This window comes from Aplidium turbinatum, chromosome 6, assembly GCF_918807975.1.
Source record: "Aplidium turbinatum chromosome 6, kaAplTurb1.1, whole genome shotgun sequence".
Classification (NCBI taxonomy): Eukaryota; Metazoa; Chordata; class Ascidiacea; order Aplousobranchia; family Polyclinidae; genus Aplidium; species Aplidium turbinatum.
This window is the reverse complement of record NC_137477.1, coordinates 11,171,133-11,315,311: the sequence shown is the minus strand read 5'-3', so window position 1 is coordinate 11,315,311 and position 144,179 is coordinate 11,171,133. Positions and strand designations below refer to the sequence as shown.

Here is a 144,179-nt window from a genome sequence, read left to right as displayed (position 1 = left end):
GAGATATGGATTTAATTTTATACAAACTTCTTCAGACGTTATTCACGGTAGGCCTATTTCACCTTATTCAGCTCTCTTGAAGACCGGTATGAAACATGCCAATTGAATGGCAATTACAAACAAGAGACTATAGTTGAAAGTTTAAGTAAGCCATGAATAGCTTTGTTGTCACTATGGTTGGTAAGATATCAAAAACTTTGCTAACTTGCCGTTTTTGTTTGTATCTTGGGTTATTGAGTTCTTCAAAACAAATTTTCTATGGTTAAAATGAAGGGAATTTTAATCTATGAAATGCGGTGCGAAAGAACAAAGCGAAATTCTTCATAAGGAAGTTACTTCAAAACAAAGCAACAAGACATCAAGACAAGCAAAAGAATATGTACTATGTAATGTATAAATATGTCCAACAAGTACTTTAACAGAAACTTTTAAAAAAATGCAAGTGTCACATCCACATTCAAAATAATTGCTTTTGTAGTGCACGATGGCTACTTGCTACTTTTTTTTCTGTTCCAACGTGGTATCTTTCAAACCATTTCCTATATGCAACATAAAAATAAAACCGTACTCAATGAAACTAAACTGCAAGCCCTCGCCCGCCTGTCAAAATTTGTCTGTTCAAAAAAAAGTATTCCTGATTTTTTTAATTTTCAACACAAAATATAGCCTAAAAAAAAATAGTGCAACACTTTTTCCAAATTCGACTTGACCTCATCAATCAAATACTATCCATCTTGAACAAACAGGCGTGTCACCGATGAAATATAAGTGATCGTGGCCAAACTTAAACGCTCACTTGAAAAACCGCAGCGTGCGGTTCAGCGATTGAGAAAAAATAAGACGAGATTTTAGGACGGCTGCTGAAATATTAGTTCATCGAGACAGAATTGAAATATTTGCCGGCAAATATGCATTTAAACATGGCAAGACTTTTAATTCTTTCCGACCCTATTTTTTAAAAGTTTATAAAAATAAGGGTTGTGCATGTGAAAAGTTTTAAATTCAACTGTTTGATGGCAAAATAGATTTAAAATTAAATGAATGCTTTTCACAAATGTTACCTAGACCCACGCATTGCCTTAAAAGGAGATTTTTGATTACCCAGGACGACTTTAATTCCCAGACACAGACATTGTTGGCGAATTTCGTTTGTCTCTGTCTCGGAATGTCGGTAAATCGGTACGGCGACAATACAGGATTCAGTTGAAATAACCAAATGGTGCAGTATTTGAGTTTGCTATTTGTGGTGAAAGAGCAGCATTCTTAGAGAAAATATTACACTGTCTTCTTCGTGTTTCAACCATGTTTTTCAATTAAGAGCAGGTGTATGTTGGAAAGTGTTAACATAGACAAGAGCAGCCAACAGCCTATTATTGTCAGGGTCATCAAAATGGAGATTTGTTAATTTTAAAACGACTTTAAATCCATAGCTTTCTTATCACGATTTTTTATAGTTTAATGCTGAGGTGGAGTAAAAAAAGAAATAGTTTGAAAATTATTTGAAAACAACAAATTAAAACATGCCAAAACTGTGGTAGCATTAATTTACGTGTTAAAATTTCCACTTAAAACAGTTTTAGCTCAATGTCACAAAAAAGGCGTTTTTCAATTATTGAGCTATATTTTGTTCTGACGATATTTTGTTCTGACGGTGTATTTTTAGTAGGCTAAAAGCGTGAAATCCATGCTGTAACTTTTATTCTGTAATTTTCGTTTATTCTTTCTTGCTTCAAAGTTACGGTATCAATTTTTGGTAACTCGATCAAGCACTTACTGATTCGTATGGGATGATTAAGTTTTACTAGAAATGTTCGAGGAATAACCGCAATGGCAGTAGTCACTGATGTCAGCAATTTTTAAGCTTACAATTTTTGTATAACCGTTGATAAATTAAAAAAAATAATTACAAATTACACCATGTTGATTTTAAAAGTGTCAAATGATTCACAACTGATTGTTTCATTCATGGTATGTCGTGTACAAAATACCCCTTTTTAAAGCTGACTAAATGATATTACAGTAAGTTGTTCGGTCACCGGTCTGAATAGTGACCTACAGTACATCAAAACAGTTATGACGCAAATTCTGTACATCCATATCTATTCCAAGCATTACTAAATAGCTGTCCTTTAAGATTGGAGTCAAATGTTTCCTTGATGAAAACCTACCTTACTAGGTATGTAGAGCAAATGCAACTCCAGAAAAATGTTGTTTTTTCAAATTGCACGTTTGCTTTAATGCTATTATAGCCTACGCTTAACGCTTTACTGCGTTTATTTTCAGTTAATATTTTTCAACTTTTTGACAAAAAAGCAACTTTGTTACAGTTTGTAAATGTTCCACCGCTGATGAGTGTAAGTAAATTTGGATGACAATGCATCTTCACAAACGTTTTTATTGGATTAGTATTAATTGATACTTTTTCTGAAGTCAGCCGATCTCAACACAATGCTCGTGATGAAAGCTTGTGGTTATGACCCGGGTCTAGTCAGATTGTGTCATTGTTTGAAGTTTTCGACTGTTACAGAGTGAAGTTGCTAGTAAGCAATAGCAAAGACCAATACAGCAATTAGACAGGCCAGGACATGCTCCCAACTACTAATTGTAAGCTATTGTTATCTAAGGAATTTCTATTTAATGCTGCGACACGAATAACTTGAATTCCAATAGCATACCAACAAATTAAAACTGTTCATAAATTCTATTTCATTTTAATTCCGGTTTTAAAAAATAAACCAGTCTAGCAGAGTTTTTTGACTCTTGGATTAACGATACTAAGCGCACCAATGTCGGTCGGTGGGAGTCGGTGTCTGTCAGTGTCTATAATATCGAAATTAATGTGCCTAGTGACAGCTCGCGCGCTGTGGAAAGTCATCAAAACAATATAGCTCTAAAATATATACAAGTATTCCTATAATTTATACAAGTTCGAAAACAATGGTTGTCTGGCTGTTCATGAGCAATAGATTATCAAATTGAAGAATATGTATGAACGACGCACAATTTCCAAAATGTTGATGTAAAATAGCCTACTTATCACTTGCATGATTATCGCAACCAACGTTTATTGTTGCAGCTAAGTGAGCAGAACTTGGTATACAATTTTATAAATATTACTTGTTAGGAAAGTAAATCCAACTTTTTCAAGATGCATTCAAGAAATCAAATTCTGTTGATACTGAAATGGTTTCTCGTCACTTTGAGTTTTACCTGTACTGAAGCTAATCCAACAAGCGGTAAGTAAGCAGTTCTATGATATTGCGTAGAGCGTAGACCTACATGTTCTTTAAAGTAGTATCAAGGTGATACTGATTAACATACAGTTGAACTAAAATCATGCTTTTTTGTAGATTTGTACAGCTCTTCATATCCTGCTGAAAGCGACTATCTTTTGGACACCGGGGAGGACTACGTTTACGAAGAGGCGAATGACCCTAACATGTACCAGTGTCCAGGAGAACCTATTATACTCGAAGTTGCTCAATTATGTGATGGGCATCCGGACTGCAGTGATGGTTCTGATGAGAACAGGGTTGAATGCAAAGGTAAGATGATACTTTCAAATTTACAAAATTGCTCACTTACAGTAAGCTGTGTGTGTTTGACATGTATACAAAATGTATTGCTCAGATTTTGCACCATCATATTTTAATTTTTTTAAACTCGCTTAGGTTATACAACTGGTTAACCTATGCTGCGCACCACGATGTCAGTAACATTTATTCATTACGTTTTGAAATGTAAAATTGACGGAGCGCAGAGACGCTTGTTTACCAAAGTTGAAGCTCATTCGCGCTTTTCCACAACCTAGTTGCTTTCTCTGACATCAAACCTTGCAATTCGCATAGAAACAGCACAAAGTGATCTTCCGGTCTTCGCCTTTGATTTGTCGCTTTTCAGCGAGTTACAGCGGCGCAATGTGATTTAACGTTTTTGATACATCATTGCGTTCAATTTTTATGCTTTTTCGTTCTATTCGTGACCTGGCAACTAAAGTTGTATGCAAGTGGATAAACTCGATTTCACTGCCGCCTAATTAGAAGCTTTCTGGATCAATGCAATCATTAAGAATTAATCTTTTGATTTATACACGATACTTAAAGACGTTGATGTAACATGACAGTCATTTTTTCGAGTGGCATTAGACAGCAAAACATGGATAAGTAGCTCAGTTATTTAGTTTTTTGACAATTTAAAACAAAATTTTCTCGAATGAAACAAATTGTGGTTTTTCTTCGAATTTTCAAAGGTCATTTTTTCATACTGCATTACAGAACTTCTACAACTTCACTGAACGATAGTACATTGACAAAAAAATAGTATTTTCGTTAGATTTTACAAATGAGCTTATACCTAAGATAAGAAACATTAGCTTTTAATGGAAGGCTATCATGTTATTTGTGAAATGATACAACTTGGCAGTGGCTAACGTTGGCCACCAAGTTTACTTTGTCTGAGAAAGACTAATCGGTCGTCTTGGTTTTGGAGACTACATAACCCTTACTGACGTTGTAAGAGAAGGTTGGTTTGAAAAGCGATGCTCATTATTGTATAAACAATGCTAAATGATACCCTGGCATACATTATCTGACATACATGATAATACTGAATACTGTACTTGATATTGTTTTGTAGATAATGGACAAGAAAAAATTGAAAAAGCTGCTCCAGCGTACGTGAAGCCTCCGGTAGTAATGAAAACAGAAACGGACCTTGACAAGGAGTACAATGACTACGAGGGATGTGACAACCTTTCTTTTGAGTGCCCCTCCGCAAAGGGATTGTGCATCCCATTGTCTTCGCAATGCGATGGACTCGCGGATTGCCCTGACGGAGAAGACGAGTTATCTTGCGGTTAGTAGCAGCACACGTTGTTTCTTAATGTTTTTTTACATTAATTTTCATCGTTGAAGATGTGTTTGATTTGCATCAGACAGCATTGTTGGTGCAAACATAGATTGGTAGCACTAAACTACATCAATTACCTGAAAACAATGCAATTTGACCAAAAAAACTACTGTGTGATAAGTAAAAAGACATTTAAGTTACTTTGAAAAGTGTACTTTGACATACAAAACGTTACTTTGAAAAGTGTAGTGAAAAGGTCAAAAATATGCGGTTATTTCACTACATGAAGCCTTGATTTTCAGTCTGAGTAAAACGAGACACTTGTTTACTTTATGGTGGCAGCGGCGGCGAAGTGACTCACAGCTGGCAGAAGTGATTTCAACACTTTTCAAAAATAACATTTTGTCGGATTTAGCACGCATCGTTGCACATTGAATTACCACGAACTTTTTTTGTTAGCTTTCAAGTTTTACTCTATTCGTTGTTCACGTTTTACATGTATTTTACTACTCTTTTTGACAACGTTTTAATAGAATTGAAGGCTGTCGGGTAATGATATCAACATCTCTTTTGCGTGCTAGTCGTAAAAAGTACACACTGGTACCGAAAGATAGACACAATCATCTTACATGCTCGTTTTCGCTCCACTTTCATAAGACACGTTTTAATATATATTACTTTTTGCCATAGATGTTACCACCACCATCAGGAATAGACCTATTCCGCCTCACAATGGCGTCGATAATTGGGACGATTACACTGGAATAAGAATGTACAGTCCAACGGCGTCTTCAACACCTCCCAGCACTTCAACACATCACGGTGACTCTGGGATTATGATAGAAGACAGTGATGGAAAAGTTGAAATAATTCATCCAGTAGGCAATACTGAACGACCAATTGCCCGAAGCAACCTTGTAACCCAGAGTTTCATTCCGAAGCTCTTAGCACATGTTCAACGTTCACAGATTCAAAAAGTCAAAATTTACAAAGATGAAAGAAGAACTGCTGGATTCCACCAATCCATCAGACATTCTTCAGAAAGTGAAAATGGTAGAGACACCCCTATATTGCCATACATCGGAGAGACTGGCGAAACATTTGTTACTGAGAGCACACAAAGACGTTTAGAAACCATGTCAGATTTGGAGGCCGAAAAATTTCTTCAAAGTTACGCTAGTCAAACAGCAAATGGAAATTCCAAAGAAGAGTTAAATTTATCTTCAACCAAGCAACAACACAGCAGCTTAGCACCTGCTACAGAGCAAACTGCTGCAACGACAACTTCCACACTCTCCTCCACAACCACTCAAAGTAAAAAAGCTAAAAGGAAAAAGAGCCATAAAAAGAAAGTCAAGGGTCTCTTGTACAAACTTATGCGCCAAATGGGTAATCTTGTGACGTCAGAAGCTAACGACTTCGACATGGATGTCAATATTAGGCTTCGGGAAATTCCCAAACAAGAAACCAATAGCAATGACTTGACAGATTCAAGAGATTCCACACGCCCCAAGCAACGAAGAAAACCTAAAATCAATTTGCATCTTGACATGAGTTTATAAGTATGACGTGTTTGTGATGTCACTCTGACGTGATATTTTGTTCTGCAAGTGTTAGCATGTGTGAAATGTATTTGTAAAGATCGGCGGAAGAAGTAAGATAATTGCAAAAGACTTTTCTTTTCGGAAATATCGAGACTACTTCAATTGCTACCTCTTATAAAGTCACTTAACTTTTACAGCTGGGGCATCAGACCATTTAAAGAACTGAACTTTGAATGACCACAAATGTGTTGGTTTTATGTGCTCAGAACTTTCTGATCATGTTTCTGCTGATTAACTTAATTTATATACATTCGTGTATCCTAGAGCATTTCGAACAGAATGCAAAAGTTGTTTATGTAGACAAGACATTGCCAGACATTTTTTACACTAAATTTGTCCATCTACAGCAGTCCAGCTTCACATCAAAATACATGCAAAAGCCGTTTATCTTTATTTTGTTTTTTTTTCATTTTACAAGGAGAACTTAAGCTTTTTATCATAAAAGGCAACATTGTTTTTCAAATTTTGCACCAGTTTTTTTTTTGACTATTTTAGAAGTGAATTCTCATGCATTGAAACATCCCACAACTTTGTAATGTTAATACAGGGAATGTGACATCAAATTTTACAAAGAACGTTTTTTAAAGCGCAAAGCTGGACAGCTGTCAGTAGAAAACTAACACAATTCCACACCTTCTACATGCTTGAAATGTAACTCCAAAACAATTTTTTTTATTTTTTTTATCAACAACCTACAAATAATAAAATGAATTAATTAAAAATCAATTTTCAAGCATGGTAGAAAGCGATCATTGTGCATAGTTTTTTATATGAGTTATCCAAACAAATTTTATTCAGCATAATACGTGTTTTTCTCATTGAACCTCTTATTATTGTTATTTATCACTGTCTTTTTATTTTTTGATTATTTTTTCAAGTTCACTTTGTTTTAAAGTATTGCAGTCAACTTTTGTTTGTTATCTTTTTATGTATTCTTGCAGCTTGCAACAAAGCTCAGTCTTCAAGCGCGTGCCTGACGTTGTCTAGAAAGACGATTTCAATATTTATTGTTAAAATTGGCGTTGTAGTAGGTTTTGAAACGCTTCGTCCTGTTTTACGAATTTTCGTTTTCACTGCCTTTGAAAAATTTACTAGCAGATTATGACAAATTACAAAATCAGTTATTTTCAATTACGATCTTGCAGCTCTACGTTTCTTTATTGTATCAGTTCCTTTATATCGATTTAGTGTCATTCAAAGATACCATGTATTGTATGTGGTATAAAGTAGCGTGTTACAGGGGTGTTAATTTTGCTTTTTCGCACAGACCTAAATTCATTTTTGACAACCATTCATACTTCCTGATTCAACACAAAGCAGTCTATGGTAACATTAGAATAATTTTTACCTGTCAAATCCATCATTTAATATCACGTAACGAAAATTCATCTTTAGAAGTCACAGGAAATAAATTGTTTAAAATTTTCTGCCTTTTACCCACTGTATCATAGCAACTCAAACGCATGTTTGCTTTGCTATTTTGTTATTAAAATATCAAAGTTGCGAACTAAAATGTCTAGTAATAGTTGAATCTTGTTCTAATCTGTCTGCAGTGAATAGCAAACATTCACCGCCTATTATTTGTATCCGAAAAGTATATGCATTAATATCGTAAATGCGCTGCCCAGGCAGGAAAATCCGTCACTTTTACATTGATTCAGCGTTTGCAGACGTTGAATCAATGTAAAAGTGACAAATTTTGCTGTCTGGGAGGTTGTGCCAAGTTGTTTCTTTTTTCTATATTAATAAATGGTTTGAAAAAGGATTGATTGTTTTTCGGAAGTTGAGTGTGGCAAGAAATGACAGCAATAAACTCGCGCTTCTTCCATGAGGCTTAGTATCGCACCACTAATTAACGTCATAGAGCTCTCGACCGCTGCTTTTTCCCAGTCCATTGAATTTTTATCGTTGTGAACAAAAAACAACCAGTCATTTGTCGCCAAGGATTGATTTTATTACATTTGGTTTTTCTGAAGTAAGCTAATTAAAATTAAAACGGCTTAAAAAGATTAAGCAAGTTTTCTACCAATAACAAGATATTATTAAAATAAAGTTGTGCAAAAGTCTGCTGAAGTTATTACTTTCTTGTATTATTGCATTACATATTAGGCAGCCAATCAAAAATACGGCAATGGGTTAGTTTTCACGGATTAAAATTATTCCAATACAACCCAGTTGCCGAAACTAAACAAATGTTCTGGTCACAAAATTTGAAATCTGACAAAGTTCCGGTTTACTCCGGATGAAACCAATCTTAGCAATGATAAAACAAACTTAGCTTTTGATAATTGCGTATCTTGAAACGGGAACAGGCTCTTTTAATTTCATGCTATGTTTATAAGAAATGGAGCAATGTAGCCTCCTTGTATTAAATTGTAAACTAACAAATTCGATGTAGAATTAAAACAACTTTTAGTTTACTTTGAAAAATAACGTTCTCTTTTGAGAAAAACGTTGCACATGACTACTGGGCAGATAGTGACACAGAGAGTTTGAAGTATGTTAATGATGCAGGCCTTATTCTCTATGATGCAGGCCTTCTCCGAAAGCTATAGACATGCAGAAGGTGAAAAAAGAACGATTCCGATTTTGTGATGCACTCGGTTGGGAGCCCGTGTGTTGAGAGTGTTTTCTCAGTACTGGAAAGTTAGTTCAAAAGGACTCGTATCAAGTGGAGAGTGCTTAGTTGTGTTTTAGCAAGACACGTTCAGCGTACACCGTATACACAAACTTTGAAGCTGGAAACGAAGATCGACTTCCTTGCTTTTCTGGACAGTGAATGAGAATTTTCACTCATGGTAAAACCCTCAAAATGACAACAAATCATAATAACTCATAATTTTTTTCAGCTGTAGTCAATTGTATATTTTTTGATAAAAAAAAGCGGGAATTTCAAAAGAACCAACCTTACAAGACTTGTCGCAGGTAATTAATGCCTTACACACGATCGCTAGATTGAGCTTCAAGTTCAAAACAGTGTTTTTATTCGAAAAATAAGGATTGGTTCGTGTAATCATTTTTTGCTTTCCAATTCACTAAGTTTGAGAATTATTCAAATACAAAAAATAGTTTATAATGTATGACTTGTCTTTTGGAAATGCTTGGCAAGTTGAAAATCTGATTAAATGATGAATTTTACTTAATTTGATAAGCAAGAAAATATGATTCTTTTTAATTTCAAATTTCAATATTGTGTGAAACTAAGTAGGCCATAGCAAAACCATTCATGTGTAAACGTCAGACAAACGCTTTTGTAAAAATTGACATTTAGATCCAAGCACGTGCTATGGTAAGGTTTCTTACATTGTTAATTTTTATAAGGTTTCTTACATATATAATATTTACAATTTATTATAAGTAATAAAATGAACGCAGTCATATAGCGCATAGGCTATATAATCCGAGTATCAAATAGAGGCAACACCACAGATCGTAAAAGTTTCAGAACATGCACTCAAAAAGCCTGACTTTGAGGCGCCTGTTACAAAATTACTGCTCTCCTAACGACTGCTACCCCCGCAATTTTCTGAAAAGTTTTGTTTGCTAAGTGAATCATTGTTTTTACCAACTAAGCTAGCTTGCTGCAGCAAGACGAAAAAGTAACATTTGGTCATGTGATAAGTTTAGTAGGTTATGTTCTATGCAAAAGCAGTGGTCTATAATCGATTATATAGGGTTGCCGCAAAAAAATTCTTTGCTAAGAAATTTAATCTAAAACGCAACAAAATTCTTTGCTAAGAAATTTAATCTAAAACGATATGAAATTTAAATAAAGAGCTTTGAGTCTTTCGGAAGCGAAGCAGCTTGCTTCGAAGTAAGCCTCTTTCTGATTTGTTACATATGCAGCGTATATGTGTGACGCGTGCAGTTTTTAAATCGAATTTGACAACTACTAAGTTTCAAATTGTTTTTCAGGAAGTGACATATATCTGCTGTAAACTGTTTAAACTCTGGACCAATAGTCATCAACCTTGACCCTTCAAATGAAAAAAAAATATTTAGTTTATTAGTTTAGTTGTGGCATAGAAAGAGCTGGCAGAAAGCAAAAAAATATGTACAATATGAAATTATAATGATACTTTAATATTTTCTAGGTAAACCAAATGCTTGACTTAACTTTAATATACATTCATAGACCTGTCTGTGTCACAATTACTGTAAATAAACCATCAAACTGAATCTTTCTTGCAACAAACTTTCACTTTTGAACAGAACTACTTTTAGTGTTTCATGTAATAGGCTACTATAATGAAATCATAGTCAATGTTCTTCCAGTACCATCGTTACGTGAATACATGTACCCCAGCATTCGTAACTGGACATTTTTGCCCAAATATTTTTACAAATAGGTTAACTGCATTAGTAGAATATAGACAAAAATAAAAAAACCTAAACAGTTTTCTGGGCTAAAACAAAAACTTCATAAGCAGTACCCAGCAGGCTTTTAAAGTTGAAATGTAGGCTAGTATCCTAATGAATATCTGAAATAAACTTACCTATTGCATTCTTTTAGCCTACATTAATTTCTGCAGATACTGAATCAAAGCTTTCAGTCCAACGTTTAGTCCAAATTGCAATACCAAATACAAAAGCTTCCAAAATTGATGATGCTACATTTTACATTCTAAGAAAAATGTTAATTTCTTTCAAAATACAACACTACAAAGTTCCTAAACTTGTAAAATGTTGAAAACTCATGGTAAAATTGATTTGTCTGAACAAGTAGACATTCTTTCCCAAATGATTTTATTAGTAACCGGAACTGCATTAGTAGGATATAGACAAAAACAGCAAAAAAAACAAAAAAAGCTTATAAGGTTACGAGTACCCAGCAGGCCTTTGAATCCTACCTGTGAAAAAATGTAGCCTACATGCTAGTGAATACGCTTACTTCTGCTTGCTTATTGTGCTCTTTTATAGGCTACTTACTTTTTGCAAATGTTGAACCGAAACTTATTATTCTGCCATATGCATTTTATGCAATAGTTTTCAAAATCGATGCTAATACATTTTACATTCATTGGAAAATATCAATGTATCTTATAAATTATAACAATTATGTAAAGTTTGTAAACTGCTGTAATGTCGAAATATCATGGTAAGATTGATTTTCCCAAACAACTCGACATTTTTGTCTAAATTCCCGGCGTTTTTGTTCAGTGGAGAGCGACCGCTATCCCTGTCCTCCATCTCCTACGGTTATGCATGCATAACTATATACAATTTTATACATATAATCAGTGATCTATTACTAATTACACCATGTCTGACTATACTGTAAATGCAAAGCTAACAATTACATTGCAGAACAAATTGCTTGAGAATGGAAAGAAATCGCTTGATTTGTCTGCTTAAAAGTCCAGTTGCACAAGTGGTAAAAGAGAATTTGGCTGTCGTAATTGAACCCCATTTTGTGATCTCGAAAGGCAAGTAAGCATAAATCAATTTGCCAAGCAACCATCTCAACAACACCGTTAAACAATGTAAGACCTTCCTTTATGTTATACCACGCTAAAAATAAACACTCTTATTTTAACTATAAATTTGTTTAACCATTCAACAAAAGTGTGTTCTGCTGTGAACAAGCAACTATTGAAAAATAAATATTTGATAACAATTCAGTCACGGGAATCTAGTTCAAAATTTTTAACATATTTTAAATGGGTTTGCGAGTTTTACAGTAGCCAGCTGTTGTAAGGTGTGGTGTGGTAACAGCTCGACTTTGTATTCAAGAACCAAAGATAGCGTACTCACGATTGCGCAGTTACAACATGCTTACCGTTGCGTATCTGATCTCAAAAACTCATACATACAAGCAATTAGGCTACATAATTCTTTTATTTTTGGTTTTATCCCTGACTTTGGCTGAGGTTCGTAATTGAGATCATTGTGTTAAAATTGAGTTCCTAGTCAGAAATTGTTCCCAGCTGTTTTGACCATGACGTACGTTTGTGGCCTGGAGACTGATTTGTAGCTACCTGGCCTAAATTATTCTCTTAGTGGCTTTGCGCGATGCTACGTTTTGCACAAGGCCCGGAAAATATTAAGGCAGCCATTTGATGTGATTAGGCTTCGACTTGCTGTAAGCTGACTGCTATTTTAAAGTTGACAAAAACGTTGCTTTGAATTAGTAATGTCGAGTATTGGGTAGCTCATTTTTTCATTACGGTTGGTTGACGACAATACGGCTGTAAATCGAAAGCTTTTTGAATAGGCCTACTGTACGTTTGTAGACTATATGATATTAAAAGATATATCTTTATGAAATACGAACGCTAACAAAGTCTATTTGCGGTTATCATGGCTCACTAGGCCTGCGTCTTTGTTATTTTTTGATGAGAAGTAAAACCTAAATTTAGGAACAGACGCCTTCTAAAAACCAAGCCAAAATTAAATAAACGATTTCAATTATAGTGACGTAGCCTACTTAGTTAAACATTACGTAATAACTGGGAAAATAGTTTTGCTCAATCGCATGCCAGAACTTAAAACTACGGACCCACGATAATGAAAGTTACAAATGATGTTGTTTATCTATTTGGAATGAGAACATGTGACAAGATGGAACACCTACAGAAAGAAGGTTTATTGATCTTTATGAAAATAAACAGTCATTGAAATAAGTCAGAATAAGACTTCTACCTTCAGAGGCTGAGTCATACAATTTTTCTCATATCATCATCTCTCTAAAAAGATGTGATCGATGCAGTTTGACGTTTAAATGATACAAAAAGCAATGATTTGTTGCAAAAAGTCAATAGCTTTGATATTTTTTGTTTTGTTTGCCGTTTCTCATTTAGAAAAATTGAAAAGAGTGATATTGTGAACAACGTGTGAAAGGCGGCAACTCAGTTTTGATGTTTTCACACCATCTTTATTTATGGAAATAACATAGCATCAAATGTTAGTTTTATGTTTAACATAAGAGTTATTATTTTTCCACATTGTACCAATACTGAAAAAAATACTACTCCTAGGATAATTTTGTGAAAAAATGTTTCCATCTAAACATGAATTTTCCTAAAATGAATGTAGAAAGATCTAAAAACGTGTGTGGTCATCGCATTGTCTCATTTGTTTTCCGTGTTAAAAGATCAATTAAATCATCAACAATTGAAAGCAAAATTCATGAAGTATTTCAGATAAAAGGACGCAATTTATCCTCAACAACAGTTTGCATAAGTATGCGTTTTTTTTTCTTACTTTGCAAAATCTCGCAGCTTTTATGCGAGTTCTAGAAGTTTGCTCATCTTAATAGCGTTTGACAAAATACTTTTCATAATCGTTTGATATTTTTTTTGTTTTTTAGTGAAAAGCAGTTACGTACGTTGTAGTTACCATGTAAAAACATTTGAAAGCATAACTTACCTCTATCACAAAACTGATCAAATGCAGTATTAAAAGATTGTTAGAGGAATACCATTGTCGCGGTGGCACAGTGATCAGCAGTAGCATTTTCTACACAAACGAGTTTTCTTTGAATTAAAACTTTTTGCTTTTTCTGCAAGTTTGCTTATTGGCGACACTTACCGGAAAAAATTAGTTTCACTTTCATCAGATGAACGTTGCAACTGGAATTTGAAAAGGAAAAAAAATAGACAAGTAATTCAATCAAAGTAAAGCCCAAAGCTAAAGTAAAATCTAGCAAAACTAAGATGCATACGACGCAAAATCATGGGCTAAAAGCTTCCGAAGGTTTTATGGTGTTTTAACCATCGCGTAGCCTATGTGCATTTCGGCATTGTTGTTCGAATTGAATAAAGCAAAATGATGTCATTGGAAGATGATGCAATCAAGTCAGACAGAGTGGAATCCTAAACCCTTATCTTTTTGCTGTGTATAGGCTATAGATCAGAGGTGACGAACCTGCGGCCCGCAAAACAATTTGACAATCTTAAATGGTCATCTGTTTTCGGAAGCACGTACCTATGCAAACAGTTCTTTTCTAAAATGCACTTTACAAAAAGTCGTTAGGCTACAGGTCGAGGGCTCGAGGCCTACAGATGAAAATCTCAGTAGCCTATGTAGTTGAGAGTTACCACATCGTCTGTTCGACCTAATATTGAACGCTTAGTCAAGCAAAAAACTTTCCAAAAATGCCACTGAGCAAAAAAATTCAATGCTTCAATGTTATTTTTTAATATGCTATGCTTCAATGCTGCATTAGATAACTTCAGCTGTATGATTCGCATGGGCTTTTGTTTGTTGTTTGAAAAAGAAATTTCATTAACAGATTTGCTGTTTCGGAGCATAATGGTCGAAACATTTAGTCAACTTGAGCAAAAAGGGTAGAGTCAAAAAACGAAGAAATCATACTCATATGAAAGCAAACGCTTCGAAAATTAAACTGTCTTCATTATCAGTGCAAGTACTGTAGCTTTATTCTATTTGCTCAAGTTGATTTGTTTTTATTTTTTACTGTTGTATGTTTCGATTCTGCGTAAGATAGTTTCAACTGAGTGGGTTTTATTACTTTCATCTGCCGTTTGTTACTTTTCATGAATAATATCTTGAGTCGCTTCTAAAAGATTTCATAGTAGGTTACCGGGTAACCAGTGACTGCAGTGACTAAGTGGTTACGCGCCGGCTCAAGATCACACGGCGCTGGTTCGACTCTCGGGGTGTGCGCTTATTGAGCAATGCATTCAGGACTGCTCTCCATTCAGCGGCACCTAGTGAATGGAATAATTTTTTGGCAACAAGACTTCAACAATCGGAAAACTTCACTCTGTCAATCTCGATAACCGGCCCTGCGTCAAGAGCCTGCAGGGTTACTCAACTAATCTTAATAAAGGTCCAGTTTGACAAGTTGAATATTTTTGGCGGTCCGGTGAATAAGTTATTTCACACGCAACCACGAATGTTAAACTATCTATACCCAGAGATGGGCGTGATCTTGATCTTCAAAATCACTTTTTTTTGGTGATCTTGATCTTGATCTAAGATCACTTTTTTTTGAGTGATCTTGATCTTGAAGAACAATAAGATCAAGATCACTTTAAAATTGAAGTTTAGGCTACTTACTAGCTAGAGTCATTTTTTTAGAACTCGTACTGTACAAAGTAGTTAGTGGCAACTACTAACATTAAGTCACTGTTAATATGACATGTGTCCAACAAAAGACGATTTAAAGTCTCCATTTAATCTGGTCAGTGTTGCCATTTCAAAATTGAAAAAGTTTTCTGTGTTGGTCATAACAAAGAAGTCAACTTCCGTGTACTTTATGTTGACGTATAATAAAAAATGATTTAACTTTGTTCACAATTTCCATGTGTGAATTTTAAAGAAATGTTTTCTTTCTTTGACCCAATTTTAGATATTTCAAAAGTCTAGAATGGCGGTGTTAAAAAATCTGGACTCTAGCCGACTTTGGTCATGTAAAGTGGTTTATTGCAGCAAATCAACCAGACCAAGACTTGTTCACGGTCTGAGTATGGAGCGGTTTGTCTGACCGCAAACCTCTGAACTTTTTTGATAGCAGACAACCGTATCAAGGTTGCCAGATGGGTAAATGGTGCAATAAACATTGACATAATACAGTGAAAGTTAAAACTACTTAGTAACACGAATAAAAACTCCCACATGAACCAAACTAAAGTTTGGTAAAAAATGATGCAGTTCAAAGTTTATTTATTATAAATAAAAAGTATAAAACTAATTGCACATTTTGCGACTTTTTCAGAACTACTATAATTAACCTCGGCCTTGGGTGTGACGTTGCGATTCTAGGCAAACTACGTCAACAATTGATAGGTCTAATAGTAACAGTCACTAACTTATTACAATTCTTAGGCCAGCGATCGAGTAGTTAAAAGTAAAAGTTAGCAATACCAACTATATACCTTTACCCAGGTTGCTTATAGTGATTATTTTTTGCAACATAATTGATCAAAAACTTCATTATTTTTCAAGTACACAAAAAGTGATCTTGAAAGTGATCTTGATCTTCAAGATCACGATCTTGATCTTCAAGATCACATAGTTTGGTGATCTAGCTCCTGCTCTAGAGAGTCTAGAAGTATGCGAAACCTGTTTTTTTTTCGGTCATTGACCGATCTTTAACAAAATGTCTGAAAAAAATATAGTCAATTCGGTCAAAATGTCCCGAAAAAATATTTAGTCAATTCGGCCTGATGAACGTTGAAAAAACGTTTGTCTGTTCTAACATTTCTCAGATAAAACACGACAACGTTTCTCAGCGAAACTTATTAGGCTATTGCAGTGATGTACGCGCATACAAAAAATATTGACGCCGTCAGCGCAAACGCAAACGTTCGAAAAACTATACGCCGCATGCGTCAACGCAACTTGTAAAAAAAGTTGGCGGCGTCAGCGCATAATCTAGCGCAAACTCATTTTGTTTGCTAGGTGCCAAACATTCACACGGTATAAACCACTCGAAACAACACACTTTTCAAGCCACTTCGCGATTTTTCGTTACAAGAAATTATCTTTTTGGCCGGAAGGCACAGCTGGCATTGAAAATATGAGTTTTTGCCTTTCGAAGAAGAGCTTAAAATTCTTTTCCATGCAGGGCCATGGATTTGTATTATCATTCTCCATTTCACTTGAAGATTAGTAAAGAAACTGTAACATATGCCTATCAAGAAAATTCTAGTGTTATACTAACTGTCGCTCCTAGTAATATACTAACTGTCGCTCCCTAAAAATCCATTATAAAAAACACTACTTTTAAAATAATTCCGTTTGAATAAGACTAATGTTGCTTTTTATGCCATAATTCTCTCAGTAAGCTCTATGCTTTTTTCTGATAAGATTTTTAAAAAGTGGGTTAATGGAAGACAAAACTGCCAGACACAAGCAAGTTTAGATTCTGAACTGCACAACTCTTTGTTATTAGCATTCAGGGATAGTTAGCATTACTAGTGTTATTAGCAGTAGGCTACTCAAAAGCCTCTCACAATTGGCCCCTGGATGCATGTTTTGCTAAACTGCTCATCAAGTTACAAAACATATATAATTACATACTTACGCAACAGAATGTACTGTATAAATTGTCAAGTAAAAATTACCTTAGCTTGATAGCCTACTGTATGTAGGCCTACACATTACTACGCTACATAGCCTACAACAAGAATAACCGGCAAAGTAATGTAGGCTACTACATATAACATACAGAGTACAACATCATGCAAGCAATCACGGTCGGAGACCAAATATTTGAGTTTGTTTAGATACATAGGCTGCACTGCTCATTGCCTGAGAAGTTTCTGATTTGTCCCAAAATGCAAGACTTAACTAATATAAATTAAAGTGCTCACAATTGCTTACAAACGCCTTCAACACTGCTTGACTAAAAAAAACTTCACACTACGAAGCCAAGTCATTGTTTACATTTTACATGGAGCGGCATTACCAACCTACCTACTTGCTTGCTTAAATTACATTCCTGTTCTGACCCGTAATTTACTAAGTAATTTCTCAGTAGGCCTAAGTTGTTTTAACTAATTCTTTCTTTTTTTCTGCAAGACTTCAGTCTCCACGTGGGACTCTAGCGTCAAAGGCAGTAGTGCGATATACAAACAAACTCCAGCTGACTGAACAATAGGTGACACTGTGACACAACACTAGAACAATGGGCAATTGCAAGACGTTAACATTTTGCAGTTTGACAAAAAAAAATTGCAAACAACAACTAAGACATTAAAAAGTATGCGTTGACGCTATGCGCTAAAAAATCGCGAAAACTTTACGGCGCATCCTCAAGCGCAAACTATCCAAAAAAATGTGGCCGCAAGCGTTAGCGCAAACAAAAAGTCTACGCCGCATGTATGCGGCGTAGAATTTGCGGCGCATACGTACATCTCTGGGCTATTGTAGCTAGTCAGGAAGTGCGAATTTTGGTTTGTTTCAGCTACTTGAAAGGAAATATTTTCATCAGAAAAAATGACCGAAATAAATAAAAAATGACCGAATTTTTTCATATCATTTCGGACAAATGACCGAAAATCAAAAATGGGAAGAACTAACTGGAAAAGGTGATCTGGTACTATGACACTTCCTCAAATGGGCGATCTACCTAATACAGAAAGCAGCAATCACTAAGAAAATAAATCAATAGCTTTTTTTCCCTAAAGTCTGAACCTTAATTCATTTGTCCAGGCAAACACTTACAAAAGTATTTCAACAAAATTTAAAATTTAATTTATGTCGTGGAACCGGTTTTCGTTCATTAGAACTCTTCAGCACAACTGGATCGAAACAAAATTACTTGAAACAAAAATTAGCCTACAAAATAAATAGATGTCACTGTCAGCATAACTGTACCAAAACGAACGAAAATTTACATACGGTATTAATTAGATAAAATGTTCAAGTCTTCCATGTTCTTATCTTTTTTTCTTTTCCTTTTCTTCATTGTTTTAGCAAAAACGCAACTTTCGAATACTATAGTTTGACCTAGCTTGATTAAGTAAAGGCAAACAGTTGAAAATTCAAATAAATTTTACTAATCAGGAGGATAACAGAAATGCTTTGTCGGTGAAAGCTAGAACAAACGCTTCTATTACATCATCATGCAAAACTTGCATACGCAAAATGTTAAGCACTCAATGCGGCAGAAATTGGTGACAAGGGATGGAAAAACTATAAAAAACCGTATCTATGATCAAAAATGGGAAGAACTAACTGGAAAAGGTGATCTGGTACTATGACACTTCCTCAAATGGGCGATCTACCTAATACAGAAAGCAGCAATCACTAAGAAAATAAATCAATAGCTTTTTTTCCCTAAAGTCTGAACCTTAATTCATTTGTCCAGGCAAACACTTACAAAAGTATTTCAACAAAATTTAAAATTTAATTTATGTCGTGGAACCGGTTTTCGTTCATTAGAACTCTTCAGCACAACTGGATCGAAACAAAATTACTTGAAACAAAAATTAGCCTACAAAATAAATAGATGTCACTGTCAGCATAACTGTACCAAAACGAACGAAAATTTACATACGGTATTAATTAGATAAAATGTTCAAGTCTTCCATGTTCTTATCTTTTTTTCTTTTCCTTTTCTTCATTGTTTTAGCAAAAACGCAACTTTCGAATACTATAGTTTGACCTAGCTTGATTAAGTAAAGGCAAACAGTTGAAAATTCAAATAAATTTTACTAATCAGGAGGATAACAGAAATGCTTTGTCGGTGAAAGCTAGAACAAACGCTTCTATTACATCATCATGCAAAACTTGCATACGCAAAATGTTAAGCACTCAATGCGGCAGAAATTGGTGACAAGGGATGGAAAAACTATAAAAAACCGTATCTATGATCAAAAATGGGAAGAACTAACTGGAAAAGGTGATCTGGTACTATGACACTTCCTCAAATGGGCGATCTACCTAATACAGAAAGCAGCAATCACTAAGAAAATAAATCAATAGCTTTTTTTCCCTAAAGTCTGAACCTTAATTCATTTGTCCAGGCAAACACTTACAAAAGTATTTCAACAAAATTTAAAATTTAATTTATGTCGTGGAACCGGTTTTCGTTCATTAGAACTCTTCAGCACAACTGGATCGAAACAAAATTACTTGAAACAAAAATTAGCCTACAAAATAAATAGATGTCACTGTCAGCATAACTGTACCAAAACGAACGAAAATTTACATACGGTATTAATTAGATAAAATGTTCAAGTCTTCCATGTTCTTATCTTTTTTTCTTTTCCTTTTCTTCATTGTTTTAGCAAAAACGCAACTTTCGAATACTATAGTTTGACCTAGCTTGATTAAGTAAAGGCAAACAGTTGAAAATTCAAATAAATTTTACTAATCAGGAGGATAACAGAAATGCTTTGTCGGTGAAAGCTAGAACAAACGCTTCTATTACATCATCATGCAAAACTTGCATACGCAAAATGTTAAGCACTCAATGCGGCAGAAATTGGTGACAAGGGATGGAAAAACTATAAAAAACCGTATCTATGATCAAAAATGGGAAGAACTAACTGGAAAAGGTGATCTGGTACTATGACACTTCCTCAAATGGGCGATCTACCTAATACAGAAAGCAGCAATCACTAAGAAAATAAATCAATAGCTTTTTTTCCCTAAAGTCTGAACCTTAATTCATTTGTCCAGGCAAACACTTACAAAAGTATTTCAACAAAATTTAAAATTTAATTTATGTCGTGGAACCGGTTTTCGTTCATTAGAACTCTTCAGCACAACTGGATCGAAACAAAATTACTTGAAACAAAAATTAGCCTACAAAATAAATAGATGTCACTGTCAGCATAACTGTACCAAAACGAACGAAAATTTACATACGGTATTAATTAGATAAAATGTTCAAGTCTTCCATGTTCTTATCTTTTTTTCTTTTCCTTTTCTTCATTGTTTTAGCAAAAACGCAACTTTCGAATACTATAGTTTGACCTAGCTTGATTAAGTAAAGGCAAACAGTTGAAAATTCAAATAAATTTTACTAATCAGGAGGATAACAGAAATGCTTTGTCGGTGAAAGCTAGAACAAACGCTTCTATTACATCATCATGCAAAACTTGCATACGCAAAATGTTAAGCACTCAATGCGGCAGAAATTGGTGACAAGGGATGGAAAAACTATAAAAAACCGTATCTATGATCAAAAATGGGAAGAACTAACTGGAAAAGGTGATCTGGTACTATGACACTTCCTCAAATGGGCGATCTACCTAATACAGAAAGCAGCAATCACTAAGAAAATAAATCAATAGCTTTTTTTCCCTAAAGTCTGAACCTTAATTCATTTGTCCAGGCAAACACTTACAAAAGTATTTCAACAAAATTTAAAATTTAATTTATGTCGTGGAACCGGTTTTCGTTCATTAGAACTCTTCAGCACAACTGGATCGAAACAAAATTACTTGAAACAAAAATTAGCCTACAAAATAAATAGATGTCACTGTCAGCATAACTGTACCAAAACGAACGAAAATTTACATACGGTATTAATTAGATAAAATGTTCAAGTCTTCCATGTTCTTATCTTTTTTTCTTTTCCTTTTCTTCATTGTTTTAGCAAAAACGCAACTTTCGAATACTATAGTTTGACCTAGCTTGATTAAGTAAAGGCAAACAGTTGAAAATTCAAATAAATTTTACTAATCAAGAGGATAACAGAAATGCTTTGTCGGTGAAAGCTAGAACAAACGCTTCTATTACATCATCATGCAAAACTTGCATACGCAAAATGTTAAGCACTCAATGCGGCAGAAATTGGTGACAAGGGATGGAAAAACTATAAAAAACCGTATCTATGATCAAAAATGGGAAGAACTAACTGGAAAAGGTGATCTGGTACTATGACACTTCCTCAAATGGGCGATCTACCTAATACAGAAAGCAGCAATCACTAAGAAAATAAATCAATAGCTTTTTTTCCCTAAAGTCTGAACCTTAATTCATTTGTCCAGGCAAACACTTACAAAAGTATTTCAACAAAATTTAAAATTTAATTTATGTCGTGGAACCGGTTTTCGTTCATTAGAACTCTTCAGCACAACTGGATCGAAACAAAATTACTTGAAACAAAAATTAGCCTACAAAATAAATAGATGTCACTGTCAGCATAACTGTACCAAAACGAACGAAAATTTACATACGGTATTAATTAGATAAAATGTTCAAGTCTTCCATGTTCTTATCTTTTTTTCTTTTCCTTTTCTTCATTGTTTTAGCAAAAACGCAACTTTCGAATACTATAGTTTGACCTAGCTTGATTAAGTAAAGGCAAACAGTTGAAAATTCAAATAAATTTTACTAATCAGGAGGATAACAGAAATGCTTTGTCGGTGAAAGCTAGAACAAACGCTTCTATTACATCATCATGCAAAACTTGCATACGCAAAATGTTAAGCACTCAATGCGGCAGAAATTGGTGACAAGGGATGGAAAAACTATAAAAAACCGTATCTATGATCAAAAATGGGAAGAACTAACTGGAAAAGGTGATCTGGTACTATGACACTTCCTCAAATGGGCGATCTACCTAATACAGAAAGCAGCAATCACTAAGAAAATAAATCAATAGCTTTTTTTCCCTAAAGTATGCAAGTTTTGCATGATGATGTAATAGAAGCGTTTGTTCTAGCTTTCACCGACAAAGCATTTCTGTTATCCTCCTGATTAGTAAAATTTATTTGAATTTTCAACTGTTTGCCTTTACTTAATCAAGCTAGGTCAAACTATAGTATTCGAAAGTTGCGTTTTTGCTAAAACAATGAAGAAAAGGAAAAGAAAAAAAGATAAGAACATGGAAGACTTGAACATTTTATCTAATTAATACCGTATGTAAATTTTCGTTCGTTTTGGTACAGTTATGCTGACAGTGACATCTATTTATTTTGTAGGCTAATTTTTGTTTCAAGTAATTTTGTTTCGATCCAGTTGTGCTGAAGAGTTCTAATGAACGAAAACCGGTTCCACGACATAAATTAAATTTTAAATTTTGTTGAAATACTTTTGTAAGTGTTTGCCTGGACAAATGAATTAAGGTTCAGACTTTAGGGAAAAAAAGCTATTGATTTATTTTCTTAGTGATTGCTGCTTTCTGTATTAGGTAGATCGCCCATTTGAGGAAGTGTCATAGTACCAGATCACCTTTTCCAGTTAGTTCTTCCCATTTTTGATCATAGATACGGTTTTTTATAGTTTTTCCATCCCTTGTCACCAATTTCTGCCGCATTGAGTGCTTAACATTTTGCGTATGCAAGTTTTGCATGATGATGTAATAGAAGCGTTTGTTCTAGCTTTCACCGACAAAGCATTTCTGTTATCCTCCTGATTAGTAAAATTTATTTGAATTTTCAACTGTTTGCCTTTACTTAATCAAGCTAGGTCAAACTATAGTATTCGAAAGTTGCGTTTTTGCTAAAACAATGAAGAAAAGGAAAAGAAAAAAAGATAAGAACATGGAAGACTTGAACATTTTATCTATAATTAATACCGTATGTAAATTTTCGTTCGTTTTGGTACAGTTATGCTGACAGTGACATCTATTTATTTTGTAGGCTAATTTTTGTTTCAAGTAATTTTGTTTCGATCCAGTTGTGCTGAAGAGTTCTAATGAACGAAAACCGGTTCCACGACATAAATTAAATTTTAAATTTTGTTGAAATACTTTTGTAAGTGTTTGCCTGGACAAATGAATTAAGGTTCAGACTTTAGGGAAAAAAAGCTATTGATTTATTTTCTAAATGACCGAAAAGTCTCAGCGGAGAAAAAAACAGTGCGAAACTACCAGGAATAGCCTAACCCTAACCATGGCCACCTAGAGATGCGGCCTGATTTGTCACATTTTGCAGATTTTAATTACAGCTACTGCTAGTGCTTGACTGACATTTTTTGAGATGTTTTTACTTTTTGCGGTTTCCTAATGACATAAAACTTTTTTGTTGCCTTGGGGAAGCAATAGCAAATGAGAAAAAGTAAGTTGAAAAACGCAAAATCAGACTGTTATTGAAAATTAACAGTCTGACTAAAATCTTCGAAATCAAAATTTCTTTGTTTTTCAACTTGTGAGGATGTTAAAACCTATTGTGTCATCTGGGGAAAAGAATAAAGAAAGCGTAAAAATCTAATTTTTAGAAAAATTCATTTAAACGTTCGCCCAAAGTTAGAAAAGCCTGGAAATTTCTGCAAAATGTGACCAATCAGGCCGTATCTTAAGGTGGCCATGCCCTAACCTATCAAGGCTTTGTCAGTCCGAGGATAAAGATTCAAAACCAAACCAAGTAGGCCTAGCCTATGGTCAGAAATAAAGTTCATCAACAGTTGTTTATTGAATTCAGCATTTTCTGGTTTTTCAGTGAATTCGTACAAATTGATCAAACATGTCAAAGTTACCTTGCAATAATCTTGTCTTCCAAAGATCTTTTTTTTTTTCGTAAAATTAGACACTCTATCACTGAGGGTAAGGGAACGTTCAAATATTACGTAACGCTTTTTTTCCGAATTTTTGACCCCTCCTCCCCCATGTAACGCCAACGTAACGCTTTTTTCAATCCCCCCCCCCCCATGTAACGCTTTTTCACTACAAATTCAGCACAAAAAACTACCATTCCGTACTCGAAAGCGTTACGTAACGTTTTGCTTGAAGCCCCTCCCCCCCGATGTGACGCTAACGTAACGCTTTGCATAAACCCCCCCCTCCCCCTCGAAGGCGTTACGTAATATTTGAACGTTCCCTAATCAAATTTGTCGGCTTTCCTTGCAGCGATGAATTAAGTTTATTCAATTGTTCAAAAAAGTCAAGTAAGCCAGACCAGCAACCCAAAAGCTATATCTTCGAAAGTGTCCGCCCCGATAGTTCAGTTGGTCAGCGCGTGACTTCGTGAACGAAGAAGCTTCTTGATCAAGCGGCACTGGTTCGCTGATCGAAACATTTTTTTTGTTTGAAAGAATATTTCTTATAAATTCGCCTACTTCGAATCGAAATCAAGGCAATAATTAGTGTTGAAGACATAAGTTTCAGGTAAAGGATGGCTGCTTAACTGAATGTTATCCGTAACGTGATACCTCCAATGACATGGAAGGGCTGGAAAAAGGTAGTCGCGACAAAACGAGCTCGGGATTTGCTTGCTGTGGATAAAGAATTTGGCACGGTCCTAACATGATCCTGGACCACTGTGTTTTCATTGAAACCATCAAACCAAAATTGCTCACACAACGAAGTAGAAACCTACTGAGTCACTGTAAGGCCCACCCAGGATAACTTGCAGCATTTAAACGAGTTTCAACCACAATAAGTTTACATTGTGATGAGGAAAAAAGTGGACATTTCCCTACAACTGTTTCTCAAAAATATCAGAGAAACATTACAAGTGTGGCAGTAACAATATTTTATTGCAACAGTACGAAACAGTAAAGTTACATCCATAAATAGACTACCGGTACCAGTAAAACTTTTACACAAAACGTAGTACAAAAAGCAGTAAGATTATAAGCGCATGAAAACATATACTGATATCGCGGTTGGACGAAAGCCAATCGAAAAAAAAAGTTGCAGCAAGAAGGAAACTGAAGTTGCAGCAATTAAAAAGGAAACTGAAGTTGCAGTGTATGTGAACAGCATAGTTTAAAACAATATCACGCTCTAACTTATATGCAATTAAATGAAACGAAAGATTGTAAATGATTCAGCAATCAGCAGTTTTTCGATCTGATTGTTTTGTGAAAAATGCTTTCGGTTTCATGGTTTACAAAACGCTGCTTTTTCGGAATCATTTCCCACGCAACTCATTACAGACATTTCACATTTCTTCCTTGCTTTCTGATTTCAGTTTGTGATGTGGTATGTGCGATACCAGTGAAAAATCCGTGCAGTAGGTACCTGTAATAGATGCAAACTTGCAAATAATACCTATCCGAACTGCAAACATTCTTAGACCATTTATAAAAACAATATAATATTTCAGTTTCTTATTTGATGTCTTCTTTTTATAACCCAAACCTGGGCTTGGAAGCGCGTAAATTGCAAGATGTTGTACCGTGTTCAAATAGAGCGATCTTTCTGGCATCAAAACAATAAATATTGAAACATCGTTATTTTGTAAGCGTCAGTACCGTAACGTATTTAATGGGACCTGACTCTGCAAACTACAAGTCATGTAGCCTACAATAAAAATAACTAAAATTTACAACGAGTAAGTAATTATGATCGATATTTGAGGGTCATGAATCAGCGTTAGAGCATTTGTTTTGTTGCATCCAGGCTTACGCCCGGTGGTTGAAGATTTGGATTTCGTAGACTGGAAGGTAAGAAAGCCAGTCTTGGTGTCCGCCTTCAGGCATTCCTTTAAGTGCCATGCCAAAAACACAGCCGCACTAATGAGGGGTCTGCTACTATTCGGTGAGTCCGATTCGGTGAGTCTGATTCGGTGAGTTACTAACTTCTAACCCCTAACCCTAAAACGGCAATGATAGTTAGGCTATGGTACCCGATAATTTAAATAAAAAATTGAAAAAATCCCCCGTTAAGGGATTGGACTCACCGAATCGGACTAACCGAATCGGACTCACCGAATCGGACTCACCGAAACGGGCCATTCCGCTAATGAGCGGCGTCGAAACGGCGCTCATTCGAGTACCGCACCAGGGCTCTCACTACTGGCAATCGGACATTAAATGTACATTATTCTAGCAAGTGCATAAAAATAATAACTCAATTCTACATTAGGATGAATAGTTTACAGCACAAAAACGTTATATCTGGAACAAGTGATGTGGCAACAGAAGATTTACTCACAGATTCGTGGGGTCAAAGGCACTCACAGATAGTGCATCATGGGGAAAACGAAAAGAAACCAGGAAAATACCAAATTAAAAACAATGTATGAATTGGGATGTATGAAATAGTTCTACGAAATATATTGCAACCCAAGAACGATTCAAATATGGCTGCATTAAAAGTTTACTTCAAATATATTTAGTATGAACTGACACGATGTGTGTTGATTCCAATTTGACAAATCATTCATTTCCTCCTTCTTTATATCCTTGTTGAACTGCTGCATGCAAAGCTTGGCCATAGACGTTAATTGCAGGATCATAATAGCTATTAAAACACACTCTTTCATCTCGCAGCATGCTGCCTTTGACACCATTTTGTATTCCACTGAGTTGGAAATATAGGTCTTCAAACTTAGTCATTAATTGAAAGCATGGGAAAAAATTTGCTATGGCATTTGGAATTACTGATTTGTCATAGTAATCAAAATACACAAAAAATGATTTCTCTTTATGAGCATTAGAAGAGTTGCAATTAATATTACAAACCTTGTTTAACACTGGGGTAAACATATCATTTCTAACACTGCCATTACTCCACCTTTCTGTTGCACCAGGAGACCAAACAAAAATTATCTTATCAGCGTCACACATACAATTCTCCATCCAAGTCTCAGAGTCAGAATAAACTTTCTCTTGCTCATAAAGTTCAAAGAACACTTCAAAATTTAAGTCACATGCAAGAAAAGTTGCAAACTTTAAAACAACCTCTTTATGGCTAGCGTTATCATTGACAAATAAGAGATACAGTTTTCTGGAATGTTCCACACTCAAACTAGACGCTAACATGTCAAATTCATGTTTTTGAGAACATTTCAACCAAATAAACACATTTGAAATTTTCCATTTTGCTTTCACACAGATGATAACTGTAACAGTGAAGGCCAACAAAAACAAAGAGAAGAAAACAATGACTGGTGTTGGAAGAAGATATGACACACAACTGTGAAGTAAATTAGTAACATTAATGCTGCTTCCCATCCATGGACCTGCAACTTCTAATCTATAAGTTTTATTCAACAAAAGCTGTTTTGGCAATGTGATATTCTTGACACCTTTTGGTGGCAAGTTACGTTGAACTGGAAATATATCATAAACTGCATAGCACAGCACTTTTTTTTCACAAATCATAATTGAGGCACTAGAGCCATAATAACTGGGAACAGAATAAGTGATTTCAAAGGAACGATTTTTGCAATTATATGGTTTAGTTATGACAATATATATACAGGCTTTTGAATATTTTAACACATTACTTTGACTACATGATGGGATATCAATAGCTTTTTTTGCTGTGTAATTACCTAGATTAGTAGATATGACAGCCTTGTAACGTGTCTCTGGCTTAGCAGCTTTGAAGGCATCATAATAAAATGTGACATTACTATTTTCCAGTGTGCACTTCAAACAAAAATACTTAACATGCAAAATTTGATCATTCCGATCTTTAATGATGATTTTAAATCCAGTAAGCAGATCAATCCTTGGGGATGCATGAAGTCCCCAAGATATGTTTAAACCGAGCCCTTCAGCATCACTGAAGTTGTACCATTTAAAACTTAGTAACAAAGGCCTGAACATTTCAATGTTTACTTTCTCAGTTAGGCATGTGTGTGACTGCATAGTGTATTTTTCACTGTCAATAAATGAACTTGAATGAAGATTGGTAATATTCTTCTTTTTGCATGGCAAGAGTGCAAAAGTTGTGCTCAAAAATGATAGCCACAAATACACAGAAGCAATCTTCATGCTTCTTTAAACTCAAACACGCTTGTAGCCTATACAATCTACACTTTATTGGCAGTTATAAATAAACATGATACAATTACCTTGACCTATAAAAAAAATATATACATTAAGAAAATATTAAGCATTTTAATAAACTTCCATCAAAACATTTTTGTTGCATGAAGTTGTTTCACTAGAACCGAAATGGCAACCTTAAAAGTTGACTAATTATGCTGAACAACCAAAACTATTAGCAGTAGCTAAAACTTCTTACGAACATAGAAAGGCTGAACGCCTGAATCATATGCGCCGACTTCCGGGGGGGCCGGGGGGCGGCGCCCCCGGTAAATTTATGGTTGAGGGGCAACAAAAATGGTGATTCCAAGTGGTGTTTTAAAGATAAAAAGTTCGCGAAAGAGATTTAGATAATTTAAACGGACTTAATGCCGAAAGCAAGAAAAGCCTACGTTGCTCTTGCCCGCAAAACAGCAGCTGATCGCATGGCTTTCTCATACGGTATGGAAATTTCAAAGTAGATGGTAAAGTAACTTACGCTGCTGGACAGTAAACCAGCTAAATTAGACGCGCTATTTTCAACGAGGTCTTCCCGCTGTGAGACAATTATGATTCAACAGAACGCATTGTTTTCTTCGCAATGTGTGAGAATTAAATCGAAAACCGATAAAAGAAAAGGTGTTTAATGGTCTTGGTCGCAGATATTGCCTGCATTAACGACGTCTCTTACCGCTATTATCACCTAGCTAACCTGGCATCATTGTTTTATGCGGCCGCTCAGGTTTGACATCGACTTTAACGATCATGGAATGTTACGTAATAATAAGAACGATTATATCCTACACGCAAAAATAAAAAAATGATCTCTTAAAACAGCTCTTTCTGTTTTGTCTCGTGAGCTTTGCATATTGCTCAACAAGTGCATAAAGTTTAGAATTGACAAGAAATCATTGAATTTGAAAATTAAGTTTGAATCACTGCAAATAAACGTATTCAAAACTTTTACTTGGGCCGACGCGATTTCACACTCCGTAATCTACGTCGACAATGATTTTTAGTGCGTTCATTTTGAAAACTGCCAAGCTGGAGACAACAGCATGTCCACGTGTTAGTTGAACTTGCCTTTTTGAGGTGAAAATCACTTGCGAACATCTCGACCTTTACTCGAGTATATAGCCTACTGTATTCAATAAAAGACTACAAAGACTTTCGATAAAAAACAGAAGAGAAAACACTTCGCCGTTGTCAACGCTTTGAAAGTAAGTAATTAGCGAAACGAGGTTAATATAACTGATAGCGGGTTTTCACTCTGCTTGAGATCATGATTTTTTGCGTTTTATTTCGATAACTTCACTGTCTTGATAGTTGTTACTCACTCGCACGAAACGGAAACGAATCGTCTTGTTTTCCAACTGTTCCAATTACGAGCTAACAATATCAAAATTTTTACGACTAGGCGTACTGCGTCTGCATGCGTAAAACTAATCGTTTCAAGCAGCGGTTTTAATGAATTCGGTTTGTGACCTATTTGTCAATATAAACAAGACACTGAGCTTAATCAAAGACTATTTTAATTGAGTAAAATAGCATTACGGTTATGACGTCATCACCTTTCTCGCCCCCCAAGGTTTTTTGACAAGTCGGCGCCTATGGCCTGAATGATGTATATTTATTACATTTTCCTGGTTTATTAATAGTAGCAGCTGACTTGACGACTATATGTTCTTCTACTGTTTCATTTGTGGTAAATGCAAATGTAATCACAATGTGCCATGTGTGTAGTTGCAATGGTTGTAAAATAAGGGTGAAACCTAATTCGTACCATGAACAATTCGTACCGTCGGTTCGTACCTTGAAAAGATCGAGAGAAAAAACTAAAAAAAGCCGAAGACGCTGATCGCAGTTTCGGCAAACATTTTAAAAAGGTTAGGGTATCGGTATCTGCAAACAAACAACAAACTGAAAAGATCGAGAGAAAAAAAATAGAACATTGTTGATCGCAGTTTTCATTTTTCCGCACTCCGCAGTTTCCGCAAACATTTTAAAATTTCCGGTAATGATCCTAAGAGTTTGCCGAAGTCGCTTATCGCAGTTTCCGCAAACATTTTAAAAGGGTTAGGGTGGATCTGAGTTTCCGCAAACATTTTAAAAGGGATAGGGTTTAGGGTGTTTCCGCAAACAAACAAGCTGAAAAGATCGAGAGAAAAAATAGAACAAAGCCGAAGTCGCTGATCGCAGTTTCTGCAGCTTCCGCAAACATTTTTAAATTTCCGGTAATGATCCTAAGGGTTTGCCGAAGTCGCTGATTGCAGTTTCCGCAAAACAGTTTAAAAGGGTTAGGGTAAGGATTGATCGGAGTTTCTGCAAACATTTTAAAAGGGTTTGGGTTGATCGGAGTTTCCGCAAACATTTTAAAATTTCTGGTAATGATCCTAATAGTTTTTGTTTGTTTGCGGAAACTGCGATCAGCGACTTCGGCTTTTTTTAACTTTTTCTCTCGATCTTTTCAAGGTACGAACTGACGGTACGAATTGTTCATGGTATGAATTGGGTTGCATCCGTAAAATAATACTGAATATGCTTAGCATGGTCTAAAATCAATATAATATAATTTGACAACACTATGCGAGCTAGCTCAAAACCGTAACTCATGGAAACAGATAATCCAAGGCTGTTAATGCGCAATCTGCTTCAAGCAAAGATGACGATTGAAATATAATTTTGCAACAAAACCTATGAAGCAGAAATACAATTTACTAACACATCTTTATTACCGGTACAGTACTTTAATTGGAGGCCTTATTACCTGTGGTCCAAGGGTAATTTTTCTTAAAAATTTTAATGAAATGTCATTTTGCTCTTGATCTTCTGACCTACCATATGTAGCCTAGGCTATGGCCTACCTAATTGATGATTAGTCATTTTAAGGTTTTTTTTTTTCAATTGCCATTGACTGTAAAAAACACTTAAATTTTTTACTATTGGTAGCATATAAGTACTTTATAGGAAAGCACAATTTATTGTAAGCATACTTTCTGGATTTCTTGTTTTGTACAAATCTATTCACCTATTTTCTTATTTCTTTTTCACCACCAAGCACGTCAGCTGAAATAGTCAAATTACAGTATATGCTGATAAACTTGGGCCAATATACAACAAGAAAGCTTTGTCATTCAACATTTAACTTCCTTGCTGTACGCTTACATTTCTTTACAACACAAACGTCCTTGTAAATGCATCTAAACAGGTCTATATTTCCTGGTGCAAGATTGAAATGCCATTCAACAGTTGTTTGTCTTGTTGCCAATTGCCTGAAACAGGGTTGCCAGACTGAAATTTGAAAAAAGGCCAAACTTACAAAAAAAAAAGGCCAACTTGAAGCCAAATAGATAGAAAAAAGGCCAAAAATAAGCCAAACTCAAACAAGATAAAATAAGCATTGTAAATCGTGACTCAATGTGCCAAAATACGAGTTTGGATTTGTTCTTGTTCAATATCAGCATTTAGAAGCAGAAATGCCAGACTATTAAAAGGTCTTAAACTCTTAAAGCCAAAATAATAGCTTGGTTTTTGGTTTTGAATCTTTATCCTCGGACTGACAAAGGTTTGATAGGTTATTCATGGTAGTTTCGCATATTCTACTTGTAGAGGCTTTTGACGCGGGCCGGTTACCGAGATCAACAAAGTTAAATTTCCAATTCTTGAAGTCTTTTTGCCAGGGAATTATTCCATCCGTTAGGTGCCGCTGAATGGAGAGCAGTTCTTAACGTGCGTTGCTCAAGCGCACACCCCGAGAGTCGAATCATGATCATCGCCGCTTGATCTTGAAGCTTCTTCGTTCACGAAGTCACGCGCTAACCAACTGAGATATCGGGGCGGACTAAGAAAAAGCCAAACAAGGAAAATATTAGATAAAAAAGGCCAAATGGATATTTACCTGTTTCTATCAAAATACTGTCTATAATATTCATATTTCTTGATATTTTATGACTTGTAGCAGATTTTAATAAATTGTACCAAAATATTTCTGAAAGTAGCCCGAAAAATAGCAAGTATAAAAGATCTGTAGCGGATGAGTTTAAATCCGCTACAGTGGTGAGATCTAGCATCACTGGCTGGCTTAGAGGTGAGCTCAGTTTGACTCGGCGCCAGCGTCACATTACGAGTATTAAACAAATAGCCTATAGAACATGTCTTGAACAATGGTGAGGATGGTTTTCATCTGGTAAGGTTACGATATATGAGAAATATTGATTATTATGCATTTTGAAGAATAAATTTAAAAAAGGCCAAATTTAAGGCCAAATCTAGAAAAAGGCCAAATGTATAATTTCTAAGGCCAACAGACTTTAAAAAAGGCCAAATTCGAGAAATTTGGCCTTAAAAAGGCCAATCTGGCAACCTTGGCCTGAAATTAGTTGCTTGGCAAGAAAACTACAGAGTTGCCAGATCAAAACATTCATGTTGCCTTATGTTTCAAAAACCTTGTAGTTTTGTTTTGCATGAATGCTCGATTAAAAAAAACGAATTGATTAGAATGAGTTCAGAACCGGTATCGGATAGGAATGAAATTAAATATCCAGGAATTCCGTATCGTTATGCATATCTGCCTACTTACAAAATACTTACCAAATTAAAGCCAGATTTATGCATAAATTGCATAATTAAATGTTAAAACTTTGAAGAAAAAATGCGAAAGTGCATAAAGATTCAGAATATGAAGTATGTATTACATACAAAAGTATTATTTCTGTTTTTTTCCAGTCTCCGTTTATTCTTTGACAACAAGATAAGCAAAAAGTAGTTTTCCCACTTGAATCATTGTAATTTTTTTCATGTACGGTTATTTAAAAGACAAATCGCTCAGCAACCGCTACATTTAGGTTTTTCTAAGGAAACTGGGCACTGGCAAGTGGCAATTGGAGTGTTGTGAATGTGGTCTGTGGATGTGGTTGTCCGAAATGGTAGGCACTTTAACATACTGATTCTAGCAGTTTGGGGTGTGACTTTGATGAAGTAGCCCTCAATCGCTTATCAGTACGTAGGGCAAGAATCCTTCATCGGCAAGAGATCTCCATAAAAATTAAAGATCAATTTGTTTCAAGGCAGTGGCTATTTGACCGGCTCCGGTCTTTGAATCTGAAACACTATTTGACTGGTCATGACGTCACTGCATAAGCACTTTTTTCTTTTTCTCTTTCAAAGCAAAAGACGAGAAGCGCCGACATAAGTTCTAAATTCAACACATATTCTTCAACTCAGTCCGTGGCGCGTGCGATACCGTACGTTTCTGGCTGCCAATCTAGAGGGATGAGTTCGATACTATTCGGAAGCATTATTTTTTTCATTTTTTTTTATCTAAATTTAAGCGCATTATGTGGTCAATTTTTAATTTGAGTAGCCTACAGTCCAAGTTAGTTAATAGTTCTCAAGTATAGTTCTCAAGTTAGTTATATACAATACTTCTTTTATAAGAAATGATAATGGTAAAACCATTTTTTAAAGAAGTATTGTATATAACTAACTTGAGAGAAAAATGTAGGGTCGTTCGGCAACACACGTTCACTTATGACGATCGGAAAATTACGGTACCAAGAGAAATTCTCAAATTCCAGCAAATTAAAAAAACTCTAACATTATTACTCACATTTGAAAAGACATAAAAAATGGGCTGTAGGCTACTCAAATTAAAAATTGACCACAAAAATGCGCTTCGGGTCAAAATTTAGATAAAAAAAAAAGAATACTTCCGGATAGTATCGAACTCATCCCCTCTAGATTGGCAGCCAGAAACGTACGGTATCGCACGCGCCACGGACTGAGTTGGAGAATTCGTGTCGAAGTTAGAACTTATATCGGCGCTTCTCGTCTGTTGCTTTGAAAGAGAAAAAGAAAAAAGCGCTTATGTAGTGACGTCATGACCGGTCAAATAGTGTTTCAGATTCAAAGACTGGAGCCGGTCAAATAGCCACTGCCTTGTTTCAACTAATTCATCTATTTTAAACTGTTAGGTTTGGTGGCTGTGCTTAAATTTACACTCATCGACGTATCCTTTAAATTTACATCGCATGCACGTTTTAAACTTCTTTGGTTTTGCCACCGTTTTTTTTTTGTTGGTTTTATTCCCGTAAACTGTTGGTAACTTTATCATTGCTGTTGTTTTCCGACAAAGAAAAATAAATTGAATTGAATTGACTCTATACTCACAGTTCACTGGGATGAAAAACTCCTTCCAGATATAACTGGTAACAAAAAAAGTTGAACGGTTACAAGTAATTGTCACTGGAATAACTACTAACAAATTTCTTGGAGTGCCAATGTTGCAGTCTTCATCAGGAAGTGCGCAAGCTAATGGAGTAATGGTATGTATTAAAGATGGTGTTTGTTGACAATGTAAGAGCAATGTGTTTTGACACGACATCCAGCAACACTGCTGTTAAGTCTGGTGCCTGTATCTTAATTGCAAAAGCATTAAAGAAGGACTTGCTCCATTTGGCTGTCGTCACCATATTCTGGAACTTGTGTTGCAAAGAGTGTTCTTAACATGTCTTGGGCCATCATCTGGACCGGATATTCTTGTTTTCCAGCGATTTAAAGCAAAGTTTTGATAAAGATTATTATGTCACCTTAGAAATTGATGATTGGTGACTTCTGCTGTGCTGATGAGATCATTGCGGTAGTTTTTGCAAGGACCAGTTGGCAAAAACTCAACCAAGAGATGACTATCAAGAGTTCCTTGAATTATCTATCATAATTCTTACTGGAGCACCACCACATAGCATTCGGTTTTGTTATCCTGGCACCCTTCATCAGGCAATATGGATAGCCATTGGCCACTGTTATATATGCTTTGAAGCTTTGGCTGTTCAGAATGTAGTTTGATTTGACCAATAAGGAGCAATGTGGTTTCAAAAAATTTGTCATTTTTGTGTTAAAAGTATAATATACGGTAGGCTACCTAAAATCTTGGTTTACTGCTTCTATAATAACGTTCGCCCCATGGAATGATCTGCAATTGTCAAAAAAGACTAAAGGAATATCAGCAACTTGATTCAGTGGTACCAGTAGCCAAAGAAGCAAAGAAAACATTCTCAAGGCACTTATAGTACATATATAAGTACTATAAAAGTGAAGAACGTAATATAAAAGTGAAGTAATATATAAGTGAAGAACTCATTGGCCTTGCATTTTATGATGATTGTGTTTCAAGTATTGAAAAAGAAGCTATGGTTTTTGCCTTGACCCATAAAAGTATGAGTAGTCCACCATTAAAACGTATTTCTTCATTGTCAGATGATGTCTCTTCAAAAGATTTATCACTATCAGACTTTGTCACATCCAACACCATGCGATTGTTCCAGATTCTGGATTTGTCATCTGAATTTCTAAAGCTGGAAGTTGTAGCATGGGTTTTGGATGAAAGTTGTAATAATCGCACAGATTATAAGAGAGCAAAAAACATTGTTAGTGGTCTTCATGTGATCAACGATTTTGCTGAAAGAGGTATTGCATTGATGCAAAATTTTAACAATTTGCTGACAAAAGATGAAGGTCAAATGCAGTATATTCTGCAAGTTGTACAGCAGCACTGACATGATCTTCCAAATAGCAATAAAAAAGAACATCGAGAAGCACTTAAAGTCCACAGACTGAACTATATTTTGATAGCCTATACGGGACCTGTAAATGTGTCCACTCTAGGTGGGTGCGATCTAACTTATAAACATATTCAGCATATTTAATAGGCCACTACAGACTGGAGCAACCTATTTCGTCCCCTGAAAAGATCCAGAGAAAAAATACAGCAAAGTCCAAGTCACTGATTGGAGTTCCCGCAAACATTTTAAATTTTCCCCTTGAATTAATTATTGATTTTTTATGGGCCACCACAAAATAAGTGTGACTTTTCTTTGTAATTTTGTCCAATCAATTTTGTACAATCTTAATTCGATAACCCTAACCCGATAGTATTAGTGAGGTTCGATTTATCAACTATAATTTCACGATACTTAGCGTGGTCCACTGTTTCGGCAACTCTGATCAGCGCCTTTGGTGCTTCTATAGTTTTCTCTCAATCTTTTCAACGGAAAAATTTTGAAATGTTTACGGCAACTCCGATCAGCTACTTCGTCTCTGTTGTATTTTTTTCTTGATCTTTTCAGGGGACGAAGTGTTCAGGAGACGAAATAGTTTGCACTCAAATAGCCTATTGATTAATTAATGAAATTAGAGCATGAAATTTGTCTTGTTTTGGAGGCTACTGTTGATATCATTAACAGTTAGAGTACTGCATGTTTAGAAAAAAAACAACGATTGAGTGGTCTAGTTTATTGCTTATTTTCCACAATCATGGCAGAAGCTCGTCACTCTTGGGATGCTGATGAAGGGGATAGCATGGTAACAGTTTTTACATTCTTTTAATTTTAGTATGTACCGGTATATATATATGCTGTATACTATAGGCTATGTAACAATACTGATAATTTCACAATTGTAGAGGCAAACGACCTGTTTTAGCCTGATGCTGCCATTTTGGTGTATTGTTTGTTTTATTGCATCATTATGAAATTTCGTTTGGTTTTGCACAAGATTATTTTAATACATAAATTGTTTGTGGTTGAAAAACACTGAGTTAGATAGAGTGAAACCTATTTTTAATCATTGATATCAAGTCCCATTGCAGAATCTGGATCAATATAATACATATCTTTAATTAGGAATGACTGATTAGAGTAACATTGGCACTATAAACTCATGTCTTTTATTATGGCTTCAAGATTCTAATATGCATGATATAATAGTTTTTGTTTAGGCTGTAGTGGAGCTGATGTTTTTAAATTACATTTTGTATTAGATATAGGCAAATTCAGATTGTTAAATTTGATCATCAAATCACCAAAGTTTAGTTTTGAGATAATACGTTGTCAGTCCTGTTCTGTTAGAAATAATGCATTTTATCCTGCACTTTTTCAGAGGAAATTGGGATTCTGGTATGCATGCCTTATGTATTATTATATACTGTATTTTATGAAGTCTGTTATGTTTCTGCTATATATCTACAGGTTAGGGACAGTAGATTACCGGGACGAGCAACTTCGTTGTTCCGCCAACATTAGAAGGGTAAATTGCCAATTTGACATTTTTTTCACGCTTTGCTGCTGGCTTGCTTTCAACTAAAAACTTTAAATTACTTCAAAACCAACTTCACTCTTTTTATATAACCCATAAAAAATACATTATTTTGTAAATAAAAAAAAAATTACCCTTCTAATGTTGCGGATGAACGAAAAAGCGGATGTAGTTAACCATAGGCGTCGATTTTCTTTTAGAAGAAAGGAATTCTGGGTGGGCGAGAGTTTTCAAACAGATTTCATTGAATGTGTATGTTCGCAAATTCGCAATGGTTAGTCTTTCTCACAAAGACTGCGTTTAGCGTTGCTGCAGCAATTAAGCTTTAAAGACATACTAAATGAAATTTTCAAACGGGAATGAAGCATTAAGAATGGCACTGGCAAGTAGGGTGTTACATTTTTTTACAACTTAGGGCAAAATCTTTCAATATATCATTTATTTGATGGGTTTTTGCACAAAAACTAGTTAGCACAAAAAATAAATTAAAAATATTTATATTTTGAGGTTCCACGCTCTATGGGTAATATTGGATAAAATTTAAAAAATTCAAAAAAATGCAGGATTTTTATGCCTGCTATTTTTTGGATTTATTCATGTGTACAGTATTAACTTTTTTTTCAGCAAAAAGGCTCTAAAAACCATAGTTTATGAAATCAAGTTGTTGTGTACTTATCTGGCAACCTAGAATATGAAATGATATCTTCACGCGTCACTAGAAATCAGACTAAAATCTTGGATTGCGTTGGTTATCCAACTGAGTTACCGCAGCTTCAACTTCCTACTAATGGTGATGTAGCAAGAGCTTTTTTTTGGTTAAGAAATAAAATAATGCTTGATCAAAATACTGAAAAAATTCCTACATTTGTTGAAATAAAGACATTGTTAGTACAAAATATCATTCAGTTGTGGGGAAAAGCTGGTCTGCCACATGTTAACATTGATCGTGTAACTCAAATGACAAAAGAACTTTTTGATCAGGTGAAAAAACATCAAGCTCAGCCATTATCTCGTCTAAACTCCCCAGCATATTTAATGAAAGTAGCTGCATTTCAGAGTAAACTTGAGAACTTATTTGATGTGAGTTCCTGTAAGTGCAAAATAACAGTTGAGCAGCAATGGCACAAGAAAACAGTATGCAAATGTGATTTTGAAAGGCGCATTCCAGTGCTAGAAGCAGGGTTTTTAATTGATCAGATAAATAGGAGAATACAAGTGATTGGTGGTTTAGATATTCAGGAAACTGAAGCTAATATGAGAAGAATTAGCAAATACAGCTGTAGAAACAATAGACCAGAACCATGTAGAATTCTTTATGGACAATCAATACAGGCAAGCAGTTCAGCATTTGATGAAACCTAGTCAAATAGTGATGATAATTATGAAATGGAAGGTGCAGAAATCCAAGTTGAAGAAGATGAGGCTGGGCCATCTAAGCGTACAAAAAGGTTAAGTATTGTTAGCACAGATAACTGTATTATGGCGGATAAAAAACTGGCTTCAAACCGTTTATCATCATCACTATTGAACTCAGCTGCTGAAATATTTGGACATCCAGAAGCAAAACGATCCCATGTTACAGTTTATCGGCATAAGTTGGCGCTGAGGAACACGCTGCTTGGTGAAGTAGAAGAAAAAATGATTAATGCTGTATACTATCAGCTATGCTTTGATGGAAAGCGAATATTCAACAGAGAAAGACTAGTATGTTTGGCCAATTTCACTGATGAAGAAATCTTCATAGCTCTTAAAACTTTTAGAAGAAGTAAGAGTGTTACCGGGGAAGCTTGCGTTTTGGCAATAAAGGAGTTGATCCAACCCAGCTTTTTCAAGAAGATTCTATGTGTTATTACAGATACAACATCTCTTAACACAGGACACAGGCGTGAAATTTGTGCAAGAATTTTACAGCATGTTAATACAGAGTATGAGCATGATGTGATGTTATTGGAATGCTTATTTCACATAGTCGAATTGTATTTGGGAGATGTTATTAAAGCTCTTGATGGCGATACAACATCACCGGAGTTATTGCAGCATGGATCGGTTTTTAACTTTATTTCGAAGATTTCAAAACATCATCTTCTAGCTAATAATTTGACCACCCCTAATTTAAAACCAACTACAAAAAGTCAACAGATTTTATCTGACTTTTTGGATGCTGAGTCCACTAAACCTGCTTGCAAGAAATCAATTCGAGATGATCAAGCAGTTTTACTAGCATTGGCTTGCAATACATTCAGACAAGTTCCAAGTTCTTTCCAAAAATATTTATTTTACAAGCAGGAGACAGTGGGACATGCAAGATGGCAAACAACTGCAAAAGGGTATTTGGGCATTTTATCATTTTGTCCATTTCAGTTGAATTCCTCGCAACATGTTGTTCTGAACCAAATTTCCCAATTTATTGTTGATGTCTACACTCCAATGTCTTGTTCCATTTTTAAAAGACCCAGTGCGGTTGAAGGACCAGCCTTAATGCTTCTGGCAAGAGATTTAATGCGAGTCGGATGCTAATATTGTTAAATATGCGAAATCTTGCTTCATTCGCCATTCGGTTCTTTGGCTTTCTCCTAAAAATGTTGCCATCTCTTGCCATTCAACAAAACCACCACTCACTTTAAATCAAATTAAAGACATAGCCTATATATCAGTGCCAGCTGTTGATACAAGAAAACTTGTATGGTCAGCTAGACCCCTCAAAGCTTTCTTTGATATCACCAGTAAATGTTCTCCTTGTATTTCATTGGGTGACGGAGGAATATGGCAAAGTTTCAAAAGTAACCAAATGCCAAATGACAGACTGATTGGAAATGTTAAGAAATGCTTGGAGGAAAAGAAAATCAAGGATAGCAATGATGACATGAGTGACGAAAAACTGAAAAAGATTGATACAGCGATCAGAGGATATGTTACTTGCATGACCACCAGTCTCGAATATCTGTAGAACACTTGATTTTTTTGTAATATTTTGTATATATATTTAAAATATACATATACACTAGTGAATTGTGGACTATGAGAGTTTGATATTATTTAATAATACAGTGCACGTATTTTTAGTTGGCAGGAGGCGGGCAAGGGGGGGGGGGGGGCGTGGCCCCCCCTGGAATTTGAATAATCAATATGATTGTGAAACGTACTATTTCAATAAGAAATGCCCCAAATTTTCCACTTAGCCATGACCAGAGGTGTAAAGTAACAAAAGTAATTCTACTTATGTAGCTTACCCAAGTGGCGCCCCCCTAAAAATGTCAAAATTACAAAAACGCCCCCCCCCTTAAAAAAATTTTGCTGACGTCCTTGCATGTATTAGCCCATGTCTATGTTTCTTACCAGGACAGATTCAATAACATTACTTATACTGTTACTGTGTTGTTCATATGATAAAATCGCCAATATCGGGTGAATCGTTAATGCAAGTGTGGAACCTCAAAATATTATTTTAAGTGAAAAATAGTTTGACATAGTTTGTTTGAGTGCATTTCCCACCAAACAAACACTATATTGTAGTAGGTTTGAAAAAATGTAACACCCTACTGGCAAGGCTCAAAGTCCAATGTTTCATTTATTTTTTTATTTTTTCAAAATGACCAAAAAGTGGAAACACTGCTCGAGAATACGTCACTATCGACAGCAATAACAAAAGCCACATTACCACATCTGATGTTTTAACATCAGATGTGATGTTTTGAGCAAACCGTCTAATGTTTTGATGTTGAAATCTGATGTTTTGATGTACATACGTCATAGGCTACATATTACATAGCCTACAGTTAAATCGCCCGCAATAAAAACCATTGCCCGATCAGCTGATTGCTAGTCGATAGTGACGTAGACTGTACAGTCGCACGCTTCGCAGCTCACGCCCATTCCCGTTTTGAAAGCTTTGACAAAAGCACGCGCGGAATGCTGATCAGACCGCAATGGGGCAAAATTTCATTCAAATTTGTTTTATGGTAGCATCTTAAACACAAAGAACGTGTACAATCGCCAAGTCAGGTTTTTCCTTTAGTAGGCTATCCCTTTAATGTTCTGCTTTCTTGGGCCTTGCGATCTTATGAGCGCTGCTAAACTAAACAAACTTTTATGTTTTCTTTTGCGACCTAAACAGCGCGTGACCTGTTATCTTTGAAGTGGCGCCTTCGAATTTGCCGCACTTTGATTTGTAAAAAGTAAAGATTTGTAAAAATCGATTGTTTCAGTACTTTCAGTAGGGGTTTAGTTTGTATCGGTCATGTTCATTATGATGTCATATTCACATTCCCTTACGCTGACCCTGAACTGAAGTTTGATTGTGACATAACCAAAGCGAGACCATTCGGAGAAAAGATCAAACGTGGCTTTCTCTCACCAGGAATTGCCAGTGTGTGGCAGTTGCCGTAGCAACAACAGAGCAGAGAGTATCGCATTTTTTAACGCAGCGTTGTTGCGGAATTGCTTTGTTCTGTCGGATACCTAGCGAGAGACATAGCGTAAAACAAAAAGTTGCGCTGCAGTTGGTTGGATAATTTTTTACGTTTAACGTGTTTACGTTTACCAAAAACGGAAATAATTGTAACGAGCACTTCGTAAGTGTCATGAAAACAGGGTGGGCAAAACATATTTTGCCCACCCTCGTTTCACGGCCGGGTGGGCGTCGCCCACCCGGCCCACCCTATTTCGACGCCTATGTAGTTAACAATCCCGGTAATCTACTATCCCTACTACAGGTATAGCATATACAGTGAACAATAAATACTGTTAATACTACTAATACAAAAAGTAAATAAAAAAACAAAAGCAATATATATATCTATATTTTAAATTTTAACAACCTACTACTTTTTGACAAGATGGATGTGTCGAATACAAGTGAGAGCGACATGAACCAGATAAAAGAGGAAAGCATGAAACAAATGAAAACTAAAGACTTCATAATGGAACCTGCTATATTTTCATGCTTAAAACAGTAAGTGATTCATTTTGCTGTTGCAAGGTTTTACAAGCCTTTATGACACTCCAAAACAAAGCTTCGTTCCTAAACTTTTCATCAAATTTTCCTATAATTCAACTGATGATCCACTGGGATGCACGGTGTGACAAAACATTTTAAATAAAGTAAACAATATCACACCAAATCAGAAGAATCGGTTTATTTAAATACAGAGCTTTCGCCACACAAGTGTGGCGAAAAGTGTATTCTATTTGAATAAGTTTATACTGATGAAGCCACACTTGTGTGGCGAAAGCTCTGTATTTAAATAAACCGATTCTTCTGATTTGGTGTGATATTGTTTACTTTACTTTATGACACTGTTTGAAAGAATTGAAACCCATCTATCACCATGCCCAAGTGCTGGGAAGCTTTGTTTTTTTACTGTGTCTTATGTTGAGGTTGCCTAGTTCAGACCATTTGCTTGCAGTGCTTTTACAGCAAAAATCAATTGCTGACTTTTACCGAAGTTCTGTTATATACTTCACCTGTTTTACGGATCTGAGCTTTCAATTTGTTTTTGATGAATCACTAAAATATGAATAAACAGGGGTAGAGATCACAAGGGGGTACGTCAAGTAAATACTTAAATGTAGTAACAGCATGTAGCAATTCAACCTAGATGTTCAGACACAAAAATAATAGAGACTTGCGTCATTTAAGGTGAAGTTTTTATGCCATTGCGGCATTCTGTTAAAAAGCCAATTACGGCCTTGCGTTATTCGGTCATGGTGGCTTATGGATTTCGTCATTTATGCATTCGGATCTATAAGACTTCAATTTTTTCAAACTTTAAGTTTGTGTGCGACTTGCAAGTCTAAAAATGTTGTATTTATTGCTGACGCTCAGGACTGCGATTTTTGTCTTTTTCGGCGGCAATACCGCTCGACACGCGTCGTCACTATTCGACAAACGCCATGCCTTACGGAAAAAAAAAACCGAAAGAAGACGTCAGGTCGAAGAACGATCGGGAGGAGTGCAGACAATCATAAGAGTGCCGACTTAGGTAAATTCTTGCGCCAGGTACTTCAAGGCAAGGTCTAAAAGTGACGCTTCACGCGAGAAATTCCCAAGGCGTGCCATTTTGAACACTGCTGAAAAATGCTTTGATCGAAGTTCTAACGCCTGGCATCAAACATTTCGCCACACACGTTTTGTGCTTTTCGACACAACGGGTTTCTTTTGCAGATCGATGAAATAACCTAGGCTACTTTTAGTTTTCAACGTTTTCGCCAGTTTGTTTTTCGCCGTATGAGCCAATTAACAAAATTGCACTGTTAAAATGACTCTGTTGGATACTTGTTACAAAAGCTTTTCACATCTAGAAAACAGCCTAGTTTCCGACCAGATGTTCAGAAATACAGATGAAAAAAACCGTTACTTTTATGGAAAGGAGTTCTCCAACACTGCGGGAAAATGCTTTGATCGAGGTTCTAACGCCTGGCATCAAACATTTGGTAACTTGCATATTTCGCTCCTAACTGTGTTTGCGTGTGGGTACGGGCATAACCATTTACGTACTGCTAAGCGAGACTGTAAGATTAAAGAGATGCCAAAGGAAAAAAAAATCTTGCAGTACGTTACGCTAGCAGTATAGCCTCTAAGGGCTTTTTTGTTTTACGATACTCAGTTTCGCGTTTACAACAGTGTGGAGCAAAACAAACAATATACACGTCCATTAGGTACATAACTCAACGCTGGATACTCCTTTGTAATCAATCACTCAACCAGCGTGCGATTAAAAACTCAAGTGTATAAGTGACTCTGACGTACATCGGAATGGCCCGTTTCGGCGAGTCCGATTCGGCTAATCCGATTCGGCGAGTTCCCTATTCGGCGAGAGCCTTTTTCGGCGAGTGCCCTATTCGGCGAGTTTTTGAAATTTTATTTTTGAAAGGGAATTATCGGGTACCGCAGCGTAACTGTTTTCACATCGTTTTAACGTCCCTGAACGTGCAGAAAGGAATAAAAATAAAACGTTTGAACTATTAAATTAAAATTTGTCTTGTCAGTTCAGTTGAGTTGTTTTTATTTCTGACCATCATATCAAAAACTATACACATCAACAGAGCAAAGGTAGAAGCGACAAAACGCGAACGCTAAAACGTGCTTGAATTCGTCATGTCCGTTCAGTTGTTTTTAAGGTAGAAGCGACAAAACGCGAACGTTAAAACGTGCTTGTGACCGAAGGAAGTTATTGAGTTGGAAGAAATTTGGCACGGTCGCAACACTTTCAGAAAAATTTAAGATGTGAAGGGAAAAAAAAAATGTTACAAAAAAAATCATGTTTATATCTATAAGTTAGTACTTTTGAATAGTTAAAATGATTAGTTTGGATCAACACATGTGTGGCCTACAGCTTGGATTGAAAGGAAATTATCGGGTACCGTAGCCTAGTTATCCCTACTAGCAAAAATTTGTTCCAAGAACCCATTTAGCCTAACAGTTCATTTTTACATCGTAGTAACAGAATGAAAAGACTAACCAAATGTGTGGCCTATCGTTTTAACGTCGCTAAACGTTGAAATCGTGTAGAAAAGAGAACTTTGATGACTAGGATACGTGGTTGAAACTGAGAAACATTCACAGAAGCCCTTCGATACGTTGCATTTTTATTTAAGATTATGCATTTTTAAGATAATGTATTCAGACGTTGAATCAATGTACAAATGAACTGTTAAGCTAAATGGGTTCTTGGAACAAATCGAAGGGCTTCTGTGAATGTTTCCCAGTTTCAACGTATCCTAGTCAGCAAAGTTCTTTTTTCTACACGATTTCAACGTTTAGCGACGTTAAAACGATGTAAAAACGGCAATTTCTGCTGGTCGGGATATATAACTAGGCTACGGTACCCGATAATTTCCTTTCAATCCAAGCTGTAGGCCACACATTTGTTGATCCAAACTAATCATTTTAACCATTCAAAAGTACTAACTTATAGACATTAAACATGTTTTTTTTTTGTAACATTTTCTTTTTTTTATTTTCCCTTCATTTCTTAATTTTTTCTGAAGGTGTTGCAACCGTGCCAAATTTCTTTCAACTCAATAACTTACTTCGGTCACAAACACGTTTTAACGTTTGCGTTTTGTCGCTTCTACCTTTTTCTACACCTTTGCTATGTTGACGTGACTTGTTTTTGATATCATGATCAAAAATAAAAACAACTGAACTGACATGGCGAATTCAAGCACGTTTTAACGTTCACGTTTTGTCGCTTCTACCTTTGCTATGTTGACGTGTATTGTTTTTCATATAATGGTCAGAAATAAAAACAACTCAACTGAACCGACATAACGAATTTTAATTTAATAGTTCAAACATTTTATTTTTATTCCTTTCTGCACGATTTCAACGTTTAACGATGTAAAAACGGCAATTATAATTAGGCTACGGTACCCGATAATTCCCTTTCAAAAATAAAATTTCAAAAACTCGCCGAATTGGGCACTCGCCGAAAAAGGCTCTCGCCGAATAGGGAACTCGCCGAATCGGATTAGCCGAATCGGACTCGCCGAATAGTAGCAGACCCGACGTACATCCACACAACTTGTGCGGTAATTCGCGGCCAAACGCTTATTTGACTCTTGTGACGCCATATTAGTTACTATTCGACAAACAAACACAGAATTTTTGGTCTTTTGACAAGAAAGAAAAAATCGCAGCCCTGCTGACGCTATGAAGACACTGTTTCAATGCTTCAATACGAATATAAGTGTGACACTGACAATATTTTGTATTTTTGACGATTAAGAAATTTTTCATTTGAATATGTGCCTGTCTGATTCTTGTTGCATTTAACCTTGGGTTGCCTAATGCTCAAATTTTATAATCCGATATCATATTTTTCAGATTGTTTTCTAAAATACGCATGTAAATTGCAAAGCAGATTTCATTTGTAAATGTCCAGTTTTCTCAAATAAAAGTGTATAATTATAATTGTTTTTTTTAACACAAAATTTTTAAAGTTAGCTGATTTTTATTTTTAGATACTTTCAAGCTGGTGGAATGCCTGAAAAAGTAGTTGAGTTGTTATCAAAAAACTACACTGCTGTGGCTCAAAGTGTCAATCTTTTAGCTGAGTGGCTTATTATGTGTGGTAAGTTTTAAAGCATATTTACACTTCCAGTGAGTGTAGGTCACCACATAGTTAAGAAAAATTTTAAGTTTGACAATGGTTTACTTTATATCTTAGTCTGCGTTGTGTTACATTTAAATAGGTATATACCGGTAACTAAAATTATTGTCAATTGAAGGTTCAACTATTTATTTTCAAATACATCATCACAATTTTACCACTCCAGCAGAATAAAAATAAAGCAGTAGTGGGATAAGTAGTAAGTACAATTTTGTTAAGTCTGGCTATTTGATGTTGTGTCTGGTAAAAAGTGAATATACTTTAACTTCAAATTGGTTGTATTCTTTATTTGCTCAAGATACAAAGAAACTTGCTAGCCGATTTTTATTTTCCATTGTATCAATAAAAATATTAAAATGCTGGAATTTTTTTCTCCAAAAAAACTTTGTTTTCATCCTCGTGGACTGAAGGAACTTTTGTTTAGGTTTAGCGCCAACAGAAGTGCAAGATTTGGTGGAAGATCATTTGAAAGATCTTTTGCTGAAGCACTTCGACCCAAAGAAGGCAGACACGATCTTCACTGAAGGAGGAGAGGTGTGAGAAACAGTTTTACCAAATTGCTTTGTAGTTCATTGCACCAACAAATGAATTGATGCAGCATGCAGTTCATCTGTTGCTGCTACATTTACTGCAGACTTAAGTGCAAATCGTTGAGCTTTCTAAATCCATTTCAAATCATAAAATTTGAGTCTAAAATATGCATTTTGTCTATGGCACTATAGGTTGTTATGCTATATCGATTTATTTGAAGTTTCATATTTTAAGAAGTTGTACCACAACACCGGGTGCTCATTGTTGAGCGCAAAGCTTTGCAAAGCAGTGAGAAAGTATTCAATGTATAAACATGGGACAGCTACTTTTGTACATGCACCGTTAAACAGCGATTTGATTTCAACGGATTTGCACTTTCAGACTCCTTCTTGGTTAGAAAGCATGATTGCTCATCAAAAATGGCGTCAGCTCTTTTACAAACTTGCCGAAGAATACCCCGACTGCCTCATGCTCAGCTTTACCATCAAGGTATTCATTATGCACGTACAATATAATATACATCAATTTTACCGTATATATATATCATATAGTTTTATATCATTTATATTTGATTTATTTGATATAGTTTTATTTGATTTATATCATATAGTTATACAGGAGTTACTACCGTAGTTGGAATATTGATTGATTTTGTTTTAAAGAGGACATTTTACTTTTCTATGGAGACAGACTGTCTGAAGAGTGAACTTTTCTATATATTTTCTAACGTTTTTAAATTTCCTATAAAGTGTTATTTACACGACCTGTCAAAGTGTTGATAAAGTGATAGGTATCGCCGTGGCTTTATTGTATTCACTCCTTTGAAGTAGCAAACTAGTTTTGATTTCACGGGTACCTGGGCAATCTTTCGGTTGTGTCGCATGAATAAGAAGATTCCCTCTTTCAGAGTTTTATTCAAGACCATCTCTTATGTTCTGTAGTAGACTATGGATTATGGAACCAACAACTCTTGATTGCATTTATCAGCCAAGAGTTTATATCAACGCGTGTGAAATGGATTTGTTGATGCGGTGTCACAGTATTTGATTGCAAATGTAAAATGCCATCATGGCTACATGGAGCTGCTGCCTACTTTGGCAGATTTTGACTACTGCAACTGTCTGACTGAAAGTTTATATTTTTTTTACCTTTTGCTAATTCGTAATGATATAAAAGCTTTTCGTTGCCTTAGGGAAGCAGTAGAAAATGAGAAAAAGTAAGCTAAAAAACGTTCAATCAGCTGACTGAAATTTTTTGAACCAAATTTTGTTTGTTTTTCAAAGCCAGATGAAATAAAAAAACAATTTGTCACCGGGAGAAAATAATAAAAAAAGACGTTAAAACATGATTTCAAGAAAATTTCCTCAAAACCATCACCAAAAGTTGTCAAAATCAGGAAAAGTTTGCGGAATATACCGAATCAGGCCGTATCTCTAGGACCTGCTCTAGGACTCTAGGTAGCCATAATACCAAGAATTAAAGGAAACTAAAGCTTAAGTTGGTTTCACCTTATAAAAAACAGTCAAATTAATAAAGTATTTACTTCTCGAAACCTGCACGTGTTTTGCAGCTGATCTCTGATGCCGGGTATCAAGGGGAAATCACAAACGTATCCACAGCGTGTACACAACTCGAAGTGTTTTCCAGGGTGTTGCGGACTTGCCTGGCCACCATTTTGGAAGGAGGGGGCGACGAGGCACTGAGCAGAAATGTACCCGATTTTGCGGTGAGCGCGAAGCAGTAGACCGGAATTAAACCATTTTTAGCCTTGGTTTTACACATTAAATATGATTTGACTGTATGCAACCAAAAATAAGTTTCTGTTTGTTTCTCCATAAAAGATTGGCCAAATGTGACTCGCAGATACTCTTCTAGACATTTGAGGCTTAATGTAAGAAAAAAAAAAACTGAATCTGTTGGTTAAAAATGCTTTAAATTTCCTATTTACAAAACCAACACTTCATTTTAATCAACACCTTTTATTGTAAGCACATGTTTGTCAGTTCAGACAGATGTTTACTTATTATGCATAACCTTCTTGCAGAAAATGGTTTGCCACGCTGAGCACACCTACCTTTACACACAAATAGTAATGTCGGTACTTTCCCAACACAGAGAAGGGGGATCAGTCGTGAGAAGGATCTCACAAGAAGTTCAAAAATACGCCAAAGAAAAGTAAGAATCTTAACATTTGGCCTACAAGACATTGAATTTGTTGATGTATTTTTAAGGCATCTGTAAAAGACATATTGGCAGGATCCTGCAATATTCTACAAGCAATGTTTCCAACATAAAGTTTTCTTGAACAATATAATATGTTCTCAAATACGACCGATCATGTGAGCTGCGACTTTCCCAGAAATAAATGGAAATTTTTCTCTTTTTTGTGATTCCGATAGACATTCTTGTCTGATGCTCATAAATTATAATAACGCGAAAGAAAGAAGTTTCAAGGAAATGTTTTCATGCAGTTGTATCACTCTTTTGTTACATTCAATTTAACATTTTCCGTTTTTTGAAAATTAATTGTAACTTTATACATTTCGGCAAGAGTTTCCGTTTTGTTTTTTAGGGGTCATGATGTTACCCACATTACATTAGCCTTAAGTGGGGCTTCGTCCTACCCTAGGGCTCAGCAGAGCATCATGCCCATGCTTAGCAAAGGACAACTGAACCCAGGCGATGTGACAGTGCTGCACAAATTATATTCATCCGACAACCCTCCCCCAGTTAACTTGATTAGGGTAAGCAGATGGTATTGAGGTGACTTAAGTCTTCAGATAAACTTACCTATTTTCTTATGATTTGCTTTATACACTGGCATTTTGTTCTTACAAAAGGAAGGGTTTACGAATTATGATAGGCTAGGCTATGTGTTTCCAATACCTAATGATGTCGATTAGAAGCAGATCAGTGAACCGGTTAACCGATTCATTGTTCAGAACAATATTGCTTTTTCATGTTTTCTCAATGATACCAATATTATTCCGATATGTCCAACATGTTCACGTTTCAGTATCCCCTTTTTCTTGAACTTTTTGTGGAAAGCCTATTCACAAGCAAAGGTGCCAAAATTAATCCTGACCACAAACACAAGTACATCTATCTCCTCGCCTACGCTGCTAGTGTTACGGAAACCTGGCATAAAGTAAGTATGTACACCCTAATTTTACATACTTTCAACTTTGATTTTTCTAAAGTACTAGCTAAATATTACCTATTTGGATGCGTTTATGAAGCTACTATTATGTTGTAAATCCAAGATTACGATGACGTCGTGATGACACAGTGATGATATCATATGCACGATTTTCTGCCAGGGTGAGAGAAGGTCGATACTCCGCGATGAACTCATTCAAACATCTCAGGCCATTGACAAAGTTCATCATCTTGTCTGCGGGGTGAAAGGTCAATTAGAGCTGCTCTCCGAGGTTGGAACCTTGTACCATTGCATCAGGTAGGCTGAGAGGCTTTGGTTAAGTCGGAACATTTTTAAATGGTAATCTTAAATGGTAATAAAAGTAATCTCATTGCTCAGATTATCCAATTTTCTTTTTTGTAAGGAATGTGTATTCTTATCCCAGATGTCTTTTTATTAAAAAAGGTTGTTGAAAATGTTAAAACTGTACTGAGCTGTAGCAGATTTATTTATTTTTTCTGCAGATGTTAAAAACTATTTTTGGCTGTTTTAGATAATTCAGTTGGATGCTCTGTTAAAAAAAGTTTTATCTTTTAACAACTGCACATGGCTTCGCACGTTGCATGGGCACTTCAGTCATGGCTGATACGACTGCTCTCAACACAGGAAAAAAGTCCGGAGTCAATACTCGACTGGTCAATTATTTTAATGATGAAGTTGGTCATGATATTCATACCCTTGAATGCATGTTCCACATAAACGAAATATATCTTCCTCATGTTATTTCTTTTGTGGACGGCGCCAAGAAGGGTCCTGGAGCAATGCAAGATGGGGTGTTGCTTAACCAGATAGTGAGACTAGACAAGCCAAGTGCTGGAACCTTAACATCAACTGACCAGTTGAACGTTCCTTCAATTAATACCTTCAATTATCACCGTTTCATCTCTTGCAAAACGAACAAGGACTTTTATTACGCAATAGCAGCTCCCAAGAGTGAAAAAATACAGAAAAATCTTGATCACCTGATCTTTGTTCATCAGGAGAAAATAGACCGAAAATCAGATTTTTTTAAATAACTTTTTTTCTAAAGCAGATAGACCTTAATATTCTCTACATCAGGTATAGGAAACCGACCCTTCTGCGCACTTTGACACTAATTTTGTCGATCTATGATGAGTGGTTCTGGAGATACGGCCAAATTTCGAGATTTTGAGGCCCAACAATTTCAAACCTCGTGGACCACCTCAATATGACGTCATAATTGAAAAAATTTGGGGTGTAAACTTTTTACCCCAAATACCACCAGATGGGACCCCAGGCATTTTGAATTTCAAAAATGGTGAAAAAATGAAACACCCTAATGGGCAGCCTATACCGCTTTGTAAATACAGTAAGAATCGTAGGAATTGCATCTCCTCTTCACCATCAACCATGGTTGTTCGTGCTATTTTTCACTGCTGACGTTTTTCACAACGTTGCCAGCTCTTAAGACGATAAAAGAAACTATGTCTTGGTTGATCTACCGCCATCTTTGGTTGCAGGTATCCGGTGGTAGCCATGGGTGTCTTGAAATGGGTGGAACAAACTGTTACGGATCAGAATTACTTTGAAAAACAAATGGACCACACACCCCTCCATCTGACGCTGCTGGATGAGGTTTGTCATTTACAATTATTACACTGAACAAAGCATAATTAGTAGATTTGCTGTCTGGGTTTAAAAGAAAGTTAGAAGAGAGCAGTGATGGGACTGCAACTTAACTGCGGCATGGTCATTGTTTTGAAACTAAGCTTTGTCAAGTTGCCGCCAGTAAGGTTTGCCTCTTTTATTAAAAATGCGGTTAACGCGAGAGAAGTTTCGTAAATGTATAAAATGATTTCAAACAAGGCGTCTTGCTATCAGACAAAATCTGTTCCAACTTATCGTAAGTGAAAACAATATTAAATACAAACATAAAAGCTTAGCGATTGAGAAATATAGCCAATAAATTTTCCACGTTTTCGGTAGTTTGTGGAGAATACTTGACTTTCCATTGAATTTGACATCAATAAAATAGGCTTACTGGTATTAGCAACCCAACTAGAAAAAATGTTGGATTTTTCAATGCCTAACTTGCATGGCTCTGATTTGTCCTTTTTTTTAGATTGTGTCTCGTCATGTGCTACTGCACAAAGCTGTTTTAAAGCTTTTGATTGGTCTATTTGAAGAGACATTCAGTGAATTGGACACTCTCGTGCAATTGGAATTGAAGAAGACTGTGCTCGATCGAATGGTGGGTGAAGTTTTTTTTTCAAGCTATTTTGATGCATTGCAACAATGTTTCATAGCTACATTTGTACGTGGGATAAACAGCTTTCTGGTTCGAAACTTCTTATTTGCAATGGACGGTAGGGTGGAGTGAAAAAACCTTTTTATAAAATTTTTATTAGCTTGGGGTTGGAAAACTTGCCAATTACTACTAAAACTAGTTGTGCAAAATTAGAATGTAATCTGACGAGAGCTTGATCTGCCACCAGCCACTTGAAAATTTACCATTGGGCCATTCCGTGTCAATTCACACAGTCAAGAAATTCAGCCTCTTCAATTTTTCTTAAATTTTACACACCTTTTCATTATCTTATATGATGAACACCTGCAAAATTTGAGTGAAATTTTTTGAGAAACACGAGAGTTATAAAGCATTTAGTTTGGGGGAGTCTGCCGAGGGGGCACATTTTTTTTTATTATTTTTGGCCATGTTTGAGGTCCTATTACTGCTTAAGTAAATTAGGTAAGGACCCAATTTTTTTACAGGTGATAGTACTGCTGACAAGTATTGAAAACACAACACCGTTCACATTGTCACTCTAAAAGGTCAAAGACATCCAAATGTGGCCGTTTCCAGCTCTCGGCTAAAATTTTCCAAAATTTTAAAACCTTGCCAAGACCCTATTTTTGATTGGTTTCGGCTGACATTTAGTAGAAATGTTGTTTACAGGATTCTCTATAAACTGAAAAAATTTCAGTACAAAATATTAAAGGGGTTGGGAGGTATTTAATGTGAAACATGGGTCGAAATGACAAAAAGCAAAAAAGAGGTCCTTTTAATATCCCGGTTACCCATGACCCCAGTGAAAATTTACACTGAAGTTTCATAGAGAATCCTGTAAACAACATTTCTACTAAATTTCAGCCAAAACCAATCAAAAATAGGGTCTTGGCAAGGTTTTAAAATTTTGGAAAATTTTAGCCGAGAGCTGGAAACGGCCACATTTGGATGTCTTTGACCTTTGACCTTTTAAAGTGACAATATGAACGATGATGTTTTTTCAATATTTGGCAGAAGTACTATCACCTGTAAAAAAAATTAGGTTCTTTCCTAATTTACTTAAGCAGTAATAGCACCTCAAACATGGCCAAAAATAAAAAAATTGTGCCCCCTCGGCAGACTCCCCAAAACTAAATGCTTTATAACTCTCGTGTTTCTCAATAAATTTCACTCAAATTTTGCAGGTGTTCATCATATAATTTAGTAAAAAGGTGTGTAAAATTTAAGAAAAATTGAAGAGGTTGAATTTCTTGACTGTGTGAATTGACACGGAATGGCCCAATGGTAAATTTTCAAGTGGCTGGTGGCAGATCAAGCTCTCGTCAGATTACATTCTAATTTTGCACAATTAGTTTTAGTAGTAATTGGCAAGTTTTCCAACCCCGAGCTAATAATAATTTTATAAAAAGGTTTTTTCACTCCACCCTAATGGACGGGTAGATAAAGATGTCTGCAGACATTTAATCGATGTAAAAGGAATTGGTTTTTCTGGCTAGGAATTTAAGACATTATTTGCGGAACTTTTATAAAAATAAACAGAGATAAACGGCAACGTCAAATGTACGTCCATGATCGTAAAATAACACGCTTGTTTTAACAGGTTCACCTATTGAGCTGTGGCTGTGTGCTTCCGGTCATATCTTACATAAGGAAATGTACTGACCAACAAGATGCTGATGTGTCATTGATCCGTCATTTTGTGACAGAAGTAACCAGACAGCAAAATGCGTCATTTATACATTGATTCAACGTCCGCAGACGTTAAATCAATGTAAAAATGGCGGATTTAGCTGTCTAAGTTAGACTTGGAAGACGACATTTTGCTCTCTTATAGCCTAACCACTCTGCTTATCCAGAAACTAAAATCTGTCTTGTTTGACGTTGATTCAACGTTAAGTCAATATAAAAAAAGACTGTCTTCTATCAAGCTTGTACTGGTGTTTTCTACCTTTTTTTCTTTTTCTGAGGTTTACAGCATCAGTTTTCCGGACAATTTCACTGCGTTATGCTTGCTTGCGATTGCATGTTGTTACAGCAGATGAAAAAATATAAACATGAATTTTCGTTACTACAAAACAAACATTGTTACAAGGGATGAAAAAATCAACTTTTTGTCAACTAAATTTTTGGTTTCTAGGTTCTTGATATTATTTGTCCTCCGTATACCTCCGAGTTTGTCCACATGTTTTTACCCATCATCGAAAACGAGAGTATCACCGCCTCGCTTAGAAGTGACGATGGTTTCGACCCTGTTTCGGATTTCATAGGTGAGCTATTATACATGATGTCAGAAATAGCCAAAGCTCTGGACAAGAAACTTACGACTTTGGTGTGACACAAGCTGCATCTATGTGTGGAAAAAAGCCAAGTTAATTGCGTGTTTGGGACTTAACATTCAGTGAACATGTTTATTGCAAGTATCTTCATTTTTGTATTTAGTATTTTTATACTTGGTTACTTTTTGAAAACGCCACCTGCTTCACGTTTTGACTGTTATTAATTTATGCAGTGCATTGCAAGACTAACTTCATAATGGTATGAAAAGAAACAGAGGTAAGACGTCTTTTTTAAGTGGTGAAACTGTTATATATTTTGATGTGTACTCGTAGACTGTTGCTGTGAGGTTTTACAATTTTTAACAACTACCTTTTAGGCTTGTTAACCTGAAAAATGTTCGGAACAAGTTGCGAGTGGACAAGAATGAGACAAATTCGGAACAAGAATGAGACAAATTCTACAAGTCCTATTTGGAACCTTATATTGGATGACCAATGTGATGTTGTGTCCTCACTGAGTTTGGAATCACTTCATATATCTGGATTTGGCTGGGGTGTAACTCACGGAGCTGAGGATTGAAAAGAAATAAAGGACTTTATTATGTTGCATGGGTTGTTAAAACATTAACAATGATAAAATTCAAATGTGGAAAAATTTAGATTACGTTGTCATCTAAATTCAGACGTTGAACACGGTGATTTAGAAATGTTCGTCTTTTTTCACTGGTTTTTGGGCTTAAAAATACACGGCGCCCTATAGGAAAGAAAGGCTACTAAAACCGTCGTATCACATTATATGGGTTGACAAAATCGTTGTAATTGGCAACATAAGGGGAGAGGAAAAGCAAGAAATGGCAACATGATATTGAATTGCCTCTAATATTTTTAATATGGTATTTGAATTTTTAAGTAAATGTTTAGAACACTTTATTCAGTTTCATATAGGCTACTAGGGGAACAAGTTTTTTATTTTAAAAGTTGTAAATGACCATAGCTACTCCTTCCATTGCCACCAAACCATTTTTGTTTCAAAAGCGACAGAAAACTGTTGGTCTGCCGCAGGCCTGGATTAACCATTGTGCTAGGGTGTGCTAAAGCACAGGGGCCCCGCAGACAGAGGGCCCCACTTTTCCTAAAAATGAAATAAATTAAATAACAAATTTTTCCTGAAAAAAGTTTTCTAGAAAAAAAAAAAAAAGTGGGGCCCCTCTGTCTAAAAAAAGTAACACATTTGTCAATATATCTCCCCCTTCACGTGAAATAAAAACATGGTTCTTGTATTTTTTCTTTGGCATTACCGCAGCAAATAATTGCATCCATTATAACGTAAACATTGTTGACTTAATTTGCACATGCTTATTTAATCATCGATCACGTGCTATTTCAAAGTTATCTAACTTACCTAAGCAAGGCTCGGTTTCCTCTGCAAGCGAAACCAGCTTACTTCCATTACGCTCCACGTAAGCTGGTAAGGGCTAAGGGCCCCAATAAAATTCATTAGCACAGGGGCCCCATTTGACCTTAATCCGGGCCTGGTCTGCCGCTGCCACCAAGTGATGTGTGCGTTCTTTTACGACTGTGTTAAGCTGCTTAAGCTTAAAGAACAATTTGCAAATCATTTCAAACCAGTTCGTTCCTATAAAATAAACTCATAATGCCATTTCAACTGTTTGTATTGTGATAACGTAATGACGAAAAATCAGAAGTTGAAACTAATTTTATTGTTGCAATAACGCCATCCAAAAAGCTGTGACTTTGTGGTAATATATTATTTACGTAACTTATAAAAATGTGGTAATCTTTATTTAGATTATTTAAGTATGAGAATGTTTTGTTTATAAGTTGAATTGAATTTTACGGCTGCCTGACTACCTGATGAAATTTCTATCTACGTATCTAATTTATCTAGTTTGGCTATCTGACTCCATGAACTAATTTCCACACAATTGTTATTCGAATTATAATTTTAAGTTATCAGAAGGTGTTCATATAATATTGTAGGTCTCTAACACAATTTAATGTTTTTGGTAAAATGCGAGTAAAAGTTGATACCGGTGCTGGAGGTAACACATTGCCAATGCGGACATTCAGGCAAATGTTTGGAAATTGTAGAGTTGACAGTATTGCAAACCCTGAACCTAGTGCTCAGCTCACAGGATATTCCGGTAACAACATACCTTGTTTAGGCTCCATACTTTTGAACCTTCAAAAGCAAGGAAGCGACACTAACATATGTCAAAAGTTCTATGTAGTTGATGTTTCAGGCCCTATAATTGTTGGTCTCCCTACAAGTCAGTTGTTAAATCTAGTCAAACTCAATATTGATGAAACGGACATGAAGATTCCTCCACAAAGCCGCAAAGTAACATCATTGGAGCAACTCGCCAAATAATTTCCAGAATGCTTTGATGGGATTGGCTGTTTTAAGGATGAGGAAAACCTTTACTTAAAGCCTGGAGCAACCCCATTTATAGATGCTCCAAGAAAATGTGCTTTGCACTTAAAAGATAAAATAAAGACAGAATTAGACTACATGGAAAGCCAAGATGTAATCAAAAAAATAAATCATCACACAGATTGGTGCTCTTCAATGACATACGCAATAAAAAAAGATGGAAAGTTAAGAATGTGCATAGACCCAAAAAAGCTGAATGAATCACTCAAACGTTGCCCACACAAGATTCCAACTATAGAAGAAATCACACCTGCGTTTACAAACTCAAAGTTCTTTTCTAAGCTTGATGCCGAATCCGGATACTGGAGTGTCAAGCTAACAGAAGCGTCACAAGAACTAACTACATTCCGAACACCGTTTGGAAGATACTGTTTCAAAAGACTACCATTCGGACTTTGTGTAAGTCAAGACATTTTTCAAAGAAGAATGGACGAAATAATTGACCAATGCGAAGGATGTGTCGGAATATCAGATGACATTGTCCAGTGCCGGTCTTTGGGATGTGCAAACCGTGCGATCGCACAGGGCCCGCAAATTAGGGGGCCCGCAATTTACTCAGAAAATGCAGTAATTTTGTCATTTTCAAAGGAAAAATTGAACAAGTGAATTCAGCAAAGGAATTCGCAACAAGAAAACATAGAGACTCAACGAATTCACCTATTTCGTCGCCTAAATATTTCGTGCCCTGAAAAGATCGAGAAAAAAAAAACAACATAGCCGAAATCGCTGATTGGAGTTGCCGCAAACATTTCAAAATTTCTCGATCTTTTCAGGGGACGAAATAAGTCGAAATTTAATTTTGTTACATGATTTCAGGGGACGAAATAGGTTGCATCCAGACTCAACATACTGTAGAGACATAGCTTTATTTCCGAAAAATGCCAAAGAAAGCATGATCTTATCCTTTTGCTATGCCACCGGACAGCACCATTTCACAGTAATATTCATACCTAAATTTTTGTTGAACATGCTCTCAGAATGTCCCAAATTCAAAGTAATTTTTCAAAATTTTCTGGGGGAGGCCCCCCAGACCCCCCGCCGCTGGTTGTCGTCTTTGGCGATCACGCCGCCACCGCCGCCCTTCCCCTTTCAAAGTACCTAGCTACGCCACTGAATTGGATTATTGTCATTGGGCCCGCAAAAGCATATTCAGCACAGGGCCTGAAAAACCCTAAGACCGGCACTGCATTGTCATACATGGTCCCACTGAAGAGGAACACGACCGGCGACTGAGAAGATTCCTTCAGGTAGCAAGGAAGGAAGGCCTAAAGTTGAACCCGGGGAAATGCATAATAAAAGCCAGAGAAGTTGCATTCTTCGGAAGACTATACACAGACAAAGGTGTATTCCCTGACCCCGCAAAAGTCGAGGCAATAAAGAAGATGCCAAGACCACAAGACAAACAGGATGTACAACGGTTCTTAGGACTGACAACATACCTTGCAAACCATCTTCCAAACCTCTCTAAACAAGCAGAAGTTTTGAGAGATCTTCTGAAACCACATGTTCCATTTGAATGGCACACAGAACATGACACGACCTTTAGTTTTATTAAAAACTTAGTGGCAGACAACATAGGCTTGCAGTACTACAATCCCAAGGAGGAGGTCCGCGTTGAAGTCGCTGCATCTCTTAAAGGACTTGGCGCAACACTTGTCCAGAAAGACGGTCCAGTCTGTTTTGCAAGTAAGACTCTCACTATTATTCAAATATTGAAAGAGAATGTTTAGCAATAGTCTTTGGCATCCAACGCTTCAGTCACTACCTATATGGCAGACAGTTTACTGTGGTGACGGACCATAAGCCTCTTGAGGTGATCTTGAAAAAACCTATTCACTCTGCACCCCCTAGGCTACAACGAATGATGTTGAAGATTCAAGGTTACGACTACAACATTATGTACCGTCCTGGGAAAGATATGACATTAGCAGATACACTTTCCAGATTGCCTGACCCAGACGAACGCGAAGACATTGACTTCGACCAACACGTTGAAAGTATTGAAATTGACTTAATGCACTTTTCTCAAAAGAAGAAAATCCAGATCCAAGAAGAAACTTCAAAAGACCACATCCTGAAAGGACTGTCCGAATTGATATACCAAGAATGGCCAGAGAACATCAAATCTGTACCCCCAGAATTAAGGCAATTTTGGAGCTACAGAGAAGCACTGGGCCTCGAAAATGGTGTAATTTTTAAAGGCAAGCAGGTAATAATCCCAGAAACACTCCGAACTTGTATTCTAAATCAATTGCATCAGAGTCATCAAGGTATCGAAAAAACCAGATTGTTGGCAAAGGAAAGCGTCTACTGGCCAAAGATCTACAAAGACATAGAAATGGTGTGCAAGAACTGTACACACTGCCAGGAACTACTGCCACATCAAAGCAAGGAACCCATGATGATGCATGAAAAACCAATGCACCCATGGTCGAAATTAGGCACCGACCTATTTGAAATTAATAGCAAACATTTTCTTATAATTTGTGATTACTATAGTCGATACCCTGTTATAAAACAACTGTCATCTCTGACAGCTGATGCTATCATCACTGTAACTAAGGAAGTATTTAGTATGTTTGGTGTTCCACGTGAAATCATTTCTGACAACGGTCCACAATTTCTGAGTAAATATAATGAATTTTGTACAAAATGGGGAATCACTCACACAACTAGTTCGCCAAAATATCCCCAATCTAATGGTTTTATCGAACGACAAATTAAATACATTAAACCGATCATGAAAAAATGTTTTAAAAGTGGAAACGATATTGATTGTGCTCTTTTAAATATTCGTGCTACCCCACTTGATAATGTTCTACCTAGTCCCGCAGAGCTCATCTTCGGTCGTCCGATCCCTACAGCGTTGCCCAGCCATAGCACTGACGAAAAAGGGGAAATGTACCGCGACCAAATGACAAAATCGTCAGAAAAGCAAAAGGAGTATGCGGATAAGCGAACGAAACCATTGCCAATGCTTTATGAAGGTCAACCGGTACGAGTCATCAATCGATCAAACGAATGGCAACCAGCACAAGTCGTCGCACAAGAGGGTGAGCGATCGTACCGAGTTGCTACAGAAAACGGCAACGAGATTGTGCGTAACCGCGTGCTCCTTCGCGAGCATTCCAGCAATGACGTCCTTTCCTCCGAGCCAACACAGCTCCCGGCTAATGCAAGTCCACAACCGACCATCTCGCCACAGCCTAGAAAGACTCGCTCCGGGAGAATTGTAAAGACTCCAGTTAGATACCAATCATAAAAGCGTATTGCACGCTTCATCTTTTGTTAATCGCCTACGTTACCATGCATTTGCGTTAAGTGTAAATCAGTTATTGGCCCATGGCCGTTGTGTGTTTTTCTTTGAAGCGATGGGGATGTAGTAATATGAATTATATATTTTTATTTGTAATCAAGTGGCAACACTGCTTGCCATTATGATATACAGTAGAACTCGGTTTATCCGGATTCGATTTGACCGGCGATTCCATCCGGATTAGGCGAAGATCCGGATTAACCGATGACGGTTCTATCAAACCTGACTCATTTGTACTTCCAGTTTCATCCGGATTAGGCGAAGATCCGGATTAACCGAGTTCTACTGTATTTGCTGGTAGGCTACAGCAGGACAACTGATATCAGTACAGCAGAACTACTCAATTCTGATGTTATGTAATAAACCATTTAGTTGTTATCAGTTAGTGTTTTATGTTGCGTCTCAGTTTAAATTACTGTCTCAGTTTAAATTACTGAAATTCTCAGAAAATTCGTACAAGTTTTTTCAAGTTACAACATAGAATTTAGAAAATCAAAAGCATTTCTTGAATAGTCAGCGTGGATTGGAGATGAAACGTCAATGTGGATTGAAGCTGAAACATCAGAGAGGATTGGAGATTGTGTGGTCGAATTGCATGTTTCGTACTCGCATAAACAAAGGCTTGTGCATATTATGGATTTTTTCTTACAGGAATATTGAAAGCCACAAGTAGATTGACAACTACAATGATGTATCATTTCGTGAATCGATGATGCGGATTGGCTTGAGGTCCAAAACGGAACAAGCTGATTTGCATCAATATGTTTCCAACCCCAAGCTAAACGAGAAGATAGTTGCTGAACATTTACGAGGCTTGATTTCCATATTTCAGCTTGATATATCGCTCTGTGTGAATGCTGCATCAGAGCAGCTGACGTTGGTGGCAGCCTTTGAATAATGCAACCATTGGTAAACATCATATAACAGCAATCGTCTACATCCGTGATAGTAGGACCATTGCCATAAAGAGCCATGACATACTTTTGTAAGCACCTGCAGCTAATAAGGCCCGCTAATCTTCAAACCTCAATATTTTTCTAAATACTGCATAATTTTGAACGAAACTTGGAATGAGGATACTTTGGGTCTATCTAAACAACATATCTATGAAACAAGTTTCTAAGTAAAAGGGGTTGTAAAATATTAAAAAAATAAAAAAAATCTCAAGCGGGCCTTATTAGATGCACGTGTTGTGAATAAGGCCCGGTTTGAATTAGCACCAAAAGTGATGGAAAAGGTGTATTTTCACTATAACAACACCACAAAACAAATTCTAATCTACAACACAGGCACATAACTAATAATTAAATACACAGTGACAACTATTCCCTCCCCCGCCCCATGCTCCATTTTTTAAAAAGCGACATGGTGTTTTTAGATATGGTAGGGATGATAAAGTATTTTGATTCTGAAATTATGATATTTCCATTGCAATAACAAATTGGATTAATGGTGTAACAAGAATTGTTTAGGCCACTCAAGTCTTTAACCCTCACTTTCTTAACCAGGGGTGCACAACGTTACCCCAGGGGCCCATGGGCCTCATTACCAAAATTAGCCTAGTCTGATCGTCATTATCAGTCTTGCTTTAATTAGAAAAAAAGTTCAAATTTATTGGTTTTACTGCATCAGCATGCACATATCTTTCACATAAAATGCAAAAAAAAGGAAGTCAAAGCGGTTTGTTAACTGCAGAACAGTCTAAAATATGTGAAAATTAATAAAACCACTCAATTTCAGTCCCCCCAAACTTCAACTTTCCGTAACTCAAAAAGTTCTCAACTTTAGGCTGTGAAACTTTACCAGTTAGTCTCAATTCACCATAGCAGCAATCAGAGCTTCCAATTTTGTTTAAAAGATTTGTAACAACGGAGATCCAGGGGGTGGGCCTTGTTACTGGCCGGGCCTTATTAGCTGCATATGCCTTATGTCATTTATAGAATTAGGAGAGCTTGAGAAATTCAGAGAGTTAAATAAACCACACATTTCGGTAAGATTATAAGCATCCAACAATCCCAAGCCTTTTTTTCCAAAGCCGAAAAAAGACGAAACAGTAGCCTATCACAGCCTGTGATAGCATAAAACAAAGGCAAAGAAACGCAAATCATCAGAGATTGAGGTAAAGATGAAACAATATCATGAATTGGAATGAAGCGAGTTTTTTCTCCAACTCCAAATTCAACCCATTGTTTACAGATTTCTAATTTGTTAAAACACAAAATTGCAATAATTACCACATCAGTGTTTAATGTTTTGACTATGGCATCGGATTTTCCATGTTTCACATGGAGAAGCATACGGGTGTCTCAGGGATATCTAGAACAACGGGATTGCTGACTTTGCAAATTTCGATAAAGCGATGGACACTAGAAGGGTCAGCTAGGGACGGTACACTAGGGGACGCGCAACTCCGTTGTTCCTTCAACATTAGAAGGGTCAATTGCCAATTTGACATTTTTTTACGCTTTACTGCTGGCTTGCTTTCAACTAAAAACCTTAAATTACTTTAAAACCAACTTCACTCTTCTTATATAACCCATAAAAAGTAAAATATTTTGTAAATTACAAAAAAACGTAACCCTGCTAGTGTTGCGGATAAGCCAAAAGCGGATGAAGTTTCGCATCCCTATGATCTACAATCCCTAGGGTCAGCGCTGTGAACGCTCGAAATTGAAAAAGGCGAAAGCGCGTGTCAATTACGCTATTGAGAAGTCGCCTTTTCTAGATATCCCTGCCGTGAAGCTAAAATAAGGTCTTGAAAGTGGGCACTCCTAGGCATCTTCTCTAGCAACGCCCATAGCAACAACTAATGGCTGGCCTTGTCTATAACTTAAGATCACCATTTTAAAGCAAACTTTTGCTGTTAGTCATCCAAGACTCAATAGAGTATTGAACACAGCTTTAGTTTTCATATTTAATTGATTATTGCATCACTTTTGGGCAAGTTTTAGTCATCAAAAATAGGAAATAAAAAAAAACATGAAAAGAAGTAAGAAAATTCAATTTCGTGGTATTGCTAAACAAAAAAAGTTGGATAAGGTTGGTTGTAAGTCTAACAATGGTGGTAGATTTGATGAACTGTTACTGTAACACAAGTGTAACCTTTCCTGTAACACCAGAAAGCCATCCAACAACAGAAGATCAAAGCCCTTTTTGCCAACCTTCTACTTCAGCAAAAAAAATTAGGAAAACAAGACAGTGGCAAAATCTCTGCATATTCAGAAATCTGCCAAATACTCGACAAGTTTTGACTTGACAAATCAAGAAAAAGAAGCTTTGACACATCCAAAGCCAGGAGAAAAACATTAAAAGCACTTAAGAAAAAAATTACAAACCCAAGCAGAGGCAAAAAAAGGGTCTACTTATGATAAAGGAGGCTTTAAGATGTTGAAAATGTTTATTGTTGTTTTTCGTAAAATGTGATTTTTGACCAAGTACCACATTTTAATCCCAAATATCTCTTTCATTTATTTGCCAATCGCTTTCAAATTTTTAACACTATCAGACAGAGTAAACATGCAAAGCCTCTGATCAAAGAATTTTGGAAATTTTGTCCATGATACTGTCGGCACCCATTTGTTTCATGTCTGAGGATCAAAAATTTTTAAAAAATGCAACAATTCGAATAACTTTTTATTTTCTCAAAATATCTTCATTTCCTTCCATAGAGCTTCAGTCTTGATACTTATAAACATTCTGTTAAAATTTGATTCAAATCCAGTAAGTGGTATTTAAAATATTTGTGTTTAAAATTTGTGTATTTTTCACCACTTGGTGGCGGTTTGGGGAAAAACGGCCACATTTCAATTTTTTTTTGCTTTTTTTATATTATTTTATCTTCAAGCATCATTTTAAAAACAAGAAATGGGTTGTATGTTGAGAAATCCACATTTCAGTTTGTGTAGTAATGATGCAGTAACCCTCCTATTGTCCACTTCAAAACAGAGTCAGCAATCCCGTTGTTCTAGATATCCCTGGGGTGTCTGCCTCTTCGTGATCACACGGGGAAATCTCAGACATGTCCAATGTTTGATTACTAAGAGCTGTATCTAACGATGTTACAACAATCTTATCACAGCTTGTTGAACCAGTTGATATAACGCAGTTTGTTGCTCTCATTTCTCAAAAACTCAGACCACCCAGCAAACATTGATTGCTGGGCCAGCATTGGCTATATGCTGGGTATGTTGGCACAAGGTCGGCAATTTCGTCCAACATTGCCAACAATTTCAATACTTCTTATTAAACGTTCAAAAAGGTCTCAAAGATTTTATTTCAAGTTTATTTGTTTCAAACTTGAAAAATACTAGCACAAACCTCTTTTCATGTTTTATTGCTTCAAAACACAGTTGTGTGATTGGCTAACATCGGTCAGAAGCATTGCCAACGTTGTGCCAATTCATAACAATTTCGGTGTTTTCTTTCAAATTAAGCAAATGTATGCCATCATTTTGCTACAATTTTAAATTTTAATAATAGGCTATCAATGCTGTTATTATTTTCTGATACAGTACAAGCATATTATGAATATTTAAGACCAGCATTGGTCAGAAGAGTAGCCAATGCTTTGCCAACAAAGTAGTTTCATTTCAGTTTGTTTATGCCGAACTGAGCAGAGGTCTAGAAAAAGGTAGGAGCAACAAAACGCGAACGCGATAACGTGCTTGATACCGAAACAGTTTAAAGTTTCCATTAGCCTACACGTTTCCACAAAATAAACAATTGCAACGTTGGCTATATGCTGAATGTGAGGGCACAAGGTCGGCAATTTCGTCCAACATTGCCAACAATTTCAATACTTCTTATTAAGCGTTCAAAAAGGTCTCAAAGATTTTATTTCAGGTTTAAGCTTATTTGTTTTAAACTTGAAAAATACTAACACAAACCTTTTTCATGTGGCATTGCTTCAAAACAAAGTGTTGTGTGATTGGCTAACATCGGTCAGAAGCATTGCCAACGTTGTGCCAATTCATAACAATTTCGGTGTTTTCTTTCAAATTATACAAATGTAGGCTATGCCATCATTTTGCTACAATTTTAAATTTTGATAATAGGCTATCAATGCTGTTATTATTTTCTGATACCGTACAAGTATACTATGAATATTTAAGACCAGCGTTGGTCAGAAGAGTAGCCAATGCTTTTATTACTTATTTCCATTTTTAAAAATATCAATAGCCTACAAACTTTTTTTATGCGGTTTTGTTTAAAAATATGTTTGTGTGAGCAAACATCGGTTAGAAATGTTGCCAACGTTGTGCCAATTGAACAACTATTTTAAAGTTTTTTTTTCAATTTATGCAAATGTACACCATCATTTGCTACAGACCAGGCCAGTGAGAAGATAATTTGGGCCCGGTACCAATGAGATTTATGGGCCTCTAAACAATTTTAAGAATAACGCACTGCATCTAAATATACGCGGTAGTTTATTTGTTTTTCCGGACACCTTGAAGAAGTTACGGGCTCCTAACATTATCCAGGGCCCGAGTTCAAAAGTACCCCCTGAACTCCCCTGACACCGCTACTGGTGGGCAATTTCCAGCTTCAGGAGCAGTCATGTTGCGTCGAAATCTCTCCTCAATTTCTTGAAGCGAGACTTCACAAAACGATCGCTACTTTTACTTTCAACGATCCGGCGAATCGTTTTTTCTCCTCCTGCGGTGCATAGAACAATACTGCAGGCACAATAATTGTTGTGAAAACTCCATTATGACGTCACTACTTAAACTTTGACTGGGCAATATGACGCGTTGAAGTGAAATAGGCAACAAAGCTTTAGAATGCGGCGATGTGTTATATCAACGTGAGAAGATGCAATTTAGCAGAAGAATTTGGTTTGTTTTGATGAAGGAAGACAAAGGCCATGACTTAATCCTTTGCTAAAGGGATTATGACGTCACTCGATTCACTTCGACTGTTCAAGCATGGCGGTTGTGCGCAATACACAATTACGTGGAGAGCCGAAAGCACAATGCTTATGTGAACAGCGCTAAGAGGAACTTTCGCTTCTTGCATCGAAAATATAAAAAATCGAATTCAATTGAGATATTAGTTTTAGAAATGAGCCGAAAGAAGTTTTAGAAATGATCAAAATGAAACTATAGGAATAACTTGCGACAATGTTTATGAAAACCTGGTAAGTGAATGTATTTTATTCATTGAACCTGAAATAATTGTGTAAAGTCGTTTTTGTCACTAGGCTACGTTTACACAATTTAAAGAAAGTTATAAAACTCAATTTAGAGAAAGTTATAAAACTCAATGACCAATGGAAAACTTTCATATGAAATATTCTCGTGACAAATTTAGTGCCAGTGCTCCTAGATGAGTGCTAAGAAGATATCAGCAAAGTAGCAAAGCTTGTGATGTCCCACAACATGTGTAGGGTTTTGCTCAATCTTTGATTTTGCTGCTCCGGCAGTGTTTGCCTGACTGCTTGAATGTGTTTGTATTTTTATGTCGTGTGGATAGGTCTGTGATGGTTGTAGAGTATTTGCAAATGTAGCTTTCATTGCCGTCAACTGAATAATAATAGGCTACTAATAATAACATGTTTTATTTTGCGCCCATTGCGACAACATAGCCTACAGTAGCCTACACTGCGACCTACATACGCAACACAACAGACGACTGGAATCCCAAATAAAACTTTAAACCAGGGGTGTGCAACCTTTGTTACAGGAGGGCCAGATATAAATAATTGGGTGAAACCGCGGGCCGCACGTTTATTTAACATATGATTTCTAGTAGTTGCAGGCACAAAAGAGTAGTTTTTCTTGTTATTCTTATATTAGGGGCTATCTCCTTCCAGAAATAATAAGTTAGGACGCATAAATTTCTGAAGAAAACTGCTATTCAAATTTATTGTCACACTGTCTTTAAACGAGCTCAGTGAGAAGTTTGCAGCTGGCTTCTTTTTCCAAATTTACTTTAATGGAAGTGATCGCAATTCGAAGTCCATTTTCCAAGTGTTGGTCTGTCAGAACTAGAGTTGTAAATGCAAAAAAAACGAACCGTTTTTTTTTAAAAAAAAACGTGTTTCTTTTCAAAAAAAACTTGGGCCAAAAAAAACACGCGTTTTTTGTTTTTTTTTCATCTTTTTCAGGAAAAGTTGCAAATTTTTTACAATTTGCAGCTTAGTTTCATTATAGTGCTCTTGAAAAACATTAAACTAGTAAAATTGGTTTTATTGGTGTGCTGAAATTCCTAAGTGTTTGTGCTTGGCAGCAGCGTATGTTTTTTGCATAGCCCTATAGCCTACGTTGTTTCACTTTCTTCTTCATTTTCAGGCATGTTTGTGGCAGTAGACCTGACAAACATTGAATTAATGCAATTTGATACATGACATAATGTAGATGAGTTAATTTGTTTTTCCTTTTATGAAAGTGCCCTTTTCTGGAAGGTAGCCTACGATGTCAGTATATCGTTAGGCCTACTGGTTATTCTTGTACACACTCAATGGGTTGACGAAATTTTGGCAAAAACAAGATGGCAGTATTCTGAACACACATTACCTTGTTTGTGGTAATATTGCTATTGCCAATAGCTTATTTAAACATGTTTTTTAACTGATAGCTAAACAACGATGTATATGCTTTATAAATGTAGAAACATAAGTATTCTTTTCGTGTGTTGTAAGGTCTTACACACTTTATCATTGATGCTTCCTGCAGATCATTTGTGACATAATGCAAGAGATCTTATCACTAATATTTTTAGCTGTCAAAAGTAAGTGCATTTGTCAGAAAAGGTTTAGGTTAATGTTCCTTTCAAATGCCCACCACCCATGTTGACTATTGCTAGTAACTACCAACCATGAATGAAGAAATTTTCCCTTTAAAGTGGAGTTTTTTTTCAGCACTGCTCAGTGCTCAGTGTTCACATTGTGAATAAATGCTTCATAATACTTTTCCTGACAAGAATAAAGTTTTACCCATATTCCCGCAATGCAGGATAAAGATACCAAACAAACATCAAAGATGAAAACTTATTTTATTTGGGAACTACGCTGGAGTAAAAAGGAGTGAGAATTGACCTCTTGTCGTTACGCACCAATAAAACCATGATGCGTAACTTTAATTTTTTTTTTTTTTATTGAGTAGAGGAAAGATTGATGAAAAGTTTGGCAAAAACAGAAAAGTGCGAAAGTCTCAAAGTCCTGAAAACTACAGTAGTTCAATTTGGATGGATAAGTGCAACCATACTTCTTTTAAAAATGTCTATGACAGCACAATGGTATGATTAAGGGAAAAGAAACATGACTATGACATCACAAAGGAGTATTGAACCTCTTCAGAAAAAATAAAAAACATCAAAATGTTTCCATCTTTCACTACATTTAAATGTGATTTGGGCTAAAAGTTGGGACTTAAGCACTACACTGCTTTTGCCAAACTTTTCATCAATCTTTCCTCTACCCGATTAAAAAAAATTTTTTTTTTTTAAGTTACGCATCATGGTTTTATTGGTGCGTAACGGCAAGAGGTTAATTTCTTTTTATCTGAAAAAGTAGTAGCCAAAACGTGTTTTAATGTTCATAAACAGATAGCCCACCCCAGAAAACATGGGGTAGAGCTGAACATCATCCAAATATGTTGAGCGGTTCTTGAGATATTGCCATTTTTCTATTGCTCCTTATCTATGAAGCCGTCTAGTGGCTAAGGTTACTTCACTTATAACTCGAGAACCGTTTGTGTGATTTTTATCAAGTTTGCACCAAATGCACATCAACTGGAACAACCTCTTGACGTTGTACTGGAAAAGGTGTGGAGTGCTGGTCAAAAGTGCCTTTGTTAAGTAGAAAAACAGGACACTGACCACCTGGTCCTAACATGTCCATTAACCAAAATCCCAGGTGGCTTAGAAACTGTACACGAGTGTGGTACTGCATTTAACAACCGGCTCGACCAAATTACAGACAATACTTGAGATGTGCCAACCATAGAACACTGTTACTACTATTTGAGACAATGAGAAATCTTTATGGCTCGTTTGTTGAGACTTGGGATCTACAAAATTGCAATGAAAAAATAGGCCTATACCAGACATATATAGTCTGATTTAAAGTAAGTTATACGAGTTATGAGGCTGTTTCTTTGTTGAAAGAGACGCTATTGCAATGAGTTTACCCTAATTGCTGCATATTGTGACATTTAATGTCAAAATAGGTAAAAAAAACAAATAAAAAACAAAAAAAACGATAAAAAACAAAAAAAACGAGCTCGTTTTTTTTAAAAACAAAAAATACGAGCTCGTTTTTTTTAAAAACAAAAAAAAACGTTTTTTTACATCTCTAGTCAGAACCGATCAATAGGGGGATTTCATGACGCCCGTTTTAGAAAAAAAATGTTCGCACAAATACGTTGAGCCAAAAAGTGCCATTTTTGAAGCCATGGATTTTTGAAATGTGGAAAGTCATCTTAGTTGAAATGTTTTCGGTAAAAATCGCCAAGATTCATTTTTAAATACTTTGCTTTCAAATCCTTTTTCTCTTGAAGATCAATCAGTTCAAGTTGGATATCAGCTGGTGCTTTGTCAATGTCCGTGTTGAATGGCGAAGAGAATATATCAAACAAATGTTCACGAGATTTGAAGTCCTTGAAACGAGCCAAAAATTCAATCAACAATTTTTCAAATTTAGTTTTCTTCTCCGGATGCATTCCATAGTCTCTCAAAGTTGCAAAGTGGAAAAGATGTTCTGTCTGTATGTGAGCTTTCCAAAGTCGTACTTTGTTCATAATGCCTTTTATGTGACCATACATTTTTAGAAATAATTGATTAAACTACCATTCAACGTTTTATAGGCAGAGAAAACTTTTTCTCGAACCGTAGAAAATTTCATGATCAGAGCACCGCTTCAATGCGTGATGGAAAGCTACAGATAAATCTGCATCTGGCATTACAGAGTGCAAAAAAACAGTGTTGCAGAACGCGTTTTTGAATATTAAATTCTCATCAGTGCAACTACGTTTATGAACGCAATAACAACGGTTAACTTTAAACTCAATACAATGCATTACATTTACAAACATTATAAGGACATATTCTCAGTGTTCAATTGAATATTAATAAATCCAGAGACATCAGAATAGAAAATTAAATACAACGGATTGGCGGTGGCCGGTGAGAGACTTCTAAAATGGTTAACAGAAGGTGCGAAATCTACAATATTCCACTCCACAATGAATTGTTCAAACGTACCAGACTAAACTAAATCACCGTATAAACATGTTTCGCGGCCGCACACAATTCAAAATTGGCACATCTTCGCGGGCCACTTAATTTTTATTCGCGGGCCACATTTGGCCCGCGGGCCGCACGTTGCACACCCCTGCTTTAAACGTTGGCTGTCATTTGTAACAGTCGAAAATTTCTGTAACAAGTGCTGAAGCTTTTTAATATGATGCATCAAACCCTATTCGATTTACATTTTGCAGGTGGCAAATTTAAGTCAAGTTGTTGGCAAAAATGCAAGCGATTGTATCAGTGGACTTATTCCAACTATTATTATCAAACACAACACAGTTCAAGTCATGTCGAGAACAAAGAAAAAAAAAACATCGTGAAGTCTAAGCACTCGTTTGATTGTTTAAAAAAGAATCTGAAAAAGGTTGTTCTTGGTGAGTACGGATAAATGTTTCTATTACGACTAAATGATTATGTCATAACTATGCCATTTTGCTCTTTTGATTAATGTATGATGTATTTGTGAAGAGTATTGAGTAATGTATGAAAATGTTTTAGTGGTGTACTCGCATTGATGTGAACAACGAACATGGTGGTTAGTAGGCTATGTCGGCATTTATATACTGATTTAACACTTCTTTTTTTACTTTCATGATTAGACATGGTGATGGCGCACGACAAAGCTGCTGCCGTGCAGCAAATTGATGAAGAGTTTCAGAGTGATTTCGAAATTGGAAGGACAGGCAAGGTGGCCGAAAACGGCAAAAACTAACTTTTGGTGAGCTTGTTGTATGTTTGAAAGACAACTGCGAATGTGTTGCTTTAGTTGTTGAATAACTATCTGTACACGCAATTAGAATGTATTGGAACTTGATTATCGCTCTGCGTGGCGCAGAATCGAATGATAAGTTTTTTGTCACGCACGTTGGAGAGAGGGATATTACATTGATATTGCAGATTGTCAATTAACTTCGTATTATCCTGGACGACAACTGATCAAAATCCTACACTGTTGCCAAACAGCCCTCTTGAATTAAATATTTTTATTCATTCGCAGGAATTCAGAATGATAAAGATACGCAAGAAAAAGCTGCTGATGTGCAATGAATATCCATCTGTCAATACGATTTGATGTGGCTTGTTTCTAATAAATATGAAAATATACGAAGCTCGGTTGTTACTTTGCTTTGTCACAAAGGGAGTGGTGTTGCTTATAAATCCGTGTTGCTGCTGTTCTTTCGCCCAAGGATTAGCTAGGTTCAACAATAAACTTTTGGTGATGAGCGAGGTTTAGGTACAGAGACGTTTGGCAAATGTAGATGCCAATGTTGTTCAGATGTTTTATGCACCAACCTTGGTCAAAGCGCGGGCATTACAATAGGTCAGATGAAGTGTCATGGTGCATAAAAGTCAACCAGAATTTAGGCGCCAACGTTGGCCTTTTAGGCGCCAAAGGCGCAGAAGCCAACAGTGGCAAGATGCAGACGCCAACGTTGGCAAGATGCAGAAGCCAACATTGGTAAGATGCAGACGCCAACATTGGCCAGATGAAGCAAAATGGTGCATAAAACACTTTACCAACGGTGGCAACATGCAGAAGCCAATGTTGGCAAGATGCAGACGCCAACATTGGCCAGATGCATCCAAATGGTGTATAAAACATTTTACCAACGGTGGCAAGATGCAGACGCCAACGTTGGCAAGATGCAGAAGCCAATGTTGGCAAGATGCAGAAGCCAACATTGGCAAGATGCAGACGCCAACATTGGCCAGATGAAGCAAAATGGTGCAAAAGACGTCTTGCCAGCGTTGGCGTCTGCATCTTGCCAATGTTGCGGCCAACTTCTTGCCAATGTTGCCCCAACAATCAATGTTTACTGGGCAGTTAAGAGGAAGACGAGTTTTACATGTGACAGTCACGTAACATCCAGATCCTCGCCTGTTTCTTGCTGAAGACTTGATGTTATTTTTCAGATATATATCGAAGACAATGTCAACACGATTGTACTTTGCTGCCGTGCTAGTAACGTAAGGGATAACGATTTAAAAAATGCATTCTTCAAATATTTTCACATTACCTCTGGGTTTTATTATTTGTATGAGTGCTGAACCGTCTATATTATAGACGCTATAGACTCTATAACATAGACGTTGCAACTTGGTGCAGTACACTGTGGACATCCAAAGCGTTCTAAAATTGTGTGGAGAGCCGATTTTGTTGTGGATCTCAAAGAACCGTTTGCAGATAATGCTATAGAGTACAATGATACTTCGTGCTTAAAGAAAAGCTTTAAATCATCTTTGCCACGAGCATAGCTTGAAACGAACACTCTATGAAGAAGGGATGATTTATATTTGACTATGGGTTGTGTGTTCTTCTTTGTTGTTCGCGTTTTGCCCAACAAGTCTAATGATACTTTTTGGTTATTGGTTCTCCAGACGTTTGATCTTCAAGAAAACTGGAAGATACAAACGATTTAAATTTTGTTTTCCCAAAATTATGAAGGTTTAAAAGCTGTTGCACACCTTCATCATTGGAGGCTTGCCTTGAGCACATTGTCAAAAGTTTTCCAGACGAGTCGGTGAAAGGGTTGTCAAGCTCTTCAAACCTTTGTAACAAACAAATCAATTCTTCACCAAACCTTTCGTGATAACCTTTGCTTTCTTTGTGATGTAGCCATTGGAGTTTTTTGTCACTAAAGCCAACTTCGTCATGCAATTTTGTCACCGTTTCTACAATCATTGGTTGAGAAATCATTTATCGTTTCAAAGCTTCTTTGTTTAAGAAATGACGGACCTCTGGAGGGTAACAACCCCAGACGGACAACATCTCGGGTGAGTTCACCCTGGAAGAATTTTCCGCCGCCCTCCAGCACATTAAGCCAAGTAAAGCACCGGGCCCTGACCACCTATGCCCAGAGTTGATACTCCATGCTGCTGCCTCCTTAAAGTCCTGGTAAAAAGACTTTCTTTCCTATTGTTTGCACCACCTGAGATTTCCCAGAATCTGGAGAAGAGCCCTTGTGGTTGCAGTTCCTAAGCCGAAGAAGCCCCCAGGGGATCCGAAGAGCTACCGCCCAATCTCATTGCTTTGCATCCCTTTCAAGATCTTCGAGAGATTCATCTGCGGCCGTGTCGAACCAATAATAGATCCACAGCTCCCCCGTGAGTAAGCTGGCTTCCGACACGGACCATCAACCGTAGATCAGGTCACACTTATGACCCAAGACATTGAGGACAGTTTTTCGGCTAAGAAGAAGGCTGGAGCTGTGTTTGTTGATTTCACGGCTGCCTATGATCCGTATGGCATAGCGGCCTTACCTGCAAGTTACTCCGTCTGCTCCCTGACAGACACATGGTCCATATGATGATGGAATTTGTGCAAAACCGCAGTTTTACCCTCACAACCGGTAGCGGTCGTCGAAGCAGACTACGCCGACTTAAAAACGGCGTCCCACAGGGCTCAGTCTTGGCTCCTCTCCTGTTCAACATACACACCTATGACTTGCCCCCCACCATTTTCAGGAAATATGCTTACGCAGACGACCTGGCACTCCTGCACTCAGAGGGAAATTGGCAGTCAGTGGAGAAAAACCTCAGCCAAGACATGCAAACACTATCAGCATACCTCTGGAAATGGAAGCTACAGCTCAGCAAGGCAAAGACAGTGTCGGCGGCCTTTCACCTTAACAACCGGGAGGCACAGCGTGAGATAAACATCAAAATGGATGGGGAGCGCCTGCCCTACTGTGCTGAACCCACTTATCTCGGCATAACTCTGGACAGGTCACTCACGTACCGCCGACACTTGGAGTCACTGCGCAAAAAACTATCTACACGCGTCGCACTTTTGAGGCGATTGGCGGGTTCCGGTTGGGGAGCTGGTGCCAAAACTCTTCGTACAGCTACCCTAGCCCTTGTTCATTCCACCTCTGAATAGGCTACTGCGCACCAGTCTGGTGCCGTAGTTCTCACACCTACCACATTGATACCGCCATCAACGATGCACTGCGTACTGTGACTGGATGTCTGCGTCCCACTCTGACGGACTACCTACCCATCCTAGCAGGCATCCAACCCCTTTGAGCTACGTCGTAGAAGAGCCACGATTTCTCTCGCTTGCCACGCTATGGACCCCGACCATCTCCTCCATGCAACATTCAAGCGACCACCACCTTCAAAGCAACGGCTGAAATCAAGACGCCCCTTTGTGCCTGCCGCACAACAACTACTTCAGAACACAGAAGAACTTGGTTTAAGTGCGGAACACTGGATAAACCACATGTGGAACACGGAGTGGCAAAACCACACCTCCACGCTCCGTGACTTCATACCCGACGCCGATCCCCGTCCACCGGGGATGTCCCTCGCAAGGCTTGCGTGGGTCACGCTTAACCGCCTGCGAACTGGCGTCGGCCGTTTTTGTTCGGACATGCACAAATGGGGCCTGGCTCCTTCACCAGAATACGAGTGTGGTGCCACTGAACAGACCACAGACCATGTCATCCACCACTGCCTAACCCACCAGCCTCCACACGATGCGCATGGTCTGAAGGTCCTGGACGACGAGACTGTTGAGTGGCTGATGATATCCTGCCCTCCAATCTGGTAGCCACTTTAACAAGACGAAATTCTGCCACTGAAATTGATTAGGATGAAACCGCTAACCAATCACAAGCTACGGTTTAAGTGACGTAAAAAATGGCGAAAAGAAGATGATAGAAAGCAAATTAAGTGATGGATTTTTTGTCAGCTGGTTGGCTTAGGGGTTAGGGCTAGAAATAGTCATTTCATTGACGCGTGTTCGATTCTCACCACTGCTATTGCTCTTTTTCTTCTGTAATTACCAAATAAAGTTCAAAACAAGCATTAACTCTCTGGATGAGTGCTAGAAGGATCACAATTGGACGGTAGCCTCTTATAACACGTTCTGATTGGTTGGCGGTTGCATTGTAGTCAATTTCAGTGGCAGAATTTCGACTTGTTAAAGTGGCTACCCTCCAATCTAGCCTGGAAAGATCTACTCATACGCCGATGATGAGTAGTTATTTTGGTAGTTACATTCATGATAGGCCTATCACTAATCAACCTGTATAAAATACTGGTTATGGCCTACCTACTATACTAACCTACAAGAAAAACAACTGAAAAAAAAAATCACAAAACAAAATTATGACGTCATTCATGATGTAATGCTGACGTTATATTTGAAGAGAGAATTATTTTAGCATTGGTAACTTATGGTAACCAAAAAAGTAACACCAACAACAAACAAGCGACTACAATAAGAAAAAAACAAGCAAAAAATTAGTGTTTGACGTCATTAATTACATAATTTTGTGTGATTTTTATCTCGTGTATTTTGTAGTAGCAGTCAGACCAAATATAAAAAAAAAACGTATCTAATTGGATAGAAATGCCGCAAAAAAAGCTCAAAATTGATTTGGGGGAATCCCCGATTTGGGGGTGATCACGTGACCCAAAAAGTTGCGGCACCCGCTAAAATTGAAGTTAGATTCATCAACTACAAAAAAACAACGTGTAACACGTTTAGCCTGAAGATGCTCATTTTTGCCCCTAAGGGCCTAAACTAGTAAAAAAAACATCTGAAAAAAACCCACAAAACACAATTATGACGTCATTCATGATGCAATGCTGACGTCATATTTGAAAGGGGAATTGTTTTAGCACTGGTAACTTATTGTAACCAAAAAAGTAATACCAACAACAAACAAGCGACTACAACACAAGAAAAAACAAGCAAAAAAATAATGTTATGACGTCACATTGACGTCATTGATTACATAATTTTGTTTGATTTTTGTCTCGTGTATTTTGTAGTGGCAGTCAGTCAAAATATAAAAAAATAACGTATTTAATTGCATAGAAATGCCGTGAAAAGAGCTCAAAATTGACTTGGGGGGAATCCCCGATTTGGGGATGATCACGTGACCCAAAAAGTTGCGGCACCCACTAAAATTGAAGTTAAATTCATCAACTACAAAATAATGCAAAAAAACAACGTGTAACACGTTTAGCCTAAAGATGCTCATTTTTGCCCCTAAGGGCCTGCACTAATACAGTTAGTGGCAAGTTTTAACATCTTTTGATAGCCTTGCCTGTAGCCACAAGAAATTCTATAATTACATGAACCGTATTATCCCATATGACGCCACATTTTATGTCATCCTACGATAATCATTTTATAATATTTTCACAAGGTGTGAAAAAATGTCCAACTCGAATAAATTCAGACTACCTGGTGAACACGTAATAAAACACAAACTGATACAAGATACGAATTTCACTGGTAGAAACTCGGAATCGAAATAAACAAAACGGATAACTCTGACGACACAGACGGTCAAACAATAATAGAGTTGTAGGTCTACCATTTGAAAAAACAAAATTCCACATGGTCATTGAATCTTTTGCGAAAGCTTAGATTTATCAACGAGAGAGACTAAATGTAACTCTAAGTTTTCTGCGGCTTTGTTTAAGGCTTGATCTTCTGATTCTACGAAAAAATCAAATTCTCTTCGGCGATTCATTTCATGAACTTCTTCGGACAACAAATTTTCTGCAACCTCAATCAGCCTTTGGAGCTCTTCTTTATTTGATTGGTCAGAGAGCAATTTCTCGGCAACATTTATTACTTTTTGACGATCATCCTTACTGGTGTTGTCAGACAGCTTGTAAAATAAATTGGATACTTTACACAACTCTAAAGCATTTTTGAAATCACCTAGATTTTGCTTTATAACAGCAAAAAGATAAAAACAAGAGGCAAATGAAAGAGAAGAGACATGTTCTTGATCGTTTAACATAGAGTTTGAAAGCGAAAGAAGCGCGTTTTCCGCTTGTTTATATTGTCCAACATGGCAGGAAAATTGCGCAAGCTCCATGAAAACTAGAGATCTTATCTTTTCTTTCTTTGTGGAATCTTTACAAACGAGAAAACTGATGCGTTGATTCACATCCAACAGTAGTGGACATATCCAAGAAATTACTGATTCTTTCAAGTCATAATCATCCAGAAAAATATATCCCACGCGGCAAATGATGTCACTGCAAACTTCAAGCTTCTCTAGCTTGTAATCGGCATTGCGAACACTTCGTTTACCATAGAAAGGAAGAAGTCCATCTATCAACTGAAGGCTCCAACCAACCAATTTTAGGCATGATACAAACTTAGACTTGATTTCTAATGTCTTTGCAATCCCTAACGCTCTTTCAACAAGTGGCTTTGTCACTGCGGTTGAAACGGTTGGAAATGCTACCAATTTCCTGCATTGGCATATTGCAGATTTGTGAAATTTTTCAAATGATAGCAAAGCTTCTATAAAGTCCAACTTGGCAAGGAGAGATTGATTAAGAAAATCTGCAAAAAAGGATTGAATGAAATTTAAAGCGACACAAACCACTTGACAGTGTTCAAACCCATTCTACAACAAGACAAAACATAACGCACAACAATAACATAACTGCAACAGATAACATAACCGTGCACAACTTTTTCAATAAATTACCAGTCTTCGAAATTAGCATGAATGGCACATTAGCCTCGGCAATAAAAATGCCGAGGCCACACGAGCGCTTGTGAGGACCACAAGATTACAAAAATAACCCTAATTTTCTTAGACCACACCAGACTAGGAGGTTGAGGTTGATTCAATCTTACTATTGCTTGATGTTTTTATTTGGGTTACTTTCTACTTCGCCGGCGCTTAGACACGTGCCCAGCTGGGAGAATTGAATCTTTTATAGAAATATCACCCTATTTGCATTGATTCAACGCCAGTAGACGTCAAATTATTGTAAGCATTTACTCCTTATCGCGCTTCGCCTTCTGTTATCTCGTTCAGCTGTATCAGAAACGATCGCGCCGCTTTCACAACGAACCACACAACATCAACAGACGTCGAATACATGTAAGTAATAGGTTAACGCGTTAACCTTTAGAGTGAGCTTTGTTAATTGCGGTTTGTGATAGATGTCTGGTTGCGTAACAACAGGCGCAATTTTATGCGCTGACAATACTCATGTGAACTATAAAAAAAGTTTGCAACCTTATAAATACTGGCTTAATTGTTACGCAATAAGTTATTCTTTCATCGAATGCTTGTTCTTTACCAGTGTCATTGCCAATATAAATCATGGTAAAGGAAGATACAGTTAAAAAGTGGAATTTACCTGCTATAGGTTATGAAACAGAGGGGACAGAAGGAAAAGTTAGTGTAGTATTTTGCAAATTTGTAAAGAATTTTATGACGGAAACAAATCGGAATTAGAAAAGCTACGGGGCCCAGTCAAAAAAGTAGTACAAAATTGGATAAATGGTACTTCGGCAGTAAAGAAAAGTAATGCTTCCGATCATATGACATCGCGCGTTCATGAACGGGCAGTTTTGCGTCTTCAGAAATGACGTCGTCATCGTCATTTCTTTTTGGGCATTGTTGTTACGCAATACAACCAGTCGGGAAAATTAAATCGATTTGTGCTGACTCGAACGTTGAATCAACCCAAAATTAACATATTTCCTCACCGTGAGTTATTTAACATGAATTATCGTAACAGCGTGGGTATCGCGTTGCTCGCTTTATCGCTACTTTTGGTATTATTACATCACAACAAATCAAACAATGCGGTCTTGATAGACTACTCTATTATATTTTTCGCTTCTCGTTTTACATGTTGTGGTAGCCTACAATTTTTTCGTAATAAACATTCACAGCAATTGCCGAGGCAATTTCAACTTTTGCCGTTTGGCCTCGGCAACGTTTTTGCCGAAGTAAAAGTATGCTAATTTTGAAGACTGAATTACTCAGCTCTAAATGAGCGATTCTTCTTTGTAAAGTGAAACAAAAAACTCTACAATTTTTACATACAACCATGTAATTGTAGGATGTAGGTGTTATAAAATAACATACAGAATTGATAAATACTTCAATTTTTCGTCAGTTATGAGTAGAGTTGTAAATGCAAAAAAAACGAACCGTTTTTTTTTAAAAAAAAACGTGTTTTTTTTCAAAGAAAACTTGGGCCAAAAAAAACACGCGTTTTTTGGGTTTTTTTCATATTTTTCTGGAAAAGTTGCAAATTTTTTACAATTTGCAGCTAAGTTTCATTATAGTGCTCTTGAAAAACATTAAACTAGTAAAATTGGTTTTATTGGTGTGCTGAAATTCCTAAGTGTGTGTGCTTGGCAGCAGCATATGTTTTTTGCATAGCCCTATAGCCTACGTTGTTTCACTTTCTTTTTCATTCTCAGGCATGTTTGTGGCAGTAGACCTAACAAACATTGAATTAATGCAATTTGATACATGACATAATGTAGATGAGTTAATTTCTTTTTCCTTTTATGGAAGTGCCCTTTATGGAAGGTAGCCTACGATGTTAGTATACCGGTAGGCCTACTGGTTATTCTTGTACACACTCAATGGGTTGACGAAATTTTGGCAAAAACAAGATGGCAGTATTCAGAACACACATTACCTTGTTTGTGGTAATTTACTAATGCAAGCTATTGCCAATAGCTTGTTTAAACATGTTTTTTTTAACTGATAGCTTAACAACGATGAATATGCTTTATAAATGTTGAAACAGAAGTATTCTTTTCGTGTGTTGTAAGGTCTTAGACACTTTGTCATTGATGCTTCCTGCAGATCATTTGTGACATAATGCAAGAGATCTTATCACTGATATTTTTAGCTGTCAAAAGTCAGTGCATTTGTCAGAAAAGGTTTAGGTTAATGTTCCTTTCAAATACCCACCACCCATGTTAACTATTGCTAGTAACTACCAACCATGAATGAAGAAAGTTTCCCTTTAAAGTGGAGTTTTTCAGCACTGCTCGCAGTGTTCACATAGTGAATAAATGCTTCATAATACTTTTCCTGACAAGAATAAAGTTTTACCCATATTAGGCTACCGCAATGCAGGATAAAGATACAAAACAAACATCAAAGATGAAAACTTATTTTATTTGGGAACTACGCTGGAGTAGAAAGGAGTGAGAATTGACCTCTTGTCGTTACGCACCAATAAAACCATGATGCGTAACTTTAATTTTTTTTTTTTATTGGGTAGAGAAAAGATTGATGAAAAGTTTGGCAAAAACAGAAAAGTGCTAAAGTCTCAAAGTCCTGAAAACTACAGTAGTTCAATTTGGATAGATAAGTGCAACCATACTTCTTTTAAAAATGTCTATGACAGCACAATGGTGTGATTAAGGGAAAACAAACATGACTATGACATCACAATGGAGTATTGAACCTCTTCAGGGAAAATAAAAAACATCAAAATTTTTCCATCTTTCACTACATTTAAATGTGATTTGGGCTAAAAGTTGGGGCTTTAGCACTACACTGCTTTTGCCAAACTTTTCATCAAATTTTCTTCTACCCAATTAAAAAACCATTTTTTTTTTTAAGTTACGCATCATGGTTTTATTGGTGCATAACGACAAGAGGTTAATTTCTTTTTATCTGAAAAAAATAGTTGCCAAAACTTGTTTTAATGTTCATAAACAAATAGCCCACCCCAGAAAACATGGGGTAGAGCTAAATATTATCCAAATATGTTGAGCGGTTCTTGAGATATTGCCATTTCTCTATTGCTCCTTATCTATGAAGCCACCTAGTGGCCAAGGTTACTTCACTTATAACTCGAGAACCGTTTGTGTGATTTTCATCAAGTTGGCACCAAATGCACATCAACTGGAACAACCTCTTGACGTTGTACTGGAATAGGTGTGGAGTGCTGGTCAAAAGTGCCTTTGTTAAGTAGAAAAACAGGACACTGACCACCTGGTCCTAACATGCCCATTAACCAAAATCCCAGGTGGCTTCAAAACTGTACACGAGTGTGGTACTGCATTTAACAACTGGCTCGACCAAATTACAGACAATACTTGAGATGGGCCAACCATAGGACACTGTTACTGCTATTTGAGACAGTGAGAAATCTTTATGGCTCGTGTGTCGAGACTTGGGATCTACAAAATTGCAATGAAAAAATAGGCCTATACCAGACATATAGTCTCATTTAAAGTAAGTTATACGAGTTATGAGACTGTTTCTTTGTTGAAAGAGACGCTATTGCAATGAGTTTACCCTAATTGCTGCATATTGTGACATTTAATGTCAAAATAGGTAAAAAAAACAAAAAAAAAAGAATAAAAAACAAAAAAAACAATAAAAAACAAAAAAAACGAGCTCGTTTTTTTTAAAAACAAAAAAAAACGTTTTTTTACATCTCTAGAACTGAGTATACCTATTTCCTTGAAAGATGCTTTTTGACGAAGAAAGGGGTACAATGAAAACTTTAAATACATCTCCAGCCAATGAAGAGAAAAACTGCGGCAACTGTCAGTTTCTTTCAATTTGAAAAATTTTCTTATTATTTCAGAAAGCCGAAGGAAGTAAAACAAGACAGTTTTTAGGTTCCCTTTTGTAAGATACAAAGCATTATCCATTGCAATGCAAAAGGTCTTCAAAAACTTTAGTTGGGTGGATGGATCACTGATATTATGAAACAAATCCAACGTCCAATGGTAGAGCCTAAATGCCATGTCATTTTGAGAACGGAGGAAAAGTGCTGTACTGATCCGAACTACATCTTGCAAGACTTTCTCACAATCTCCAGTGAAATAAGGCGTCGGTATACTGGTCAAATCTTCTACTTCAACAACAGAACTTTTTGTGCTGCTGGTCCAAATAGATTGCTTGATGGATTTCAGCTGAGCTTCAACATCATGCTGCAAACCTAAAAACATATTGCTCGTCGAAAAATAGATACTGCTTTGGAATATGAAATGTGATAGCATTTTTAAGTGTAGCGTACATTAAAATACAAAGAAACCATTCAAATCCAAGGCATTTCAGTGAATATTGAAAAGAGTGATCCAATTTAATTGTTAAAACAAAACGTTACAAATTATCAGAGCTAATGAATTGTTGATATATTGTTGAAGTGTAAAAGTTGAAAAAGACAATTTTTCTTGATAAAATTGATTCTTTAAACAACGTTGTAAAAATTAAAACTATGAAATGCATTTAAATTTTAATCGCTTTGTACGGAGTTTCGAATTCAGCTGATAATGTTCAACATCCCATTGGTATGAATATGCAATTGAAAGCAACATTTGATCGGGATTTTAGAAAAGGTGCAGTTGTTCTTTAATCTATGTGAAGCAATTGACTACAATCTCTTGCATTTTCTGATGTGCGAAGCTCCAATTGAAACAAAGTATAATCAGTATTTAGTAAAATACAGTAAGTTATAAACGATGTTGCTAAGTTACTATGCAACTACTCTGTACTCATAAAAAATTTACATTTTTCCAACTGAGTTTCAATTTTGCAACAGTACACGACAGCTTGATGAATTATAATTAACTCGGATTATTTGGTTCAAGTGACCAAAATTTTTGAATGACGCGCAAAGAGCATACTGGTTAATAAACAGTTAACTGTACTCACTGGGATGTAATTGTGCTGTCTGCAAAAATTCACTAAATTTTGGATGCCTTACCAAGAAACCCTGAAAATGTTCAGACAAGTTTAATGTTATAATAAATTCAACTTATTAACACAAGACGAATAGACTAGGTACAATTACATAACATTTACAATATCCAAAACGACTTTAGTTTTTTTTTATGGCGATCAACCTTAACTTTGAAACATTTTTTTAAACTTCAACATTGTGTTTTCATGTGGACTGAACTTCCTTTCAGGGCTATATAACAGGCTACATGCCATTGCGGTGTACTAGTCTGTGGTCAGGCTCGTTGAGAGGATAATTTGGGCCCAGTCCCAACGAAATCTTTGGACTCTAAATAAAGGCAGTTCTAAAATAAACGCATTATATCCAAAGATTACCCCAAAACTATCCCGGGGCCCACAAGTATGTCCTGTGTGCAATTCACGACTTTTGCCTGAAACTAATTTTGCTGGCTCCACACGAGAAATCAAGATGATGATACGCAGGATATTTAATATAGCGTTCAATGTTACCAAAATAAACACTGTATTGGCCAGTGGAGACGCATTGAATGTGTTTTCTTATTCAAATACGGTGTGACTGGTTCTATTTTGAAATAAAAGGAGGCATCAAACAACTCTTTTAATGTTTTAAACTACTAACTTGATGCATAGAAGATACTTAGTAATTTACAATATTCTCAGCAAACACACTGTTATTCTGCGTTCAAGAATATCACAAATGTTTGAGAGATAAATTTTCTCTTAATTTTACGAACCAGATCTTCCACTATTGCTTTATATAAACATATGATTGCACAGCATTGAAAAGAAAATTACATACGTACCTCGCTAGAGCGACTTGTAGTCCTTTCTTGGTCTGCAGTAACTTTGTCACTACGAGGTACAGAAAATTCCAGATTGCTTGGAATACAAAGAATTGTTTATCTTAACCTTGCATTTGTAAGTATAAGCTCGCTCAACCACACGATAAGCCGGAAGAGTTAGATGAATTCACAGAACGAACACTCAAGGGTCCAGTCAAAAGTACATAAAATAATCGAAAGGGCTTATTGTACAAACCAAGCAATTGATGAGTATAAATGTTTTATCAACAGCGTGTTTCTTTTTTATCGCTGATTTAATAAAGTGATGATTAAAACGGTATTGCAAATTTATTTTTTAATAACTTTCAAAAACTGAAAATTAAAAGCAATATCACATGAATGTATCTGAGATCAACGTGATAAAAGAATGTAAGATACTTTAAAGTCTTGTCGACAGTGGCACCTTCTCGAAGAAAAGTTTTACAGTAATCAACGTGTTTCAAAGCAGCATGGACTGTGCTTTCAAAATGCGTTCAGAACTAATAGCTGAAAATATAATATTCAGCAACTTTTCGCACTTCAGACCGGTTTACGGTAGAAGTTTTCATTAAAGGCTGTTCATCAAACCGTGGCAGACACATAAAAAAATGTAGTAAACGTTTTTGCATGTAATTTCAATACATTTCTATCCAAAGTATCTATAAAGGAATTTATTCTCCATTTGCAGTTCGACTCCTGTATAAAAAAACACTGAAAAGTCTCACCTCTTCAAGCATTCAATAATCTGTTTCTCATGTTCAGGTGGAATTTCTTGAGAAAGGATTGTAGCTTTATTTTGGATCAACGAGTAAAAATACCTGCAAAATTTAAATTACCAACCACCTCCACAGAAACGGGTGTAAAATGTTTCTCAAAGTTGTCAATGAGATGAAAAAATTATTAATGTTGCTTAATAGTTTTCAAACAAAAAACAAAAGGCATTTAAAGCTAACAAAACTTAATGCTATGTGTTAAACTTTCAAGAATTAGCTTTAACAAAACCCAGACATGTCATAATTACGTTTTGCATGTAGAATCGCTATCCAGACTTTTATGGAGCGTTGAAGTAAGAGATATTGTTGCTTCTTCATCGGTGAAAGATATCTGCAAATAAACAAAATATTATATGTAAAAAGTAAAACATATATTTTGGTTGAGCATAAATCGTTGCAATTAAATGTTTAATAAAATCGAAGTTTCGTGGGGGTAGTGAAACACTTTAACTTATTTTTAACACAGTTATATCTGAAGATTGGCCTCAGGTTAAAATGTGAATAAAAAATGCAACCCAACTGCTTGCGTTCACCTAATAAAATCTGCCTACAAATAGCAGTGGGGTATAAATGGGCAATTTTTAGTTTTGCTTTAGGGACAGTTTTTTTGTGTTCCATTTAACCTATCTCAACATCAAATGACAAAATTTTTGGTCTGAGTTCCAAGAAAAAAGTGTGCAGGGTGAAAATTCAAATGGCCGCCATTTTCCCTGAAAATCACAATTTTAGCCATAATTTGGTCATTTTGGGGTATTTTTACCTGGTTGTGGTGTCTTACCCCATGTTTGTGGGGTCAGGCAATCTGTTTAAGCAATAATAAGTAGGGTTTAACTTTCACGTGTAGAGTTATGATATATAAACGTGATAAAAGAATCAACGTGATATATATGTATATAATATAAATCAAATGTAGTTATTACCATGGGCTCTATCCAAGGGGGGGTGAGGGGGGTGATCACCCCCCCACTAACTGGAGTGGGGGGGTGATCAATGCAAAATCACCCCCCCACTCATTTGGCTTTGAAAAGGTTTGTGATATTTTATTGATCAAATTTTGAAAAATATATTTTCGCTGTTAGCACATTTTGAATTTTTTATTAATGTGAATATATATTTCATTTCAATATGATTTTTTGGTTTGGCAACCCTGAACTACGAGCCAGGGGTTTACACTGTGTTCTTAGTTTGCTTGGCAGCCACTTTAACAAGAAAAAATTCTGCCACTGCAAATGACTAGAATGACACCGCCAACCAATCAGAACATGTTATAAGAGGCTACCGTCCAATTGTGACCTTTCTCGCACTTAGCCAGAGAGTTAATCTTTGTTTTGAACTTTATTTGGTAATTACAGAAGAAAAAAGAGCAATAGCAGTTGTGAGAATCGAACCCGCGTCAATGAAATGACTACTTTCTAACCCTAACCCCTAAACAGCCAACCAGCTGCCAACTTAGTCGGCAGCAGTGGCCGAGCGGTTAGCGCGTTGGGCTCGCAGTCGAGAGCCTGCATGTTCGACTCCACCCCCCCGCACTTGCTGTTGTTTCTCTGGGAAAGCAACTTCACTATGAGTGTAATTGCCTCTACTCAGTGATCGATTTCGAGTAATGGGTAGTACCAAATTTAAGTCATAAGTAGAGTAGACAACCGGAAACAGACATTGCCGTCGGCTGCAGCGTGGGTCAGGTGTACGTCAGAAGGCGTACACCGATGCATAGCGTTCAAGTCTGCTTTCTCGCAATGCAGGGTAAAAATATGAAAAACAAACAAACAGCTGATAGAAAATCCAGCACTTGATTTTCTTTGTATCATCTTCTTTTCGCCCTTTTTCACGTCACGGAAAACGTAGTTTATGATTGGTTCGAGTTTTCATTTGCAGTGCCAGAAATATTTCTTGTTAAGTGACTACCAGTTTGCTTACCCAAAATGCCCTTTCCGAAACATACTTTGTGAAACGACTTGGAAACCCTATGCTTTGATCAGAAAGAAGCTGATGCCGCAATGGGGGGTCTGGGGGGCGTAGCCCCCCAGAAGTTGAAATGACTATGACGATTTTAGCCCACTGTCCAAAAATCACCCCCCCGAATTCTAAAAGTGAATAGAGCCCCTGGTTATTACTATCTGAAGCCTTTACAAATTGTTTCACCTAACGGATCATCAGAAGGTCTTATTCAAATAGAATCTCTATTTGAATATTTGAATTCTATTTGAATAAGACCTTCTGATGATCCGTTAGGTGAAACAATTTGTAAAGGCTTCAGATAGTAATAACTACATTTGATTTAATTCGCTCTGCTTTGCCTTTTTGCTTGGCATTGAGCACTTTTAGTAGTATTAATAGTTTTCATTGTTTTTGTATATAATATATATATATATAAAGCTTTGGTAGAGAGTTTGCTTTGTTGAACCATAGAGAAATAAAACATAGTAACTTTAGCGGGTTTAGCATACTTTATTTCACACAAAATATAACATATTTAACTAAAATAAACTCAAACGTTTTCGACACGTACGTGTGTCCTCATCAGGAATTAAATCTGCAATACATAAAATGAAAAATCGTAAGATAAATTTGACTATGCACTGTAACTGTAACGACACTCTGGACTGAAAGCACAAACTGAACAAATGATACGAGAATGATTGCGAGTAAATTATGCGGTGGGAAACAGATCACGTGAGGTGTAGACTACAGGCATTGGACAATATATATATATATATAATATTGTATATATATATAACGTGATATATAATATGATATAGTTTGACAAAATTACCCACTTTTTTAAATCTATTTTGTGGATTTTGTTTCGAGCATCAGCAGACTACAAACTGTATAAAATTGTCCTGCCTTCAGCTAAATCAATAAAAAACTTTAAACACAAAAAGGCACTCTGTCAGGAATTAGCATCTGCAAATGCCCTTGTAAATAAGAAGCCCACAACAAAAGTAACTCTGTACAGAGAAGTAGGATAATAGACGGTGATTGGCATCTATCCCACTTCGGTGATTCTCATCTTAAATTTTCTTAATGATGATTGCACTGAATATATACGATGATCTCTCTATGTCCTCTCTTCATTGCCTTTGAAGATAGAGACCAAATAGTTGCCTTTATTGTTGAGACAATGAAGAGACTACAGGTAGCTGCAAGTGACCCTCACTGGACTGCAGTACGTCTTTGGGAGCAGATTGATGCCCTCACGACAGCAGCCGCAAGCAAAAATCTCAAGATTGAGATATGTGTTGCAGAGCAACTGGCATTAAAGCATGTGCCATATCATTTGCTTTGTAAGTCCCATACATGTGAACGGTTCGATACAGACAATCTCAAAGCTATGGCTGCTCTTGAGAACAAAACTGGTCTTCGTAAACTCACTGTCAAGAGAGAACCAGCATTGCAGGCCTAAATCCGGAAAAAATCTGTGGTTGAAACTACTCTGGCAGCTCTTTTAAAGCTCGTAGCCCATGAAGGAGATGGCAAGACAGCATCTTTAGCAGAACAGTTTAGAGGAAGCTGGAGTATATAAGTCGTTTAACCTCTGCAAAGAGCGACATTTTACCCGACTTGAATATCAGGCAGGTGCAGTCTATGATTGCATTAAGCAGTTTATTGGCAAGACACCGCTTAAAAATCTTGTTAGAGTTTGTAAAATTTACCTTGAGAAAGATTTCATCATAGCAGGATTCAAAGCACTTGCAAATTTTACATACCAAGTGACACTGCCCTTCCTTGAATGTGTGGAACGAGCAAACCAGGATTTGTTAATTGACATCCTTCTTCAGCTCTGCAGTGACCTTGCTGAAAAAAAGATACACACCCTCCGGGACTACTATGTAAAATGGACACATGTAAAAATGGAAGACAATGCTCCACAAAGCGATCTTGATCATCTTCTTCTTGGAGAGATGTGCAATTGTGCATCCAGACTGGAAAAGTAGAACTGCAGTGCAAGCGTAAGTATTGGGATGTTTATCTTAATGCTGCTCGAGCAACTCATCTTCATACACTGGTATCTGACCAACAAAAAAACTGCCGACACACAACTTGAATGCAGAGAGGTACTTGGTCAAATTTGGTTATCTTGCTTCACAATCGGCCAAACACTCAAACATGATGTTCAAGGCAAAGAGGATCAAATATGACCTTATAAATGCTAGCCTGTAAGAAAGACAAATCAATGAAGTTAAGCGGCCAACCACTACTATTCTCAAACAACTAGATTTAATGGAAGTGACCTGGAGCAACGAGCAGAAAGAGAAGAAAAAGCAAAAGTTGAAAGAGAATTTACAAAAGAGAGAGCCAGTGATTTTATTTACCAACTCCTTGTGAAATAGAAAAAAACATGGGGGGGGGGGGCCTTTAACATCTGTCCATGAAGTAAAAACTCTTGTTTCTAAAACGCCACTTTAGCTAAAGACATTCTTAAGGCAAGAAATCCAATATCAGAGAGAGTCACCCACCAACATGATGCAGAATGCAGATGTCCGCAGAGATCTTTACCAGGTCAACAAGGTATCCCAAAATGAGATGATTGAGAACCTCACTGTACTCCTTGGAAATGATTTCCAAGTTGAGGAAGCAGTGGTCTTCCCTTGTGAAGAGGTAAAGAGGCAGAGGGTCAGGATAAGGAAGGCCTGGTGTTCCAGCCAAACTAGTCACTTACCGTCATATGGGATGTGGGAGAAAACAAAAGATGATACGCTGGGTTTTACCTCAACGATAATGGGGATGGAACATTTCGAGTGGACCATCTGATGCGTGCTAGCACAGGAAATGAAACTTCGCAGTGACCACCTGGCACTGATGACATTCAGGACACTATGGAGCAACAGATTATCCCTGTGACAATTTCAGGAACTTGGGTTTTTTCTCAGAGAAAACCATGTTACATTTTAAACAATTCCCCTGAAATTGAAACTGTGTTTAAAGAAACAACACAATATAAAGGTGAAAAAAACGATCAATTTGGTAAAAATTAGTATTAAGTCAACCTCCAATCGTCAGTGACTTTTCTGATATGCACTAACAGATTGCCTGACCCCACAAACATAGGGTTGAACACCAGAACCAGTGAAAACAAGCTCAAAATAACAAAGTTATGGCTAAAAATGTGATTTTTATGAAAACTAGCGGCCATTTTGGATTTTTGCTCTGCACACTTTTTTCTTGGATACAAGATCAAAAATTTTGTCATTTTATGTTGAGATAGGTTAAGTGGAATAAAAAAAAACTGTCCCGAGTGAAAAATAACAAAAAAAGTATTTTTGACCTATGTATAGCCCACTCCTACTACAAACTTATTTTTCTACGATTTTTGGATTTTTAAGAATACAACTAATTCCTCTTAAGCAACAAAGTATTTTTATTTCCGCTCAAAAGATATTTTGATTAACCTTCATATCGCTTACTTATGAAATACGTTCACTCGTTCAGTGCGGTGGTAAACTACTTTCTCCACAAAATAGCATGAACTGAAAGCATGAAAACAATATTTAGAAAATCCATGTGAATTTGAAATAGCAACATACTGAAAAGTGGAAATGTAAAATAACTGTAACAACCTTGAGAAGTCTTTGAGATAGCTTTTGAAGGTGTTTTGACCGTTTTTTAGCCCTTTTCTTCAATAGAAGAAACTCTTTCTCTGTAGCAATGACAGCTCCAACATTGACAAGATTGATTTGAACGTTTTCGTGCGGCACGATACCTTGAAGAGTTCTCTGCAAACGGTTTGAGCTTAAATCCTCCAACAGTACCTGCTTGGCAGCACCACCCTCAGTCAGTACATGAACAAGTAAACTTCCAGGCTGCACTTTAAAAACTACTTGTGTTGCTAAGGATGCAATAACTTCCAGTATCTGTCCCATAAGTTTTAAGCTTTCGTAACTAAGTCCAAGAGCTCCAATTGTAGCTCCGACTGACATGACTGTAGCTGAAAGGCCAGTAACTTTAAATGTAAAAGCACGGTATTGGAGGTTGATACCACCTAGCCAACCACCGTTGTTGGTTGTGTCTTCACCAGCATTGTGTACACTTTCGTGGGATACATCTAGAAATGCACAATAAGCTCTGAAATATGGTATTGGTAGTACATTTATTGCAAATAACCAATTTGATTGATATACAATAAAATTTATCTACTACACTATTGATTTACAATATCGATTTGCTGGTAACTCCACATTTTACTTGCACCAATCCAAAAGGTACCAGTGAGTTTGTCTCCTAAAATTTTATTACAAATCTTATAGCAATATGAATACATGCAAACGCTACAATCATACATACGCCGATGGTTAAGCAGCCCTCGAAATTAGCTTCCATCTACGACGGCAAAAACATTGCCGTCGCCAAATCAACAAACCTTGGATTGCGGCGGCAATTGCCGTATGCTTTAATCAAACGAAATTTTATGCGCTTCTTCTTCATCGTGTGTAACACGGCGGTAGCCCAGAGCATCATGCACGCTATTTTATGCGCTGACAATGCTCTCGTGAACTGTAAAAAGTTTGCAACCTTATAAATACTGGCTTACTTTGTTACGCAGAAGTTATTCTTTCATCGAATGCTTATTTTTGACCGGTGTCGTTGCGAATATAAAAAGTGGTACAAAATTGGATAAATGGTTCTTCGGCAGTAAAGGAAAGTAATGCTTCCGATCATATGGCATCGCGCGTTCATGAACGGGCAGTTTTGTGTCTTCAAGTATTCCAGTGACGACGCGACAACCTCATCCTCTGATGATTCCGATTCTGACTAGTTCTTTATCCAATTGACTAATAAAACTTTTCTGTTTTTAGTGAACCACCCAGCAAACTGTCCACTTGAAGCAGTTGACTGTCTTTTATCATTAGTCTCGTCCTGTTGCTCAAAACAACAAACAGTGTACCAGCCTCATTTTTGTAATCAAATATCGATTTCGCTGTTAAAGCATCTTCAGTTTGATACTGTCAAGAGCAAAATAATAATAAAAAATTCAAAATAATAATATCTAAACTTTTAACCTTTGAAGAATTTTTTATTATTATTTTGCCCTTGACAGTATCAAACTGAAGATGCTTTAAAAGCGAAATCGATATTTGATTACAAAAATGAGGCTGGTACACTGTTTGTTGTGTTGAGCAACAAGACGAGACTAGTTCTTTATCCAACAGACTTTGTGTTGCTCGCAGTATCCTATTTGTGCCGAAATTATGTTAGTGTAGCCACTGGCGCCGACTTACGGGGTTACGGGGTGGCCACGCCACCCCGTAACCGCTGTGGCGGGGTGGAAGCCACCCCGTTTAGGTTTCATTACTTACTGCAAATAAATGTAGTTTGAACGGACGTTTAAACTTTTTTTTGATCATTGGTTTTCGCTTCAAGTCAACGTAAAGCAAGGGGTGAACCAATACAGTATTACGAAGAAAATGATTGTTTTTGTCACAAGCATGATACTCGCGTAACATCAAGCAAGCTACGTGAAGATTACGCAACACGTGGCTACGAGTTTTTTCCTTGTTGTTGTTGCGATCGTTCTATTTGTTACTTGTCATAAGTCATTCTTACATTTGTTAGCTTTACAATGGGATTTATTAATCAATAAAATACGATCTTTCCATTGCCTCACTCAAAAATCTTTTTTGAAATTTTTTAACCTACTTGCGATCTACCATGACGCAACAACGATTGAACCACGTCCTAATTTTAAATGTTTATCAAACTGAAGCTTCACGGTTACAACTTGTTGGATTGACAGAGCTGATTAACTAGGATTAACAGAATTAACTTGGATTAACAGAGCTGTTGATTAACAGTTGGATTGACAGAGCTGCTGTTCGCAAAAATACTTTTGCCAAATGTTAAATGTCAGAGCAGCAACGTAACAATAAAATTCACGACATACCTCCTGTGCTTTTTTTTAATGTTGCTTTGTAAATTATCGAGCTACAAATCAGGTGTGAAAAGACAATTGCATCTACGAAACACGCTTAGTAAAAATCACACAGAAACATGCAGTTTGAAAGTTTTTAGGTTGCCATATAGTGCTATCCGCCACCACGTGCAAAAATAAAAGTCGGCGCCTATGAGTGTAGCCTACTGTATACGTAAATCGAGGCAATCTTCTCGCAGGGAGCTATTGATTTGTTATCGGTACCTGATTGAGCAATTAACGTTATTTCATGGTAATTTAACGTCGCTAGATGTCGAATTAATGTAAAACAAACGTAAATTTCTTACTGGGCATTGTTGTTACGCGATATAACTCACCTCGCCGGGAAAATTAAATCGATTTGTGCCGACTCGAACGTTGAATTAACCCAAAATTAACTTACTTTTCCCCCCCAATGAGTTATAACGTGAATTACCATAACAGCGTGCGTATCGCGTTGCTCGCTTTATCACTACTTTTGGTATTATTACATCACAACAAATCAAACCATGCGTTCGTGATAGACTATTCGATTATTTTTTTCTCTTCTCGTTTTACATGTTTTGGAACAATTTTTTCGTAATAAACGTTCACAGCAATTGCCGAGGCAGTTTCAACTTTTGCCGTTTGGCCTCGTCAACGTTTTTGCAAGTAAAAATATGGTAATTTTGTAGCCTGCGTGAGTGTTCACAGCAAGTAAAATAGTCCGAGGTGAGGTCTTGGTGCGATGTTTCTGCTGATTAAACTCCCGCTGCGAGTAAATCAAACACAACGAAATTTTGAACAATTTTGTCTGAATTAAATGCTCATTTTGCGACGGCATTTTTATTGCCGTAGCAGAATGGCCATTATGACGTTTGTGGCGGCATTTACCACGGCAATTGCCGTGTGCCGCCGCTAAATTCGAGGACTGGTTAAGTATATGAAAATAGCTTGATCCTTTGTCCAGAAAATATGTCGAATATAATATAAAAATAATTTATTGCAATAAAGACCTTAGCTTGAAATAGGTTTTTTAATTAGCTACATTTTTCACAGCATAGACTGGATTTGCATACCAGACTCTGTGTTTACTAAAAATATGACCACAAAACAAATACTGTAATTGAAGACTTTAGTTTAAGCAAGTCACAATTGTGAAATTTTGATGTTTAATGCTAAAATTGTGTAGTTTAATGGCCAAAGGAATTTAAGATCCCGTGAAGTTTCAAAAATCAATTGATTTGATCACAACAATCCATACAATATTATGGATTGTTGTGATCGCGTGGATTCCACGGCCTATTGCACTTGCACAACCGCAAGATAGTGCAACAGCTAGCTTTGAGGAGCTGTTGCTAACCAAAATAAAGGAGCCAACGTCACGGCCCCCACAGAAACGGCGAAAGGTGGACTTGAAAGGACGGGTGATAACTAGTGACGACTTTTTAAAGGCAATTCAAGAAAAGGAGGAGAGGATTTCAAAAAAGAAAAGGGGTGTTGTTGAGAAAGAAAAGCGAGTCAAGTGTTCCCTATTTTCGCAAGCTTCTAGTTGGGAACATAATTTGAAATTGTTTTGGCAAACTATGTCTCCACCGAACGATGAAGCATCAGTCAGAAGCCGATGGTATGCATGCATTGCATATATCCCTCAAAGAAGAAGAACTTGCTCTACATTGGACGTGCATTGCGTCGGTTTCTAACTGAGGAGGATGGTCCAATAGAAAGTCTTGAAATAGATTGCTGCTTGAAGGAGCATACTGGCGTGGAAGGAGTGTATGACAGCACGCCCTCTCACTTACCCAAGGACATTGATATTTTCAAGGCAGATAACGTAATAGCTTTGGCGCAAATTGAGGCCCTTCGCGGTGGTCGATGGCAACTCAAGAACTTTCAGGAAATTAAAGAACTGTTTGAAACCGTAGAAAAAGAGGACAGGGCTGTAGCGTACCAACGCTTTGTTAAAAACTTCAAAAATTAGTTCGTTTATTTAATCTCCTCTATTTATAGAGAACAATGAAACTAAAACCTTCACAGCTGCATTTCTACTTTCTTTTACCACCGATCGTCTCTTTGTTCAAAGCACATTTTTGTTTTTATTGTATTAGGGCTATCTTCCGACTCTTTTCATTGTATTGTTGCATCACAACATTTCGTAGCGTAAACAATATCTTTCCCAGGTTGACATAATCGAATAAACGAAATAATCCAATCAACAATGAGGTAACGATGATAAAAGTTCTGTATTAAAGAAACGTGTTTTTTTTTACAAAACTAGGAAATGAATTGTCAGATCTAGAGTTAAAACGATCCCAGCCAATAAAGTCGATGCTTTAACGTTGATTTAACGTCTAACGACGTTGAATCAACGTTAAAACAACTTTTTGCAAACTGGGCGAGTGTGGCAATAATTGGCAGATTTATTTGCTGTTGTTCAAAGACGTAATTCACTAGTTAATCATGGACCGCGTATTAGCAAATGCACGAGCGCGTTAGGCCAACACGCGACGCGCATTCATCTTTATTGCGTGAATGCGCGAGTAATAGCGTTAATTACCGTGACGCGAAACCACAAGTCGTAAGTTTGTGATTTTTTGCACGATCATAGAGCAGTACTAGACGAACATAACTGAAGAAAAATAAGACGAATTTTCCGCTTATTAAATGATGTAGAATAAAGTTTTTAAAAAACCTCCGCGCATTTGCCTGTTTGACTATAGTTATAAAGACAAAAACCCTTAATAAAGGTACCGGTAGGCCTAATTTAAGTGAAAATTGTAAATTTCTTAAGCCAGGAAAAATAACCTATTTACCTCATCGTCACTTTCTGTATCATCAGTTTCACCACCAGAAGTTATCTGTTGCTCCATGAATTAAAAAATGAACAGTTTCTACATGGATACACAACAGTTTCTAGACTGGATCAGTTGTAAAGTTTACAGATAAAATAAACTGTGGTATGCAAAACTAATATAATAAGCTGGCTTAGAACTTGAAATTCAAAATCGCAGAGTGAATATTTCTACCCATCTAAATAGTTTTCATTCAAGGGGCTGTTCATAAAAGAAGTCCGCAGTCAAGGGAGAGGAGGGGGTTGCAAAGTGTGGACTTTTGTGGACCAGGGGGGTTGTTAAAACTTAAACATCCAGTGCTGTGAGCTGCATTCTGGCTATAATCACACTACGGTACATTTTGAGCAAAAATTTGATGCCTGTGTAGTGTGTATGAAGTAAGAGGACACTTACCGGTACCGCATATTTTTATCTTTGTTAAACCTCGCAGTATAAAGGTTGCATAAGGAAGACCTTTCTTTTTACCACTCAATGATTTAATCGTACACAATGAAAACATTTCTTACACTCACAGCAGCAGTGGTGGGTATCCGCTACAGTGTCTCTAAAAGTAGCACGCTACCGTACCACTAGTAGCCAATACAATATGCCAAAAGAGCAGCACTACTGCTACCAGTCAAAGAAAAGAAACAAACGCTGCTTTTGTCTTAAACTGACACTGAAAAGCTCTATTCAAAAACTTTGTGAAGTCAAAATGACTTTGAAAACGAATGATATTCAACATTCAGTACAGGGATGCAACCTAGTTCGTACCCTGAACAGTTCGGACCCTCAGTTCGTACCCTGAAAAGATCGAGAGAAAAAATTAAAAAAAGCGGAAGTCGCTGATCGCAGTTTCCGCTAACCCTAACTCCAACCATAGACTAATCTATGCTCTAACCCTAACCCACGCTGATCGCAGTTTCCGCAAACATTTATCCGTAGTTTCCGCGAACCGCAGTTTGCGCTAACCTTTATCCTAATCCTAACTCTAACCATAGAGTAATCTATGCTCTAACTGTAACCCTCGTTGATCGAAATTTCCGCCAAACATTTTTCCGCAGTTACCGCTAACCTTTACCCTAACTATAGAGCAATCTATGCTCTAACTAACCCTAACCCTCGCTGATCGCAGTTTCCGCAAACATTTTTTCACAGTTTTTGCTAACTGCAGTTTCGGCTTATCCTAACCCTAATTCTAACCATCGAGTAATCTATGCTCTCTAACTCTCGCTGATCGCAGTTTCTGCAAATATTTTTTCCGCAGTTTCCGCTAACCGCGTTTTCCGTTAACCCTAACCCTCGAGTTTGTTTGTGGAAACTCCGATCAGTGACTTCGGCTTTGTGCTATTAAACTGCGATCAGCAACTTCGGCTTTTTTTAATTTTTTCTCTCGATCTTTTCAGGGTACGAACTGAGGGTCCGAAGTGTTCAGGGTACGAACTAGGTTGCACCCTCAGTTAGGGTTGCCAGATTTTTTTCCTCAAAATAATGAACATTTTGAAAGCGCGCGACCGCATCCTCAAAGTTTTCAAAGCAGTGGCTTAGCCAGGAATTGTGGAAGGGGGGGGGGAGGGTTGACGGCCGGCGGACGAATTCCGACGGCGTCTTTGCCAAAAGCGACACCCAGTGGCGGGGGGTCTGGGGGACCTCCCCCAGAAAATTTTGAAAAATGACTTTGAATTTGGTGCATTTTGAGAGCATTTTCAACAAAAATGTGGGTATAAATATTCCTGTAAAATAGTGCTGTCTGGTGGCATAGCAAAAGGATAAGATCATGTTTTCTTGGGCATTTTTCGGTAATAGAGCTATGTCTCTATGTTTTCTTGTTGCTAATTCCTGGCTGAGATATTTGAATGTTTGGTATTGGTAAAACTCGCTCTTTTAATGCAGTTTCGTTTAAAATTAGGCAAACTTTGTTTTAGAGACATAGAGACTGAAAGCATCATTCTCAATATAGTGACGTCACACGCGTGCCAAAGGGGAGGTTGTAACCCCCAAAACCCCCTTCTTGGCTACGCCACTGTCTCAAACACATGCCAAAGCCTAAAATACGCGCAATTGCACCCTTTAACGCATGCCACACGCCTAAATGAGTGCAACCACGCCCAAATATGCAAAGAATTATTGCATAAATAATATGCAAAAATTGTTGCAATACAATATGTGATGTTGTCTGACACAACAATTTGGTTCATAAGTGATACCACAGATGAAAATTAATAAAATTTTACTTTGTTGATATTCTTTAGCAAGTATAGTGCTCTACTTATCACAGGTTGAATCTAGGTAATTGGCTAGCTAGTATCTTGCAGTGTAGCCTACACAGCATATACCTACTGATGCTAAAATGGCAAGAAAAGAGACCCACGATTAGAAGCGCGAATTAGAACACTTCTACTTGCTTATGTAACATAGTTTACTTAACATCCTTTTCATGCGACTGCTGCCTTCAATAAAGGTTTGTTTGCAGAAATTTGTTCTTTAAACTCTAAGCAGTTAAAAGGTATGTTAAAGAATTCACAATTTACTTTTAACAGAATAAACAGCTAAACGGTTTCGCACTTTCGCTCATCTGTCCATATGTTACCTATAACACTGAAAATTCTCTCAACATTGGCATTAGATACAGGGATAGACATTGCATACTGGACAAATTTTAACAATTTAGGTGCAGTTTCTTTCTGAAAGAAGTTAGTCCACTTTTCCAGCGATAATCTTAACTTATTAGCCACATCACACATGATTGAGTAGCTTGCCTACACAGTCTATACACAAACAGTTAAATGGCCAAACTTCTAGGCTGTGAGTTGCTCAGGCTAGTGGTTTTCAGTTTGTCAGCTACCTAGGCTGTACACTTGTACAGTACAGTGTACACTTTCCACTGTTGGACTTCGTGCTGGCCAAGCCTGGCTTTGGCGAAATTACACCGGGTAGCATATTAGGGGTTTTTCCTCAAAGCACCAGACTCATGTGCTTTTACTCTCTAAGCAGCAGAAGTGGATAGTCACTGGTTAATCCATAGCTATTGGCTAAAATATATTGACAGAATTGTAGACAAAAATTAATTGTCAAAATAGTGAACATGTTCACTATCACTATTAGCAAAATAGTTTACAGTGAACATTTTCTTAAAATAGTGATTTGTTCACTAAAATAGTGAACATCTGGCAACTCAGTACAGTACTAGAAATGAAAGCCCTAATTTTACAAAGCTATGGAGAATCGTAAATTGTATGTTATGGAAATCTAATCTTGCCTTATTTTTTGTAATTTCGTGTAAACTTTGATTTTCAACAGCTGTTTCCTTTATTTTGTTGCGGATTTAGATGTCTTGTTGATGTTGAAGTCGAAGCTGGTAATCCAACAAGCTTTTTTCCTAGTTGGATCTAAAATTTTCTTCTCTTTCATGCATGCATGCTTCAATGTTGTGCTGCTATTTTTGCCTTGCAGTTGATGCAATATCACAAAAGCATTGACAGCAGTGACATCGATCATATTGAAAAATAAAGCTATCGGCTATCTTCTCATCATTCTTTTGAAAGTGTATTTCCTAAAAATTCTGTCAATAGTGTCGACTCCTCTTTTAGTGCTGTTGTAACACAAGATTACTTCGAATGCAGCAGGATTGGGGTCCGTTGGACCCCACGGTAGAAGATGCTATTATTTTTTTCTATGCTACTAACTTTTGTTTGAGATCAATAATTATTATATTGTCCTAAAGATCAAGCAAAGCTGTGAAAAGTCAAGGTATATCAATATTGCATCTGTTATATGTCCTGAGAAATCGCAGAGCGAAGTCAGGGAAGCGAAGTTTATTTTGGGGTCCATTGGATCCCACGGTAGACGGAGGGTTAAATGTGCGCCCTTTTTAACAATCTAAGTTGAAAATTGCATACAAGTCTTTTATGAACAAATCACGAAAAAAATAAATGTGTTATTGCCATTTTATTACAGTAAGTTCAAAGGCAGTCACGTGAGATTGTTTCGCCGTGGAAGTTTTGTTCTGTCTGCGGAGCTAATCATTTTGATAGAATGCTGCGCTTTGTGTCTTATAAATTACACTGGTCAACACAAATTTTTTGGCAGACAAAGTTAGAGTGTTTTTGGGGGTTTTGAAAGGCGCTGATTCCGAATATGGCCTTAGTTTTCCCGAATTGGCTTTAGTTTTAGAGATATCGCATAGGGTCATTTTGACCAAAATCCCATATTTGAGCTTTATGCGCTAGATCAAAAATAAAAGTTTAACAATATTAGATGTTTCAGAAATGCAATTTAATGGTCAATTGTGAACAATAATAACAGTTTTAAGTTTAAATACAGCAATATTACGACATTTTTAGGGATATTAGATTTGTCATACTTCAAAACTTTATGTTACCGATGTCATATACACAAAATACACAATCATATACAGTAGTGTAAGTACATAAAACACTAAAAAATGTTGCATTAAATCAGTCAATCAACATTGTAGGCTATCATAAAATTTAGATAAAAGGAACCACATTATCTTTTTCATTGTAAATTGAAAACATTGGTATGAAATACAATAAGATTAAAACTACTACGGTAATTTGCGACGACAAAATGTTCGTCTCTTGTAACATTTTCGCTTGTGACAAACTTTTGGACAGTTTCTCAACAGGTTCCAGCAATAGTCTGCCATCATGTGCTCATTCCATCTGCCCTGATATCTTTCTTCCATTGTCTTGATGTCTTGGTGGAACCTTTCCCCCTTCTCCTCACTGTAATCACCAAGATTGTCAGGAAATCTATCAAGGTGGGTGAACAGGAAGTGAACTTTAATGTTCATGTTAGCTCCACGTTTTCCGAATGCAACTAACATCTTCCGAACTAATTCTCTGTAATTAGGTGCTTTGTGATTCCCCAAGAAGTATTGAACTACATCCTTGAAGGAGTTCCATGCAGTGAGTTCATTGCTCTTCATGTGACTGGTGAAATCCGAATCTTTCATCAACTTTCGAATCTGAGGTCCATCAAAGACACCACCTTTAAGCTTTTCATCGGAGAGTCCTGGAAATTGACTGCAAATGTACTTGAAGCAATTCCCCTCCAATGCTTTGACGAACTGCTTCATTAACCCTAATTTAATGTGCAGAGGAGGAAATAGGCCTACAATTCTATCCCTGGGAACAAAAAGTTCATTGATTGCATTGGCTATTCCAACTTGAAGACTAGTGCGTTCTGGCCAGTTTTTCTTGCCCCAGTGCTGGGTTCTCGCCCTGCTGTACCACAAACACAGGAAGCAAGGATACTTGGTAGGCTATACCCAGCCAGCAAGCCTATATGGGCCCCACATGGGGACCCATATGGGCTGATGTACGGGCCCCATGTGAGCTGCCCATATGGGGCCCATACACATTGTGTCCGCGGGCATCACATTGCCCCCATATAGGCTGCCCATATTCATTTATGGGTTTCATGTGGGTTGCTCACACTCAACCCACAAATCTAATATGGGCTGCCCATATGTAACCCATCAATCTAATACAGGCTGCCCATATGTATATCAGGTATATATATAACTGCAGACAGATGCCAAAGTGCTCAAACTGCAAGCAGTGAACTTTGCGCAATGCATAGCAAGGTGCCCCCAGTAAAATGCTCAATCGGCGTAAGCCAAGAGCGTCAACAGACAGTGACTACCGTTTAGTAATTTATAGGTGTTAAACTGTTTTATTTGCATCAACAGCGCACGGGTACAAATAATTGACACGGCGAGAGAGCACAAACAAACATAGCCAGGTCGAAGACTTTCAGAAACCGGCCTGCCACACCCCGCGGCGGCGGGGAGCGGCGTGATTTATGGAGTGACGATGCACCCGGAGGGTTAAGTCCACCAGCTTAGGTCGCGAGGGCCAGGCTGGGGAGTCGAGGTACCTGTGGAGGGAGAGTGTGGATCGAAAAACTATATGGCCCGTCCGCAAATTTAGAATGGCGGAGCGGGCCAGGGAGACAGGCTCTTTCTGCATAGCCCAGAAAGAAGCCCTGCGACGAACCGGGCGACCCGTCGTGTGTGGACGCTGGAACCGGCAGTAATTGACCGCCGGGCAGCGCCCACGTCTCCTTCACGCGTCCTCGCGCAGGTACTTTGACTCTTATACTCGGTCTGCCAGTAGGCAGAGCGGATAAAATTGGGGTCCCCCACGAGGAAGAGAGTCGAACCATTTAAGGATAATTTGGCTCTCGTGGCAGACGAATATTCAATAAAAATGTGGAGCAGAGGCTCGATGAATCAATATACTGTAATCAAAAAAAAAAATATATATATATAGGTGGGAGTGTAATTAATACTCACTGGAGAAGAGTAAGCTTTCATTCGGCGAGCACGGATGTGCACTGGCCAGACGTTGAGGCAGGTTCGCCCAGCTGGGTCGGGGAGGCTAGCGATCGAAACCAGAGGCACTGATAGGCTGCATTACCGGTAAAAATAGAAAATTGGGGTAGAAGTTTTGAGGCTGCATCGAGTTGATCAGGGGATCGTGTTGATCAATGCATTGAAAGCGGAGCGATGTTGATCCGAGCGGGCAAGAACAGCGTTACAAGGCGAAAGCAGCGTATGACAGTTCGAAACAATTGATTGATTAGTACATAGAGAATCTAGTGAGGATTGAAATGAAGATGATGAACTGTTTTATTTTGGTCAACGACGCACGAGTACAAAATAATTGACACGGCGAGAAGAACACAATAAACATAGCCAGGTCAGAGACTTTAAAGAACCGGCCTGCCACGCCCCGTGGAGGCGGGGAGCGGCGTGATTATGGGGTGGCGATGCACCCGGAAGGGAAGTCCACCAGCTTAGGTCGCGGGGGCCAGGCTGGGGAGTCTAGGTACCTGTGGAAGGAAAGTGTGGATCGAGATTTTTGTGCGACTCGTCCGCAAAAGTTAGAATGGCGGAACGGGCCAGGGAGACGGGATTTGCTTTCTGCAAACGCAAAAAGGTCAGCTCACGACGGGCCGGGCGACAGAAGTTTTATAAAGCCAGGCAGCGCCCACGTCTCCATCACGTGACCGTAACACAGGTACGTTTGACTCCTATACCCGGTCTGCCCGTAGGCAGAGCGGATAAACTTTGGGGTCTCTTTATCCGCCCCGATAGCTCAATTGGTTAGCGCGTCACTTCTGGAACGAAGAAGCTTCAAGATCAAGCGGCGCTGGTTCGACTCTCGGGGTGTGCGCTTGAGCAACGCATGTTAAGGACTGCTCTCCATTCAGCGGCATCTAATGGATGGAATAGTTCCCCGGCAACAAGACTTCAACAATCGGAAACTTCACTCTGTCAATCTCGGTGACCGGGCCTGCGTCAGTGATTCAAAGCCTCTACAAGTATGCGAAACTGCCAGGATTAAGCTCTGCAAGAAGCTTTCCCAGTCCGAGGATAAAGATTCAATCAATCAATCAATCAATCCCACGAGGAAGAGAAGCTTAGCTACAAGGACGATTTGAATACTCGTGGGAGACGAAAATTATATAAAATCTGGAGCAAAGGCTCAATTAATTGGTGTAAAAAAAAGATGGTAAGTGGGAATATATTGTATGCTTTACCTACCGAAAAAGTGTTGACGTTGAACCAACGAGCACGGGTGTGCACTGGCCAGACGTTGAGGCAGGTTCGCCCAGATGGGTCGGGGGGACTAGCGATCGAAGCGTAGATATGACTAGGCTACGTTACCAGGAAAAATATAGAATAGTGGGATGAAACTTTGGAGGTTGCATCGAGTTGATCGGGAAATCATGATTATCGATGAGTTAAAAGCAACGCAAGGTTGATCCGAGCGGGAAAGAGCAGCATATCGGGAGAAGGTAGTGTGTGATAATCTAAAATATTGAAATTAGAAAATACAGATCCAGTGTTGTTAATGATATTACGTCATTGATGATGATATGAGTCCATTCACGATATGCAATATATACTTAATTCATATATTGCTATTTTATTTTATTGATGATGATTGTATTCTTCATTGAGCTGCAGCATGCTGATGAAACGACAATTGTTTACAGGTAAATTGATAATGAAACAATGGATTTAACATACTATGACGTCACACAATTACTGGCGGGTTTTGAGGTTTGCTGTCTTGCGCGCTCGGATGCTTACTGCATAGCTTCTGCTGTTGGGGAATTGAGCTTCTGATCGCTGGAATCGTCTTTTCTATGACGTAGCCCCTCCACGAGTGAGCCCGGCGTTCCAAGCTTTCCAGACACGGAGGGAACCTTCGATTGAGAGGGAGGCCACTTTTCTAGCCACCTCTGCTACCCCACGAGCAGGAACACCCAAGGCCGCCAAAGCCCGAGAGCTCAACGGAGCATAGCTCCCGAGGGAGCCTACGACGAACGGAAGTGACAGGACGTCCCTGCAAGGGCGCTTCCTGTCTTCCAATATGTTTACACATAACTCGCCGTACTTGTCGTGTTTCCTGTCGGCGGCTTTTCGAAGGGAATCCGCGCCGTAGTCGAACGGGCAAGTGACGTCACATACAACCGTGACACCGTCAGGGCGTTGCAGGACAATGTCAGGGCGCAGATCAGCACCGCCCGCTTCCACGTGTTGTGGAACCGTACTATCTATGGTAAGCAAGGGTTGCCATTCGGCAGGTACATGCTTCACGATCTCCCACAATACTGAATTGTGTCGTTCGGTGACAACAGGCATCACGGTAGGGCAGTGGTTCAATATATGAGGGAGAGTCTCTTCCGCTTTCCCACACGCGCGACATATGGCAGGTTTATATGGGTGGCCATGGCTTGGTTTTGATTTCAAGGGAAGTAGGTTTAGGCGGGCTTTATAAGCAAATGCACGGTTCGCGTGATCCAGGAGCTCCGGGCGCCGAGTCCAAGAATTCGAAAATCCGGACAGACAGTGGACACTGACCGTCTTGCCTTGGTCAGGTTTGGATTCCCACTGTCTCCTCCACCACAAGTCATTGTGTTGGTGGAGGGTCGGAACCACTTTTTTTCTTATGGGAGGGGTGATTTTGGAGCTCCCCGCGGTCAACTCGAGACCGCCATCCGGGCGTGCGGACCAACGTACATTTAGACGACGGGTAGCCGCCGGGACGCGGCCCCACAAGCTTTCGCCTGTTGGGCACGGTCGAGAACGGGCACCTTCAGGTGGGGGGTCCTTATTCAAGTAACTGGCTAGCTGGCACGGGGTAGGATCTGGAGTGCCGAACCTCAGACTGGCACAACGCCTAAGCTGCCCGAAAGCGATGGCAGAGACACGGTCGTCAGGAGACGTCAGCATCTTGAAGGCCTGGGCTATCGAAAGCGTGTCGCTTTCGCGACACAGATTCAACACACCAAAGCCCCCCAATGCAGGCTTACAGTAAAAGAAAGCGCTGCACGCCCACCTGGGAAGACGCCACGCCACCTTCAAACACTGCAATACCAATCGATCGAGCTTCAGAAGCTCATACTGTCTGAAGCGCCGCACTCGCAGATGGTATGACGCGGACGGAAGAATGATAGAATTAAGTGCCAGAAGTTTCTGGCTTGGAGTAAGGAAAGATTTCATTAAAGAGGAAATGTGTTTCTCCAGGGTGGAGATGAAAGGTTGGGTAAGGGACGCATCCGAGGCGTAACCGGTTCGAGCGCCAAGATATTTGTACGTTTCGCCTTTGGGGATGACTCGGATTTCCTCCCCGGCTAGGGAGAAAGGTTCCGGGTCGACCCGCAGACGAGACGCCGACGCCTTCCTATAGGATAAGGTGCCACACTTGCGTGGGTTGAACCGTAGCCCGGACCAGGAAGAGAAGGGATCAGTAGTAGATAAGAGGGAGATCATCTGCTCGCGATCGGAAGAAACGAGACAGATGTCGTCCGCATATGCCATACAACGTACTTTGACGTCTTCTTTAGCAGGAAGGTTGTAGCCGCAATCCGTTTTGTCACGGACGCCCCTGAGGAGCACCTCGATGACCCAATTGAATAGCAGCCCAGACAACGGGCAGCCCTGACGGACTCCCCGCCCCACAGGGATACGGTCGGTTTCACCATTGCCACAGCGGACGGTGCAGGTGTTAGCGACGTATATGTCGGAGATGCACTCAATAAGGTCTGTGGGGGCGTCAAAATGACGCAGGACCTCGGCTATGCATTCGTGCCGGACACTGCCAAAGGCGTTTCGAATGTCCAGAAACGCAACCGACACAGGCCTTTTGCGTGACTGTGCATCCGAGAGGATGGTGTCGAGCATGAACACATGCTCGTAAACGCCCTCCGTGGGCATGAATCCCTTTTGCTCTCGGCTGATAACATTCCCCTCCACCGCCCATCGCTGCAGGCGTCGGGCCAATACGGCGGCGTAAATCTTATATATGTTTCGGCAGATGGAGATGGGCCGCCAGTTGCTGACGTCGTGCAGATCACCCTCAGGGTCTTTGCATATGAGTGTGATCCTGCTGGTTCTCCACTGGTCCGGTACACGACGGTTGATCCGGCAGGTCTCGAAAAGGCTGGCCAAGAGTCCCCCTCTTGGGTCCAGGGTCTTCCAGAAACCGTAGGACAATCCGTCAGAACCAGGGGCGGAACCGACATCAAGCGACTGGAGGACCGCCTCCACCTCCCGGGCCGTAATGGGACCTTCACCGTCATCGATGAGGGAGAGGTTTACATTGCCATACTCGTAACGGTGGGCGTTCATCCACTCAGGCATCTGCGAGCAACTCCCAGCTTTAGGAGCGACCATGTCACGTCGAAATCTCTCCTCAATTTCTTGAGGGGGAATTTCGCAGTGAAGGTCGCAGTTTTTTCCTTCAACGATCCGACGGACCGTTCCCTTCGCATCCCGCGAGAAGGCGGCTCGCAACTCCACTCCCCTACGATATCGGGCTCCGTTCCCGCGCGAACCCCCGCCGTCCGACCGAGGAGAACCCCCGTTCGAACGACGGCGAGCCGCGCGAGCCCGGGCGCCACGATTGAAGCGTGGTTTGCGAGGACGTGTCCTCTTGGGCGGCGAAGTGCCAGCGGTCCACTCTTCCAATTCAATGCAGAACTGGTCGAAATTTATGCCACCCGCTAAAGTAAGGTTCACTAAACTGCAAAGAGCCCGCCTGGAGCTCTTCGTCTTACTTTCCCTGACCGGTTCAACAGGGTCTTGGATGGATCGTTGAGTGTTGGGTGTGATGGACATCCCTGGGGTAGTCTGTGGGAGTCCGGGGTCATGCATGGCTTGGTTGCATGCCATGGTGTCGCTTCGGGGTCGAGTCAAGGTTTGGGAAGAGATAGTGGAATGGAATTCATTGTGGGTGGTTTGGGTAGGTGGGGTAAAGGGTCGGGCTTCGGCAGACAGCGTCGAGGTACAGGATTGTATAGGGCAGATGGAAACAGGATTAAAAGATAAGGAGGAGTGAGATTGGTAGTGTTGGAGAGACTTGGAAGAAGAGGTCTGCATGGGCGGCTTGGAAGAGCTGATTGAGTCCCCAGCTTCAGCTCCGGTGGTAGCCGTCCGAGGCAGAGAAGATGGGCGCGAAGCCGGCTTGGATAAACCGAGCGAGTCCACTGCCACGGCTCCGGTGGAGGTCGGCTTGCGTAGAGGTGCATATAGAAAAGGATTCGCACTGACAGTAGGGCCGTAACCGTTCGTGGTTGGGCTATCAGGCGAGGAAGTGGAGGAAGAGGAAAGAGATTTGCTGTTCGACGAGTCGGAAGAGTCCCCACTTTCCGACCCAGGTCCGGCCGAAGACAGGCGAGGAAGAAACAGCACATCTAGATCAGGCAAGCTGTCAGCATCAGCTGGGCTGAGCGAAGTCTTGCCTGAATGGGATAGAACAGTACGGAAAAGTTCTGGTATAAAGTCAGGTGGGGGGGGCAAAGTGGAAGTGCTTTCCAGGTCTTGGCGCCAGAAGACTTGAGAGCGGATGACAGAGGAAGAGGAAGGAAGGGATGACCCCTCGACCGATGCGCCTGCAGTCGAGGGCCGGCGCCTTTCATGCCTAACAACAGAGGCGTAGGAAGGCCCAGGCTTGGTCATCATAGGGGGCCTGGTTTGGCTCTCCGACGGCGTCGGGTCATTGCTCGGCCAGGGAAGGCAGGTTGGCAATTGAAGGCCCTTGGGGCAGGATCGCCAGTGCTCTAAGGCCCCATCCAGCTTGTAAGCTCGAGGGAGAACACGGCAGCACCTGCTACAGGTGATCAGGAACTCGGCGCGCGAACCATGGAATGCTCGCATATGGTCCTGATACGCCTGCACATCTCGGTAAGGTCGAGATGCCCTCCTGCAAGTGGAGAAAGGACAGAGAAGGGGGAATAGATTGGGGAGGGTGAGGCGAATAGGGCAGACGGACTGCAGTCTATTCGACCTCAGATATAGTGGAGCTGATTCGTGGCATGCGACAGGTAAGCCACTGTGTGGTGTCTCCATGTGACATTTTCCTATTTGTGGTACGTAAACACCAAAAATAGTACTACTGGCAACCTTGCCAAAGTGCTCCAACTGCAAGCAGTGAGTTTTGCGCAATGCATAGCAAGGTGCCCCCAGTAATTTTGCTTGTTCAATTTCATTTTGTGTTTGTTTAAAAGATCAATAAAAGTCGTTTGAGACAACTAAAAAATCTCAAAGTCTAGACAAATGCTGATCGAGGTGTATATCATATTAGTATGGGTTGCCCACAAACCTTTGAATCACTGTGTGGGTAGCCCATGGTCTGCCCATAAAAAATGTGGGCAGCCAATGGTCTGCCCATGAAAAATGTGGGCAGTCCATGGTCTGCCCATAAAAAGTGTGGGCAGCCCATGGACTGCCCAGGAAAAATGTGGGTAGCCCATGGTCTGCCCATAAAAAATGTGGGCAGCCCATGTTCTGCCCATAAAAAATGTGGGCAGCCCATGGTCTGCTCATAAACAAAGTGGGAAGCCCATCAATATTTCATGCTTAGCCCATGATCAATAATTTTATGTGGCTAAATTTATTAAAATGCATTTATATGATCACGCATTTGAAGACTGGAAGTTTTATATTCCACCTTGTCATTTAGCAACACATTCTGCAAGAAAGCCCATATTGGGCACATATGGCAACAACACAAAAACCCACATAGAACCCACATGCCCACAAGCCCATTAAAATAGTATATGGGGCCCATATGGGCTTGCTGGCTGGGTATACACTTTGTTGACCAATTAGAAAATTGACCATTTTTATGTCAACACAGATGAGCCACTTATGGGTATTGTAGTCAAGCTTTTCAAGGACAAGTTTGATGGCATCATACTCCTCTTTCATCTTGGTAGAATGTCCAATTGGTACAAGAGCAAAATGTGGGACGGAATGTAGGACTTCACAGTAATTTTTAAATTAGTGTTAGTTACTAATTATTATGTTATATCAAACAAAGTTGATAAGATTTACGTCTTCTTGGTGAGATGTTTAGGGAGTAAATACACTAATTTGGGCTAATCTATGGGTATACTAGGTATCTTCTAAACTAGAGTCAATCTGGCAAAACCAATGTCATATTCGTAATCAGCGACCTTGAAAACCCCAGAAAACACTCTTAGATGTCCTGCCAAAAAAATTTTTTCTCATTTTGTTGACCAGTGTTATAATTATTTTATAATTATTTGGAATTAAAAAGGTTAACAAATAAAAGTTAAATTAAAAATTAGGCTTGGTCTATAATCATAATATGTAAGCCTACATGGAAAAAATGTTTTCATAATCTTTTACGTATAGGCCTACTTAAAATTCATCTCAATAGAGCGCTGTGTTGATGCGACCGGCGGTGACCGACCTATAGATATGGGTATTTTTGTAGGATAACTGTGGATAAAAATAAAACGACCCAAGTCCGGCAGATTTTTTCAAAAACTAATATTATTTAATTTAATTTGTCGCAGACATTTGTTGGCGCGTCGAAGGGTTTTGTGACCGTTGGGTTGTATGGTAACTAAAGATTGAAGAAACTGATAGCGAATCATCCCCAATCCCAACATTGGTGTGTTCTACTACTAATTGAGTTTTTTTTATCCGTTTGATAACTTGTGAATGGACCTCAAAACTTCAGACTGCTATGTGCTAGACAGCGCCAGCACATAGCACGTAAAAATAAATCATACCTAGCCGAATTCATGATCTCAAAATTTCATTAGATCACAACCCATTAGATTTATAAATTCTTATAAAAATGAATAAGTAAGTTCTGGTGCTATACTTCTAAGCTGCTTTTTTTTAATCTTTATCCTCGGACTGGCAAAGCCTTGATTCGTTATTCCTGGTAGTTTCGCATAGCCTACTTGTAGAAGCTCTTGACGCAGGGCCGGTTACCAAGATTAGCAGAGTGAAATTTTCCGATTGTTGAAGTATTGCTGCGGGGGAATTATTCCATTCACTAGATGCCGCTGAATGAAGAGCAGTCCTGAAATGCGTTGCTTAAGCGCCCACACTAAGAGTCGAACTTGCACCGCGTGATCTTGAGCCGGGCGCGTAACCACTGGTCGAGCTATCGGGGCGGACAACACTTAAGCTTCAACTAATCGCTTATTAGCGACTTTACTAAACTTCCAATTGTTGCTGACTGAACGCAAAATGAGCCAGGAGAGGCACGATGCCGCTTTTGCAACGATACAATTTCATTGTTCAACAATGGCTAGGCTACAGTAAAAGAGAGATTCCTTTTCGATCTTTGTATTGAACGCAAATTAAATTTTGAAGAAAGTGTAAGTCACAAATTTTAATTTTTACCAACCGATTTTTGCGCCCCTATCAATGTGGCGCCCATGGCTCGAGCCATGCCTGCCATACACTAGGTACGCTACTGTGCCTAGTGCAGAAGTGTTTGTTGGATCTTTTACTTTTAGGCTATGTAGCCTAATAGGCTATAGTTTATTTTTAGTTTTAATAGAATTTAAAATTGCTTTTGTTATCCCTGGCTTGGTCTTGAGTTTTCTTTCTCTTCGAGACAACGTTCGTAATGATGAATGCTTATTTAAAGTCTCATTGAATGTGTCGATAAATGAATAAATTTGTCATTAATTGAATTATTTTCTGTACACTGGTTGGTAAAATTTTTTTCAAGATCACAGACGAATTCATCAGCAAAAAAGTTTTTCATCTTCCTTACTTTATGTGCATGTTTTTCTTGTTTGGGTTTTATGGAATTTATTACAACTACAATCGGAAAGTGATCAGAAACATCATGTCCAAAGTACAAGGACATGGCATTGAATCTTATTCGTTTGGTCATTTCTGTATACTGTATGTGTATACATGATCAATAAAAGTTGAACCTGTGGGAGTTACACGGGTTGGGTTTTGCACTAATTGACTGCAGCCGGAACTGAGGAGTGCATCAAAGTAATTTTTAACTACTGAATTTTATGTCTCAGCTAGTACATCAATATTGAAATCGCGACACATAATAATCTTTTTTGGAATTATTCAAAATGTCAATGCACTCACTGTTTCACACAATTTGTTTTGAAACTCATTTAACTTATTTTTGGGATGCCTGTAGGCTACTGTATGCTACACCAACTGTGCATTGTCTGCTATTTGATACGGTAATATCCACCCAGAGATCTTCACATTGCTGTAAGTTTAAACGTAAGTTATTAATTTGCTTATACTTTATGGAACTGCTTATGTATACTCTTACACCACCTGCTTGCACTTTAGAATTTGTTTGTTATCAAATTGAATAAAACTAAGTTATAACTTTGCAAACTAATTACAATCGCTTTTTATTTAGCCAGGTTTCAGACATAGCCATAAGGTCTGGTGCTATTTGTATTTCAATAAGGAGTGATTAGCTTATAATTTTTCAAAATTGCCAGCTAGGTTTCTCATATTTAGGCCTACGTGTAAAATGGATAGCTGGTTCCTATTAATATTGTTAGTCAAAGAGGATTTTTTTAAAACAAATTTGTATAATCTGCAGACATTGCAACAAAGAAAGTATGATGACTAACAGATGAATACACAGCCGATGACACTGGACACTAAAGGTTACGCATTGACTTTGCAACGATACCGATTAAGAGAAAAATCACTAACACCTGCATTTATAACCTGTAGTGAGAATAACAACGTTAAGAAATCACTTATGGGTGACGAAATAGGACGGTGGCCAATTAGGTTAGAAAAAAAGGAACAAATAACGAGTCAGGTATGAGTGATGTGAAAAAAAACTGAAAAAACAAACAAACAACAAATCACTGTTATTAGGCTACGGTATGAAATACTCAATTTAGCAAGGACTTTCGAGATTGACCTGACACTGCAAGTAATAATTTCAATTTGAAGTTCGCAATCAATTAGGCTATGTCTTGATTTACCGTACCTTACTTATTTTCGTGAAAACAGTGGAAGCCAAGAGAAACAAATGAATTGATTTAAAATAATACCTGATGATTAAAACTATGCAGCTTGAAAAGAAAATTAGGATTGGCGCGGTTAATGGATGTAGGCCTATTCCTTTTGGCGTAGCCTATAGTATAGCCAGTGGTGGATTTCCAGAAGATTAGCTTCCGGAGCGCTAGTTTTTTACTTTCCAAATGCGCTAGGTGCCGTAGAAGAAATTCAGAAATATGTCTTTATAAGACTTTGAAACAACACACTTGATGTACGGTACCTAAAACGTTGCTAAAGTAATTATCATGGTCTATAGATGGTACAGCGTTGTTCAATGCAAATATTCATATTTTAGTGAAACAATAATACAAAAAATACAAGTTATAGCCTAGACAAAAAAAGAAAAAAATTTGTTTTTAGTTTTTTCCACTTTTGATTTTTCAAGTTATAGCCTACAATTTTTAAAACACTTATCGTATTCAAAATCATAAAACCTCTGGCGACTTCGGGTCTCAATTGCCGGGTTACGTCCATGGCGTAATCAGGATCCAACATACTTCGCTGGTTAAAAATTTCTCAGTGGAAGACGGATCATTCGTATAAAGAGTAAACTTGAAACAGTTACAGTGTGTAGAGAAGCACGGTCAGATGTCAGTATGAGGTTCATTTGTGAAAATCCGCGCTCACACTCACTCGATGAAATTGGAAGGGATTATAGTGACGTTATCAAATTTTGAAGACTCTGGGATCTTCTTTTCGTAGTTATATATTCACGAAGTCCTCTCACAGCAGCTTCGCGTTCATCTAAGCGCAATCTCTTTGCCACTTCAATGATTTCGTTTTCTCCTTGTGTCATTAGCCTACTGTGTCCTCTGGCCAAATAGTTGAATCAAGTATTTTTCAGCTGTTAATAAATGACAAGTCTGTTGAATTTAACAAGCGATCTTGGATGGAATTTCTTAAGGGATTATACAGTTATACACCCTTCTCTGTTGGGTGCATCTCAAATAGTAGCCTACATGCTCTGTTTTACAGTTCAAGGCTTAGGCTATTTCGGATAATTCTTGCGAGTATTCGTACATCAAAGCCAAGTCCAACAAGAAATCCGTGGATGTTATATCTTCGACAAGAGTCCTTGATATTTTGCACGTTCCCGAGAATCTCTTGTGTCGCCAATAGCCCCCTTTTTGAAAAATTCGACAAGTGCTGGGAAATCATTCCAGACGGCACTAACTGTGCGGATACTCGAGGCTACCCAACGTGTGTCCAGTAGGCCTATCCTTCCGATTTTCAACAACTGCACTTCAACAGCCGCTGCACATTCACCCAATTCCCTGCTATTGTTAGGAGAAGCGTGGTAAAGGCTATAGCGTTTGTCCATAAAAGATCGAAATCGATTCAAATTACTGACTAATTTTACGCTTGACGAACCGATAGTTCCAATCTATGGTTGCACAATACCACACCACAATGCCTGGAAATTAAGCACGAAGCCATTTTGCTACACCATTTTTGCAACCTATCATCACAGCCGTGCCATCACATACAACACCAATCAAACAAGAAGATAAAAATGTTGTAGACATGCCATATGATTTTTGGCAGCTCTTCAGGGAATTATAGATGCCATTCGCCGTAAGAATAGCGAGCTCAACAAGACAAATACATTCACAGGTTCGCTTCCGTCAAGACTGGTACGAAGATATTATTATCAGAGTGAATACCCGATTTAACGTGTTCGACTCATTAAGAATTATGGATATACTTTTACTGAACAGGGCAAAGCATAATAAGAGTATAAAATATTTGAGTTTCCGGAACGCCGTTCCGGAGAAGTCGATTTTTTGATCGAGCTTCCGGAGCGGCGCTCCGGACCGCTCCGGCTGAAATCCAGCCCTGAGTATAGCTATGAATCAATTCTGAAAACGAAATGAATCAACAAGAGTAAAGAAAATACTGCAGTAGTACAGTACAGTATAGGCTTACAGTGGTGCAGCTGGAAGGTCAAAATTTCAAAACTATTACGTCATAAAATATGGAAATTAGAAAAATTTGACAAGTCTGTTTTTGACTGAACTGATCACCCCTGTAGCCTATTGTGCAGAACTACAAATTATAAGACAAGATAAAATAAAACAAAAAATGGAGTTGTAACTTTCAACGAGCAGTCCAGATTTAATCTTTTTTCTTTTGAAATTTGTTTTATTTTTAATTAATAAACCTTTTTGGTGCCTAATCCCTAGCCTAATCACCCCAAAGACAAAACAAACAAAAAACAGTAGCTCCGACAACCCGCAAAAACGTGTTGACGTCCCACGTAGAGGGATCGAAAAAGAAAACAGTCATCTAAGTGAAATAGGCTACCCCTGATATTTTAGGCTACAAAATTGACAAAACACGAAAAATAGCGACTCCTTGGAGTCTTACTCGTGTCACCTTACTGCGCCCCCTGCACACCAGAAATGGATAAAATACTGTAGGGGAAAGTAGGGCAAAATGAGGTGGTAGGGCAAAACGAGGTTCTCGTTTTTTAAAAAAAACTACTTACGTCACATAGCGGAAATTTTGGTAGGAAGTAGCCAGCTTGGAATTGAATCAGTTTTTAGTTCATTTTTGTAATTTTAGTGTACAAAGGTGTTTTGTGCAGCAGAATTAAAAAAACGGTTAAATGTCTCCGTGATTTTTTTATACTAAATAATTATTTGTTGCAGTTGTTGCTTTTTCTCATAATACTTTAGGAAGTAGTGATAGCATAAGAAGGAAAATATTTGAATTTCCTTTAACTGCAAGTGTTTTACAGCCAGTTTTTTTTCTGTGTAGTGCAATGGGGCATAATGGGATAGTTACATCATTGCATGAAACTACATGTGAAATGGTTTTCTTCGTTTTTGTTAGCCTACTTCTGGAAGCTATATGCTACAGGACATAGCAGAATTAAACTATTTGTTTATTAATAGATCTTAAATTATAGCTTATCATTCAGGAATATCCTAGCTAATATGTTTGGTACAAAAGAAAAATGGTAAGAACTTATATTCAAAAAACAACACGGCAAAATTGGGATGAAGGCACAATGAAAGCCGCTATAGAGTGCATTGTGAATAAAGAATGTGGATACAAGAAAGCTGCACAGCTATTCGACATCTGATGAAGGGTGGATTTGTTGTTGTTCTTGTGAGCAATGGGCACATTGTTCTTGCGCAGGAGTTCAGGATGACAATAGTCTTATTGTTTACACTTGTGATTTATGCATTGAATAAGAATCGAAATGACAATATCGAAAACGAACAAAACTGATCATAATTGTGGTTCAAATGTTATTTCTGCTATTTTGCATGTTTATTGTTTAATCTTCAACAATAAACTTGTTTCTAGACTGCCAATGCATTAATTGCGGTGCAAATTTCTGATTCACTTCTCTCATCCCATTTTGCCCCGCCCATGGGCAAAATGGGAAAAAAGGCACCTCTGGAATTTATTTGATACTTAAATGAGCATTATCATTTTTGATATTTTTTTGTTTGATTTGTATAGCTTGATGCCCGACCTTTCTGCTAAAACAAAAACTGTTCGTTTTTCTTAAGTCTTTAGAATTTTATGACTGTTTAGGCTTAAGTATGCCATTTTGCCCTACTTTTCCCTAATTGAATTTAATTAATTATACATTTTAATGTAATTGTAGTTGAAACTTTTTGTTGTCGTGTACTGTAATTGTAATTTCAAAACTATTTCAGTCCAAATTACAATTACACATTTACACATGGTAAGTTGCACGCATGATATAAGTTATTATTGTAGGCTATACTGTACCGTATATCATATAGGAACTTTCTGAAACTTACTACTGTCAGTGCTGTGTACATACAATTTTCGTAATCTAATCTTTATCAAATGCAATTTTACTGGTTTTGATAAAATTTATTGTTGAACATAAATATTGAAACTTTGATTTGTGTAATTGAAAAGTGCAATTACTGTAATTACATTTGGAAGTAGTTATGATTTGAAAATTTCAGAATAATGAATAGGTAGGCCTAATTGTAATGCAAGTAAAAATTCTGATGGTGCAATTGTAATACAATTAAACTGAAACTATGTAATTGATCTAATCATCTAACTGTGCTACACACCAAGTTTGAAATTGCAGCGAAACAAGACCACAGATAGGAATAGGTCTTCCACAGTATAGGCCTAGTTCTAACACCAGACTACATAGCAAAATACTGCTGTCAAATTTTTAGCTTAAAGTTAGCTAAAAAACTTGCAAATGCTGAAGATGAAAGAAACTTTTGTGATGGAATGGAGGAAAATCTCACGATGGAAGATGAAAAAACGTTTTGTGTTCCATCCAAGACTCTGCATATGACAGGAATAAATTTTAGTACCTTGGTAGCCTATCACTGAGTTCAAAAGTCTTAACAACAAATCTGCTGGCGTCATACTAGATATTTTTGTCTCAGCGATTAATAGCCTAAAAAACGATTTGACAACTATTAAAATTGTCGAATGTCGAGTGTTCAGCTGAAAATATTTCGTTATCACTCTTTTTTGCAAGGAAATTTACTATTCTTTTCAACTATCTTCAAACAACCGGCAATGTTCACTGGCAAACAGTTGAAGATATTTCCTTGTGCAAATCTTTTCTCAGGCGGTAGCTATATCACAAAGGGAGATAGAATCTTTTAAGCTTCGAATAACTTTTCAGCGTCAATTTAAATTCAACGGTTGTATCCAGACTGCCAATTTATAAGATTTGCGATTTTGTTTTGTTGTCAATATGGCAATTTTAACACAAAATAATATCAGTATCAAGTCTTCTACAAGCAGTCTCAATTAGACAATTTGTCGCTTTTGTACATTAATTCAAAGATGGTAGGCATTTGCGTCAACAAAAATTAGAATTGAGTTGTTTCTCATTTATGGGATTCTGTATTTTATAATTAACTACAGAAGGAAAAAGATAAAACATTTAGAGTTTTTAGACCATTGCTTTGGACATTCGTGGCAATGTGTTTAGACGTTTAGACTAAAAGTAGGCTACCCCTTGAACCCCACTGTCAACGCTACTGGTTGTTATGATTAACAAAAGGAAGGTTTTGGCGGCTTAAATCTTCTATGGCGATTTAAAATTAAAACTAGGAAACATTTCTTAACAATACTTTTTTTACCAAAGAGAGGAAAGTTTCCTTTCTTTCTCAAGAATAAAAGGAACATCCCCTCAGAAGGTGGTGCTTTTTTGTTTGTCAAATGCTGGGTATTAACCATTGTGTCTATCAGCGTCTAATAGACTTACTAATTCACTTCCTGTTGCGCTTGAATCCGTTGAGCCGTAGCTTACAAACAAAGCCTGGTTATTCTCTTATTTTGTTGCCACTTTAAAGCTTAGTAGGCCTATACAACAACATATTAACTCAGGAAGTGACGTACGTAGGGGAAGGGCATTGAGCCATGCCCATATCGTTATTTTTTCAAAAGAGATTGGGCCACTCGACTTGTAGAATGAGAGATTACCGGTAATCGTGGATTCAGTCATGTTGAAAATTGTAATGCCAAGCCAACAGTGACGTTGTGCTTCCAGTTTAATTGTAGTACTTTAGCCCAAAATATTGCGCCAAGCAATTAATTATAGCCAGGGCTGTTGAGAGGATAACTTGGGCCCGGTACTAATAAAGTCCTCCGTCCTCAAATTAGGTCCTTAAACTTTTAAGAAGAAAAAACGCGCTATATCCATCAAATACGAAGTGGTTTCTAAGTTTCCGGGTCTCTTAAAAAGATTGCGGGCCCTTAAAATCATCCTGGGCCCTGGTCCAAACCAAGTGGTCACAGCCATAGTCAATTAGTCATAGCAAATGTAATATTTTAAAACTTTTATTATTTCTACCGATCCTGAGTTATTCTTGCAACGGCCCTGGTACATTTTTGCTATGTTGTTGTGCGCATTTACTTCATTACCGGTACGCTTAGCGAAAAGTCTGTATACATATTCGTGAACGTTTTTACTGTAGAAGCCCGAAAAGCGTATTGCTGTAGCCTTCGGTTAGATCGCAACTGGCTTGCTTTGTGTAAAGAAATAATCATGCACTGAAACTAAGAATATTTGTGGTAGCCTACAGGTCTAGGCTAATAATTTCCGATTAAAGTGCTAACATTTAATTGTAGCTAAGTAGAAAATTTTGCTTTAAGATGCAATAGAATGCCAGTTTAAGCCAAGCCATGTTTGTAAGTTCCAGCTGTGATAGATTGCTTGTAGATTTGAAAACATAACAACAGAGAACAGAAGTGAGAAGATTCAGTTTTTTATTTGCAGCTACGTTAATTTATCTCCAATAGTTATGACAACCGTAAGCTACTTATTTTTCGTGTGTTTTGAAATGATGACATAAATCAGAAACTACAATGATTGTTTTGTAGCCTAGAATTAGAGCAAAAAATTAGGAGTGTCGTTTGTTATTGTCTGGCTAGATTTGAATTGCCTTTACTGGTTAGTTAGAGGCAGCGGTTTTCGATCTTTTCAGGCCGCGAATTTTTACTATAACTGCATAAATTTTCATGGAAAAAAGCAATGAATAGCAATTACTAAAAGTTTTGTATTTTATTGTATTTGCGTATTTAACGACCAGTGATGCCAGGTTGTTTTTTGAAAACAAGCAAGTGAATCTAAAAAACAAGCCCAAAGCAGGCAAATCGTCACAAAAACAAGCCCAATAATTTGCAACCAATACCAATTAGCATAAAGCACGCAGTTTAGCAGTTCAATTTTTTCAATAAACCTTTGCAATCCATACATCACGTTTATTTCAAAAATGACATTTGTTTACACTATTCCATGCAATAATTATCTTGAAATGAAGGGATACAATGTTGACTACAATAAAAACCTTGCAATTTCAGTGTCAAAGACAAGTTAAAAAAAGTTTGACTAGCCAAAAACAAGCAACCCGCAAACTAAAAAAAGTACGCAAACTCGAAAAAAAAACAAGCCCAAACTTGTGGGAAAAATGCAAGGTTGGCAACACTGTTAACGACTCTCACTGGCATGGTTTTTCTGAACTGTGTTGCCGCAAAATTTTCCTTATTCCTTTAAAGTTCGAAAACCGGAAGGGGACTAGGTTGGATAGTAATCTGAAAACCAAATCTCGTCAATTCGTTTTGACGACGAAGTAAGTGAACAACAAAAAATTAAAGATCCTCGAAAAACTGATCTATGCACGCGTCAACCCAATCATCGACCCGCTCCTTCCAAAAGAGCAAGCTGGGTTTTGGCGCGGAAAATCCACCGTAGATCAGGTCACACTCTTAACCCAAGACATCGAGGATTGCTTTGAGGCAAAAAAGAAGGCCGGCGCTGTCTTTCTAGATCTCACAGCTGCCTATGACACCGTATGGCATCGCGGCCTTACTTGCAAGCTGCTTCGCCTGCTTCCTGACCGACATATGGTTCATATGATTATGGAACTTGTCAGGAACCGAAGCTTCACCCTCACCACCGGTAGCTCACGGCGAAGCAGACTGAGACGTCTGAAAAATGGCGTCCTACAGGGATCGGTCCTGGCTCCACTTCTTTTCAACATCTACACCCACGAACTACGGTCTCCGCAAAATACGCTTATGCGGACGACCTGACAATTCTCCACTCCACAAAGTCGTGGGAAAATCTAGAAGACACCTTGAGCCAGGACATGAAAACTCTCTCAGCCTATCTCCAGAACTGGCGACAGAAACTCAGCGAAACCAAAACTGTGGCAGCAGCTTTCCACCTTTCACAATCGGGGAAGTGATCGTGAGCTGCACGTCGAGAACAACGAAAAATCTCTGTCCTTCTGCCCAGAACCAAGATATCTTGGGGTGACACTGGACAGATCGCTCACATACCACCAACATTTGGTGTCACTGCGCAAGAAACTCACATCCCGCGCTGCGCTACTCAAGCGCCTGGCAGGCTCTAGCTGAGGGGCGAGGGCTGACACTTTGCATATAGCAGCCTTAGCCCTTGTCTACTCTTCAGCAGAGTAGGCCTACTGTGCACCTGTTTGGTGCCGCAGTGCTCACTGCCACAACATCGACACTGCCATAAACAGCGCCCTGCGCACAGTGACCGGATGCCTGCGTCCCACACCATTGGACTATCTCCCCATTCTCGCTGGCATCCAACCCGCTGAGCTTCGTCGCGAAGAAGCCACTCTGTCCATCGATCGACGGGCACTGGAGCCTAACCACCTTCTCCACCACAAGATCTCTGCTCTCCCAAACGAGCACCCCCGTGGACTGAAATCAAGACACCCATTCGTGCCAGTCGCTCAACTTCTTATCAACGAAGCTGATGTACAAGACATCTCTGCGGCTACTTGGGCGGACCATAAATGGAGTTCTGAATGGAAGTCAAGCGCCACCAGACACCATTCGTTCATCCCCGACGCCGACATACGCCCCATCGGCCTAACACTACCTAGACAGGCATGGGTGCACCTCAACCGTCTCCGTACGGGCGTCGGGTTTTTCCGCTCAACCATGCACCAATGGGGAATGGCCTCTTCCTCCTCCTGTGAATGTGGTGCCGAGGAACAGACCGCGGACCACATCATCAATGACTGTTCCATCTTCAAGCCACCTAACGTAGTGGAATGTCTGCGTGTCATGGATGATGAAACCAAAGACTGGCTGCTCTCTAGCAGCCTTCCAATGTAGTCCGGGAACATCGTGAATCTGGGGTGGTAAAAGAATAAACCCTCGGCCCCAGAGGCTCATACGACGACGACGAACAAAAAATGATTCAGTAGTTCCCTTAAATATCGATTAGTGAAAAACGAATAATGATTTCGTTGCTTGCATAAAAAAGCAGTAAATAGCGTGCATTCGATATTTATTTTTAAAAGAAATGGGTATAAGCATTCGATATTCCGAAAGCAACGAATAACGCTATCGAATAGTGACAACTAGTCGTTACTTCCAACCCTGCCTACATGTAGGCTACTATTCTTTCAGGGAGGCTGAATCCACCTCGTAAGCTATAGTCTCTGGAGCAACTTTTCTCACGATTGCCAAAGACTGTTGGAATGGAACTGTTTAGCTCCCATTTCGTCACACAATGCATCAAGTAAATGGGTGCAGTGCATTGCGCCATAGCCGTAGGAGCTAAGGGGAGCAGGGGGTGGTCGCTTTCTCTACAAAAAAAAACAAAAAAACATCGCAACTTTGGGCAAAACTGTCCATTGTTTTGGGCAAATCAATATTACCATGACATTTCAACATTTTACTAGCTTACAACTTTAAATAACTTATTTGTCAGACATGACATAAGTTGACATGCTTGCGAACTTATTCAGAACTTTCGGCAGACTTATTTGAGTCCTCGAAAGTGGGGTTTGAGAAAAACTGGGCAGACATTGAACATTTATCATGACTTGGGATTTTTTTGACTTTAGATTTGTTGAGTTTCCGTGTTTTCAGTACCGTACTGTATAATGATTTGTTTTCAACAGTTACAGTATAATTGTGTTGTTAATGAACTGACAGTAGGCTGCTGTTAGTGTTGCTAATTGTTGTACAGCCTACTCCACCGCACGATAACAGTTAATTAAAATACTGCTTAGCTTACTGGCATTACAAAAGTCGATTTTACAATGGAACCAATTCTAACTTTTGAAGAGTTAGAAAATCAACATCAATCGGTGTATGACGATATTCAAGTAAGAACCAGACATTAAATTTACAACAACAATTTCTGCAAGTTGGTAGTATGTAGGCAATTCATGTATGTACATTAGGGTGGCTCTTAACCCATTTGTGCCGAAAGTGAAAGTACTTAAAAAAAAAATTGAAAATTTAAGTATTGTATAATCATGACCTAAAAAACATTTCAGTCGAGAAAAAGACCGTCCTACATATAGGACGCTAGGCAAATCCGCTATCAAACTTCGCAAGTTTCTTGTGCGTAATGCGTAGGCCTAATCGCTATCGCTCAAAGTGATAAATGGGAAATCTCTTGTCATCGAGCATTTTATTGAAACGAAAGTTTACAAAATACGAAGATGAAAATTAGCAAAGTAACACATCACTGAAATAAGTTATTTAGCGGATCGAAATTGCTTTGAGGCCGAATTCGCCTACGTCAAGATGCCCTCCATCTAAAAATGCCAAGAGAAAACTAAAAAATTGTCAAAAATTTCAGTAAATTACGATAATTATGTTATTGTTCTAAAATCAAACACAACTACTTTGTTATACAGTGTAGAAGTCACAGGGAATCGCTGTTTGATACCACTTGATGCGTGGGAATTGATTGGCGCTTTTGCTTCATTTTGCTAACACGTGTGCCTGGCGACCTACATATAGGACACCAATGTTTTGAACCAATTTTTTCGAAAATTTTGCTGCCAATTAAGTTTAAACATTTGCTGTAAAATATGTTGATACATAACGAATAAAGACAATGACAAATAATTTTGGAAGCTTATTTGCATATGCGGATTTATTGATATAATTCGACATGCATTTCAAAGTTTCAGACTTAGCAAAATCGGGAAAATTGATAATGATGTCAAGTCTCAACAAAACAAGCAATTTTTGAAAAAAGTTGTGATATATGCTACAAAAATACCCATAAACATATTTTGACTTCATCTAAATCTAAAAACTGAACGTGCGAAGAAAAATTTTAATTTGAGTAAGTGTCCTACATATAGGACGCTAGGCATAAATGGGTTAATTTTGAAAGTTGGAAATGTTTCGCTCTCACCCTCTGAGTTGGATCCAATCACTGAAAAAACCCACCATGCCATATTTTAGGCCATTTCGATAATGTTTAGAGGTAGTCCACGCATAGGCCTACTCAAAGTTTAGGTCACTATCAGGTCCATTCCATGTCAATTCACACACTCAAGAAATTCAACCTCTCCGATTTCCTTTAAATTTTACACACCTTTTTACTATCCTATACGATGAACAACTGCAAAATTTGAGGAAAATTTATTGAGAAACACGAGAGTTATGAAGCATTTAGTTTGGGGGGGTCTGCCGAGGGGGCACGATTGTTTATTTTTGGCAATGTTTGAGGCCCTCTTACTGCTAAACTAAATTAGGTAACAACCCAAATTTTTTACAGGTGATAGTAATTCTGCCAAATATTGAAAACATAATATCATTCACACTGTCACACTAAAAGGTCAAAGGTCATAGACATCCAAAGTTGGCCATTTCCAACTCTCGGCTACAATTTTCCAAAATTTTGAAACCTTGCCAATACCCCATTTTTGATTGGTTTTGGCTTAAATTTGGTAGAAATGTTGTTTACAGGATTCTCTATGAACTGAGAAAATTTCAGTACCGGTACAAAATATTAAAGGGGTTGGGAGGTATTTAATGTGAAACATGGGGAGAAATGAAAAAAAGCAAAAAGTGGGTCTTTTTAAAATCCAGGTTACCCATAACCCCAGTGAAAATTTGCACTGAAACGTTTTTTTCAATACTTGGCAGAAGTACTATCACCTGTAAAAAATTTGGGTTGTTAAACTAATTTAGTTTAGCAGTAAGTTAATAGGGCTTCAATCATGGCCAAAAATAAAAAAATCGTGCCCCCTCGGCCGACCCTCCACCCCAAACTAAATGCTTCATAACTCTCAGGTTTTCATAACCAACCGACGTCCCTAAAAGGGAAAAATCTTGAAGATTTTGTTACTCCAAAGACAATGAAATTTTTCGCAAAGCTTCGATTGAATACGACCTTCCTCAATAAAGATCCAAGCAACTGGTCGAAAATAGTGAACTTCTAATCTTCTCAAGCTATTGTGAAGAGCTTGAAAGTAGTTAATAATGCAGAACGTGGAGTTGCTCTTGTGCAGTCTTATAACTGACTGTTGACAAAAGATGAAGAGCAGCTGCAGTTTCTATTGCAAGTGGTTACTGAGCATCGACGCATCTTTCCAGATGCACGTAAAGAAACTCTCATCCAGCCCAAACAATGAACAGAGCAGCATCTGTTAACTTTGATACGCTCATACTACCGCTGATACATTTCTATATTAACGTTCATATGCAATGAGCAAACGAATTAACTTTGAGCAGATTATGCCCATTGTGGGGACCCTTTTGCAACAACTTTGTTGGACTGTTTATTTGTATCATTTATGTTCCATTTTTTTTTTAATTAATTTTAAACCGAGGTTTTGAGCATCATAAGTTAGTGTGAAATAAGTCGTTTTAAACTTATAATGTAAGATGACATTGAAATGATGAAGACATGATATTACTGATAAAACAATGCCCATAAGTTTGCTTATGTTGGAAATGGGCCTTTTTTCGCTGAAATTTGATAGCCGTTTATCTTTATCTGCAATTAAACCTGAACACGATTTTACAAAAGTTACACCCTTCTGGACTACCTGTAAAGATCAATCAAAATGCTTCAAATTTTGGCTACAGTATTTTTATACCAATTGTATCCAATTGACACCCTGAGAGCTGCAAAAAAATCAGTTTAAATTTTTACTCCCATATAACAGCCACCCTAATGTACATGTGTCCGTTTGTTGGCTATCTTTGCTTAGTTGTGCGAGAAATCTAGAGTAGTCTACTGTACGTAGTAAGCAAAGTAGTGCAGAGTAGGGTAGGCTACAAATTTTTGTCGTCGTTATGTTATGCGCTTTGTGAAGGCGTATGATTATTTTTATGCTTTGCAGCTTGGGTTTGAAGAGAAAGTGGTGGTGAATGTTATGCTACTCCGTTTTCGAAACATCTCTGTTTCTACCCTTCATGACCTACGTAAGTTTAGCACAAGTTTGATGAATATTCTAATGTAAAACATTTTTGAAAATGTATGGTGTTATTTCATTTGTTAGCTGCTCAAACAACATATCGCTTTCAGTTTTAAAAAGTCGTAGCGCATAATGCTTCCATTGTTCTTTTTGAAAAATGGACAATTTAATCGACCATATACATAACCCAAGCCGAAGGCTTGGTACAATGAGAACCTTATCTTGTCATACCCAACACTTGAATCAAGTATGGGACCACCTTTACCTTTTAGATAACCCAATTCTGAAGGTCATGTCAATAACCAAAAAATTCTGCCATAGCCCACGAAAGGTTAAGGAAAAAATTAAAAACAGTAACAATAACATTTAAGTCTGTCTAAATTTGAATTTATAATTCAGTGGACACCCCAGATCCCCAGTTTCGCGTCAAGTGTCCAAAAGTGAACAAAGAAGAATTGAGAACTTTTTCCACTTGGGGTATTGGTAACAATGTCACATCGGGAGAAATCAATCAAACGTTTAAGTTTGTAGATCCAAAAGCAACCATGAATTTATTGGGAACAGAAAGTTTTCCCATCATTGTAAGATCATTAAGTTATTTCTATTAAAAGTTAAAGACAATTGTGCTTTGAGTTGTATTGGATTACTATCAATCAGCAACTGAAGATTTGCAATTCAATGAGTTCTACAGTAAGTTGAGCATTGTAAATTTTCAAGCGGGGGATTCTGTTAAAAATAAAACGACTTTTAGTAAAGGCAAAATTTGTTTGTATGATTTTATCATTATATAAAGATTGTCATAACATTTTATTTTTCTACGTAGCTTAGCCGCTAAGCATGAAGATAAAGTTATTTCTGTTTTCTTTTTTGTCAGATTGAAGCGTACGACTTGGACGTGTATTTCCATAACTTCATTGGAAAACAAGAAATTGATGCCACCACCGTAGAAATTAACGGCAAACCGCTTCACAAAACACTGATATTTGAACCAAACGTAAGCATCGGTTGTTGCCAATTTTACTTCATTAGCCTACTTGTCTACCTTCTTTCAAAAGTCAAGTTAATTTATTTGCTTCTATAACTCCATTAAGATGCATGAAATTGATGTTGCAAAAACGTTTGTTGAACTTCAAACTACACATTTAAAAGAAATAGAATTGAAGCAATACCCAGACAGCAAATCAGTCATTTTTATATTGATTCAACGTCTACATACTACAGACGTCTGTAAATTATCTCTTAAACGTCAAGAAACGTTAAAATAATATGAGACAAGACAGAAATGGAATTAGCAATTACAACGATTGTGAAAAAGCTCTGAGCAAAGGTAAAAGTGAACGCATAGTCAAAGTATTTTTTTGTACTTTTTTAACCATAGTGCAGTCGCTTATAATCTGTTTTTGTTTTGTTTTTCTAGAGAGGAGAGCTTGATGTGGTGATTAGCAGGGAACTGAAGTAAGCTGCAATGTTATTGCTATATTATACATTTTTATTAAAAACAAAAACATGTTTAACTTTTTTTGTTCTCCTACTCTAATCCATTCAAATTTAAAGCCAGAAGGCTATTAGATATTTCTCTTATATCTTCCGATTTCATTCTATGCGTAGGTGTTTAACAAAGACTTTTTTGTGTTTGTTTCAGCTGAATAGTTTACAAAACTTTATACTGCAGAAGGTTTTGTCCTAATTACATCCCTAATACATCATATTGTGTCTCCAAGCGAAAAATTTACTTTTAGTTTGTCAATTCGATGAAGCAGAAATGTTTTACAAACAGCATTTCGCTATAAGTTAATGTGAATGTATTTCGTCCGCGAGGTTTTTACAGTTATAGTTGAACGACTAGACAAGAACTAGAATAAAAACCATGCAACCTTCTCAGAGTGTCCCCAGATTTCCGATTCTCACTCAGTTTGTGTCCAGAGGAAAGAGCTTTTCGAAAGAAAAGAATGCCAGTCATTAAAGAAGCTATGGCGGCGATACTTGGTAAAAAGAAGCGACCTGTCAATCTACACGAGGTGAATCAACAAAGGCTCACTGTAGCCTAAATCAAAACTTAGAGATAAATGTTTGAATCTGCATAGGCTAATGTACACTTTATGGTGTACAGCCTATAAGACGCTTGCTTTCTAATCATGCAATCTTGGTTCTACGCATGTTTATGGAAAGAAATACATTTACCCTATCCCACACAAGATGAGTATGATAGAAATAAGTTCCTTTTTAAAGAACTAATCTAATAAAAGGTGTTCCTTCAACTGTATGTGGCATTACAGACGCCAGTGGTATCCTTAGTTTGTTCAGGAGGAGGATTTAGAGCAGTGACAGGGATGTGTGGAGCCATGGAAGCTCTGAAAGATGCTGGCTTGTTGGATACAATCACTTATACCTGCGGCCTCTCTGGATCTGCTTGGTACGACAGGCATTTGCGAATAAAAATGTAGTAATAGCATATCTGCAATTCGTTTTTTGTTGTTGTTATATTAAGTTATAACATATTCTAGCATTTTCTTTACTCTGAGTCTTTGATCTATTAATGGCTACAGTATACCTAAAAACAGCTTTAAAATAACATACTATAAATAGCCTACATATAACTGTTATACATAACATACAGTATGTAAATGTTATGCTGTAGCCTACATAACATTTCCATTTTCATACAGTAATTAAGTTACGAAGCAACGTATAATGTCTAACAACACAACCTAGAAGTGTTTATAAAACTAATAACTAAGAAATACGTTACAGTAGGTATCTATCGTCGGCTTATGCCTTGCAAGGCATGTCATCCGAAAATCAAAGCTCATTTCATCAAGGTCTGAAAAAAAAACTTTCGAGTAATTTATTGTGGAACTTGGTAAATCCATTTTCTTTGATTGCATATGAGTAAGTATTAAGTTTCAGTATCTTCACTTGACCAATACTTTAAAACTTCTATACCTCAATTGAAACTGGATAAATTTAGAAAGATTTGCTATTGCTACAGTAAAAAAGTGATAATTCAGTGACAGTAGATTGTTGAATAATTATAATATTTAAAAATAAAAATAATGGATAGAAATCAGCCGTGGGATTGTCAGCAAAGTGAATATTTTCTGAAAATCTGAAACAATATCGTTCAAATCGATTGATCATAATGCGAAGAAACAAGAAAATAGAGTGATAATATTGTAATTGGCTACTGCTTGCAGACAATACGTGCATCAGGTATACAAAGCATATGGAAAACCACACACATTCATCAATTACTTTCCCGGTTATTTAGTCGGCAAACAGTTAGTTGGAAAAGAGGTTTGTATTTTTTTTACGTTACAGTATTAATGTTTAGGACGTTCAATTGCTACAATTTACCAATGTTGTAATCTCGTCACAGAATAAAGCAAAACTAAGCTTAGCAAGTAATAAATATTAGCATAAAAATAAAAATAAAAAAGATTATAGGTAATCTTAAATAACATTTCACTGTTTTTGGTTTCCAAAGAAGGGCTGTTGTCAACAACTTATAATCACTTTTGTTGTTCTTGGCTCTAAGGTCAAGAGTCTATAATTTAACCACCCCCATATGCTGTAGAATGCGTAGATGTTTGTCTGAACTATACCGAGAGGTTTTTGAAGAGCAACCGGTCTTTAACCTTGTCATCCGGACAGGGTTTAAGCTAGAAAATTAATACACATGCATGTGCCTTGAAATTGTATGCTTGAAAATAAATTTTAAAATAGTGCAGTAAAATCGTGCAGGGCTTCGTGACAGTTTTCTTACGAAGTTGAATTTCAATTTATTTTGCGACTATCTGACAACCTTGTTCATTACAGCATCGTCAGCTTTGTCTTAGCGACCTAGCCTCTTATATCGACGATGCAAAAGTTCCTTATCCGATACTTGTGGCACTTCACGTCAAAAGTACAGTACTTGCTGGAAACTTCCATGGTAAGAAAACGACTCACTCAATGTAGATTTTCTATAAACATAGAAAACCTATAAACAAAAAAACTAGATAACTTTGCGAGGCTGAAATGAAAATAAATTTCAGTTAATTCAAAAATGGGATTTTACATACTGTGAGTTAGTTTTATAAAATCGAAAAAACGTTTACAAGTAATTTGTAGAATATATAAAAAAAGGAGGGGGCACAGTCATAATGGTCGCATGCGACAAAGATCTAAATTAGTTTAAGTACTGTAACTTGAAAATACTATTTTACTGGGATCGTAATAATAAGGTTGCAAAGATACAAGTCCACATCAAAAGTTATCGGCGTTTCCTTCATCCAAACCTTCATCCATCAAGTCCGGACGAAATAGTCAAAAACACAAGTACAATATGGATACTGTTTTGGTTAACAGTACAAAATTAGCATGTAGTCAGAACCTTCAACAAGAGGACCATCTTCCACACAAAAAGATTTACGGTGAAAAAGCTCGACATTGCTGGGCATTGCAAAAACGTAAAGTTTTGACGAATTTCAATTCTAGATGAGATTTTTTGTTTCGCTTTTTTGTTGCATAACGTACAATTTTCTGGCTATAAGAAGCGTCATAAAATACTCTTTAAATAAAATAATAAAATAAAATAACATGTTATAATATACTGTTTAAATTTGCTTTACATATGAGAATTGAAGGCTTAATCAATCTACAATCTATCAAAAGGGCATTTAAGCGATATTTTTAATGTTTAAGACATCAAGCTCACTGGTGTTTATCATCCAAAACAGTCAAAACCCCCTCTTAATAGGAGAAGGCGGGACAAAACGGACATGCGGGGTTAAGCGGACAATTGCTTTTTTTTTTTTTAAAGTACAGATAAAAATAACATTTTTTCTCTATCTTCTAAAACTACTTGAATGAATGTATCAAACAAAAAATTGGCAACCCTCGTGCCACATTCAGCAGCCAAGAGCTTGAAATAATATTTTCCGCTCTTTATTATAAAAACATAAACAAAAAAGAGTCAAAAGGCATGTAAATTTCACTTTGTGTGGAGCTACATGTACTTGAACTGTTATTTTTTTATTTACTTGTTGATTCATTCATATCAGTTTGTATCCTCTGTGGATCTTTCTCTAAGTATCATGGACCAATCCTATAGATGTTTGCTGGTACACCCCTTCATTTTCTTTGAACAAATAGTTAGTTTCATTTTACTTAATTAGGTATACTGAAGAAGCTGCCTTTACGGAGGTGAAAGCTTCTTTTATAATAAATTTACTGGTTGCCAAATCTAATTGTTTTTATTTATAGATATTCATGCTAACAGATCCATAAAAATTCGCTTGATCTTGACCACTAATTAACAAAATGAAGCACGAGACAAAGCGGTCATACTATGTTCGTTTTCTCCCACTGCAGGGCAAAACAGACACCTAAAATCAATTTTTTTTTTAATAAACAAAGTATAAAACACATTAATTTTCATACTCTGGGCAGTTGTAGTTATGTAACACGTTAATTCAAAAAACGCAAAAGGTCCATGATATTTGATTTGTTTGCTCAAATAGAACACTTTAAAGTTGGCATGTCCGTTTTGCCCCGCCTTCTACAAGTTGCCTATGTTTTTCACTAATCTAAAGCAGAAAATTATAGTATCACAGCTTTTGAACCTCTACGGCTTCAAAATGTCACAAAGCTGCAGGTAACGATTTGGGGCATTATAAAAATACTAAGACTGTGAAATGTACAAAAAGCATGTGTGGTGACGTTTTCATAGAACTATCAGTGATTATTATTTTTTTAAACTATCGGACTGTACGCGTGCTCCAGATGACGAAATGACCATAACGTATAGTGAGAGTAAGCTGATTGCTCAATACTTTATTGATTTGTAGCTTATATGGAAAGATCTCCTCACGAAATCTATTTCCCAAGTTATGGAATTGGTTTTCGTCCTCAACTGGAGGGTTCAGTGTGGAATAATGGAGTTCTTGTGCATGAACGACCAGAGTATCCTCTCGATTTTACTATAGGAATGACAGGATGTGCTTTTTCAATTCTTTTGAACGCATTTTTGAGAAATGGCGGAGAAAAGAGTGATATTCTCTTAAGTTACATTGGTAAACTTAAATTAATCAAATAGTGTAGCAAAGTTACTTTTTTAATTTTTTTGTTTGAGCAAGCTATACGTTGGTTAGATGCAAAACCACCATTTTTATTATAGCTTACTTTGGCCAACATATAGGCTACTGTAATGTCACTTCGAAGAGAAAACGAATGTAAAAGAGAAGGGTAAAAGTTTCAAATTAAATGTAATAATTTTTTATCGAAGAAGTAATGGCCGCGTTTTTGTTCACTTTTCCCCTTTTGTGATTGTTAGTTTTGTTTTGCTTATTTTGTTTTGTATGTTGTTTGTTTTTGTTTGCCAAATTTCAGAAAACATTTTACTTTCTTTGCGATACCACTGCTGATCTGCATTCATTGCCAAATATTGTGTAACTAACAAGCTATCTGCTTTCTTTGTTTGCATTATCATCACTGTTTTAGCATTACTAGTAGACTTATTTCAATTTCATATACATTTGTTTGGTGTTTTCATAATATACGCTACACATTTAACCATGGATCACTTGTATAATTTTGTTGAAAATGACTTTACGAAAAATTGTTTCGTGAGTAATTTACTCTGTCATGTTTTTTAGTTTTATAAGTTTGTATTACAACAAAGAAAACTGTTCAAAAAAACTTTATCAACTCTGTCTCCTAAAAATTTAGAACAAGAAAGAATCAATGGCCGAATGCACGCAAACGAGGGACTGGATGAGAGTCAACGCTCTGCTAATGTAGGTATCGAATATATTGATGGATGGTTTGTCTAGTTGTTGAGTATAGGCATTTAAAAACAATGACAGTAATTTTGAAAAAGTCTTGATCTTTTTGCGCTAACCAAAGTAGTGCCTTTAATATTTCATTAATCTTCATACAAATCTTCAGAACAGACCACCAACACAAAGCTGAAAAGTTATTAAGCTATAGCTTACACAGTATAACGTTAAAAGACAATTGCTGGCTGTGGCTACTCATTGTTTTATCTGTAGCCTATCAGGTGGGCTAGTCTAAAAAAGTAATCAATAGGTTTTTATAGTGCACAGCCAACTTACTATCGATGCTGGTATATCTTTCAATTCAGTGCTTTCAAGAAGAAAGCAACGGCATTGTAAAAAAACAGTCTTTTCAAGCAACTTATTGAATAAATTTCGAAGAAGAATAGTTGCCTAAACAATAGGCTTGCCTAGCTAAGCCGAAGTGGTCTATTTACTTTGCTATTTTAAGTACAAGTAAACACTGCTTGGTATTGTCTCTTTCAATAACTAGCCTAACCGCATTTACTTGATTGTAAGCCGCGCTTGATTGTAGGCCGCCCTTGATTGTAAGCCGCATGTGATAGTGTTAAAAATTTAATGTAAGCCGCCCTTGAATGTAAGCCGCAAATACTGTTTACACGCAAAGCTGAAACTGCAGTACTCTCCGAATTTACCGGTATGTTCATTAAGTACTACAAATAAAACTGACAACTCCTTTTTTTCTTTCGAATGCACGTCATAAATGCATGTGACAATTTAAAATGCACCTCACAACTTTACAATTGTCGACATCAGACAACGCAGTACGGCAAAACATCTATGGCAAAGTCGACAAGAAAAAAGGCAAAAAGAAAAAAGAAAAAATGTAAGCCGCCTTTGATTGTAAGCCGCCCTTGAATTTAAGCCGCAAACATGATGGAAAAAAAAACTTTATAAGCCGCGGCTTACAATCAAGTAAATACGGTACTTGCTTATTTTAGAGTTGGGATGGCATAACGGATAAAGCAATAGCTTTCCAATCATGCAAGTCCGGTTCGAATCCAGGCTTAAGCTAGATTTTGAAAAACGCTTCTGCTCACTTCTACCCAGAGTGTAATAAATTGGGTAGGAGCTGTTAACTGAAAAAAAGGTGGCCGAAAAAGAAGTGCTGACCACCTTATTGTCTCCATTGCCGAAAGCTTGGCATAAGGAACGACATCTTTTTATCCTTAAACGCTTGGAATCAAGTATCATTAGTTTATTTTGCAGTATCAATAAACTTGAAACAATATTTTTTCTAAATTATTTAGGTCGAGTCTGATGATGAAGACGATGACATTGAAGACGATGAAAGTGAAACATACGCTTCGGGATGTTCAAGTAATCATTAGCTTACTTTGGAAACGACAAATTTAAAATAGATAAAATCTAGAACTGAGTTATTAGGTCTATAGAGATTGTAACACAATAATTTTTGAATAATTCAGCAATATAACTTAGTTCCAATAAATAATATATAAGCAAGAAAAGCTAGCAACTTTTGTAGATAGACACATTAGTACCTACTGAAGTAAGAATATTTTATTAACTTACCAACTCAGTGACGGACAAAGGTGTCCCTGCAACTGCCTTTATTAGGTCGTACTGTACTCCGGTAATAGGCCTATACTAAAGATTTTCTCTGCTTTACACGTTTAAATAGCCTAGTGTGCACCCTGATTAAGGCACGCAATTCCTGAACTTTACTGATTACTGAAACGTTTGAGTGTTCATCAAGACAATTATTGTTTTTAGCGCTAGTTGCAACGTTCATCTGATGAAACTGAAAGTAAAAGCAACAACAAAAAAGTTGATTTATTGCTTCACTGACGTCTTGCGCATCATGAACTTAAGTTACTGAAAAACTGTGCTGTCTGATAGTTATAGACTTCGAGCAACAAAAATGCATTTTCATTAAGTTGAAATATAATCAGTTATCAGACCTAGTAGTGAAAACGCTTGGTCGAATGTCAATATGATATTTCTCGCTATCGTGATCTCATTATCCAGTTGTAGCAATTTTTTCTTGTGAACTAGCTAATTTGAATTGCAACTTAGATAATGAACAACAGTTAGGTGTTTGCACATACAACAACTGCAGATCTTTTGCCTTGTTTTTCAGACAATCGCGAATGGCCAGTTCATTGCGCTGAGCCACATAATGACCCCGTTCAAAAATCTAAAGAAGTTAAACAGCTTCATGAGTCTATGAGGTAAATGCGAATGTTTGCATGAAGATAGTAACTGGCTCGATTACTTACAGTATGCTTTCTTTACTCTGCATCTCTTTTAAGATCCTTCAGAAACTGATCTATGTACGCTTGTCGAATCAATAATAATTGAACCATTGTTTCCCAAAGAACACCTTGGATTCCAACACTGGAGGTTCTGTTTCGACACTTTACACCACACAGTCATCAGTAGATCAAGGTCATGGATGATGAAACTAAAGACTGGCTGCTGTCTAATAGTCTTCCAGTGTAGTCCGGGAATATCGTGAATCTGGAGTGGTAAAAGGATAGACCCTGGCAGGCGCGGATTTATGGGGGGGCCCAGGGGGCCCGGGCCCCCCCCGAAATTTTGTGAAAAATTGTAGAAATTGTATGTTTCCGCATCAAACGGTTTGATAAGCTTCTAAACAGCTGATATTAGTCCCTCGGCATCACAATTGATGAAAATGGTTCTTTTAATGTCTATTTTATAGCATATCGTATATGTCGTAGTATCATTGTTCATATCTGTTTAGCCTTTTCTTTCTTTTTAGTTGATTTTCAAATTTTCTGGCCCCCCCCGAAAAAAACTCTTAGATTCGCGCCTGGACCCTGGCCCCAGAGGCTCACACGACGGCGACGAGCAGATCAAGGCACTCCATACTAACTCAGGACATTGAGGAGAGTTTCTCGGCAAAATAAAAAGCCAGGGCTGTTTTTCTTGATCCAACATCAGCCAATAATACCGTTTGGCACCGTGGCCTGATCTACAAACTACGTAGCCTAAAGAATATTCCGGTGACCAAAGCCAAGGCACCCACTTGTACCAGCTACCTTGAATTGACTCAACCATTCAGTGATCATCCCGTAACGTAGCACATTACATGGAAGATACTTGGATTGCAGCATGGTGTGCCACCGACTCCAGACTCCACGGTTTTATACCTCACCTGGTTGCGCGACCCCTTGGTATGGGTCAAGCTAAAAAAAATTCTAACAGGAGCTGGCCGCTTCCATTCCTAATATGTACACGTGGAGTTTGGCTTTATCGTCTGCGAATGCGGAGCGGAGAAACAAACTGCTGACCATGTCGTTCTAGAATGTCCCATTCACATGACACCAAATGGTAGCTTAAGCATGATATATCTGCACTGGACAAAGTTATAGGCTACACTAACTTGGCTTTCCATCACCTGCCACAAATTTTGAACAATCATGTCTCACGTTGAAAAAAAAAGTATGCTGCAGTGTAGATATAATGAACCAAAGCAGCTTTTTATTGTCATTGGAATCCTGCAACGTGTTAAGAGTTGAAAACGGTTAAAAGCGCTCTAAATTACAGAATTTATGTTGAAAGTTAAGAAAAAATTCTGCATAAATTTTGCTTTGTATGCTAGTGTGTAATATCTTATTCTATTGGCCTTTCCAAACTCTAACTGACGAAAGGAGGACAAAAAGTCATCAGCACATATTGAGTATAACGACATCTCATATCTTATTCATTTGAAGAGTTACATTATTTGGCTTTTTTGTGAAGTCTTTGTAAGTGTCATTCGGGGACGTAGTAAGACACTAATATCACACTATATTCCCGGTGTCATCTATATGTGCGCATCTTCTAAGTAATGTCATGTTTATTAGTATCATAAGTCAAATCTCAAAGTACTGCTCACGTTGTTTCAATGTTTATCTGTATTGCTATTAGCAGCATTAAGCTTTGATTCAACGAAATCGAAACTATTTCATTCATAGAACATTCAGGCTGCACTTTACTGTACTGTTTGTTTACTGTTTACTTACTGTACTGTTTACTGTACTACACTTTACTGTACTTACACTTTACTGTAGGTCATATAGCACTCATTTATGAAAGAACGACAAACAATGAAATATTTTGACAATATTAGGCAAATTATCAGAATAAAAAGCATTCCGGAAGCTCTAATAAAAACAAAAGACAGAACAAAATGGAGGCAGTTCATAAGGGAGATCAAAGCTGATCAAACATGATCAATCTGTTGAAGAAGAAGAGGTTTCTTTACTTTCAGGACTCAATTTAACAACTTCATCAAACAAATAGTCTACTTTTCTTTTTGAACAGCTTTTTTTATTTGAAATACAGAATTAATAGGCCACTTGACGTGACGATTAGCTACTTCTTCTTCAACAGATTAATCATATTTGATCAACTGTGACGTCGCATATGAACTCCCTCCATTTTTTTTGTTGCTAGTAGCCTACTTCTGGCGTATTTTTTATTCCGGTAATTTTCTTGATATTGTCAAAATATTTCATTTCTTGTCGTCCCTTTGTTCGTTTCCCTTACAGCAACGTAAAACTTTCCAACGAGTTGCTTCTTGCTATAGGCTATGTCCGAAATATCTTTATTTTCTTTTTATTTTCTTATCTTTATTCATTATACGCTTTGTATTAAAATGTGCCATAACAAATAATTCAATAGTAAAAAGGTTTTTATCAGGAAACACCGCTGGTTTTCGTCTCGAAATGCCCTCATTGGCCGAACTGCTCGAATCAACAATTTTGTTCTTGGTTTTGACCAAGTTAAAAGACACTCCTTGAACCCATTTGGAATTCCTAAAGTTTTGGAAGGTTGGAAAACATTTTGAAAATTCACTGATAAAGAACCCATCAATCAGTTACGTCATAAGCAACGCTTATTGCGTATTCGATAGCAAGCTACTTAAAAATGGTAGTTGTTGAAACGCTTGATTAGTTTCTGCATGTATGTTTTTTCATAGAAGAAGTATTGCTCTGAGGTAATGTAATATTGAAGAAACAAATTTTCAGTGTCGTACTATGTAATTTTCATTTAAAAAAATGTATGCAGAAATTAATCGTACCAACGACACTTTGTATTTTATCATATCTGCAAAAATTTAAAGAAGCATCAACAAAAACGGTTGATATAGCTATCACGTGTTCTTTGATTATTGTTTTTAACTGCTTTTATGAACTTGTCCAAGTGTCGCTACTTGGCTAAAAATCATCATGGTCACTTAATAGCTTCCAGTTGATATATACGATATATACTGTTAATCAAAAGGGTGAAAACCTTGAGGTAAAATTTTCATGGGTGGAAATCTTTCGCTGCAAGGGTGGAAAGCGAAAATAATGATAGATATTTCCGCCATTCACGGAGGATGAATATTTCCAGTGGCTCAAACCTTTTTAATAATTAAAGTGGTGTGCTTGCCTTTGCACACCTGTGTGTATGAATGTGTAGTTAGATTTATTGTTACAGAACGTTAACTGACTAGAACTAGATGACCGCTTATGATCTTTCACTATCATTCTAATTGTGTCTTAATCTAACCAGCAACTGCAAATTACAATGCATTGTTTTGATGGTTTTGACAATTTCATTTACACTCTGCTTGTTTGTTTATACAAGGCGCTATTGAATCAAAATAATTGACTTGACTTGTAAAGTAAAACGTACAACGAAAAAATGTATGAACAGGGAATTTTTCAGATAAAATAGCGGTCTGCATTTTGGAGTGGAAATTTCCACCTTAAGTAAACAGAATAAGGTAAAAAAATATGACCACTCCAGTAAAGGGTGGATGGCGCAACGGATAAGGCCTTGGCTTTCCGATTATGCTAACCTGGTTCGACTCCCGGCTTGTTGTTAAAAACCGCTCACCTTTACGTAGGGTGTAATAAACTGTGTTGGCATAATTGCTGCAGGAAAGACGGCCGAGAGAAAAGAACTGGCCACCCTACTCTCTATAGTGCCGACTGCCGAAAGCTTAGAAACATGAAAATCTTATCTTCTCATACAATAAGTGATGGGCATTATCGGCGATAATTATCGGCGATAAATTTTTATCGCCTATCGTTATCGCTCAATTATTTTTTCAGTTATTGTTTATCGTTATCGCCAAAGGCAATATTTGATTATCGCTGATAATCACATTTTTTGCATCTTGTAGTAGTTTTTGCATGATAATAGGCGCATCGAGTTGCGTAGTAAAATTATGCTAAATACAGTATAACCTTTCTCACTTACCTATGCGACATAGCCTACCTCAAACAAATATTTTTATTCCCACTAATACAGTGCCTATATTGTAATTCTTATCTCAACAACTCAGCGTTCTGCCATTGATTTAATGATAGTGTTCACAAAGAAAACAAAAAAAAATTATCTGAAATTATCAGTAAATTACGATAATTATGTTATTGTTCTAAAACAAACACGACTAATTTGACAAGCTTGATGGATTTCACAGTATGCACTTTTTTACTACCAATAACGCTTAAGATTACTGATAAATTTTCAAGGATTTTGCGTTTTTTGGAATTTTTTCAATTATTGCTGACTTTGCTGTAAAAAGCCCTGCAGAAAGCAAAATACAAAGTTTGGAATTTTTTATGGTATGTTCATTTGATTTAATTATTTTGCCTACTGCACGTAAGCGGCAGTGTGACTCAATTGATAATAGCATCCAACTATGGTATCTGAAGGTATAATTATAAGCACGGCAGTTACCTCAGTGGTTTGACTCTGGATCAAGAGGTTGAAGATTCGATACCCACTGCCGCTGTTGCGATTCTTTTCATGCATAACTTACAAAAGTTTTGTCCCTTTACAGTATATTATGTTCGATTTTTCGTCATGTTGATGAAAACAGTTTGTGCTGCATGGGATGGGGCAGCGCTAATCAAGAAAAAAAAAAAATTATCGTTATCGGACATTATCGGCGATAATTTTATCGTTATCGGACATTATCGGCGATAATTTTATCGTTTATCGTTATTGCTTAACTTTTTTTTGATTTATCGTTTATCGTTATCGCTTTAGGCATTTTTCGTTTATCGATTATCGTTATCGCTTAACTGAAAAATAAGTTATCGCGGCCAACACTGTGTATAGAGTGAAAAACAGAGACCACTCCTAAGGGTGGAAATTTTCACCATTTGGTTAAGGGTAGATTTTTCCACCTTTTATGGTGGAAAAAATCCACTCTATAAAAGCACATGGTGGAAAACAGAGACTACCCCAGGGGTAGAAATTTATCCACTTTTCAGTTAACAGTGTACTTGTGAGGTGCAGTCTAGTTTGAGTTGATTGCTTTTTAATAAAGTTTAGTGCTTTTGCTTGCTATGTTATCTTACTATTTTTTTCGTATTGTGTAACTGTATTGCACCACTACACTACCTATTCAGTCAATCAACCAGTTTGTGTTTTTGTGTGAAGGCGAAGTTAAAGATCTAATTGGTGCCATTGGTGTAAGCTCTATCCAAAAGAAAATATCAACAAAGTCAAGCACTTTATCTTTTGCAGATGCCGGTATGTTGATTTTAATTATGCAGTCAACAATCTTTTCTCAGAGAAAAACCCTTTTTGGGAACAAGATTGTAGTAGCTTGAAAGATTTTTCAAGCTACTCAAGCTACGTGCAGTCTGCATGTCCTTTGTCAGACAAATAAAGATATTGCAATAGATTGAGTTTTGCCTTTAACAGCATGATCGTTTCTTACTTGACAATGTAGATATTAAGGACCTGTGTTAGCCTGATGCTGCGAGTTCGCTGTGGTAATAGCGAATTGCACTAGCTTTCGGAACACAGTTCCCCAGTCATGTGCTATGAAGAGATCACCCCTTGTCAAACAGGTCGTTAACACCTCCATTGTGAAGTAAATAAAAATTCCTTCTTGCTGATAATGTTACGTAACATGCAACTTAGGTATTTTGAAGAACGTGCCAACAGATGCATTATTGCGACCACAGCGGACAACAGATATCATGATTGTCATGGATTTTAGTGCATACGAATCTGATGAGTCATTTAGTTACGAGGTGAGTACAATAAGGTTGAGACACACTTGAAATCAAATCATTTTTTGTCTGCACGTTTGTGTTCTCAATTTGTAGCTTAAAAGTTATGATATATATTTTGTCTCAACAGTTTATGTCAACAAATATTTGCAGCCTCTTCTGACAGCAGCAGCTCATGCTTGGCAATCTGGCTTAAAGTTTCCCAAAATAAATTTTAAAGAGATTGCAAATCTTCCGCCAAAAGAGTTTCTTATCTTTCCAAGCGACGAAAAAGGGTGCCCAACAGTTCTTTGGTTTACTTTGTGCAATAAAAAGTTTAAAAAGCTGAAACATTATACTCCAAGATCCAAGGAGAAACCCCTTCGTGAGTATACAAGCTGATAAACAGAGCTATATTTTTTAAACTGGTCTTTTTCTGGAGATGTTGTATAGCCTACCGCCGTGAAAATGAAAAGGTGAAAGGTTTCATTTTCATAGCATAACTGTTATAAACATTGTTTTTGCGTTATTATTAAAAAAAATATCTAAACGATTACAATAATATAATATTATTGTTGGGTAAAATTATTTTTAGTTGGCTGCCTAAAGGTCCACAAAAACTGATTTTTCCCAGACTTGCTAAGTAATGTCTTTGGCAGCGTTCTTAGATTAGCCATTATGGATGTGATTTTTGTTAACGATGTTTGTGTGGGAACGAAGCCTAGTTTTGAAAACACAGTCATGTCATTTCTTAATATAAAGTATGTATTTGGATATTGCCAACTATATTCAGTCATAAACAACGTTGCTTAGACTAGTACATTGAAGGGTTTTAATATTTGAAAGTGTTGTAAGGTAATGAAAAAAGAAGCTTCAATGACTTCGATGTATATGGAGGAAACAGCTTTTCCAGCACATTTTCATTTCAGTACAGCAGCTACAACTTTGACCAACTCCGTGAACTAATGTATTACAATGTGACAAGCCACATTGAGGTACAGTAAGTCATATTATCTGGTATTAAGCATTATATATTTTTGGTAAACTTGCCCATATAACATTACAATAAAAAAATTTTAACCAGCAAAAAGTTAATGTTTTGCAAATGCAAATGATATTAGTTACACAATCTAAAATCATAAAACGGATTTCTTAATTGCTTTGAACTTAATCAGTAAAAGATTACAGATGAAAGGTATGTTGTCTTAAAGAGAGCAATTGGTAAACTTATGTGCTATCGGTGCTGTATCATTTGAATCATGGCATTGTCTGCAAATTAACAGTAAAACCAAATCCCTAACACTTTAACATACCTAACAAAAATAAGAGTTTTGATTGGATCAAGTTTTTTGTTGTGTAATATGGACACAATATTGATATCCTTTTTCAGGATATTAAAGCTGCATTCGTTTCCACTATTGATGACAAACGTCGGCGAGCATTCAACAAAACTTGAGTTCAACGAAACGCAAGATTGGTTGTCAAAACTTATCAAAAAAATTTTGCATTATCAAACCTTCTTTACATACAATTTTTACATGAGATTGATTTGGAGCAAAGGTACATAAAATGAATAATTTCTCAACTTTCTGAAGCTTTTCTAAAAGTGCCCTCTATTATATAAAAATTCCTTTACAGAAATAAATGCTTGTTTATGTGTACAGGAGTCCTTGAGGCTTCTTTCTGGAAGTTATGTTAGCACTGTTTCATTTGATTACCAAGATGTAAAATGTATTCTTATAATGCTCAACCCTGTTGTGTTGTGATGCCTTGCTATTCTGTAGTATAATAACGCAAACTCTTTTCCAAAACTATATTATTCTTAAAGATCAATACAAAAATGGGCCAGATAAATTAAGACAAAAAACAACAGCAATGTCAAACCTATAATTTAAATATTCGACTTTTTGGCAGTCAAGCATGGTAAGAATTCTAACGGAAGACAGCTGTTATTTAGCTATGCATTATCAGTACTTTATCGATACTCATTACTCTCGGAGCTGATCTGGTCCGAGTAGTAGGCTAGTACCTATTAGGGATGCAATTATGGATTAAACACCCAAGGCTTGGCTCCGTTTTGTACAGTGTAGCCTACATGCATAAGCCCACTGTACAAATGTACAGTGTGAACTGTACACCCCTAAGATGTTTAAACCAAGACTCCAGCACTTCGTCAAAATGTTCCCGTAGTTTTGGGGAATGTTATTAAACCAACAGCCAAAAAAAGGACAGTTTGATGTAAAACGCATAACTTAGAAACCTCGCTGTCCTCGTTTCACCACCCTAAGCCACGAAAAATAAACTTATTGCCCACATTGCATTTTGTCTAAAACTGCATTGCGCAGGGTGCTCACTCTATGTCTCCGGCCATTAGCTATACTTGTGCCGATTGCTAAATAAAATTTCTTTTTTTTTTGTATTGCTCATTTGTAGATATGTGAGGATTATAGACTATGCTGGTAAATATGAAAAGGCAAAATGGAAAAACAAATTTTATTTACATTTTTTCCAACACTTTCGAATTGATTGTATACCATGACAAGTCTAGAAATGCATACACCATCAAAAGATAAAAATGGTAGATAGTTACATTTATAAAAAATCAAACCACTAAAAAACTTTAAAAAATTTAATTATAGGTACTATGTGCATCTTATTAATATTACAAAAAAGTAGTTGATGCCCTACACAAAGTCACGTAAGTAAGAGCAAATAAACTCATTGCTACCTATGAAGCCTTGACAGTTTGTGTCACTGTGAATGGTGAGTGTGATCTGACAATGCCTTGTTATGATTTTACTTTCGGAACAACAACTGATAATGGTATAAACGATATAAATATAGTATACACACAGTTCCACCAACGATGTAAATGAATATGCTGATAATTGCGTCAATCATTGTGTCCGTAAAATAGATTTTACAACAAAACCACCACTACTAATACCACGAAAACGAAATGTCTTTTCTTGCATCCTTTTGATAATAGTTTTGATCAAAAGAACATTTCAAACACATCCTATTCAATAAACATATTTGAGAAAACAATCAATTGAATACAAAAAGTAACAAAACTTAAATATAATAAGTTACCGTACCACAAATAAAGATCATAACATGTTAGAATATTATTAATTAACTAGTACAGTATGCATAAATCCAGCTTATCCGGGATGACATACCGCAATACTGCATGCATGTGCGTAATAGAGTCGAAATAATTCTTATTTATTTTAGTTGGAGTTGGCGGCCTACCACACTTTAGTAATCTATGTTACAAGTATTTTTTTACTTTGTATGAAGTTTTACATTGAAATGACATAAATTGGCGAAACAATGACATTCATAACAAAACAGTGTAGTAGCCTACTGTAATAGAAAAATAATATGTTAGAACTAGAATACAGATGCGTTCAGTGTTAGCACTGTTAGATGGAGAATTTACTTAATTTAAAAAAAGTTTCTCTGTGTGATTAACAACCTATGACCATGCTAAAGAAAACCAGCAAAAATACATATGGTACAATATTTAGAGTAAAAGGGGTTTTTATATATAAAAAACACAAAGGTTGTGATAATAAATGAACACTGTTCAGTAGAATAAAAATAGGCTATATTATAAAATAGATAAGGTACAATATTTTAAGTAAAAGGGATTTTTATAAATAAAAAATACAAAGTTTGTAATAATAAATGAACACTGTTCAGTAAAATAAAAATAAGCTATATTATAAAATAAATACGATACAACATTTGGAGTAAAACAGGTTTTTATATAATTATAAAAAATACAAAGTTTGTAATAATAAATGAACACTGTTCAGTAAAAAAATAGGCTATATTATTGCACACTTGGAAAAGCATATATTAACAAAAAAAGAAACTTAATCACTAATTTACAAGGTAGCCTATGTCTCTTAAACATAATGCTTAATAATAAAATATTTCTGTTTATTGAAGTTTGCGATAATGATGTGACCCAACAATACGTTTCGTAAAATGTTTTACTGTACGTGAAGAGATTATACAGAGCTGTACAAAAAACTCAACATATTTTATTGGATTGGTTTACATTTTTTGCAATATATAGCTACGTTTCCTAAATCATTTTTAACAACTTCTTTGTCATAAAAAATAGCTTGCTAATTAAAGATGTTGCAAAATATTTTATAAAAGGTTAATCTGAAATGTTTTATTTTTATCTATACTACGTATTTCTGTAATGAAAAAAAGAAAAATATAAATGCAAATTGTTTTAATATTGATTTTTTATGAGAAAGTTATACAGTATGTTTCATAAAACATTAGTGCCAAAATAAAACTAAGATATGTTGTAGTTTCGTGGTATTGACGTTTCTTTGTACTGTAGCATGCTAACCGGATGCTGTGTTTTTTATGTTTTTATTTAATAAATTCTTCTGCTAAAGTAGTCTGTCTTTGTAGTACGTGGTTAAACTTTCTAGTAAAATTAAAAATTACAAAAACCGGATAATTACAATTGTAATTGTAAGCTTTTTTACGTTTTTT

General features: G+C 37.3%; 3 protein-coding genes across 5 annotated transcripts; 2 read left to right on the top strand and 1 right to left on the bottom strand.

Moving 5' to 3' along the window:
- Positions 1 to 33,381: 33,381 nt before the first annotated feature.
- Positions 33,382 to 56,220, top strand: LOC145771513 (negative elongation factor D-like). 2 transcript variants are annotated; one of them, XM_082583208.1, is made up of 18 exons: positions 33,382 to 33,445; positions 34,691 to 34,843; positions 36,781 to 36,878; positions 42,446 to 42,561; positions 46,575 to 46,684; positions 47,148 to 47,257; positions 47,636 to 47,743; positions 48,825 to 48,980; positions 49,299 to 49,429; positions 49,827 to 49,998; positions 50,271 to 50,402; positions 50,575 to 50,711; positions 51,935 to 52,049; positions 52,537 to 52,665; positions 54,302 to 54,409; positions 54,839 to 54,968; positions 55,211 to 55,254; positions 55,355 to 56,220. In XM_082583208.1, the coding sequence occupies exons 3-17, from the start codon at positions 36,831 to 36,833 to the stop codon at positions 55,240 to 55,242; spliced, it is 1,734 nt and encodes a 577-aa protein (XP_082439334.1). In that variant the 5' UTR covers positions 33,382 to 33,445; positions 34,691 to 34,843; positions 36,781 to 36,830; the 3' UTR covers positions 55,243 to 55,254; positions 55,355 to 56,220. The 2 variants fall into 2 exon arrangements, with proteins under 2 accessions (XP_082439334.1, XP_082439335.1); XM_082583209.1 differs by lacking the exons at positions 33,382 to 33,445; positions 34,691 to 34,843 and adding an exon at positions 35,974 to 35,984.
- A 19,907-nt stretch (positions 56,221 to 76,127) lies between these two features.
- Positions 76,128 to 95,924, bottom strand: LOC145772137 (uncharacterized). 2 transcript variants are annotated; one of them, XM_082583977.1, is made up of 8 exons: positions 95,762 to 95,924; positions 90,622 to 90,777; positions 85,309 to 85,391; positions 85,013 to 85,105; positions 84,270 to 84,345; positions 83,419 to 83,479; positions 82,211 to 82,702; positions 76,128 to 78,317 (listed from the first exon to the last, which is right to left on the bottom strand). In XM_082583977.1, the coding sequence occupies exons 1-8, from the start codon at positions 95,816 to 95,818 to the stop codon at positions 77,356 to 77,358; spliced, it is 1,980 nt and encodes a 659-aa protein (XP_082440103.1). In that variant the 5' UTR covers positions 95,819 to 95,924; the 3' UTR covers positions 76,128 to 77,355. The 2 variants fall into 2 exon arrangements, with proteins under 2 accessions (XP_082440103.1, XP_082440102.1); XM_082583976.1 differs by having other exon boundaries at positions 90,622 to 91,106; positions 95,762 to 95,874.
- Positions 95,925 to 121,717: 25,793 nt separating this feature from the next.
- On the top strand, positions 121,718 to 141,108 carry LOC145772399 (cytosolic phospholipase A2-like). The gene is made up of 20 exons (XM_082584275.1): positions 121,718 to 121,783; positions 124,772 to 124,853; positions 125,246 to 125,427; positions 125,721 to 125,840; positions 126,264 to 126,301; positions 126,729 to 126,864; positions 127,123 to 127,259; positions 127,601 to 127,735; positions 128,041 to 128,140; positions 128,663 to 128,777; positions 130,675 to 130,899; positions 131,555 to 131,622; positions 132,933 to 133,002; positions 133,784 to 133,874; positions 136,351 to 136,481; positions 139,093 to 139,185; positions 139,582 to 139,694; positions 139,827 to 140,037; positions 140,508 to 140,647; positions 141,043 to 141,108. Exons 1-20 carry the CDS (start codon positions 121,718 to 121,720, stop codon positions 141,106 to 141,108), a joined length of 2,319 nt encoding a protein of 772 aa, XP_082440401.1.
- Positions 141,109 to 144,179: the final 3,071 nt, after the last annotated feature.

Excerpts from the sequence above, each read along its gene's own strand:
- LOC145771513 (XM_082583208.1), top strand. The coding sequence starts at position 36,831 with ATGGCAGAAGCTCGTCACTCTTGGGATGCTGATGAAGGGGATAGCATG. Across the intron at positions 47,258-47,635 it reads TCTTCACTGAAGGAGGAGAG|ACTCCTTCTTGGTTAGAAAG; the intron begins GTGTGAGAAACA and ends TTGCACTTTCAG. Across the intron at positions 50,712-51,934 it reads ACCTTGTACCATTGCATCAG|GTATCCGGTGGTAGCCATGG; the intron begins GTAGGCTGAGAG and ends CTTTGGTTGCAG.
- LOC145772137 (XM_082583976.1), bottom strand. The coding sequence starts at position 90,981 with ATGTCAGTCGGAGCTACAATTGGAGCTCTTGGACTTAGTTACGAAAGC. Across the intron at positions 85,392-90,621 it reads TATCTCAAAGACTTCTCAAG|ATATCTTTCACCGATGAAGA; the intron begins GTTGTTACAGTT and ends GTTTATTTGCAG. Across the intron at positions 82,703-83,418 it reads GACAGCACAATTACATCCCA|GTTTGCAGCATGATGTTGAA; the intron begins GTGAGTACAGTT and ends ATATGTTTTTAG.
- LOC145772399 (XM_082584275.1), top strand. The coding sequence starts at position 121,718 with ATGGAACCAATTCTAACTTTTGAAGAGTTAGAAAATCAACATCAATCG. Across the intron at positions 131,623-132,932 it reads AGAGTCAACGCTCTGCTAAT|GTCGAGTCTGATGATGAAGA; the intron begins GTAGGTATCGAA and ends TAAATTATTTAG. Across the intron at positions 136,482-139,092 it reads AATTCCTAAAGTTTTGGAAG|GCGAAGTTAAAGATCTAATT; the intron begins GTTGGAAAACAT and ends TTTTGTGTGAAG.